This window comes from Oncorhynchus kisutch, linkage group LG13 (genome assembly GCF_002021735.2).
Source record: "Oncorhynchus kisutch isolate 150728-3 linkage group LG13, Okis_V2, whole genome shotgun sequence".
In the NCBI taxonomy this organism is placed as follows: domain Eukaryota; kingdom Metazoa; phylum Chordata; class Actinopteri; order Salmoniformes; family Salmonidae; genus Oncorhynchus; species Oncorhynchus kisutch.
The window spans coordinates 38,851,630-38,994,495 of NC_034186.2; the positions used below are offsets into that span (position 1 = coordinate 38,851,630).

The following is a 142,866-nucleotide window of genomic DNA, read 5'->3' on the forward strand; positions in this document are numbered from 1 at the left end:
TGACATTTATTTGGATACATCCATAACAATGAGCTAATGAGGCGCGATTTTGCCTGGCATAGAAAATGTGCTCACTAGTCAGGACACAGTTGTTCAGAGGAGCAAGCCAACAACACAGCTAAAACAATCACTTCAAACTGAAGGTGGAAAGACTGCAAAGTAGCCGTGCTTCGTTTCATTTGACCTTTTTCAATTGACATTTCTCTGTATATATTGCCGGGACTTCTTCCTTACGCTACTGAGCAAGAGGAAGAGGTTGGCATGCCTTCAGCCCAGATGTTTGTCCGCTGCTGTCGTCGTACCTGGAAGAGAGCCCGGTCAGCCCTTCTCAAGACCACCTCCAGGTATCGACGACAAGCGGACCGCCACCGGACCCCGGCACCCCGGTATCGTCTCGGGCAGAAGGCTGTCCACCCGGGATCTGCCCCTCCGGGTGGAGTCCCACAAACTTTCCCCCCGGTTTATCGTCCCTTTCCCCGTCTCCGAGGTCTTTAGCCCCTCTGCTGTTTGTCTTCTGTTGCCCGTACCATCCGTATACATCCCGCTTTTCATGTGTCTAAAATCAAACCCATGTCTCACAGCCCTTTGTCTCCTGTTTCCTGTTACTGACCTCTGCCTGCCCTTGACCTGTCGTTTTGCCTGCCCCCTGTTCTAGTAATATGTTTTTGTTACTTCGACACTGTCTGCATCTGGGTCTTCCCTAAAACGTTATAGTAAACATTATTAAAGTGACCAGTGTTCAAGGACTCCATGTACATAGGGCAGCAGTCTCTAACGTGCAGGGTAGCGTACCGGATGGTAGCCGGCTAGTAACAGTAATTAAGGTTCAGGGCAGGGTACAGGACAGAGGCTGACTAGTGGTGACTGTTTAACAGTCTGATGGCCTGGAGATAGAAGCTGTTCATCAGTTTTTCGAGCCCAGCTTTGATGTACCTGTACTGTCTCTGCCTTCTAGATGGTAACTGTGTGAACAGGCTGTGGCTCGGGTGGCTACTTCCATCTTTTGTCTTCCCCATTCACCCTCTGAATGGCACACATACACAGTCCATGTCTCAATTGTTTCAATGCTTAGAAATCCTTCTTTAACCTGTCTCTTCCCCTTCCCCTACACTGATTGAAGTGGATATAACAAGTGACATCAATAAGGGATCATAGCTTTCACCTGGACTCGTCTGGTCAATCTATGCCATGGAAAGAGCAGATGTTCCTAATGTTTTGTACACTCAGTATAAACCTCAGACCCAACCTACACTGATCAAGATATGGTTTTCAAAATACAGAACATGTCCTGTGATCAATGTTCCAGAACTCTGACTTTTTTGTATTTGCCAAGACAAACAAAGACAAAGTTGTTTTTGGCATGTACTTCATGTTTCTCAACAGTCTCACCTGAGTGGAGAGAATAATAAGGGACGAGATAGGTACAGTTCATCTGAAAGCTATTGCTGTAATGTCCAAAGGAAACATGTCCAAGGGGTAAACATTTGAGTTAGAGCAGATATTCACTGCTAGTGACTCAGTGCTCAGTGCATACAAGTTAGATGTGTTTATTTAAAAGGAGCACGGGGATATGAAGTACTGACTAAAGTATCTCTGTGTAAGCACGGTGTGAATTAGCTTTTTATTACATTCTTGCTCATCCACTCAACAAGTTTTTGCACGGACCGAACTGTCATTCCAATCAAAAATGTTGAGTTAAAACTGAAATTAATTGAGTAATTGTGTAATTAAGTGTGTACCAAGTTCCCCTTTGCTATTATCTCTGTCTATTCATTTTGACATATCTTCTGCACAGGTGCTTTCAACACTTCATTATAATATTCAGGAGAGGGAACTGTTGAACTGTAGAAAGAATAATTTGTTTTTCATTGAGGGACAATGAATTCAAGTAGCAACCACATTGACTCAGCTAAGACACAAAGCAACCCAGAACCTTAGCATGTCAAACAGACCATTCCCAAAGATTACATGGGATGATGGATATGATTAGTTATTCCTTATCATAATGCTCCAGTCAGAAAATATCTATTGGTGTTCTTTCAATTTGATTTATTAGCTTGCACTCTTGAAGACAAAAGGACATAGTCAAAGCCATTTTTAGACCTATTGAGCATAGCATAAAAAATGATAAATTCTAAGGGTTCAAGTCAAGTCAGGACTCCACTTTGGCACTAGCTTGGGGGTAATTTGATAGTTTGTCTCTCCATCATTTGTTCACATGCTTGCCTTAACAGGATAAAGGCAAGATTGGGGTTCATCTCATTATTGCAAAATGTACTGCATTGTCAGACTGCCAATTAATGGAGAAACATGACAGGTGCAGGTGCAAACTTGTAGAACCTACGCACAAGAATTAGAGAAAAGTGAAAGTGTTGACAGCTTCTATCACTGCTTAGAGCACAGAGGTTAGTAATACTCTCATGGGAAATGAGTGTTGAGTAAGAGAAGAGGAGAGTTCGAGAAACTGTTAATGTTTATACAAACTAATGGTCTTGATTTTTATGAGAGCGTAAGTTGGTCTCGAGGCCAGAGCTGGCTGGATGCCAGCTTCCACCCGGCAAATGCGGGACGCCCGCACCAGCAGTAGTTTTGCGGCCGGAGTCCACACAGCTGTCCATCGTTGCCTCTGATTGGGAACCATACTTAGGTACCCTTTTTCCCACCTGTGTTTGTGGGAGGTTGACTTTCTTTATGGACTTAGCCTTAAGCTTCACGGTTTTGGTTTGTAGTGTGTATTGTTTTGTTCGGCGTCTTCTTTCTTTATTAAAGAACATGTACGCTCACAACGCTGCACCTTGGTCCTCTCCTTTGAACAGCCGTGACATTTCTCTTGAGCATTAATGTGCACCCCCAATTGCCAATATGTGAACGAAGTATATCAGTAAAGCGTTTATAAAATGATTGTATATATTTAGCTTCATAAGAAATGTGTTACTGCAGTTTATTTGCATGATATCAAAGTAAAGACATTCATTTTTAGACAAAACATTGCCCTTCCAAGCCATTGAATAGCCAAAATTAAGATCTGTGCATGTGCTCTACTATGTACAAGAAATCTGTTTTACACATTTTAGAATGTTGGGAATAGCACATTATATAATTTACAAGTATATAAACTGAAGATTATATTTGTTATATTTACATGAACTTATAAGTGTTTAAGGATAAAAAAAGTATTGTAGACCTAAGTATTGCAATGAAAATATCAGGGCATGGGCCCACACACAAAGCACTTTTCCTGTATCACAACAAAGAAAGATTAGCCATGCCCTTGCACAACCCCGGTTATATTTTGATGAAGCACTGGACTAAGTAGGCTTGGAAGATAGTGCTATTAATCCTTTGCGTCAGTCTGCCTCTTGCTGTAAGCCTATTGAACAGAACATAGGCCTATTGAGTAAAGTGACGGTCACAACAAGCTGAAGTCAATTACTGTAGCCTTGTTAGTCCATAAGCCTCAATAGAATTAATGGACTGTACATTACAAACCAGATCCTGTAATCTTAACCACGGTTTCTTTTCATCAGAGATTTCTGAGGCATACTGAAATGTAATGAATAATGTGAGCACAAGATGGTGGTATTTATCTACCTATCCTCTGTACTACGATGAATAAGCAACAGCAGATCCCTGAGAGAGTGGTGTGTGTGTGTGTGTGTGTGTGTGTGTGAGAGTATGCACATGTCTGCACGGGTGTGTTTGTGTCTTGTCCATGGAGTACCACTGGTCTCTGAGATATTGCTAACTGGTCCCTCAGATCGTTGTCTGAGAACTTCAGTTCTCAAATGTTCGATTTCAATGTAAATGGTCCTCAAAGTGTTTGTTTTAATCCTAAAAGAAGATCCATAACTTGCCAGTCCCTGGTACAAAAACTGTTACGAAACCCTGGTCTATAGCATAACACAGACATTAGTAGGGTTGTGCTTGACCATAACAGCAGTGGCGTCCATCTCTTGGTAGTGACAAAGTCCTTAGGGTAGAGGCCTGCATATCCCACATCCTCCACGGACCTCCTCTTCTGGATGTGGTGGAGGAGGATACGGTAGGTCCCCGTCAGGGGGTTGCAATTGTCTGTATAGGTGTTGCTCTGCAGGTGGACCGCCATGAAGCCCAGGCCAGAAAAGGCCAACTTCACCTCCTGCTCCTCCAAGCACAGGACCTGGGTGACCATGAAGTAGAGGAGGATGCCCAATTCCCAGATGTCCACGTAACGACCCATGTAGCCTTTCTCTTTGAAGAGCTCTGGAGCGGCGTAGGATGTGGAACCACAGAATGTGGTGAGGACCTCGGTTGGACCAGTCACTATGCTGAAGCCAAGGTCTCCCACCTTGATGCAGTAGCTGGTGGTATAGAAGACATTCTCTGCTTTCATGTCTCGGTGGACAATGTTGTCGTCGTGCTGGAATGATAACAAAAAGGGGTGGGGTGGGGGTGTGTTGGTTAGATGTTGCTACAAAATTAAGATGATTCAGAGGGGTTGGGTTAAATGCAGAAGAGACATTTCAGTTGAATGCATTCAGTTGTGCAACTGACTAGGTATCCCCCTTTCTCTTTGCCTCTCTAAATCAAGAAAGCAAGAGTACAATCATTGGATACACACTGGTATCAGTTGTAGACTGCTCAACTCTCATTCTTGCTACTCTATCAGTCAGACTTGACGAATGAATGAACCAAATATCTATTTAACTAACTATTGAAAGGATGACGAACTTACCTTTAGCCCTCCTTACCTTTATTCAAGGTATGAAACCCCCAATCTAACATTGCAGCACCCTATTTCCCCCCTGAGTTCGTAGAAGGAGATCCTTCGGCCCAGTATAAGGTCGTTGACCACCCTTCGGCCTAGGGTCAGTTCTGGTATAATAGGAAGGGCTGGAAGGACTTTGGGTGAATTGTTCACCGATTCTCACTCGTCTCACTTGTCCTTGCGTTTCAGGCTAGTCTGGATTTGAGTTCTAAAGGCGCAAAAAAAAAAAAAAAAAATTATAAGTCAGATTTTATACTTAAACCCCATTTTTTTTGGTATCCAATTGGTAGTTACAGTCTTGTCCCATCGCTGAAACTCCCATACGGACTTGTGAGAGGTGAAGGTCGAGAGCCATGCGTCCCCGGAAACACGACCCTGCCAAGCCGCACTGCTCGCTTAACCCCGAAGCCAGCCGCATCAATGTGTTGGAAGAAACACCGTTCAGCTGGTGACCAAAGTCAGCTTGCAGGCGCCCAAAGTCAGCTTGCAGGCGCCCAAAGTCAGCTTGCAGGCGCCCAAAGTCAGCTTGCAGGCGCCCAAAGTCAGCTTGCAGGCGCCCAAAGTCAGCTTGCAGGCGCCCAAAGTCAGCTTGCAGGCGCCCAAAGTCAGCTTGCAGGCGCCCAAAGTCAGCTTGCAGGCGCCCGATCTGCCACAAGAAGTCGCTAGGGTACGATGGGACAAAGAAATCCCGGCTGGCCAAACCCTCCCCTAACCTGGATGACGCTGGGCCAATTGTACGCCACCTCATGGGTCTCCATGTCCCGGTCACTGACACAACCTGGGATCGAACATGGGTCTGTATTGACACCTCAAGCACTGCGATGGAGTGCCTTAGACCACTATGCCACTCTGGAGGCCCAAGAGGTGAGATTTTAATTTGGATGAGATTCACTGTGTTCGATAGCAGGGACTCCGATTTGGGACTAGGGTAATAGAACTACATTGTTAATCAATTTCAACCTGGTTGCCATCTTCCATGGAATCTCCAGTTGGCTGTATTATTCACATACACCGAACAAAAATATAAACGCAACATGATAATCCATCCACTTGACAGGTGTGGGATATCAATAAGCTGATTAAACGGCATGATTATTATACAGATGCACCTTGTGCTGGGGACAATAAGAGAATACAATAATAGAGAATTTGGCAATACGTCCAATCGACCTCACAACTGCAGACCACGTGTATGGCGACGTGTGGGCAAGCGGTTTGCTGATGTCAATGTTGGAAACAGATTGCCCCATGGTGGAGGTGAGGTTATGGTATGGGCAGGCATAAGCTAAGGACAATTAACTAAATGTAATTTTATTGATGGCAAATTGAATGCACAGAGATAACATGGCCCCGGAGGGGTCGGGAGACACTGTGGCCCCATCCGACGATACCCCTGGACAGTGCCAAACAGGCAGGATATAGCCAAAGCACAGCCCCCATACCACTAGAAGGATATCTTCAACAACCAACTTACCATCCTCAGACAAGGCTGAGTATAGCCCACAAAGATCTCCGCCACGGCACAACTCAAGGGGGGGCGCCAACCTGGACAGGAAGATCACAGTGACTCAAACCACTCAAGTGACGCACCTCTATGTACAGATCCTTGTGCACGGTCCCATGTCACAAGAATCTGTACATAATTCCTGAAAGCTGAAAATGTCTCTATTATTCCATGGCCTGCATACTCACCAGACGTCACCCATTGAGAATGTTTGGAATGCTCTGGATCGACGTGTACGACAGCGTATTCTAGTTCCCAGCAATATCCAACAACTTCGCACAGCCATTGAAGAGGAGTGGGAGAACATTCCACAGGCCACAATCAAATGCCTGATCAACTCTATGCAAATGAGATGTGTCGCATTGCATGAGACAAATGGTGGTCATACCAGTTACTGACTGGTTTTCTGATCCACGCCCCTACCTTTAAAAAAAAGATATCTGTGACCAACAGATGCATATTATCTGTATTCCCAGACTTGTGAAATCCATATATTAGCGCCTAATGAGTGTAGATGAAGAGGAGGAAACAGTTTAAAGGATGATTTTAAGCCTTTAGACAGTTGAGACACGGATTGTGTATGTGTGCCATTCAGATGGTGAATGGGCAAGACAAAATATTTAAGTGCCTTTGAACGAGAAATGGTAGTAGGTGCCAGGCGCACTGGTTTGTGTCAAGAACTGCAACGGTGCTGGGTTTTTCAAGCTCAGCAGTTTCCCCTTTGTATCAAGAATGGTCCACTGCCCAAAGGACATCCAGCCAACTTGACACAACTGTGGGAAGCATTGGAGTCAACATGAGCCAGCATCCCTGTGGAACCCTTTCGACATCTTGTAGAGTCCATGCCCCCAACGAATTGAGGCTGTTCTGAGGCTGCAACTCAAGTGGGGGAATGCAACTAAATATTAGGAAGGTGTTCTTAATGTTTTGTACACTCAGTTTATATTAGGCTGGCAGCACCTTTGCTATCATGTGCAGGACTAGCTAATGAGGCCTTAGTCCGATGAGGTCAGAGCAGAGCATCTTATTTCTGGCCTATCCCTCAATTAAATAAAACATGAATCAAACTGAATCAAAATAAATGAATGGCCTGTTTGACCATTTAAGTATTTCATGCTAATTTGATATCCATGCCATCCTAGTACATTGCTCTGGTAAGAGCAAGAATACAGAAATTAAATGTTAAAATATGATGGAAGTGCATCCCATTGTTCTGTAATGTATACCCAATGTAGCCTTCAGACAATACACTTGAGAAGACTATTATGTCATGAGGGCCTAAGAGAAGCCTTTTTTGTTGAGAAGCCTTTTTGTCCTAGACTTGGCACTCCGGTACCGCTTGCCATGCAGTAGTAGAGAGAACAGACTATGACTAGGGTGGCTGGGGTCTTTGACAATTTTTAGAGCCTTCCTCTGACACCGCCTGGTGGAAAGGTCCTGGATGGCAGGCAATTTAGCCCCAGTGATGTAGTGCCTTACGGTCAGAGGCCGAGCAGTTGCCGTACCAGGCAGTGAGGTAACCAGTAAGGATGCTCTCGATGTTGCAGCTGTAGAACCTCCAGTCTGCCAAGTCATAGGCTAATTTGTCCATCGGACTGCTAGATGATGAAGCGTGATTCATCACTCCAGAGAAACTGTTTCCACTAGTCCAGAGTCCAAGCTTTACACCACGGCTGCTCGGCCATGGAAACCCATTTCATTAAGCTCCCGACTAACAGTTATTGTGCTGACGTTGCTTCCGGAGGCAGTTTGGAACTTGGTAGTGAGTGTTGCAACCGAGGACAGACAATTTTTATGTGATACGTGCTTCAGCACTCCCGTTCTGTGAGCTTGTTTTGCCTACCACTTCAAGGCTGAGCCTTTGTCACTCCTAGATGTTTCCACTTCACAATAACAACACTTACAGTTGTTCAGGGCAGCTCTAGCAGGGCAGAAATTTTACCAACTGACTTTTTGGAATGGTGGCATCCTATGACGGTGTCACGTTGAAAGTCACTGAGCTCTTCAGTAAGGCCATTCTACTGCCAATGTTTGTCTATGGAGTTTGCCTAATTTTATACACCTGTCAGCCATGGGTGTGGCTGAAAAAGCGTAATCCACTAATTTGAAGAGTTGTCTACATACTTTTGTATATACAGTGCATTCAGGAAGTATTGAGACCCCTTGACTTTTTCCACATTTTGTTATGTTACTGCCTTATTCTAAAATTGATGAAATTGTTGCTGTTTTTTCCCTCAACCTACCCCATAATGACAAAGCAAAAAAACATTTAAAAAAAAAAAAGTTTTCAAATGTGTTAAAATAAAACTGAAATATCACATTTACATAAGTATCAGACCCTTTACTCAGTACTTTGTTGAAGCACCTTTAGCAGTGATTACAGACAAGTTTTTTGTGGGATGATGCTACAAGCTTGGCACACTACTTTGAGAGTTTCTCCCATTCTTCTCTGCAGATCCTCTCAAGCTCTGTCAGGCTTGATGGGGAATGTTGCAGCACAGCTATTTCAGGTCTCTCCAGAGATAATCGATTGGGTTCAAGTCCAGGCTCTGGCTGGGCCCCTCATGGACATTCAGAGACTTGTCCCAAAGCCACTCCTGTGTTGTCTTGGCTGTGTGCTTAGGATCATTGTCCTGTTGGAAGGTGAACCTTCACCCCAGCCTGAGGTCCTGAGCAGGTTTTCATCAAGGATCTCTCTGTACTTTTCTCCGTTCATCTTTCCCTCGATCCTGACTGGTCTCCCAGTCCATGCTGCTGAAAAACATCCCCTCTGCATGATGCTGCCACCACCATGTTTCACCGTACGGATGGTGCCCGGTTTCCTCCAGACGTGATGCTTGCCATTCAGGCCAAAGAGTTCAATCTTGGATTCATCAGAGTATCTTGTTACTCATTCTCTGAGAGTCTTTAGGTGCCTTTTGGGCAACTCCAAGCGGGCTGTCATGTGCCTATTGCCGATGAGTGGCTTCCGTTTGGACACGCTATCATAAAGGCCTGATTGGTGGAGTGCTGCAGAGATGATTGTCCTTCTGGAAGGTTCAGGGCAGAAAGGGGGGGTCTCCTGACCCCTCCTATCTCAGCCTCCAGTATTTATGCTGCAGTAGTTTGTGTCGGGGGTTGGGGTCAGTTTGTTATATCTGGAGTACTTCTCCTGTCCTATTCGGTGTCCTGTGTGAATCTAAGTGTGCGTTCTCTAATTCTCTCCTTCTCTCTTTCTTTCTCTCTCTCAGAGGACCTGAGCCCTAGGACCAGGCCCCAGGACTACCTGACATGATGACTCCTTGCTGTCCCCAGTCCACCTGGCCGTGCTGCTGCTCCAGTTTCAACTGTTCTGCCTTATTATTATTATTCGACCATGCTGGTCATTTATGAACATTTGAACATCTTGGCCATGTTCTGTTATAATCTCCACCCGGCACAGCCAGAAGAGGACTGGCCACCCCACATAGCCTGGTTCCTCTCTAGGTTTCTTCCTAGGTTTTGGCCTTTCTAGGGAGTTTTTCCTAGCCACCGTGCTTCTACACCTGCATTGCTTACTGTTTGGGGTTTTAGGCTGGGTTTCTGTACAGCACTTTGAGATATCAGCTGATGTACGAAGGGCTATATAAATAAATTTGATTTGATTTCTCCCATCTCCACAGAGGAACTCTAGATCGCTGTCAAAGTGACCATCGGGTTCTTGGTCACCTCCCTGACCAAAGCCCTTCTTCCCTGATTGCTCATTTTGGCTGGGCGACCAGCTCTAGGAAGTCTTGGTTGTTCCAGACTTCTTCCATTTAAGAATGATGGAGGCCACTGTGTTAATGGGGACCTTCAAAGCTGCAGAAATGCTTTGGTACCCTTCCCCAGGGTTGTGCCTTGACACAATCCTTTCTCTGCACTCTACAGACAGTTATTTTGACTTTATGGCTTGGTTTTTGCTCTGACATGCACTGTGAACTGTGGGACTTTATATTGACAGGTGTGTGCCTTTCCAGATCATGTCCAATCATTTGAATTTGCAACAGGTGGACTCCAATCAAGTTGTAGAAACATAATTGATTATCAATGGAAACAGGATGCACCTGAGCTCAATTTCAAGTCTCATTGCAAGCATCTGAATACTTAGGGAAAACCGGTATTTTTTTTTTTTATACGTTTGCAAAAATAAAATAACTGTTTTCACTTTGTCCTAATGAGGTATTGTATGCAGATTGCTTTGGATTCCTTATTTATTTAATCAATTTTAGAATAAGGCTGTAATGTAACAAAACGTGGAAAATGTCAAGGGGTCTGAATAGTTTCTGAAGGCAGTGTCCCTTGGGCCTTATGGCATAATTAGATACCGACATAGATAAAGCAGCACTAACAGCTATTTCACATAAATCTAATCTAGGCCTATTATCACTTAAACATTGAGCAATATTGAAAGGTGGGCCTATCAAATTCAATATGTATCACAGGTCTATCTACAAACAATTAAAACAATGAGTAATTGAACACATTTCTAATGTATTGGATGAGCAGTAATAAAGAGATGAAGATGTACATTTTATGTAACAAATATGATGAGGTTGTTCATTAGGGTCGTGATCTGTCATATTTTCTTTTTAGCAGCCTCGCGGTTCTGTAGTCAATGTTTCACAACGTTTAGGAGCGCTAAGGAGTTGTGAACATTCACCAATGGCTTAAACCAAATATTTGTTTGGCCATGGTTCAAGCCAATCCTCACCTCATGAAGTCGGCCATTCCACCAATCACACACAATGAATAGTTGGCGGGAGTGGAAGGGGAGGAACATTCGAATGTATTATTCACTAATCAGAACTAGGCACGTTTTTGACAACTCGTTTGTGTACAAGATAATGGCGTCAACTGTTGCAGTACCTGTCGCCCCTACAGTGTCGGACCCAGAGCGGTGTGAAGGCGAGGAAGAGTTACGGGGGCTCGAGGCTGAAGAAGAGAGTAACCAACATACTGGGCACGTTGCTGCACCCTCCCAGAACCGTCTAGCGAAGTTACCGCTGTCCCGTATCAAGGCACTGATGAAAGCGGACCCAGACGTGTCCCTCGCTAGTCAAGAGTCTGTGTTTATCATTGCTAAAGCCACAGTAAGTTAAAAGTATTACATTTACGTTAGCTACCCCTAGCAGTATTAGTTTGTTTTCATATTTTGTAGCCTACATTCAAGTTGGGTTAAGTCATGTTGCTAGCCAGTTTATTTACATTTGTAATTTAGGAGATGGGATTATCCAGAGCGATATACAGGAACAATTAGGGTTAGGTGCCTTGCTCAAAGGCACATCGACTGATTTTTCGCCTAGTCGGCTTTGGGATTCAGCAACGCTCTAAACGGTTAGGGTATAGAGCCCCACAGTGAAGTGTCATAAAACCTAGCGGTCAAACAGGGAAATGGTTCCAATCGTTTTTCCACCATTCATTAAAAAAAGTCACATAAAGCTTACTTACATTTTGTAGATTTAAAAAAATATATATATTTTCACTGCATCGTGAATAGCCTACACAGATGTTTCGGTTTTGCAGCCGCCTTCAGTGTGTAGGTGCAATTCTCTTTTAATTCAAAACAGCATTTGAACAACTGATGAGGAGCAGGTGCTTCTAATCAGGGTTGTCACTCATCTGCCAATCAGGGATGTGGCTTTCCAGGTCTACCTGTATTCAAGTTAGTCACAAAGAAATACAGAATTATAGGGTAAGGATGCAGGCACGAAGGGCAATTCATGAATCAATTGACTTAGGTGTCTGCTCACTTGGTTACATTATATAAATTCATGAGCTGGCTTACTGCAAAGGACATCAGGCTCAGCTGTTCATAAATATGTGGGACTGACTCATAAACGAAATGCAAAATCTGGACAGTGTTCTTGTATAAAATATCACAGTTTATACAACAGGTGGGTCTCATCCTGAATGCTTCATAAGCTCATTGTTATGGATGTATCCAAATAAATGTCACGAGAAAACAGCTTAAACAAATGCAGCTACTTTGCTGTTATTCTGGCTGCACTGTTTGACATGATTCTAAGTTAGCTGTAGTGCAAATCAAATTGTATTGGTCACGTACACATTTAGCAGATGTTATTGCATCCTAGCTCCATTACAGAATTAAGTGTTTTATTTTCAGCAAACTTAACATGTGTAAATATTTGTATGAACATAACAAGATTTAACAACTGAGACATAAACTGAACAAGTTCCACAGACATGTGGCTAACAGAAATGGAATGATGTGACCCTGAACAAAGGGTCTTGAGGGCAGGCAATGTGCCACCGATGATGCGTTGGGCAGACCACCCAAGAAGCTGGTGTTTGGATGATATATTTTCACGGTTTGCCTCCATAACACCTGTGCCAATATATCGTCCGAACACTGGCCTCAAGGGCATGATCACTTAATGAGTCATAATACCCACGGAGCCTAGCGGTCAAACAGGCAAATGGTTCCAGTCGTTATTCCACCGCTTAAAATAAGGAGGCTGCCGCAACGGGCCCAGTTTGTTGGTTGTTCTCTTCTTCAGCCTCGTTCCCCCGTAACTCTTCCTCGCCTGACCACCGCTCTGGGTCCGACCCAGTAGGTGCCACAGGGGCGACAGACACCAACAGTTGACGCCGGTTATCAAAACGTCACAGTAAGCCTACACAAAACACAGCCCTTATTTGAAGTGTTTCTAAAAATCCCCTATGGGAAAAATGAATGGTGGAAAAACTATTAGAACAATTTCCCTGTTTGACCGCTAGGTTTTATGGGTATTATGACTCATATTGTGGTACTCTATTCCAGATACAGAGTGAAGTTGGGGAGGATTTTAGGAAGGACCTACTTTATGTTCCTTGGTCATCAACTGTTGAGCTACTTGGTGTGCAGGCTTTAGTTTCAACCCAGCACCAACACATTGCTGTAAAGGCAATATCTAGCTTAGCTACCTAAGATTACATATTTGTATACTTAAAAAAAATAACTTTTATTTAACTAGGAAAGTCAGTTAAGAACAAATGTATTTACAATGATGGCCTAGGAACAGTGGGTTAACTGCCTTGTTCAGGGGCAGAACGACAGATTTGTTACATTGTCAGCTCGGGGATTCGATCTAGCAACCTTTCAGTTACTGGCCCAATGCGCTAACCACTAGGCTACCTGCCTCACATTCACGTTACTGTAGTCACAATGCACTTATGTTATATGTTACAGCGATGTTACTGACTGTATACTGAACTTCATGTGTTCCAGGAACTCTTTGTTGAAATGATTGCCAAAGATGCCCTGGTGTATGCCCATCAAGGAAAGAGGAAAACTTTGCAGAGGAAAGATTTAGGTTCGTAATGTCAAGCGGACATGATCATATAGTACACCAATCATACCATATGATTATTGCTACGTGTAATGGTCACCAACCCCTGGTTTTGGAGAGCTACATGGCATGCCAGGCTTTAGTTCCATCCCTGTACTAAACACGTGTTAGGCCTAACTGATTTAACCGATCAAGGTCTTCGTGCGGTGCTAGAATAAAAGCCTGCACACCATGTAGCTTTACAAGGCCAGCCTTTGACTTTAGTTCTTCCAGCTATTGTGTTATTTGTTGTTTCTACTAACAGACAATGCAATAGAGACCGTAGATGAGTTTGCCTTTTTGGAAGGTAAGTTCCCTTCCAAGCATCCATCTTCACTAAACCTCTACCATATTTTATTCTTCGTCAGATTGATAATAGATTTTTTTGTAATTGAATATTCACACTGTGTTGCATTATCCCGAGTCATTGGCTGTAGTGAATCGGTGAATATAGGTTTGTGTAACCGGTTTGACAAGGTTTTCTTGGTCTATGTTCTCTTTAAAGGCACTCTAGATGCCTAGACACACTCAGGAGACAGCAGGCAGTTCAAGAATCAGAGGCATTCTTCATCATAAGGACAAGCGGCATTTGGAAAACAGACTGACCGGTCTTACTTTTGAAGTGATATCGCTGAGTTGGTATTGGTCACAAGGACTTTCCTTCCTGGATATATATAAACTGTAAAGACATCAGTGATGATCCTCAGTTTGTCTTGTATGCAAGGAGTCTGCCATTTTCTATTTGTAAATAATTTGAGATTATGTTGAAATAAATCATAGTGTATAAACCTGATCATTTATAGTTCTCATTTGTTTTCTCCAAAAGTTGCGCCAGAAATAAATCCATCCTCATTAGTATACCATAGTGTCAACTGTTTAGGCAACAACTACAGATTTTCCATTGTGAGGAAAATACAGTTGAGGTTGGAAGTTTACATACACCTTAGCCAAATACATTTAAACGCAGTGCAATACAATTCCTGACAATGAATCAGAGTAAAAATTCCCTGTCTTAGGTCAGTTAGGATCACCACTTTATTTTAAGAATGTGAAATGTCACAATAATAGTAGAATTTGAAATAACTCTTTCTCTCTATTTGTTTCATTACATTCCCAGTGGGTCAGAAGTTTACTTACACTCAATTAGTATTTGGTAGCATTGCCTTTAAATTGTTTAACTTGGGTCAAATGTTTTCGGTAGCCTTCCACAAGCTTCCCACAATAAGTTGGGTGAATTTTGGCCCATTCCTCCTGACAGAGCTGGTGTAACTGAGTCAGGTTTGTAGGCCTCCTTGCTCTCGCATGCTTTTTCAGTTCTGCCCACAACTTTTCTATGGGATTGAGGTCAGGGCTTTGTGATGACCACTCCAATACCTTGACTTTGTTGTCCATAAGCCATTTGCCACAACTTTGGAAGTATGCTTGGGGTCATTGTCCATTTGGAAGACCCATTTGCGAACAAGCTTTAACTTCCTGACTGATGTCTTGATGTTGTTTCAATATATCCACATAATTTTCCATCCTCATGACGCAATCTATTTTCTGAAGTGCACCAGTCCCTCCTGCAGCAATGCACCCCCACAACATGATGCTGCTACCCCTGTGCTTCATGGTTGGGATGGTGTTCTCTGGCTTGCACGCCTCCCCATTTTTCCTCCAACCATAAACATGGTCATTATTGCCAAACAGTTCTATTTTTGTTTCATCAGACCAGAGGACATTTCTCCAAAAAGTACGATCTTTGTCCCCATGTCCAGTTGCAAACTGTAGTCTGGCTTTTTTATGGCGGTTTTGGAGACGTGGCTTCTTCCTTGCTGAGTGGACTTTCAGGTTATGTCGATATAGGACTCATATTACTGTGGATATAGATACTGTTGTACCTGTTTCCTCCAGCATCTTCACAAGGTCCTTTGCTGTTCTGGGATTTATTTGCACTTTTTGCACCAAAGAACGTTCATCTCTAGGAGACAGAAAGTCTCCTTCCTGAGCGGTATGACAGCTGCATGGTCCCATGGTGTTTATACTTGCGTAATATTGTTTGTACAGATGAACGTGGTACCTTCAGGCGTTTAGAAATTGCACCCAAGGATGAGCCAGACCTGTGGAGGTCTACAATATTTTTTTAATGAGGTCTTTGCTGATTTCTTTAGATTTTTCCCATGATGTCAAGCAAGGAGGCACTGAATTTATTAACCATAAATTTGTGGAGTGGTTGAAAAATGAGTTTTAATGACTCCTACCTAAGTGTATGTAAACCTCTGACTTCAACTGTATAGACTACATTTTAATAAGAAGGAAAGTACAAGACGTGAGAATCTATCCACCCAAAATAATGTAAAACCTCTAGCAGACACAATGCTTTACAGGGGGTCTAGCAAATGATCAGATCTATCTTTTGCAGACTAAAGGTAAAGACTTCTGGCATATTATTTCCAAACGTCTATTTTTCTGTCTGTAAGCACGTAGCGGAGAGACTACATTTGGATATACCATTATATCCTGTTTGTTTTGCTGTTTCAATAAAACATCAGCCCAGAGAGGGACTTGATAATAAAAAAGCATAATATGAGCTTCTCTTAATATTAGAATGGCTTACACCAGGACAGACGCACATGCTGGGGAAAGTGGCTGTGCTTGTGGTCTGCTGCTATGGCGAATAAAATGTATCTGGAGGAAATCAAGGCTGGACTAAAAATACAATTGTGTATGTACTCCTTGTGCATTCCTGAATAGATTCAGGTTTAGTGTATCAACAGAATAATGATTTTTGTGCATTTTTAACCCACCTCCCATGATATTACTGCAGAACATTTATATAATTAATTCCCACTTTTTTATGATGAATTTATTTCTAACTTTTCATTAACCATATATCAAATCTAACTTGGTAACTTTTCAGTATTTCTGAGAAATTCAGTCATTGACATTTATTTATTTCCTACCACCTTTTGGCACCAGTCAATTTGGGGGGGATCACTTATTATCTACAGCTGTAGGATCTTAATTTGATGTAGGATCTTAACTCTTGTTGCTGAGAATTTTCATGATTTACATAAATTCACAGAACTCCTACTCATACTAAATCACAATTATATTAAAATTGCAAAAAAAATTAAATCCCCTTTTTCTCCCCAATTGGTATTAGTTACTCATCGCTGCAACTCCCGTACGGACTCGGGAGAGGCGAAGGTCGAGGGCCATGCGTCCTCCGAAACACAACCCAACCAAGCCGCACTGCTTTTTGACACAATGCACATCCAACCCGGAAGACAAATTTTATTTGTCACATGTGCCAAATACAACAGGTGTACAGTGAAATGCTTACTTACTAGCCCTTAACCAACAGTTTAAAAAAGTAAGATAAGAATAACAAATAATTAAAGAGCAGCAGTAAATAACAATAGTGGGGCTACCGGTGCTGGGGCACTGGTGTCGAGGTAATTGAGGTAATATGTACATGTAGGTAGAGTTATTAAAGTGACTATGCATCGATAATAACCTTAGAGTAGCAGCAGCGTAGAAGAGGGGGGTGGGCAATGCAAATAGTCTGGGTAGCCATTTGATTAGCTGTTCAGGAGTCTTATGGCTTGGGGGTAGAAGCTGTTTAGAAGCCTCATAGACCTAGACTTGGTGCTCCGGTACTGCTTGCCGTGCGGTAGCAAAGAGAACAGTCTATGACTAGGGTGTCTGGAGTCTTTGAAAATTTTTAGGGCCTTCCTCTGACACCGCCTGGTATAGAGATCCTGGATGGCAGGAAGCTTGGCCCCGGTGATATACTGGGCCGTACGCACTACCCTCTGTAGTGCCTTGCGGTCGGAGGCTGAGCAGTTGCTGTACCAGGCAGTGATGCAATCTGTCAGGATGCTCTCGATGTTGCAGCTGTAAAACATTTTGAGGATCTGAGGACCCATGCCAAATCTTTTCAGTCTCCTGAGGGGGAATATGTTTTGTTGTGCCCTTTTCACAACTGTCTTGGTGTGCTTGGACCATGTTAGTTTGTTGGTGATGTGGACACCAAGGAACTTGAAGCTCTCAACCTGCTCTCCACTACAGCCCTGTCGATGAGAATGGGGGTGTGCTCGGTCCTCCTTTTCCTGTAGTCAACAATCATCTCCTTTGTCTTGATCACGTTGAGGGAGATGTTGGTGTCCTTGCACCACACGGTCAGGTCTCTAACCTCCCCATTGTTGTCTGTGAGCAGGCCTACTACTGTTGTCATCAGCAAACTTAATGATGGTGTTGGAGTCGTGCCTTGCAGTCATGAGTGAACAGGGAATACAGGAGGGGACTGAGCACGCACCCCTGAGGGGCCCCTGTGTTGAGATTCAGTGTGGTGGATGTGTTGTTACCTACCCTTACCACCTGGGGCAGGCCCGTCAGGATGTCCAGGATCCATTTGCAGAGGGAGGTGTTTAGTCCCAGGGTCCTTAGCTTAGTGATGAGCTTTGTCGGCCCTGCGGCTTTGGGAATGTTGACCTGTTTAAATGTCTTACATCGGCTGTGGAGAGCGTTTTCACAGTCATCCAGAACAGCTGATGCTCTCATGCATGTTTCAGTGTTACCTGCCTCGAAGCAAGCATAGCAGTTATTTAGCTCGCCTGGTAGGCTCGTGTCACTGGGCAGCTCTCGGCTGTGCTTCCCTTTTGTAGTCTGTAATAGTTTGCAAGCCCTGCCACATCCGATGAGCGTCGGAGCCAGTCGATCTTAGTCCTGTATTGACGCTTTGCCTGTTTGATGGCTTGTCGGAGGGCATATCGGGATTTCTTATAAGCTTCCGGGTTAGAGTCCCGCTCGTTGAAATTGGCAGCTCTACCCATTAGCTCAGTGCGAATGTTGCCTGTAATCCATGGCTTTTGATTGGGGTATGTACGTACAGTCACTGTGGGGATGACGTCCTTGATGCACTTATTGCTAAAGCCAGTGACTGATGTTGTGTACTCTTCAATGCCATTGGAAGAATCCCGGAACATATTCCAGTCTATGCTAGCAAAACAGTCCTATAGTTTAGCATCTGCTTCATCTGACCACATTTTTTATAGACCGAGTCACTGGTGCTTCCTGCTTTAATTTTAGCTTGTAAGCAGGAATCAGGTCAGATTTGCCAAATGGAGGGCGAAGGAGAGCTTTGTATCAGTCTCTGTGTGTGGCGTAAAGGTGGTCTAGAATGTTTTTTTTTTCTGATTGCATATTTTAACATACTACTAGAAATGAGGTAAAACTGATTTAAGTTTCCCTGCATTAAAGTCCCCGGCCACTAGGAGTGCCACCTCTGGATGAGCATTTTCCTGTTTGCTTATGGTGGTATACAGCTCATTGAGTGTGGTTTTAGTGCCAGCATCGGTCTATGGTACGGTATGTAGATAGCTACGAAAAATACAGAAACTCTGTAGGTAGATAGTGTGGTCTACAGTTTATCATGAGATACTCTACCTCAGGCGAGCAAAACCTTGAGACTTCCTTAGATATCGTGCACCAGCTGTTTACATATATGCATAGGCCCCCGCCCCGTGTCTTACCAGAGGCTGCTATTGTCTTACTTTTGGCCAGCTAATAGCCTAATGACTGATCAAGCAAAATCATGGACTAAATGTTCAAATCCTGTTGCTGCAGGATTATTTTTGCTTTGACTATAGGTCAAATTAAGATCCCACCCCTGTACCTTCTCAAATGGCAATTTTGTTTTTCTTTTGCAGCTTTTGTTATACACATCCATTTCCCCTAAATTAAAAATAAAACGCCCATTTTGGAAAAGTGTTCAGTTCCCTAACTCTAAGCACAGTTAAGACCATGTTTTGCAATGATTTGAAATAATTCCTTTTGTGTGTTTAACCAAACATGTTCTGGTTTAGTTTTACAGTGTATATAAATAAACAAAGCTGTGTGAACCACATATATTAGTTTGAGGACAGCCTGCAAAGTTTGTCTACTCCCACCAGAAGAATGCTAGGCAGCATAGAACATGCCAGGGTTTTTTCTGGATCAAAATGGGGCTTAGGTGGTGGGCGTGGCCAGAACATTATCGACAGAACATTTGAGGCCCCCTGATGGCTGCAGTGTCAAACTTTAGCTGTTTTAAAGCTGATTTCCTGCAATTCTACAAAATGTGACGTGTTTGAGATAATGTTGCAGTTTGAAAGCTACATTTCCTGCAACTCTACACCTTGCCATGAGTCTGAGAGAAAATATGCAGTTTTAAAGATAATATCCTGCAATTATAGACATCACTGGGGGCCACATGCCATGACAAAAATACTCCTAATTGCATAATTCTTTTACATTTGAGATTTTCTCTACTTTTATATCTGGTTTTAAGTCATTTTAAATTTGCACTATGCAGAAATCGCTCTGCAATTTCCTGGTTGCTAAAACTCTAATTTGCCTGATTTCAGTTTGTGACAAAATAAGCTAGTATAGTGTAGAAAATTATTGAACCATCTAAACTGCTGTGAAATATATTTTTCATAACTAAAAATATTGTTTCAGCTGTTTGAGGCTGGTGTACTAAACCGAAAGTAAAAGACGCAAAAACAAAACTTAAGACCGGGAAGCATAGAAATAGTGCACATAGAACATATCTACCGCTTCTTAGACCTGCTTCCAAGAAGAATTACAGATTTATAACTCACCATTCTATGTGAAATTGGTTGCGCGGCCAAAAAAGCTACATAATTAAGTTTACACTAAACGTTTTCCCACCCTGATTGCATTTTTTTCATATTTTTTTACCGTTTGGACATGGGCAGTCCGATAAAACACTTGGGTGCGGCCCGCCCAAGTCTTTTCAATGCAGAAGAAAACCTTGCATGCAGTGCCCTGGCTATAATAAAATATAATCACTACATGTTGCATGGATGGACTTAATTTTATTTTGACAGTAAATGAAGACATTCTATTAGGAATCGCTGTCATGTAAAGTAAGTATAGTTCCACAGGGCCTTTTGTCAAGATCAGAACATTCAAGCAATCATTATGTACCCCTGAAGAAACTTTGTTTATCCCCATTAAATTACTGTATATGCACATCTTCATTTTTATAAGTTTACTATTCCATTAGTCGGCACCGCCAAAAATTTTTTGAGTGGTGTGTGTCAACTCATGGTTTTTACAAGAACAGAACATGAACTGGGGACCACCTGTAATTTAGTGTAGAAAGCTGAGAAGTGTTCACTTTTCAATCTTCATGAAGTTGTAGAGTAGACAATGGCCCATGATGGCTATAATCACCCATCCACTCAGAACATTCCAGATAGTACATACCAAATGTTATGTGCTTGATAAATGATACATCTCAAAATTTGACACATTTGCTCCCTGAAACCTAACCTAACACTTTGGGTTAAGCTGCCCCGGCCTGTACCACAGGTATAGTTAGCTTTGCCCTACAACATCCCCGTGACATACCTATCCCTCCTCTGGCTCTCTACCTCCTCAAAGAGGAACACCGATTTAGTCGATGATTTACAGTCACTAGTTTTTTTTTTGACCTTTTTGTTTGAAAGTTTGTGCCTAGTATACTTTTACAGTGATCTCTTAATCGCCCCAAAGATATGCCGGAAATGTGTTTGGCTCAGGAGCAGACTGAAGTCAAGGGGAAGGTATGTTTTTGCAGCTGAAAGATTCCAGCTTGATTTCTTAAGGGTTGAATTCTTGCACGCTGCCCCCCCTCTCCCCTCCCTACCTCCCAGACTGCATATTTTTAATTCCAGGTCTCAGGTATGCACAGTCAGATAGTATGGATTACACTGGCCATGTCGTCTAATAAACGCCACTACCTAAAGCCTCGCATTCAGCAGAGATTTAACCTGTATTCATTTACCATGTGTTTTACCACATTGTCTGTTCATGGATGTTGCAACTCTCCTGGTGTTGTTCTATTGTACTATAACATAAGTAGTAGCTACTGCGGTAAAATACAAACCAGATATGGTGAAGTGACTCTTCTCAATAGTAGTTAATAGCTAAACACTTCCTTGTAATCACTGGAAGCATTTCTTCTAAGGTACATTAAACAGCGGGTAATCAGTCTCGTCATTAAATACAAAGGTTATTTGTGTTTTCCTGTCCATTGTTTTTCAGACAAGTGTTATTTCATTTGTGTCGTTGTAACTTAGCTTTGTTTTATGTAAAAAAAGATTTTCATAGCATTACTTCCACTTTTTTTCAACCATGTTAATATTGTTGAATACCAAAGGCATTAGAGAATGTGCTGTAATTCTGCAGTAGTTTCATTGCTTGGTTAGAAGGGTGGTTTTTGACTGGGGGAGAATCAGCTGGGTTCTAATGACACTCAACCTGCCACAGCAAACAGTCATTACCCAAAACCACACTCTGGGTCAGTCAATCCTCAACTGCCATCCAGTGTAGACTTTGCATCCATTTCCTCCATTAACATAGGCCATTTTATATTTGACATTTTGTATTTAGTTATAGTACTGAATTTGGGGACTTGTCAGACACTCTGTTCAGAAAGGCAAGTAAGAAACACACTTACAAACTACTCCTACACTTTGGATGCCATCGTGCTTAGCCACATGCGTTACACTTCTGACACCAAATGTTGCAAATTTATGGGGTAACCGTCTGGGACTTGCATTTGTGAGTCCAAGACCTTTGCCATTAAACCAAGAAAGGTCCAAGCCTCTTGAAAAGGTTGTTAGGTGTTCTACGGATAATGATTGTTAGAATTTAGCTGCTATTTAAAGTCAGTCACAGTCCAGACTCTATTGAACATGTTCAGCTGTACGTTAGTTGGCAAATCGGCTTCTCTTCTCAACATGTTATAATTTCTTGTGATCTATCTAATGGTAGAGAGCTGGTTGCCGTTTTATAGTTTTAGTGGTGATTTATTTTGGGAAACAGACTGCATGTAACTTGCTTGTGCTTTGAACCATGTTGCTACTGGAGATGCCTTTTGTCATTTTACATGAATGAAAACAACATGAATGTATTAGTGTCATGTGTTGCACAAGCTTTGGTGTTCCCTGTATTGTGCTTGAGCAGTCACCAGTCATAACATAGCTGTAAGACAAATGGGACACACCTACAACAAGGTAGAGCAGTTTCCACGACTGCATTAGAGAATGCCATAAATCTAGATTATTTTAAGAGCTTTTTTGGGGGGGGAAAGCACCTTTTTGAAGAGTGGGAACGACATGGAAATGAACACAGTGAGTGGGGCACTCAGAGTAGAGGGGGAGCTGGAGGGGGGAGGGTTAGGGAGTGCATGTGTGTGTTTGAGGGAGAGCGAGGGAGAGAGTGAAAAGGAGGGAGGGAGAAATATAAGAGACAGAAATAGAGGGGAAGGTAACACAGCAGATTACTTCCCTGCCAGGCTCACCATGTTTCTGTTGCAGACTGTGACTGTTATTTCCCTGACTGTCATTCTCCTGGGCTCGGTGGAAGGTAAGACACAATAACACCTACAGTGTATACCGTTAGCAGCATGCACCCTGCTGGGAGCCAGTTTAGCAGGGAAGCGAAGGAGAGCAAGCTAGAGGAGAGGGGAAGAGGGAATACTGGAGCAGCAGCAGGGAGAGCCATGGATGTAAATAGAGGGCTAGAATGAAGACTGATTTCACATCAAAACATTGAACGCTAATAACAAGCTAACTGAAAACCTCAGACTTTAATGGGGGGAAAAAAATGATATCAATGATGAAATATGACAAGGTTCAGAGCAGCTTTCATATGACACGCATATGGTAACTGTTTATCTCAGCTAATATTATTGTGCTTACTCACTCTGGTTGGATGAAAAGCCTTGTCATGTAGTCACAGTGCCACTGGCATAACAGCACATTATGGGGGATCATGGGATGTTCTAACTCCTTCTGACTGTCTGCACTCTAGATGACATATCCTGTCAAAAAGAGCAACCGTTACATATGAACCTTGAGATAGTCTAACTATACTGTATAGAACAGTGCAGTGAAATGCCTTACATTCCTACTAATATATGTGTGTTTATAATCTACAGTATCATAACAACCCTCCTTATGAGCCAATAGCAATCATATAGCCTTCATATACCGTAAGTGTGCTTTGACGAATTTGACTTAAGCGTTTGCCTCTCTCATCTCTCTCTCTCTCCCCCTCTCTCTCTCAGGTAACGGGGTACAGATGCAGAGAGATGTTCAGTGCTGTATGCAGTACTCCCAGGGGAAAGTGCGCACCAAAGACGTGCTGAGGTTTGAGGTACAGACGGAGGGGCCAGACTGCAGTATAAAAGCCATCATGCAAGTATTTCAACTATCCCGAAGCAACTCGCAGACATGGAAAATATGCCTCTCAGAGCTAAGAGGCATTGTCATCTATCCAGGTCCTGTTATGGCTCATGTTCTACTGTAATTGCCAGGGAAGTGAGGAAGGAAATATGTGGGAATAATAAGCCATCCCCCAAAAAATTATCCTCACTAGCCAACTTTGTTGAGGCTTTGGTTCAGAGAAGGCTTTATTAAAACCATGCTGCATATCTACAGTTTGTACTGTATGTTTCAGTTGGAAGGTTGTCGTGGTGAATGTTCTTTGTCTGTGTTGTTGTGGCTGCAGACTGTACACCAAGAAGGCGGTGAAGTGTGCTGACCCCAGAGACCGAAAGGTCAAGAGGTTACTGAGGAAGCTGCTCCAGAGGCAGAGGACCAAAGCACATAGGATCATGTGGCTCTACCCTCATGGCAACCTGCCAGTCATGTCGGAGGTGGGAAATATGCACTGTGTTTATACACATAGGGCTCAATTCAATCTAACCCACACTGCAGTTATACTACATTAAGATACTACATAAACATTCCTATGGTGGGAGTGATTGAACATCCAAAAGGCATTATTAGAAAGAGTGGAAATATTAGCTTTATTCAAAAGTATGCTGTAGACTTTTCCCCCTGATTATGTCTCCATAGACAATGGTTTTCCACATTTGAGTACACGGCTGAACAGTTTTATTTTCTCTATCAGGACAAGAAGGATGGGTGGGATGCCTTCCATGTGGAATGAGTGTGAGGTTGTTGTTACCACAAGAGAATTATTGTCATAGGTGACATGTGTTCTTCCTTTTACTCCAGGAATATTCTATTGTCTCTATGATCTAAAGCATGTAATGTTTATGGTGCAGTTAAATGACCCTTAAATTGCCCTTTGGGGACAATAAAGATTTCTTGAACTGAACCCGAACTATCTCTCCTGTCATTGCAGGCCAAGTAAACTTCCAGCGGCTTGTCATCCTAACTCAGCCAAGCTTTCTGACTCTCCAGTCGTCTCGTGTCAATATCTCCCTGGGAGTGTGGTGGCTGAGCTGTCATTGCCATACAGTCCATGAGAGGTTTTGATATATAGCTAAATGTATTTTACACTGACTGTCGCTAACTATGCCAAAGTATTATGCTAAGTATTTCTGATTACTCTAGCCCAAGGATCCCGTCTTCACCGTCAATGTATACCTGTTCAATGTATACCTGTTCAATGTATACCTGTTCAATGTATACCTGTTCAATTTCCTAGAGGGCTTGTTCTCGCCTGAAACACAATGTAATGTAGAAAAATGCACTGTCTGTTTAAACACGACATCTGAAGTGGATCTTTTCTAAATAAATGGACCTGAAAGAATAAGATTTTCTTCCGTATTGTAGCCTAGGCTCAATCTATAATATAGGTCAGTGGATTACTCAATGTATTAGTGTGGTTATAGTTAATTGGTTCAAGTAGCTACTCAATGATTTCTTATAGGTGCAGTTGTAACAGTAACTGCTATAAAACACGGCTGTATTAATAGCCCATAGAAGCAGCGTGTATTTGTACACACAAAGGTGGTGTTGGTTCCTCTCTGGCTGAGGCCCCACGCTGCTTCTGTTTACTGGCCCTGGGTGGGTGCACTCTGTTTGATGTCGAGGTACCCAGCACCTTCACTCAAAGACAAAAGGTAATTGATGCTTCCCATAGCGTTGAGCTTCTGGCTCAACATTGTTTGAGACGCCCAAAACGGCTCTGGCACTCCATTTGACAGTTCATTCATTTTGGTGAAGGCAGCTTGACACCATATCGCTACCTAGAGGTTTAGACCAACAATGGGGAGACTTTATTCAATGAGAGGCAGAACTGTAAGTGTGAAGCCAACTGGAATGTAATGCAGGTGTTCAGTCCTGCACTTTAGACTGGTCGTGAGGAAGAATCCATGGAGACTCAGGGCCAAAAACAGGAGATTCTCCACCAGGGGTAGCCAGAAAACGGGAAGATACCACCACGCCCTGGGGAATCTCTTGAACACATCTATTGCACTCTAGAGATAAACACAATTGTCAATTCCTGAGACATTTATTTGTTGCAACTGCTATTCTTCCAACAAAATACTGATAATGACACTTCCCAAAAGCAATCCAAATTTGAGCCATCTCACAAAAACATAAATCAACTATTTAATACATTAAACAAGAGTCACACATTACAACAATATGCTCTCAACACAGGTCAAGTTTAGTTTTTACGTAACTACATACATAGTAGGCCTACTTACTTTTAAAACCTTTCCCACTTAACATTCAACTTAATTGCTTTCAAATTATGTTTTAGGCATAACATTTTTCCACTTTTTCCAACAGTCAAATCAAGGAGAAAAGCCATAATCAAATGTACCACATCTGGCTATAGTGCTTTCATCGATAAAGCACCAGATGTTGAACTGAAATGGCCAGGTAAGATTACAGCATCAACGAAAGGGAATATCTGGTGAACTTTTTAGTTATGATTCAAGAAATACATGAAGATCTCCCTTATATTCTACAAATGGATATTCAACCCTCACATTGTCTGAAAAGACTCACAACACTCAAAGAGGGATGGATTCAAGCCCTAAAATATAAACCATCGCAACATTGGGGGAGAAACATATCAAGTAATTCAGTAGGCTATGTAACATTCTTTTGTCCATCTTTACTACACACAAAAACATACAACAGCCCCAATGATATCAACATTCCTATTCAAAGCAAGCATACAGTAATACTTTCACATACTTCAGACTTAAGTGACTAGTACCAAAATATGTTCAGTTAAGTAACACTGGTTAACACTGAAAATACATCTTTGTTACAAATATTGTTTTGAAAAACAAAGTCTAACCCCAATTTAGCTCAATAAGTAACATAGAAATCACCCAAGTATAAAACAGATATCGGTACAAATATTTACTGTATACATTCACGTTGATTCAATTGACAGATCAAGTAAACTACAGTACAGTACATCATAAATTCAATACTTGTTTTTGAAACCGTATAAAAAATGCTTATCAAAGTTGGTGGTATGGATAATACGGAATAATAATGACCTCTTGGTAATGTTTGGGGCAGAAAATAAAATGACTCAAGAGAAAGCATAATGTACACTTGAATGTTAGAGGTAGATTCACATTAAAAAGAATAACCACCAACTTAAAGTGGCAAAATATAGAACAATAAACTAAAAATCAAGCCATGCAACAGAACCAGCTAATTGATTGTGAGTATACAAATGGATATCCCATTTATTCACTCATTCTAAAAAGGCCATTGAATGGCATTTATTTTCTTGTTCATGAAAATCAATCCTATACAGAGTACATAACACCAGTCAAAAGTGGTCTCTACTGTTATGAACACATAAAATAAGTGAAAACAATATAGTAGCTAGATATCTATGAGAAATTTGATTTCACCTGTCCAGTTATTTCACAGCAGTTTCCTCTAGACCAGGTATGCCCAAACTGGGGATTCCGTCGGGGGTATGCCAAATAAAAATGTGATACATTTTTAACAACCCCAAAAAAAAGAATCACATTTTCAAATGGTCCATTTATATTTTCCAACAGGGTAATACATTTGGGTAAGGTTTATTTCTCGCCTGAGTAGCCTCGTTTCACTGCCAAAAATAAAATGAAACCATCTAGTGTTCAGCAAAATAACAACACGATGTCAAATACAGGTAGCCTACTCAAATAATGAACATCCAATCACATTAACCGTTACTCTCTCACGGGAATTCCACTAACGGTCCGTATGTAGCCAAATGTAGCTACTGCTCATTACGCTTGTAAGGCCCTCGTCCATAGAGACACACCAGCAGTACTACACCTGCACCTGTCAATGACACAAGTTGTTCTGCTTCCACAAGCACATCCAATGCTAGCATCAGTAATTCTACATTTGTGAATCTGTTGCAGCCGAAGAGCTTCTGCCCCAAACAGCAGACGGATAATGGACCATCTAAGAGGAGCAAATATGATGAGAACTAAATGGGGTTCACTTATATTGGGAGTAGTGCCTTTCCTCAGCCACGGTGTGTTATATGTGAAAAAAGCAACAGATACCATTAATAAGAAGGGGCTAGAAGGATCTTATATGGTGAGCTACCGAGTGGCTAGGACAGGCAAGCCCCATATTATTGTGGAGGACTTAATTCTTCCTGCTGCCGCGGATATGGCTGGGACAATGCTGGGGTAAAGGCCAAAAAAAACTATACAGACAATGACTTCTTCAAACACTGTTTCACGACGCACCATGGCAGGAGATGTTTTGAAACAATAACTGCTTCGCTTAAAAGCCAGTGAATTCTATGTGTTACAGCTCCTGGTATATGTCTGTTACGTTTACGGGGGGTCAATTAAGGAAGACATCCTCTTCTGGAAACCAGGACAACAGGAGAGGATATTTTTAAGGTACTGGACAGCTTTGTGACATCAAATGGACTTTGGTGGTCAAGATATGTTGGTATCTGTACTAATGGCGCAAAAGCCATGACAGGGAGACACAGTGGAGTGGTAACACACGTGCAAGCAGTTGCTCCCGACGCCACTTGGGTAAACTGCAGCATCCACCGAGAGGCTCTTGCTGCCAAGGGAATTGTTAACTTTGTTAAAGCAAGGCCCCTGAACTCTTGTGTATTTTCTGCACTATGCAACGATACGGGCAGCGATCATGTAATGCTTTTACAACATACAGAAGTGCGCTGGTTATCAAGGGGAAAAGTATTGACACTTTTAAATTGAGAGACGTGCTTAAAGTTCTTTACTGACCATAATCTTCACATGTCTGACCACTTGCATGATGACGAGTTTCTCACACGACTGGCCTATCTGGGTGATGTTTTTTCCTGCCTGAATGATCAGAATCTAGGATTACAGGGACTCTCTGCAACTATATTCAATGTGTGGAACAAAATTGAGTCTATGATTAAGAAGTTGGAGCTCTTCTCTGTCTGCATTAACAAGGACAACACACAGGTCTTTCCATCATTGTATGATTTTTTGTGTGCAAATTAACTCAAAGATTACGGACAATGTCAAATGTGACATAGCGAAGCACATGAGTGAGTTGGGTGCGCAATTACGTAAGTACTTTCCCGAAACGGATGACACAAACAACTGGATTCGTTATCCCTTTCATGCCCTGCCTCCAGTCCACTTATCAATATCTGAACAAGAGAGCCTCATCGAAATTGCCACAAGCTGTTCTGTGAAAATGTTATTTAATCAGAAGCCACTGCCAGATTTCTCAGAGTATCCGCACATCGCGCTGTTAAGACACTGATGCCCTTTGCAACCACATACCTATGTGAGAGTGGATTCTCGGCCCTCACTAGCATGAAAACTAAATACAGGCACAGAATGTATGTGGAAAATGATTTAAGACTGAGACTCTCTCCAATACAACCCAACATTGCAGAGTTATGTGCATCCTTTCAAACACACCCTTCTCATTAACCTGTGGTGAGTAATTCACAATTTTAGATGAACAAATAAAGTTAATATGTAAGATGGCTAAATAAAGAGCAAAATGATTGATGATTAATATATTATTATTTGTGCCCTGGACCTATAAGAGCTCTTTGTCACTTCCCACTAGCAGGTTTGTGACAAAAACTATAAAAAGTTTGGGAAACACTGCTCTAGACAATTGAGATGCATCTCAGATTTGAACTGAAAGGACCAAAACAGTTGATATGAGTTGATATGGTTAACAGTGTCAAAACAATCTCCAGCCACTATCCCTACAGTGTTTGCAGACCTGAAGTTACCCAGATAAGTGTTAGCAATATGGTGATGGCTCCACCTAGGCATCCAATAGCTTTCCCCATATTGCTTACACCTATCCAGTTCCTCCATATCTACAAACACTGAAGAAGTACGGTAGTAGCTAGTGGATGCTTTCAGATTGTCGTAACCCCTACATGGGGGTCTCACTGTTGCGATGCTTCACTGAGTCGTTTTTATGGCAGATGAGCTGGTAGGGCTTCTCATTCTCTTCAATCACTGAGTTGCCCACCTCAACATCCTGGCTCTGCAACTCCTGGCGAGACAGGTGCTCCACGATGCCTGCCCCGATAGAGTCCCCCAGCACGTTGGTGGTAGTCCTTAAGCGATCCCTGCACAGGTATACCCACATTATATAGTGCACGCACAAACACACACATTGACTCTGAACTGGTACGCCCTGTATATAGCCCCGCTACTGTTAATTACTGCTGCTCTTACTTATTTTAATTTTTTCTTAGGTATTTTCTTAAAACGGTATTGTTGGTTAAGGGCTTGTAAGTAAGCATTTCACTGTAAGGTTGTTGTATATCCATATATCCACCTGTTGTATTCGGTGCATGTGAAAAATGCAAATTGATTTGATTTGCACACACACACACACACACACACACACACACACACACACACACACACACACACACACACACACACACACACACACACACACACACACACACACACACACACACACACACACACACACACACACACACACACACACACACACACACACACACACACGCTTCGTCAGGGTCTCAACCCCTGCTCAGCCACACAAAAACACAAGGCAGTCTTTGGGGTAATCCACCCACCAGTATTCAACCCAAATGGTTTCCAGCCACAATACAACACCAAAGCACAAAATTAGATAGGGCTAGTTGTAAACACTTTATTAATTACAATAATCTGATGTGCATAATGCATCAATAACCTGTTCTAGTGGGGTGGCGGCCTCATAGTGACATTTAGGCAGACTTACAGGAACCAATCCACAGCGATGATCAGCGTTATGTCCTCTGTGGGTAGTCCCACCGATGTCAATACGATTACCATGGTAACCAGACCAGCCTGTGGGATGCCTGCTGCGCCGATGCTGGCAGCTGTTGCTGTGATACTGTGGAGGAGGTGGCGACAGCGCCATTTAATAACAGAGACACACACACACACATTGGGGAGTGATATGGATATAGAGAAGTATAAATCAACACTCCACGGTAGAGGTTAACCCTCTTGGTAGTGAAGTCAATAGAAGAAAGTCAATAACATGGAGGAGTTCGGCAAAGACCACAAAATCAATCTTATCAAGACCAAGAAAAGTCTTTGTTATTTTCTCTCCTTCCACTACTGTGGACATAAAATTAGCTGATATAGCCTTTACAAGTATTTTACTGTAAGATTAGTTCACATTAACATGACTTAATAGGTCTGATAGTTGAAGGGCAACAGAAGTCTTGCAAGTTGAATCAAGGACTTATTAACTGACCACCCACAAAGGGTTCTCATGAATAGGGCCCTCTTTGATGAACTGGCACTGAACGCAGGGGCACCCCAGGTGTGTGTCCTTTCACCATTGTTGTTCTCTATCTACGCTAGTGAGATGAAAATCCAAGGAAACAATGTGAGCCTTTTCAAGTATGCGGATGACATGACTCTGGTGAGACTAGTTTTCAAAGATGCTAAGTCAGATGGGGACAGCAATTTTAAACTGGCCAACAACTTTCAATAAAGGTGCCGGTCAAGTGCCCTCCACATCAGTGTGGACAAGACAAAGGAGCTGATCATCAATGGCAACAACCTGCCAATGTCCCAAACACTCTCTCTGAATGACCAACCAGTGGAGGTGGTTGAGTGTTTCAAATACTTAGGGATACAAATTGATGACAAGCTGAGCTTTACAGAGAATGCAACATATTTTTTTAAAGCAAGCCAACACCTGTTTTTAATCTGGAAATTGAAAGAGGTTTGGCGTTAGCCAGGTTGTGGAGAGGGTGTACAGCAATCTGGTGGAGAGCTTCTTCATGTTCAATATGACGTTCAGTCTGGTATGGCAATACGTTCAGTCTGGTATGGTAATCTGAGCGTGAGGAGCAAAAGCAAACTGACCAGAATAGTAAACACAGCCAGCAAAGTAACTGGTCGACCACAGGCACATTTGAGCAGCCTGTCCACAAGGCAACCAATCCCTCCCACCCTCTACACCCTCAGTTTGAGAGGCTTCCCTCGTGCCGGCACTTCAGAATGCTCATGGCCAAGAACAATGTGTTTAAACATTAATTATTTGATTGTGCTGTTGGACTACCAAATGCAACATAAATTGTATCGGTATATACACTTATCTATTTATCTATTTAACAGTGCAGTTGGGGCAGTGGTCAGTTGTGAGTGAATCTATCAATGTCCTCTATGTTTCCAGTGTATGCAGTATGGGGTCGAGACCCTGGGCAACTGGGTTCTGGACTTTCTGACGGGCCGCCCCCAGGTGGTGAGGGTAGGTAACAACATCTTCACCCCGCTGATCTTCAACACTGGGGCCCCACAAGGGTGTGTTCTGAGCCCTCTCCTCCAACACAATCATCAAGTTTGCAGACGACACTACAGTGGTAGGCTTGATTACCAACAACGACGAGACGGCCTACAGGGAGGAGGTGAGGGCCCTCGGAGTGTGGTGTCAGGAAAATAACCTCACACTCAACGTCAACAAAACATGAGATGATCGTAGACTTCAGGAAACAGCAGAGTGAGCACCCCCCTATCCACATCGACGGGACAGTAGCGGAGAGGGTAGTAAGTTCCTCGGCGTACACATCACAGACAAACTGAATTGGTCCACCCACACAGACAGCGTGGTGAAGAAGGCCAGCAGCGCCTCTTCAACCTCAGGGGGCTAAAGAAATTCGGCTTGTCAACAAAAGCACTCTCAAACTTTTACAGATGCACAATCAAGAGCATCCTGTCGGGCTGTATCATCGCCTGGTACGGCAACTGCTCCGCCCTCAACCGTAAGGCTCTCCAGAGGGTAGTAAGGTCTGCACAACGCATCACCGGGGGCAAACTACCTGCCCTCCAGGACACCTACACCCCCCGTTTGTCACAGGAAGGCCATAAAGATCATTAAGGACAACAACCACCCGAGCCACTGCCTGTTCACCCCATGCTATCATCCAGAAGGCGAGGTCAGCACAGGTGCATCAAAGCAGGGGCCGAGAGACTGAAAAACAGCTTCTATCTCAAGGACATCAGACTGTTAAATAGCCACCACTAACATTGAGTGGCTACTGCCAACATACTGACTCAACTCCAGCCACTTTAATAATGGAAACATTGATCTAAAATGTATAACTAGCATCTTTAAACAATGCCACTTAATGTAATGTTTACATACCCTACATTACTCATCTCATATGTCGATACCATCTACTGCATCTTGACTATAGCGTTCTGTACCATCACTCATTCATATATCTTTATGTACATATTCTTCATCCCTTTACACTTGTGTGTATAAGGTAGTTGTTGTGAAATTGTTAGGTTAGATTACTCGTTGGTTATTACTGCATTGTCGGAACTAGAAGCACAAGCATTTTGCTACACTCGCATTAACATCTGCTAACCATGTGTATGTGACAAATAAAATTTGATTTGATTTGATGGACTGACTGGTTTAAATGTGTGTGTACAGTTGAAGTTGGAAGTTTACATACACTTTAGCAAAATACATTTAAACTCAGTTTTTCACAATTCCTGACATTTAATCCTAGTAAAAATTCCCTGTCTTAGGTCAGTTAGGATCACCACTTTATTTTAAGAATGTGAAATATTAGTAGAGAGAATTATTTATTTACTTTCATCACATTCCCAGTGGGTAAGAAGTTTACATATACTCAATTAGCATTTATTAGCATTGCCTTAAAATTGTTTAACTATGGGTCAAACGTTCCACACAATTTTATTTTATTTTATTTCACCTTTATTTAACCAGGTAGGCAAGTTGAGAACAAGTTCTCAAGATAAAGCAAAGCAGTTCGACACATACAACAACACAGAGTTACACATGGAGTAAAACAAACATACAGTCAATAATACAGTAGAAAAGCAAGTCTATATACAATGTGAGCAAGTGAGGTGAGATAAGGGAGGTAAAGGCAAAAAAAAGGCCATGGTGGCGACGTAAATACAATATAGCAAGTAAAACACTGGAATGGTTGATTTGCAGTGGAAGAATGTGCAAAGTAGAGATAGAAATAATGGGGTGCAAAGGAGCTAAATAAATAAATACAGTAGAGAAAGAGGTAGTTGTTTGGGCTAAATTATAGATGGGCTATGTACAGGTGCAGTAATCTGTGAGCTGCTCTGACAGCTGGTGCTTAAAGCTAGTGAGGGAGATGTGTTTCCAGTTTCAGAGATGTTTGTAGTTCGTTCCAGTCATTGGCAGCAGAGAACTGGAAGGAGAGGCGGCCAAAGGAAGAATTGGTTTTGGGGGTGCCCAGAAAGATATACCTGCTGGAGCGCGTACTGCAATGGTGACCAGCGAGCTGAGATAAGGGGGGACTTTAACTAGCAGGGTCTTGTAGATGACCTGGAGCCAGTGGGTTTGGTGACGAGTATGAAGCGAGGGCCAGCCAACGAGAGCGTACATGTCGCAGTGGTGGGTAGTATATGGGGCTTTGGTGACAAAACAGATGGCACTGTGATAGACTGCATCCAATTTATTGAGTAGGGTATTGGAGGCTATTTTGTAAATGACATCGCCGAAGTTGAGGATTGGTAGGATAGTCAGTTTTACGAGGGTATGTTTGGCAGCATGAGTGAAGGATGATTTGTTGCGAAATAGGAAGCCAATTCTAGATTTAACTTTGGATTGGAGATGTTTGATGTGAGTTTGGAAGGAGAGTTTACAGTCTAACCAGACACCTAGGTATTTGTAGTTGTCAACATATTCTAAGTCAGAGCCGTCCAGAGTAGTGATGTTGGACAGGCGGGCAGGTGCAGGCAGCGATCGGTTAAAGAGCATGCATTTAGTTTTACTTGTATTTAAGAGCAATTGGAGGCCACGGAAGGAGAGTTATATGGCATTGAAGCTCGCCTGGAGTGTTGTTAACACAGTGTCCAAAGAAGGGCTAGAAGTATACAGAATAGTGTCGTCTGTGTAAAGGTGGATCAGAGACTCACCATCAGCAAGAGCGACATCATTTATGTATACAGAGAAGAGAGTCGGTCCAAGAATTGAACCTTGTGGCACCCCCATAGAGACTGCCAGAGGCCCGGACAACAGACCCTCCGATTTGACACACTGAACTCTATCAGAGAAGTAGTTGGTGAACCAGGCGAGGCAATCATTTGAGAAACCAAGGCTGTCGAGTCTGCCGATGAGGATGTGGTGATTGACAGAGTCGAAAGCCTTGGCCAGGTCAATGAATACGGCTGCACAGTACTGTTTCTTATCGATGGTGGTTAAGATATCGTTTAGGACCTTGAGCGTGGCTGAGGTGCACCCATGACCAGCTCTGAAACCAGATTGCATAGCGGAGAAGGTATGGTGGGATTCGAAATGGTTGGTAATCTGTTTGTTGACTTGGCTTTCGAAGACCTTAGAAAGGCAGGGTAGAATAGATATAGGTCTGTAGCAGTTTGGGTCAAGAGTGTCCCCCCCTTTGAAGAGGGGGATGACCGCAGTTGCTTTCCAATCTTTGGGAATCTCAGAAGACACGAAATAGAGGTTGAACAGGCTATTAATAGGGGTGGCAACAATTTCGGCAGATAATTTTAGAAAGAAAGGGTCCAGATGGTCTTGCCCGGTTGATTTGTAGGGGTCCAGATTTTACAGCTCTTTCAGAACATCAGCTGACTGGATTTGGTAGAAGGAGAAAGGGGAAGGCTTGGGCGAGTTTCTGTGGGGGGTGCAGTGCTGTTGACCGGGGTAGGGGTAGCCAGGTGGAAAGCATGGCCAGCCGTAGAAAAATGCTTATTGAAATTCTCAATTATAGTGGATTTATCGGTGGTGACAGTGTTTCCTATCTTCAGTGCAGTAGGCAGCTGGGAGGAGGTGTTCTTATTCTCCATGGACTTTACAGTGTCCCAGAACTTTTTTCAGTTTGTGTTGCAGGAAGCAAATTTCTGCTTGAAAAACCTAGCCTTGGCTTTTCTAACTGCCTGTGTATATTGGTTTCTAGCTTCCCTGAAAAGTTGCATATCACAGGGGCTGTTCGATGCTAATGCAGAACGCCATAGGATGTTTTTGTGTTGGTTAAGGGCAGTCAGGTCTGGAGAGAACCAAGGGCTATATATGTTCCTGGTTCTAAATGTCTTGAATGGGGCATGCTTATTTAAGATGGTGAGGAAAAACAGGCATCCTCTACTGACGGGATGAGATCAATATCATTTCAGGATAAACTCCGACCAGGTCGATTAGAAATGCCTGCTCGCTGAAGTGTTTCAGGGAGCGTTTGACAGTGATGAGTGGAGGTTGTTTGACCGCTGACCCATTACGGATGCAGGCAATGAGGCAGTGATCGCTGAGATCTTGGTTGAAAACAGCAGAGGTGTATTTAGAGGGCAAGTTGGCTAGGATGATATCTATGAGGGTGCTCTTGTTTACGGCTTTGGGGTGGTACCTGGTAGGTTCAATGATAATTGGTGTGAGATTGAGGGCATTGAGGGCATCAAACCCTGACAATAAGCTTCCACACAATAAGTAGAGGTGAATTTTGGCCCATTCCTCCTGACAGAGCTGGTGTAACTGAGTCAGTTCTGTAGGCTTCCTTGCTCGCACACACTTTTTCAGTTCTGCCCACAAATTTTCTTTGGGATTGAGTGCCATGCTTTGTGATAGCCACTCCAATACCCTGACTTTGTTGTCCTTAAGCCATTTTGCCACAACTTTGGAAGTATGCTTGGGGTCATAGTCCATTTGGAAGACCCATTTGTGACCAAGCTTTAACTTCCTGACTGATGTCTTGTGATGTTGCTTCAATATATCCACATAATTTTCCAACCTCATGATGCCATCTATTTTGTGAAGTGCACCAGTCCCTCTTGCAGCAAAGCACCCCCACAACATGATGCTGCCAACCCGTGCTTCACAGTTGGGATGGTGTTTTTCGGCTTGCATAATGATGGTCACTATGGCCAAACAGTTCTATTTTTGTTTCATCAGACCAGAGGACAATTCTCTAAAAAGTACGATCAATGTCCCCATGTGCAGTTGGAAACCATGGTCTGGCTTTTTTATGGTGGTTTTGGAGCAGTGGCTTCTTCCTTGCTGAGTGGCCTTTCAGCTTATGTCTATATAGGTCCCGTTTTACTGTAGTTATAGATACTTTTGTACCTGTTTCCTCCAGCATCTTCACAAGGTTTTTGCTGTTGTTCTTGGATTGATTTGCACTTTTCGCACCAAAGTACATTAATCTCTAGGAGACAGAACGCGTCTCCTTCCTGAGCGGTATGACGGCTGTGTGATCCCATGGTGTTTATACTTGCATACTATTGTTTGTATCGATGAACGTGGTTCCTTCAGGCGTTTGGATATTGCTCCCAAGGATGAACCAGACATGTGGAGGTCTACAATTTCTTTTCTGAGGTCTTGGCTGATATCTTTTGATTTTTCAATGATGTCAAGCAAAGAGGCATTGAGTTTGAAGGTAGGCCTTGAAATACATCCACAGGTAGACCTCCAATTGACTCAAATGATATCAGAAGCTTCTAAAGCCATGACATTATTTTCTGGACTTTTCCAAGCTGTTTAAAGGCAGTCAACTTAGTGTATGTATACTTCTGACCCACTGGAATTATGATACAGTGAAATATAAGTTAAATAATCTGTCTGTAAACAATTGCTGGAAAAATTACTTGTGTCATGCACAAAGTAGATGTCCTAAACGACTTGCCAAAACTATAGTTTGACAAGAAATTTGTAGAGTGGTTGAAAAACAAGTTTTAATGACTCCAACCAAAGTGTATGTAAACTTCCGACTTCAACTGTATGTGTATGTGTGATCCTTTTAATGTAAAGTGATGCCAAAAAAAAATGTCCATCTGGATGGACAATAGTTTTATTCTCATTGATAGAATTGTGCCTTATCAGATCGTGTCTTTAGACTGACCTGATGGTGAGGATCTGGCCAAAGTTGAGTTCCATGTCGTTGACTTGGGCGATGAAGATGGCTGCCACGGCTTCGTAGAGGGCAGTGCCATCCATGTTGATGGTGGCACCCACGGGAAGGATGAAGCGTGTCACTCTCTTGTCCACACGGTTGTTCTCCTCCAGACAGCGGAAGGTGATGGGCAAGGTGGCAGAGCTATGGCAGGAGTGGTAGATAATGGAAGACCTTGTGAGATCATAATAGTCTGAACAACAACTAGAGGGTGTCCCCAGGGAAATTAATTAGCCTGACCCTGAATCAGTTCATGAGTTCATACATTCACCTAGAGGAATTGCAAAATCAGTTTATGTACCCACCCTGAATCAGTTCATACACCCACCTAGAGGATGTTCCCAGTGCTGTGATGAGGGCCTGCAGAAGGCCAGCCATGAAAGTGTAGGGGTTCTTCCTGGTGACCAGGAAGTAGAGTAGGGGCAGGACAAACAAGCCGTGGATGAGCAGACCCACGATAACAGACACCGTGTACATCCCCAGCTGACCTCCCACCTCGGCCAGATTCTTCATCTCCACGATCTTAGCTGCTATGAGGAACAGGATGCCCACTGGAGCATACCTGACAGAGAGAGGGAGGAGGAGAGAGAAAGACAGAGATAGTTTACACTCGCACCTATTACAACAATTCCACCAAAAGTAACTATTTCGAGAGATATATGTGAGAAGTAATGGTAGGGGCACGTTAGAGTTCATTAGCATGTTACTTGTGAACACTAATCTGACTACTGACCAGATGACGATGGCCACCAGGCGCATGATGGCTTCATTGAGGCAGTCGAAGAAGTCCCTGAGGGCCTGACCCTGCTGCTTCATGCTGCCAATGACCAGGCCGAAGCACATGGAGAACACCACCAGACCCAGGGCGTTCACCCCGTTAGAGGAACCAGACACGGGGATCATCTCCACCACTGTCTCCTGGAGCAGGAGGAGAACAACCATCCGCATAATATTTACTTTTATCCAAAGTAACTGTAGCTCTTTTTTCCCCCAAAGGACTTTGGGGTAAGTCCCCCTATTCACCACAAATATGTATCACCCACCTGGATGGTCTGCAGCACTCTGCTCATGTTAACAGCCAAGGCAGCCTCTGTAGTGTTGAGGGAGTCTGTCAGACTGAGGGCAACAGTCACGTTCTTCGTGTGGATGGTCTTCTTGTAGACCGTTTTGTACTGATATATAACACATATATTGTTGTAAAAAAAAAATCTACCGTAGCAGTGTAAAGTATCAGTCCTCAAAAATATACTGTAATGGTGAGTGAGCATTTTAACACAGTGTATTGGGAATCGGCAACATGATCAATCACGTTGAAGTGAATTCCCTTACCTGCTTGAAACAGGCTTCCACCAAATTAGGAGGGAACATGTTCCTGAAAGATAAACAATGGTTACGTTTTTTTTCCTTCAGCATCTATCACAGTGAATAAAGGCCAATAAATGATTCATACCGCATATTCACACCGTAATTTAGATCCTACGGTAGTTACTCGCCTGATGAGATCCAGGAAGGCGTCAGCTGCGTGTACCGGCTCTATGGTACCGCTAGAGGCCACTGGGCTGTCCCTATGGCCTTTCCCTGGTTTGATGACAATCACAATGACAATGCCAATGAAGACAGCGATGAGGGTGGTCACCATGTAATACGCCACAGCCCGCATTCCCATCTTCCCAGACGCTTTGCTGTCCAGAGAGGAAATACCTGCAAGACAAGACAACGTTCATTCCTTTCTCATGAACACTCTAGGTACTTCCACTGTACCAACTCACTTTGAAACTCAACATTGCAAGAAGTAGTATTAGGGTGAAGAACAGTAGCTTAGTATGGAAAATAGTAGCTTGCAGGAGGGGTGAGCGATCACCGTAATGTGACAATCATTTTGAGTTTGTGAAAAGCAATTCATAAATGTAAATAATGACGCTAATAAAGCAGAACCCCTGTGACCAGCTACCTGTGACCAGGCTGGAGACGATGAGAGGCAGAACCAGCATCTGCAGCATCCTCATCAGCAGCTCTCCAGGGAAGGCAAAGTACTTGATCTCCCTGAGGGTCAGGTTGTGGGGCCGCAGGGCGAAACCCAGCATGACACCTGGACACACACACAGGGGACATGATTTCAAGGCTGGTGCCATGATGAAGAATACTGTATTTCAAGTCATCTCGACAAAGACTTCTTTACCTTGGGCTACAGCTCATATACCTGTGTAATTATAATAATACTGCAGTTATTATTGTTTTTTAAATTAAAATTGTATTAACTATCAACAAACTACCCATAACCTTAGCCTTAACCCCACCTTAAGCTTTGCCCTAAACCTAGAAAGACAGTAAGCGAGTATCTCAACCACTTGCCCAGAGCCACTGCTGCGATGGTGAGGAGGACAAAGAGGTTGCGTCTCAGGAAGCCCTTGACGCTCTCCTTAGTGATGGTGCTCATCCTGTCCTGGGTGCTGGCCGCTCTCTTCTGCATGGCCCTACGTAGCTGCCAACAGAGGCCTCGATTGGGGAGGGGGGGCTTGTCGGCGTCCTCGTTCAGGAAAAGGCTGGCAGTGTTGGGGGGCTTCTCATTCATAATCAGCTCCAGCACCTGGTCCAGGAGGCAGGTTTCGTGGGAAACTGGAGGAGAGAAAAAGCCCCGCCTTATCTCTGCATTCATTGTAGCTGGGGATTTTAACAAGGCTAATCTGAAAACAAGACTCCCTAAATTTTATCAGCATATCGATTGCGCAACCAGGGGTGGAAAGACCCTGGATCATTGTTACTCTAACTTCCGCGACGCATATAAGGCCCTGCCCCGCCCCCCTTTCGGAAAAGCTGACCACGACTCCATTTTGTTGATCCCTGCCTACAGACAGAAACTAAAACAAGAAGCTCCCACGCTGAGGTCTGTCCAACGCTGGTCCGACCAAGCTGACTCCACACTCCAAGACTGCTTCCATCACGTGGACTGGGAGATGTTTCGTATTGCGTCAGCCAACAACATTGACGAATACGCTGATTCGGTGTGCGAGTTCATTAGAACGTGCGTTGAAGATGTCGTTCCCATAGCAACGATTAAAACATTCCCCAACCAGAAACCGTGGATTGATGGCAGCATTCGTGTGGAACTGAAGGCGCGAACCACTGCTTTTAATCAGGGCAAGGTGTCTGGTAACATGACTGAATACAAACAGTGCAGCTATTCCCTCCGCAAGGCTATCAAACAAGCTAAGCGCCAGTACAGAGACAAAGTAGAATCTCAATTCAACGGCTCAGACACAAGAGGCATGTGGCAGGGTCTACAGTCAATCACGGACTACAGGAAGAAACCCAGCCCAGTCACGGACCAGGATGTCTTGCTCCCAGGCAGACTAAACAACTTTTTTGCCCGCTTTGAGGACAATACAGTGCCACTGACACGGCCTGCAACGAAAACATGCGGTCTCTCCTTCACTGCAGCCGAAGTGAGTAAGACATTTAAACGTGTTAACCCTCGCAAGGCTGCAGGCCCAGACGGCATCCCCAGCCGCGCCCTCAGAGCATGCGCAGACCAGCTGGCCGGTGTGTTTACGGACATATTCAACCAATCCCTATACCAGTCTGCTGTTCCCACATGCTTCAAGAGGGCCACCATTGTTCCCGACTACCGCCCCGTAGCACTCACATCCGTCATCATGAAGTGCTTTGAGAGACTAGTCAAGGACCATATCACCTCCACCCTACCTGACACCCTTGACCCACTCCAATTTGCTTACCGCCCAAATAGGTCCACAGACGATGCAATCTCAACCACACTGCACACTGCCCTAACCCATCTGGACAAGAGGAATACCTATGTGAGAATGCTGTTCATCGACTACAGCTCGGCATTCAACACCATAGTACCCTCCAAGCTCGTCATCAAGTTCGAGACCCTGGGTCTCGACCCCGCCCTGTGCAACTGGGTACTGGACTTCCTGACGGGCCGCCCCCAGGTGGTGAGGGTAGGCAACAACATCTCCTCCCCGCTGATCCTCAACACTGGGGCCCCACAAGGGTGCGTTCTGAGCCCTCTCCTGTACTCCCTGTTCACCCACGACTGCGTGGCCACGCACGCCTCCAACTCAATCATCAAGTTTGCGGACGACACAACAGTGGTAGGCTTGATTACCAACAACGACGAGACGGCCTACAGGGAGGAGGTGAGGGCCCTCGGAGTGTGGTGTCAGGAAAATAACCTCACACTCAACGTCAACAAAACTAAGGAGATGATTGTGGACTTCAGGAAACAGCAGAGGGAACACCCCCCCATCCACATCGATGGAACAGTAGTGGAGAGGGTAGCAAGTTTTAAGTTCCTCGGCATACACATCACAGACAAACTGAATTGGTCCACTCACACAGACAGCATCGTGAAGAAGGCCAGCAGCGCCTCTTCAACCTCAGGAGGCTGAAGAAATTCGGCTTGTCACCAACAGCACTCACAAACTTCTACAGATGCACAATCGAGAGCATCCTGGCGGGCTGTATCACCGCCTGGTATGGCAACTGCACCGCCCTCAACCGTAAGGCTCTCCAGAGGGTAGTGAGGTCTGCACAACGCATCACCGGGGGCAAACTACCTGCCCTCCAGGACACCTACACCACCCGATGCTACAGGAAGGCCATAAAGATCATCAAGGACATCAACCACCCGAGCCACTGCCTGTTCACCCCGCTGTCAGTACAGGTGCATCAAAGCTGGGACCGAGAGACTGAAAAACAGCTTCTATCTCAAGGCCATCAGACTGTTAAACAGCCACCACTAACATTGAGTGGCTACTGCCAACACACTGTCAATGCCACTGACTCTACTCCAGCCACTTTAATCATGGGAATTGATGGGAAATGATGTAAATATATCACTAGCCACTTTAAACAATGCTACCTTATATAATGTTACTTACCCTACATTATTCATCTCATATGCATACGTAGATACTGTACTCTATATCATCGACTGCATCCTTATGTAATACATGTATCACTAGCCACTTTAACTATGCCACTTGGTTTACATACTCATCTCATATGTATATACTGTACTCGATATCATCTACTGTATCTTGCCTATGCTGCTCTGTACCATCACTCATTAATATATCCTTATGTACATATTCTTTATCCCCTTACACTGTGTATAAGACAGTAGTTTTTTTTTTGGGGGGGGGGGGAATTGTTAGTTAGATTACTTGTTAGATATTACTGCATTGTCGGAACTAGAAGCACAAGCATTTCGCTACACTCGCATTAACATCTGCTAACCATGTGTATGTGACAAATAAATTTGATTTGATTTGATTTGGTCACCATAGCAACACCCAGCTGTAGCACGTGCTCTAGCAGGTACATTGCACTGGTCATCCCCAAAGCCAACACTTCCTTTGGCTGCCTTTCCTTCTAGTTCTCTGCTGCCAATGACTGGAACGAATTGCAAAAATCTCTGAAGCTGGAGTCTTATATCTCCCTCTCTAACTTTAAGAATCAGCTGTCTGAGCAGCTTACCGATCACTGTACCTGTACACAGCCAATCTGTAAATAGCACACCCGACTACCTCATCCCCATATTATTACTTACCCTCTTGCTCTTTTGCACCCCAGTATCTCCACTTGCACATAATCATCTGCACATCTATTACTCCAGTATTAATGCTAAATTGTAATTATTTTCGCCTCTAGGGCCTATTTATTGCCTTACCTCCCTACTCTTCTACATTTGCACACAATGTACATAGATTTTTCAATTTTTATTTTATTTTATGTTATTGACTGTACGTCTGTTTATGTGTAACTCTGTGTTATTTTTGTCACACTGCGTTGCTTTATCTTGGCCAGGTCGCAGTTGTAAATGAGAACTTGTTCTCAAATGGCCTAGCTCGTTAAATGAAGGTGAAATGAATGTAAAAAAAAATGTCAAAAGAGAAGATGGAGACTATAAGCATTATGTTATAATTCAGTGAATAAACAGTGTGTATGAAGTGCACAAGCGCTCTTGATAGAGAAGTTGGTTAGAAATATTGATCAATTCAGCACTCAAGAACCTGATGGTCATTGCTAATATTTAAACAGTGATGGATGAGCTTTGGTGACATGCATGACAAATCACAGCTCAGGATCACAGCTCTGCACTGAAATACTTATTTTCTGTTATTTTCTGAATGATGATCTTCCTACCTGGTCCAAGGCAATCCTATAAGGCAAACAGTGTGTCTGTAGCTGATGCCCTTCCAGATCTTTCTCTGAACCGCCTTTATATCTCTACAGCTTCCCCCAAGGATGAACACTAACTAGAGGTGACCAGTGGCAACATGGTCCACAGGGAATGTCCTCCGATTCTGTCTTACTGCCCATTGATCCTCTTTGTTCATTGTTTTGCTCTGCTCTGTCTATAAATGTTCATCCATCCATTGTGGTAGAGGACTGTTGAATGACCCGTGGTCCATATCTATCATTTAGCTTGGTGTCAGTAGCATAATACTTCCCACACTGCAGAAAACAGTGTCTCTGTTTTAACGGATCAGCGGATCAAGTCAGCCGGGCGGCAGGTAGCCTAGTGGTTAGAGTGTTGGACAAGTAACCAGAAAGGTTGCAAGATCAAAATCCCCGAGCTGGTAAAAAAAAAAAAAGAGGTCAAACTCTGTCGTTCTGCCCCTGAACAGGCAGTTGACCCACTATTCCTCGGCCATCATTGAAAATAAGAATTTGTTCTTAACTGACTTGCCTGGTTAAATAAAGGTCAAATCAAAAAAATCCATTGTGATACTTACCTTGATTGAAACGTACTAACACTCTTTCACAATGAATCATAAAGCCACATATAACAGTCAATGGGGTTCGATTCAGTCTCACACAGTAGTCTTAATTGATGTGGGCGTTGTGTGCTTCAATAAGTGGATAAAATGACGGAATTCTCCATGCAGTTATTATTCAAATGGATGGCCACTTGGGAATCCTTTCACAAATCTATTCATTAGAAACAGAAAAGTGAATTCAGACAGCATACAGGCATTACTGTACACTCAATGAAGATCCAACCACATTGGCAGCTCTGTAGTCAACATTATATTTCTATTGGCAAAGTTCTTTATGTTTCACCCTAATGAACATGCCCTGCGTGTCCACCCTGGCAAGCTGGCAGGCTGGCAAGCGTTGCCAGTCCTGGTTCAGACACTCAGCGGTATGGTATTAAAGTTGCATACATTTCTGACTAGATGAGTCCCTGGGCGGTACAGGTAACCTACATTGGCCTGGTCCCAGATCTGTCTGAGATATAGCCAACTCCTCTGGGTAGAATTGTCATGCCATGTATGGAGAAGTTGGGTAAAAAACACATTCAGATCTGGGACTAGGCTAGCATAGACATGGCCCCATTTCGTTAGAGGAGATGGTATTTCACACCTAACAAGAAAGCCTTGAGCCTCTTCCAACTATCCTGCTAAAATATGCAGGAGCACAGAGTACTAAAAGTCATTTGACAGTATAATTCTAACATCTTACCGACAGAAACAAATCAAAGCTTTTCTAAGCAAGTTTTGGAAACAAAGAAGCAAAATCACCGTGGGAGATCAAACAGCTCCGTTTCTCAGAGACACAAAGTTTTTGCAGAAAATATAATCTGGTTCCTTTTAGCTACACAACTTAATCTCCCACCTGTGGACCCTTTTTCCAAGCAGACTCTATTTGCCTTACCTTTAGCATACTCTTTAAGCGTTACAGCATACTCACCACTCATGGTTGAGTTTAGGGATTCTCTTCGAACAGTCCAAAGCCTAGATAAAACAGATAGCATGTACTGTCCAGAGACTCAGGGCCAGAGTGACTGGAGGTGACACTTCACTAATCTGAAGTAGGCAGACATGAAAAGGTCTGTCATCTCGTCTGATCTGACCTTCACATGCATGCTCTCCCCTCCCTTTCTAGCACGCACGCACGCACGCACGCACGCACGCACGCACGCACGCACGCACGCACGCACACACACACACACACACACACACACACACACACACACACACACACACACACACACAGCAGAACACCACTACAAAGCCCTGGGACAACAGCAGGTACAGTTTAACTGCAACCTACCCTACCCTTTTCCCACTGCCCTAGCCAACATTAGTATCAGTCTCAGGGCTAGAAATAGCAATACATAATACATAACAAAGCAAACTCATTTTCTGAAAATGTGGTCCTCCACATATTTGTTCATTCATATAAATACTCTTATTGTTGGTGCACATTGCATCAACACTACTGACACTACTCTACCATGGGCGTGGTGATAACCCAGCAGAGCAGAATCCTTACAACTAGCCCTAATCCTAATAAATGGTTAACAGACACACTCACTGAGCATCAGCAAGTGAGTTGTCAGTGTCAGCTGTGGGAGCTATTTTTTTCCCTTTTCAATGCTGGAGGAAATTAGCTGTTGTCGTTGTCTTTTTTTCTCCAAACAGTGACTGACAACAAATCTGGACAATGAATAAGTTATAACTTAAATGTATTTCCTATTTAATCACTGTTAATAAAATAGGCAAAGAGAAAGATACCGTTTCTGATGCTTCCTTTCTTGTCTTCACGGATTGAGATAGTCCACAGTCATGGAGAGCTTCTCTGGTCCAGGTGGAACGTTTTCAATTGATGGTTCTTCACTCTAGGTCATAATCGTAAAAATGTAACGTTTAAATTGCAATATTAGTACTTGATAATCCGTTTTCAAAGTTGGTACCACTTATAGGAGTCATGAAATCATGTAGTTATGAACAGAGAAGGAATGAATTGAAACCGGTGAAATACATGTTTTGCATGTGATAATTAACCATTCATTTAAAATTAATACAACCCCCCAAAAAAGTAGGCCTTGTCATTCTTCATACCTTATCTCATGACGGTCCTCACACGGTATGGTTCATTCTTTCCTTGCCTGCTTTCCACTCACATGAAGCACAGTAGCACACACTCACACACATCTACAGTTCATTTTAATTTACTACATGAGCTTAAGCGCTTTTTCTCCAGCCCTCCGGCGCGATAGAAAAACGCCTTGACATCGAGCAGAGGTCTGCGTGGGAGGAAAGAGGTTAAGAGTTTTTCTGGCGCGAAGAAAAGACACCTGCTGCCCATCCGAATCGGCAGAGCTCAAATACAGGAGCAGAGTCCCAATGCGGGTGGTAGAGTGGTTATTGCAATAATGATAACAGAGATAATTTGCTCTCTAATGGCCACAGTAATTGGACAACCAATTAAAAGTGTAATCCATTTGCTGTCATTATAAGGATGACTGTGAGGTTGACGATATTTTTAATAGTTGACACATTTTAATCGTTTTTTACATTTTTATTTTTACATCTCATTGGATGTTGTGAACTTGGGAGAGAGAGGGGTGAAAAGGTATATACACCCTGCTCTTATTTCCATGACAACCTGCCTTCCTGCAATTGCTCAGGGTCTGATTTTAGCAGCTCAAGGAAACCGTATGTGTAACATTCAACTCCTGACAACCCACACTCCCACCCACACATTGTTTTAGGCCCTCTTCATACACAAGCATTGCCTCAATGTGGATGTTCTAAAACTTTACCAGAGGGCTTCAGATAACTCCTTGTTCAGAATCCATTGGCTCCTCGTCATCATGTTATTGACATTATAGTATTTTCACTGAAATACCACCATTAAATTCTACAAAGTAGTAAAATAATGTTAAGTATGGGAGCTGTAGTGTGGGTGAGATCATGCGCTGGTATCTGTTTATTAATAGAAAAAGGTGTATACCCTTGAGACATTCAATCATGTGAGCCTTACCATTGTTTCTTCAAACTCAGATATTGTCCTCTTATAGATTTGAATTAGACTGATTTTTATTGTATGACAAAAATAACAAAGGTGATCAACTGTTTTTTCCCCGCACAAACAGGAAGCGCATTGGACATATTTGTTGTACCATGAGAATTTGACATTTCTAGAAAAACTGTCCCAGGGGGCCTTTAAATAAGTCAGATGGAGACGTGAATACCATCCATCTCAAAATAGTATGCAATGTTAAGCCTTAGACAAAGTTCAAGCCAAAAGACTTCTTAATGGCTCAATAGGCCATCTTTCTCTGATACTTTTTTAAAAACAAGTAGGCTATGGTCTATCCTCAATTTAGTGTTTAATTAGAATTAAATGTGTGTCTCCTAGTTCTGACCAAGTATGAGCAAGGCTCTTTCTCGAGGTTTTTTTTCCATTCAAATTGTGAAGGCTCCCACTGGGCAAAAACTGGTTGAATCAACGTTGTTTCCACATCATTTCAACCAAAAAATACAATGTGATGACGTTGAAGCTACTTGGAAAACTGATTGGATTTGCAAAAAGTAATCAACAGAAGGGCATTTAATCTTTTTTTAACCCAACTTTGAACCTAAATCCAATGACAGAGTGAAATGTTTTGTTGATTTTATGTGGAATTCATGTTAGTTGACATCTCAACCAAATGTATATCAAAACTAGACGTTAAAATGACAGATGCGCCCAGTGGGATGGAATTGTCCAACAGCTGAATACTGTTAATTGTGTGCTGCATTATTTCACTGTCTTAAGTGGTGAACCATCATCATAACCAATGGCTTGAAAATCCTTTTCCCTCAGAACCAGCAGAGATTGGAAGCTATGGTTCCATGATCACATGATTCCAATCTGGTGTCTTCAAAGTGATGGGAGCAGATTGCATCACTATGGAAACACAATTGCCCTGTCACAGCGTGGGAGGTTTGGACCATGTATGATCCACATTTAGCCAGATAATTATGCACTTCTCTGTAGAAAGTAAGGCATGTCATTTGCTGGATAGTATGTGTGATGGGTGATGGCTCTATTGTCTTGCATGAAAACATTAATTAAATCAATGTGATTTTCTCAAGTGTGAAATGTTTGCTTGATCCAATGTAAATCAGTACAGATAAGGAAGAAAAAATAAGAAAGTCTCTGGCTTTCAAAAGGTGTCCAGTTTATTAGTAGAATATCAGTATGAATAGTTTCTCAATAAGCGTATTGTTTTGGCATAGTTTTGGTTTGAGTTTACTTCAATGAAATGATTTCCTCTACATGAACAACTACTCTACTACAGTATTATTTATTAGAAGGTGATTATCTCATATCTCATAATATCCAGTTACCTAGCAACAAGCAAACAAGAAATCTGTGGTCAACCACATCCACTGTAGCCCCACGTAAAATCTCCCTACAGTGTTAAGGCAAGTGGAATGGAGCATGCTTCCCTCTGCAGTAGACCCCCCAAAAAAGTCAGTCCCAATGAGACAAACAAAACTCTTACTGATGTCTTCATGTCAACAGACTCACTCTCTCTCTCATAGGGAGAAACACACCCACACAATGTGTGCGGCGCACGCACACAGTTTCCTCATCAATTATTTCTCAAAAGATTTTAGCTAGCATCTCACTGAATCGACCCCCCACCACTGTTTGTCAGACATCCCAAAAATCAGCCTTCTCACGAAAACTTATGTAGTGTCAGAAAGGTTGTGCCCTAGAAACAAATGTGACCATACGACCATGATTGTGTCATGGGACTCGATGGTACCACAAGTGTCACGGACTCATCTGAAGGTAACCCGGTACCAGTTTAAAAAATAAATGGAAGAATGGAGGTACTTTTGTGCCAACAAAAAGGGGTTAAATGTGTCCAATTTTTTAAAAACATATTTCCTGAGCTTTCTTATATCTCCTAGATATAGGACAGACACTTCAAAACCTTACTCCTTATGATACATTTGTTGAATGCCTCTTTTGCCATCTATGAAGGTTATTAAATGTGTTTCTATTGCACCCCCATATAAAATGCCTGAGCACACAGGGAAAGGTCAGGTAATAGATTCGCTGCTTTGAAATGTCATCCGATTACTTTCGAGTTGGTGACATGAATATATCTACAGTCAATAGTGGTGATAAAGGCCATGCAGATCAAGACAATTTGACAAAATACAGTACAATGAACAAACAATATTGAAGATCACATCTTTCAATATGACAATAAGAATCGACCTATGAAAATACTGCATCACAAACACACATCTGTTTTTCTATTGATTAATATGCTACATACAATGGTGGATGACGGGGTGATGGTAAGCTGTGGAACTGCCCACACACACCATGAATCTATGCACACACCAGGATGATCCAATTGCTTCAAATCTAACATTCACACTTTTTTCTCCACCACTCTTATGCTCACTAACACCATTTAATTAGAAGCTGTGAATCTGTGAAGAACAGCTGCTCTTCATGGTTTTAGCTGATGTTGGGTTCTTTTTTCATATTTCTTCCAACATCCAGTGCACACTGGGAAGGTAATATCCCTGCTCATATCTTATAACCAAATGTTCTCTTTTTCTCTATCCACCCCTCTGGGACCTACAGTATGGGTGACTGTCTATGGGTGACAACGACCAAAAATGTTGTAAATTGCCTGACAAACACATAATACTGTAAAAAAAGAAAGCAATCTTTCAGTTCATTTTTGATTTATGTTAAAGAACATTCGGAAAGTGTCCAATATACGATCATATGCCAAAATGATCATTCAAAGTTTTTCCTCATATACTTGGAGTAATTATAAAAAAAAAGATATTTTAACACAAACGACATATTGATAGAAATCAACTTTATAGAAAATTCATGCAAGGCTACATTTATCAAAAGTTTGGGCAGTCTTTTGAAGTGTTAATTCTTTACAATGTTGTGTGTAGACTTAGTTACATCACTCTGCCAACGATATACAGTATAATGATAATCTCCCAATTCAAAGAATTCTAGCAAAAACAAAGCCATACAAAATATTGAATTAGTAGAACATACTAAGTACTATTGTAATCCACATTACAATATTACTTTACCTTTGATTCATTTGAATAGGAATTGATCAAATTGGATTACAAAACTGAGGCATCACTGTGTAAAACATGGCTGAGGCAGTGAAAAATGATATATTACTGAACTATATAGGAATGGAAAGGAGCATGAATACTAAAACCCTATTGGCGCTATCACGTTTTAGTGGTACTCACTAGAGTGTAATTTGTATTCAAGTGTATTCAAACGTCTCATTTCATTTGATCCTTCAACGTTGGTTCAGCATTCAACTAAAGTGTATTAGCTGTCTGACATCAACCAGCAAGCAACCTAATTAACAATCCAACATGCCACTTTCTCTATATAAACCTGAGAAAGAAGGCACTTAAAGTTGACTATACCCTAGCCTTGATTTCCAGGCAACGATGGCAACACCAAATGAATTATACCCAGAGGGTTGAGAATGAGAAGTAACTGTGTTCCTGCTACACTACCTACAAAAATCCAATCCTCAAATGAGTATTACAGTATTTGGTAGACAAGTACAATTAGAGTATAATGAAATATAAAGTATGCAGTTTGGCTGTGCTTGTTACTTTGGTAGATGCACTGCATGGATAAAGATACCAAAATAAAGATATATTGTCCAAGCCCGATGAATATTCATTCATTTCGACCAACACAGAGCAGTGTTAAGCACTAAGCGTTCCATTCTTATTAATGCCATACATCAAACATAACAACTCATATAAACAGGAAGCCTCTATGGAATACATACAAATTACCGTAGCAGATAAATGCTATGTGTGTTGTACACACGTGTTTGCAAAGCATCCTCTATCAATCTACAGTTTCTTGGCATTGTTTTCCTTTGGCTTGTAAAGACATCGACTTGAAAACATCAAATGATTAGTTGGCTAAATTAAAAATGACAGATCATTAACTGTAATGAAGTGTACTAATTACTTAATAAGTCATGCTCATGTCAGCTAGTAAAGGCATTAATGATCCCAATAACTTGCACCATATTGGTTCTATAGTGATGTTATAAAAGGGTTGTACCATGTTTGAATTGGGAAAATGTGAGTAGGACTGTAATCAATTAAATTTCAACTCCAATTCAGGAAGTGAAAAATCTGAAGGTAAATAAATGGCAATTTTCAATTCTTGAATAGCATTTTCTTTCCACCTCCTAAATTGACAAAATTGATATGGAATTCACCCCAACCTTACAGCTTGCAAGAAAAGCTTTGGAATACTGTGCTCTCGGTCACTGGCATTGTCTGACGTCAGATAGCGAACTCGGTCTGCACGAAAGGACTAGTGTTGCATAGAAGGGACGCCACCTGTCGAAAGACAATGAGGTCACCAAGCTGCTGCTACTGTTTGGAGTCATTACATCATAGAATGTTTGACAGCCTGCTCCAGGGATTTCCTGGTCACCAGTAGCCGCACGACATCTTCATTCTTCTTCGTCAGCCGTTTGCGTGCCTGGTCGTGTGTCACCATGGTCATATCCCATCCATTTACCTGGTGGCAACAGACATCAATAATTCTAATATTCTTCTTTACAGTAGTTATTATTCCTGATGTGAGGTAAGTATAATATCTGGATTGAATAGTGTACTGGTCTTTTACAGTCACTCGGCAAAGTCCAATCACAACTGAAACTGAGTAAATGGTGCCACCTTGTGGAAATGTATCAATAAAGTAAAAAGTAATTTCGGTTAAAGGTAGACTCAGTGATATGACGTAGATGCAGAAAGTAAACAACATAGTGGGTCAATTTCCACAACTCAGAGCGTTGAAGCGTGGGGCTTAACTTCTCTGCTGTTTTGGTGCCCTGGCTAGCACGCTGTAACAGCGTGAAGCGAACCCATGCGCAGGCGCAGATACTGTGTGACTGTGTCTTGCATCACGCTCATTTCAATATCTGTGGTGGTGCCGAGTCTACCTTTAACCCAGAACTAAAATTATGCGTAATTTGGTCAAATGTATGTTTACGTAATTTGTCCAAGAGGGATTAGGTAACAGGTCTCGAGGGCAAAAGTTTGAAACATGCATTTCTACAAATATTTTGAAGTTTACCTGCATTACTTTGTCTCCCATCATCAAGCCTGCAACTTCTGCTGGTCCCTCTGGTGTCACCCGTGTCACATAGATGCCCTGTGATCCCACAGCCACACAGAAAAAGACAAAAACAACAATAGAGAAATATATGAAAGTTTAACATCTGTGCATCTACATATAAAATGTATTAACTAACTAGCTTCAATAAACTGGTTTGATTATAGAATTATAAAATGCCACTATTTGAGTAACACTGTATGCTATTGTATAAGATGAGCTACCTGGGTCTGCGGTGTTGCTACCTGAGGCTACAGTTGATGTGTTCAGACCTGCTTCTTTGATACCTTACAACTGATGTTAATGGAGTTTGGCCAGAGCTGAGCTCCTTGAGAACTGACAGGGAGAGTGTTTTCCCTGTTTATCTCGTACCTTGTCTGACTTGTCTTCAGAGAAGGGGTTCTGGCCCGGGTCTTGGTCTATTCCTCCTCCAATGCTGAAACCCAGGATCAAATGTTCACCCTGGCGGAGTTTGCGGATTTCTATCCGTTGCTGTAAAACACATGAACATTGGGAGTCGAGCTTGGAGAGGAAATCATTCAGAACTTTAACAACCATCAAGTAGTTGTTATATTCCCATTCCACCATTGCAATAATAAAAATGTGGTAAATTAATAGAATGTAAAATTGATTGCTGAGCACTGTGTTCCCTTTAAGAATGTAGAACACTATCGTTATGAATAGGCTTTAGTTCCCCCGAAGGAACAAAGAGAATCCCACTGTCGTGTGAAGTCGAGTGACCGGCTGAAATGGAAGCCCTCTGCCACCAACTGACTGGAGACACAGATCTTTTCTCAGTCTAGCTATCCCCATGGTCCTCAGACAGCTGCCCTCTCATTAGAGCAGATGGAGAGTTCTGGCACATCCAGCTCGCTGCTCTTTACAGCACAAAGCCAGTCTGTGTGATGGTGAATAAGAGGAGCCTCAGCAGTGTGGTTCATAGTGTCAGTGGTTCAAAGTTCTTCCAACCACTGCACTCAGTGGTCAACATGGTCAACAATCATTCAGTGGATTTGAAGTTCTTGGTGATGAGAACATGGGAAATACTCATGGAAATGTATAACGCAGGCTGACCATATTAACGGAAAGATCAACCCAAAGTATCTGTGTAACCCATTGTTCACATGACTGACACCAGATTTGTCAAAAAAAGATCAACCAGAAAACAGCAGCATACTACGGCATTCAACTTATAGAGTGTATGGAAGATAACTGTTGCATAAGAGTGGGCAACACATACTAAATCATACAACTAAATAAGATTGGTGTGTGTAGCCTGTAGCCTAAATCACATAATTTTGTCACTAGGCAATTACTCCGTGACTCATATTTCTTGCTGATGTTAGGAATAAACAGTGTGTTGCGAGGAATCCCATCGAAAGCCTCCTGGCTGATTGTATCAACTGCACCGCTCTCGACCAGAAGGCCCTACAAAGGATGGTGTGGACAGCCAAGCGCATCACTGGGGGTGAGCTCCCAGCCATTGAGGACTTACATGCCAGGCGGTGTCTAAAAAAGGCCCGAAATATTGCCAGAGACACCTACCCGAGACATGGGCTGTTCTCCATGCTCCCGTCCAGCAGACAGTACTGGTGCATCAAGGCTCAGACCAACAGACTGCTAAACAGCTTCTATCCCCTGGCCATAAAACTACTACTGCTGCAAAAATGATCATTGATTGCCATTACCATTAGTATCTATATATTGTGTTCTGTTGCTGGTCACTATTACTCCTGTAACTCAGCTTTGCACATTCTTGGCATAGTGGGAATCTATCACTTGTTTTTCAACAGGACAATGACCCAACACACCTCCAGGCTGTGTAAGGGCTATTTGACCAGGGGGAGGGGTGCGCTTGTACCCAAGTTGTCTCAGATAGCTAGGTGACGCCTTCCTCTGAAACACTTCACTTTCATGCAAGTAGCTTAGCGAACAATTTGGCTAATGCTAGCTGCTATCCATAGTGCAGAGATAACAGGCTACTAAAGAAATAAAATGTTGCCAAGACAGAACAGTGTAACATTAGCTGGCTAGATTAATTTACTTTAGGTTAATACTAGATTGCGCATATGAAAATTAAATGCATAGCCCATTAAGTTTAAATGAAATTCTCCTAAACTGTTAGCCAGCTAGCTACAGCAGTTTCATTCAATCTAAAAGAAACAAGACTGACAACAAACAGAGAAAGGAGTAAAACGTAGATGGGTAGTTGGATTATCGAACAGCAATGTTCCGAACGAGTTTTACTGCTAGAATGTAACACTTTTACAAGGGTAAATTCGAATAACCAGGTTACATTGTCAAGAGTAGAAACAAGCAAGCATGACCACAATGTTACATTCACTATTGTAAACAGTAATACTACAATGTGAAACCGATTTTTTTTTTTAACGAAATACTTCAGGTAGGTATTTATAGTTTGCATCGAGGCACTGCTGGAAAGATTGTAGGCCTGGACAATGGATGCCGTAGCTATTGAATGAAGAGGAACGTTATCATTCCAAAACTTACCACAACAGCAGTAACTGGTTGTCCTGGGATGAAAGACATTGTTTCAGAATGTTCAGACACTTTTGTGTTTCTCCCCGGTTGCAAATAACTCAACGGTCTAAAGTCGTTTTTGGTCCTTTCATTAAATCATACAATACTCGAAGCAACTTGCTAAGCGTGAGTAACAACTAGCAAATGATTCCTGGCATGTAAAGGCAGGGTTGGTGATGTCATACTGCCTTCCGTGGTTAGTCATCATCATGGATCCTGTAATGTCCTGGGACAAGGTTGGGGTGTAGCCCAGAAAAGGGTTAGGCAGGCCCGTTACAGTATTTCTCTTTGTATGATGGGCATACTACCTGCCAATTAAGAAAATAGTTATTCTGTCAAGAGCTTTACTGAATGCCCACTACTTTTTAAGGACTTAATTTAATTGGCAACTGGAAAACTCATGTCATGGAGGATTCATTACCACTCAAATAAATGGTCTTTCTCACAGAATTCTGCTTTGTGTTTGAGTTTGACAGGGCATGCATCTCAAGTTAACTGCCTAAAATCAATGGCCTCTTAGCCTTTTCTCCTGTTCCCCAGTTAACAAAATGACTCTGGTGCAGCTGTGGGGCACATACTTTGTGTTTTTCTGGACCATATGCCTGGGTAAAATACAGCATCACCATCAGATTAAAAAGGACCTGGCCCACAGAGTGCAGACTGATCCAATTGAAATGTGTGGCCCTCTGTACAATTGCTCATTGTAAAAGGTGTGGCCCATATCTGGTGCAAAACGGTTGTAAAAATAAAAAGGTCTGGTTCACGTACTGCAAAGGTTGAGTTCCCACCTAGATTCCCGGACCAGAGGGTGGCTAGATGCACGCTGCCACACGGGCCTTATATGGGGATATATTAAATCTGCTACTCCCCAAATCACAGTTATGTACTCTGCTATCAAATGATGTATTTAAATTAAAGAGAAGAGCAGATGTAGTCAATCAAAAATCTCTCTGGTTCATAAAAAGTTGCAACAGGTAACATGGAGCATAGGAAAAAGAGACAGCTTCTGACATGTAGTGCACAAAATGCCAATACACCGAGTATACAAAACATTAGAAACACCTGCTCTTTCCATGACAGACTGACCAGGTGAACCCAGGTGAAAGCTATGATTCTTTATTGATGTCACTTGTTAAATCAACTTCAATCAGTGTAGATGAAGGGGAGGAGACAGGTTAAAGAAGGCTTTTTAAGCCTTGATACTGTTGAGACATGGATTGTGTATGTGTGCCATTCAGAGGGTAAATGGGCAAGACAAAATATTTAAGTTCCTTTGAACGGGGTATGGTAGTAGGTGCCAGGCGCACCAGTTTGAGTATATCAAGAACTGAAATGCTGCTGGGTTTTTTACACTCAACTGTTTCCCCTGTATGTCAAGAATGGTCCACCACCCAAGACTTCCAGCCAACTTGGCACAACCTGGGAAAGCATTAGAGTCAACATGGACCGGCATCCATGTGGAATGCTTTCAACAACTTGTAGAGTCCATGACCCAATGAATTGAGGTTGTTCTGAAAACGGAGATGCAACTCAACATTATGAAGGTGCTCATAATGTTTTGTACTCATTGTATATAGGTACTATTGACTTGCAGTGGATTGTTGCCACAAATGCAAAAAAAGTTAGCATTTGAAACTGTGGCCAGGTAAACAAAACCAATGCATGGACTGTTGTCATACCTTGTCCATAGACTGCTTACATTCTAATGACAATTGGGTGATATTTCCTTATTCTTTAGAACCCATAGTGGCCATCTACGGCCATCTAGTCAGTTGCACAACTGAATGCATTCAACCAAAATGTGTCTTCAGCATTTAACCCAACCCCTTTGAATCAGAGAGGTTCGGGGGACTGCCTTAACTGACGTCCACGTCTTCAGCGCCTGGGGAGCATTTGTTGTTGGGGTTTAACTGCCTTGCTCAAGGAGAGAACGTCAGATTTTTTTCCCACCTTGCCAGCTCAAGGATTCGAACCAGTGACCTTTTGGTCAACCCAACACTCTTAACCGCTAGGCTTCTTGCCGCAAATTATGATATCGAGGTAATTGAGATGAGTTAACAGCAGATGTAAATTGGGAAAATATTCAGACCCCTTTTTCCACATTTTGTTACGTTACAGCCTTATTCAAAAATTTATTAAATAGTTTTTTCCCCCTCCAATCATCTTTCCCTCGATCCTGACTAGTCTCCCAGTCCCTGTGTAACGGATGTGAAACGGCTAGCTTAGTTAGCGGTGGTGCGCGCTAAATAGCGTTTCAATCGGTGACGTCACTTGCTCTGAGACCTTGAAGTAGTAGTTCCCCTTGCTCTGCAAGGGCCGCGGCTTTTGTGGAGCGATGGGTAACGATGCTTCGTGGGTGTCAGTTGTTGATGTGTGCAGAGGGTCCCTGGTTTGCGCCCGGGTATAGGCGAGGGGACGGTCTAAAGTTATACCGTCCCCTCGTCACCTGCCGCTGAAAAACATCCCCACAGCATGATGCTGCCACCACCATGCTTCCCGTAGGGATGGTGCCAGGTTTCCTCCAGACGTGACTCTTGGCATTCAGGCCATATAGTTCAATCTCGGTTTCATCAGACCAGAGAATCTTGTTTCTCATGTTCAGAGCCCTTTAGGTGTCTTTTGGCAAACTCCAAGTGGGCCGTCATGTGCCTTTTACTGAGGAGTGGCTTCCATCTGGCCACTCTACCATAAAGGCTGCAGAGATGGTTGTCCTTCTGGAAGGTTCTTCCGTCTCCATAGAGAAACTCTGGAGCTCTTTCAGAGTGATCATCGAATTCTTGGTCACCTCCCTGACAAAGGCCCTTCTTCCCCGGTTGCAAAGTTTGGCCGGGTGGCCAGCTCTAGGAAGAGTGTTGGTGGTTCCAAACTTCTTCCATTTAAGAATGATGGAGGCCACTGTGTTGTTGAGACCTCTCATACTACAGAAATGCTTTGGTACCCTTACCCAGATCTGTGCCTCGACACAGTCCTGTCTCAGAGCTATACAGACAATTCCTTCGACCTCATGGCTTGGTTTTTACTCAGACATGCACTGTCAAATCATGTCCAATCAATTGAACTTACCACAGGTGGTATTTGTTAATTTATTAGGATCCCATTAGCTGATGCAAAAGCATGAAACATAACATAATACAGAACTCCAACCAAGTTGTAGAAACATCTCAAGGATGATCAATGGAAACAGGATCCACCTGAGCTCAATTTCGAGTCTCATAGCAAAGGGTCTGAATACTTATGTAAATCAGTTATTTCTGTTTCTTCTTTTTAACACTTTTTCTAAAAAGCCTGTTTTAAATGGATCCTTATGGGGCATTGGGTAACCATTTTATAATGAGTATTTAACGAAACAAAATATGGAAAAAGTCAAGGGGTCTGAATACTTTCCGAATGCACTGTATGTTTGAAGTTGTCGATGTTTGATGCATTGAAATTTGGAGAGTAGCTCTCAGAGCAAATCTTGTCACGGTCTCTTGGTTGGTACAGGCGTGCACATCAACGGTGGAGTTCAAAGGATTGCTCTCTGTCTCATGGAAAGAGTTGCAGTGTTTAGCTGTATATAGTCAGCTAACTAGTTGGTTGTTTTGTAATGTTTCTACTGATGTAATTAATATGGAAACGTCACAAACTGCTTGGTATATCTAGCTAGCTAGTCTGTCAGGGAAGAAAGGATGTGTGGCAGTAAACTGCGTTTGCGACGCGTCAAACTCAGCTGTCACTTTTACTAGCTAGCCATACCAGCTAACTAGCCACCGAAATGTAGATTAGAGTAATTGTTGTTTATCTGTTATATTATGGTTTGTCATGTTTGCTAGGTACAGATATTCATAGTCTTTACATTGCCTCGTTTTCCTATTATTTGACAGTTTAGCTGTCGTGTTAGGGTAGATGCCCGCGCAGTGATATTTGTTTACATAGCCAGCTAACAAGTTAAATGTATTTGTTTTGTCCTGTTTCTACCGATGCTATTCATGTGGAAACTGTCCTAGCTTCGTAACTAATCAGCTAACATTGGCAAACTCTGTAGTTAGTCTGTCAGGCAAGAAAACAAGAGTTGATTGAAGGCAACATTGTGCTTCGCTCACTCGCGACGCTGTCACTTGATCGTCACTCCTTCCCCACAAAAACAACCAGCCAACTATACCCATCGAAATACATGAAGAATTATTCTAAACCTGTTTGGCTAAATTTCATGTAGTGTCTTCTTTGTAATCTTTTACTTTCAACATCCAAAATAAATAAACAATAGCTGATGTGTTGAATCTGTAAACAGTTGTGCCACATACTTTAAATGATCATCTATGTAAAGTAATCTGACCATCGGTTTTGAGGTGTGTGTATCCTATTTATTTATAATATGGCCCATCTATGAACATATTCATGAATGTCTTTTTGTGTACTCTATCCTGTCTGATTATTCATCAGTCTGACATACATATGCACACCATGAACTGAAAAACAATCTGGCCACTAAAATAGGGCTTCATAAAATAATATTGATTAATTAAATTAAGTGCTGTATAGCATCATTATGATACTGTGTGTGTATTTGGGGCGAGAGCAGCAGGAAGCTCATGTTGACAGGAGAGCCCACCTGCACTCGGCTGGCTTAAACAGGAACAGGATATGACATCAAACAAGATAGATATGGCAGGAGCAGTAGTGCCTTGTATGTCCCGGGTTTCTCTGGTGTAGGCCGGGTTACTGTAAAAGCACTTTGTGAAAACTGCTGAAATAAAAAATATATACTTGATTGATAGATGGTATATTAAGTACAAGTGAGGACCTCCTATTCATCATGTAGGAGGTAGTTGTGCCAACACTGACACTTTGTTGGGATGTCCACCAACAGAGTGACACACAACACACAAAAGGAGAGGAAGGTCATGTCTTCCGTGACCTACTTCCTCAGAGGGAGCAGAGGGAGAGTAGCAGGTTAGAGCCCTCACACACTATCGCTTTCAGAGAGGACAGAGGGTACGACACGGTCTGCCTCCCCACCTCCTACACACACAAACACACGTCTCCTCCCTCCTCCCTTATTTCTCCCCGTCTTACGAGTACCTCCTACACACACAAACACACGTCTCCTCCATCCTCCCTTATTTCTCCCCGTCTTACGAGTAATGGCTGTACCACAAGGAGTGTTGTTGATAGCTCCATGGCTGTGTGCATGCAGTATAAGGGGTGCTCCCCGCTCTGGCCCTTTCCACAGTCACGTTGAACTCTCCCAGCTCTCGACCAACACCTAGAACACTGTCACCAGAGAGACTTCATACACAGCTGCATCTCGGCAGCCCCTACACACACACACAAACACACACACACACACAAACCCAGACACACAAACTCAATTGAAGTAGCAATCAAGCTAACCCATCATCACATAATAGCCTATAGGCTGTGTATGATGGTTAGCACAGACACACAAACCCTTACTAAAACTGATAGCATGTAGCAAGCCTACTATTAACATTACAGTATATTAATTAATAACAGATTAATAATGAATTAATCATAGATTAATTTATAGATAGTAGATTAAACAAATTAGAAGACTGAACTGTTATTTTGAAGGGACAGGAAGTGTTGGCTGTGCATTTGAGCAATAACAGACATTCCACATTTAACCCCACCCACTTGTGAAAATCTAAATATCAAATTTTATATGCAAAAGCAAGATGACAAAAACAAACAATTTCTCAATTGTTTCATTTTTTCACAAAAAGGAAAAACAAACAACTAAATATCAACAACAACAAAAAATCAACAAAAAAAATCGACATTTCTCAATTGTCTTTTAAAAAACACTTCTATAAACAATTCTACATAATTTGACATAGTAGCAGTGTCTTTTTTAATACCACACAAACTACTGAAACTACAGGCTAAAAATGGACAGTGTCACACCCTGATCTGTTTCACCTGTCTTTGCTTTGTCTCCACCCCCCTCCAGGTATTGCCCATCTTCCTCCTTATCCCCAGTGTATTTATAGCTGTGTTCTCTGTTTGTCTGTTGCCAGTTTGTCTTGTCAGGTCTTCCCAGTGTGTTTTCCCATCTCCCTGCTTTCTCAAGTTCTGTTCCCTAGTTTTCCCGGTTCTGACCATTCTGCCTGCCCTGACCCTGAGCCTGCCTGCCGTTCTGTACCAGCCTGACTCTGCCATGGAATATGGACCTCTGCCTGCCTTTGACCTGTATTTTCCCTGCCCCCTGTTTGGGTCAATAAACATCTGTGACTCTAGCTGTCTGCATCTGGGTCTTATTCTGAGTTCTGATAGAGAGATATATGCCTGTGTGTTCATCTTATCATATTTCTCCAATGTCAAATCAGTGTGTCTTGTTTGCAATTAAATCTGAGATGCCATTAGCATGGTACTTTCAAAAGTTAGGCCTACCTTTCCTCCCCAGACAGAGTAGAACTACCGATGCTGAAAAATGTAAGCTTTAACTGCTGGCTACCCTTCTTCTGTGGCTTAATCCAACTAGAGAAGGTCTTTCCCGGGTATTTTACAGCTTGTTTGTAGCATAAACCACCGCGGACCAAAGCGCTGTCATAGATCAATTTATATAAATCGGATCAGTTTTATTTTCCTCCAAATCTAACAAGGGGTAGGCCTGTGCTTTTTTCCATTTTCTTTAATAAAAGGTAGGCCTATGGCACACTCTCTCATCAATTCATCCTGTTTTTAACTTTAACAGTCACTGACACAGAGGTAGGCTTTTTAGGGTGGGCGGGCATAAAGCACCCCCTGAGAAACTCTATTATAATTTTTTAATATGACTTTTCCCCCAAAAGTAGTACACTGGACCTGTATTAGTCCTGTATTAGCGGACCAAAACAGCCATCTGTAGCATGGGCAAACATTTTTCTGTTAAACAGGTAGGCCTACTTCTTATTTCATAAATAGTAAGGAATAGACTCCAACACAAAGCCGTCTAGTTGTGAGTCACATTCAAATAAAGACGTGGAAATGAATTATGCCTACTTGAATTTGCCTACTTTCAGCACCGTGAGCCATGTCCATTTCCATGTCCATTTCCGATTGTGCCTCAGCCGCTGTTTCATGTTTCAGCAACACAATGTAAGTTACTTGAATAGGCAGCACAGAAAAAAGGTTTTGATCAGCAAGAGTAGAGCAGTCCGGGGCTCAGGGTTGGAATATCCATTGCTGTGTATAATATATCTTAGTTTTATTTACACCATCCCAGCAGCTATCTTAGAAATAACTTTGTGTTTCTTCGAGCATGCAGTTCGTAGCCTATAGATTGAGACCACACTAAATAGCCTATAGGTGAACTTGATATTGTGCACCCAGCTGAGAATCAGAGATGAGGGTCGGCATAGGGCACACATCAATATACTGTATAGCCTAACAAGCAGCTCATTCTAAAACACAATGACATGATAAAAATAAAAAACTCTCCACTTGACTGAAATTGAAAAAGCACGACCCTTCCCCATTTTCCTCCAGGTACCAATTCTGTACATTTCAATCCATCCTTTAGTATCTTTGGTCCAGCGATAGCGTTAGCTAGCTATCAGATGATGTAACAGGCTACCTGGATAGCTGCTTATTTACAGATTGTAACTATCTGTACGGGTCCCCAAGGTCTGTAGCATAGAGAAATCGCACAATGTTATGTCTCATTGTTTGAATGTCTGCCACTGAATCAAGAGACAAACACTTCAATCACAGACTGACCTTTTCCATTAGACCAACTGCTCCTGATGCACTTACTTGCACTGCTACCCTGGCTGCATCTCAACATCATCATCGTCTCCTTTTAAGATTTTTCTCAGGTAATTTTGCCTTAACCTCTCTAGGTTCTTCATATCACTGTAGTTGAAGGACAGTCACTAAAACATTGGCCTCTCACTAAAACTAACATGAATACTATTGACTGTGGCTATATCTCCCTACCACATACACTCACCCAGTATGTATTGGCTAACTATTTAGCAGTCTTATGGCTGGGGGGTAGAAGCTGTTCAGGAGCCTTTTGGTCCCAGACTTGGTGCTCCAGTACCGCTTGCTGTGTGGTAGCAGAGACGACAGTCTGTGACTTGGGTGGCTGTAGTCTTTGACAATTTTGAGGGCTTTCCTCTGACACCGCCTGGTATAGAGTTACTGGATGGCAGGGAGCTTGGCCCCAATGATGTACTGGGCCGTACGCACTACCCTCTGTAGCGCCTTGCGGTCGGATGCAGAGCAGTTTCCATAACAAGCATTGATGCAGCCAGTCAAGATACTCTCAATGGTGCAGATGTAGAACTTTTTGAGGATCTGAGGGCCATGCCAAATCTTTTCAGCCTCCTGAGGGGGAAGAGGCGTTTTCGTGCCCTCTTCACGACTGTGTTGGTGTGTTTGGACCATGATAGGTCCTTAGTGATGTGGACACAACAGAACTTGTAGCTCTCGACCTGCTCCACTACAGCCCTGTTGATGTTTCCTGTGGTCTACGATCAGCTCCTTTGTCTTTCCCACGTTGAGAGGGAGGTTGCTGTCCTGACACAACACTGCCAGGTCTAACTTCCTTAAAGACTGAATCATCATCGTCGGTGATCAGGCCTACCACCGCCCTGTTATCGGAAAAGTTAATAATGGTGTTGGTGTCGTGCACGGCCACGCAGTCGTGGGTGAACAGAGAGTACAGGAGGGAACTAAGCACACAGCCCCGAGGGGACCCCATCATTTTCTCCTTTTCTGTGCAGGTTTTTCATATCAGTGTAGTTGAAGGACAGCATGGCCTGTCACTGAATACACTGGCCTCGCACTAAAACTAACATTAATACTATTGACTGTGGTTAATCTCCCTACCACAGTCACTCCCCTCGTATGTATTTGTAGAGTGAAGCTAACACAAGTGTAATAATAATATTTGCCTCTATACTCACAGCATGTTTCCTGTGGGGATTTTCATACATATCTGTTTTTACCGTTTAGAAATTGAAGCACTTTATATATCTAGTACCCCAATTTGAAGAAGTCACATGTATTTGGACCAATTCACCCCAAGTGTTATAAAGTAGTCAAAAGATGAGTATTTGGTCCCATATTCCTAGCTTGCAATGACTATATCAAGCGTGTGACTCTACACACTCTTTGGATGCATTTGCAGTTTGTTTTGGGCTATGTTTTTCCCAATAGAAACTGACTGATCACTGGAATAATTTTCTGTCTATGTAAGTAGATACAGTAAAATGTTTCTGAACTATACTGCCTACCAAGCAAAAAGGCAGTAACTGATCAGAGTGTGAAACTGAGAAAAATGACTTTTATTTACCTTGGTTTCACAGTAACTTTATGCAGCTACTGCTAACATGACCCCCATTTTCTCCAAAACACAATACAATAGAGTCTGTTGTCGGGAGAAGGAGAAGACCAAGGTGCAGCGTGCTAAGTATTCATAATACCTTTTAATCAATACGAATACTTGAACAAAATAAATGACAAACGAACAGTTCTGCAAGGTACAAAACAGAAAACAACTACCCACAACCCATAGTGGGAAAACAGGCTGCCTAAGTATGGTTCTCAATCAGAGACAACGATTGACAGCTGCCTCTGATTGGGAACCATACCAGGCCAAACACCTAGAAATATGACACACAGAACAAAACATAGAAAGCCCACCCCAACTCACGCCCTGACCAAACTAAAATAGAGACATAAAAAAGGAACTAAGGTCAGGATGTGACAGGATACTTGTCCATATGATTAAGCATGTATTTAATGTAGCAAAAATGACATGAACTAATTTCCGACCAAATGAGCAGTTACTGCCTTTTTGCTTGTTAGGGCAGTATATTATAATGCCATGATTCAGAAAAATCAGGAATAATGATGAGTGAGAAGGTTACAGATGCTACAACAAAACATGCTAACCTCCATCACCATTACCAATAACAGGGGAGATTAGCATTTTTGTGGGGGGTATGATCTTTGTCCTTCTGTAACTTTCTCACTTTTTATCTTTCACAATGTATTCATGATTATCCATAATAATGGTATCATCCACATTAATGTTGACGTGTTCAGAAACATCCTTTCCTTATTTCCTTTCCTATCTCTAGCCCACCAGATTCCTCAAGACCTTGCAAGACCTTGCAAGACCTAGGCCCCAGCAGACACCACCACAAGAAAACCCAAGGATTCATCAGACGCACAAGGGAGAGATGGGTCCATCCTACGCCGAGGATAGACAACATATTCCCTGTCTCTCCTTCTTATCTAGGTGGGCAACGATACCTCACTCGCTCATGTTTCAGTGTCAGCTGGTGGAGGGAGAGATGGGGAGGATGTGTCCATCCGTTGCATAGGAAAAATACATCTTCCCAATCTCTCCTCCTGGTGGGCAGCAATATACTTCACTCTAGTCCACCTCGTTGTGTTATAGTGAAATGCCCCTCAGCGTTAATTCAGGAAATGCTCATCAAGCATGGAACAGAAAACAATCATCATACACCTCATAGTGGAATGCTGCAGAATATGTGATTGAAGAAGGCCTTTTGCCATCTAAGGATCAACAAGGTCTCCAGAGCCTGGAAACCAAACTTCAGGGGGCCGACTTCAAACTGAAACTGGTGTGTTTCATTCCACTTTGTATGTCATGCTCTTTTTGAGAGATTACATTTTACAGCATTCCATTTACATGTTACAACTACATTTCACATATTTCCAACCAATTGTGCTCTTGTTCTGCTGCTGTCCGGAAGAATCCCAAAACATCTAAAGTACAGTGGAGTCAGTCATGAAGAGGTGGTTGGCAGCTGGCAGCAGACCGGGAAGGAGGAAGGAGGAGACGAGCCAGGGGTGTGGAGGCACCTGTGCCATGATGGACTTGGGTAGAGGGGTGTATTTGAGGGTGGAGAATGGTATGGAGTGAGTGATGGTATGTCCTAGCTTGCGGATGGAGAGATTGGGAGGATGTGTCCATCTGACGCCGAAGAGCGACACCTTGCCTGTCTCCCCTTCTCCTGTGCGGCAGCAATACCTCACTCACTCATGCTTCAATACCAGCTGGGGAAGAGAGATGTGGAGGATGTGTTCATCCGAAGATGAGGATAGACACATCTTCCTTGTCTCTCCTTCCAGCAGGTCGGAAAATATATACCAACTTTATCAAATTCAGGTAGAATTCTCAGGTTTTGACCTCCTGTTGAAGTGTTTGTCATTTGAGTATGACTATCCCTTTAATTACTGTTTCCCCTTCCTACTTACACTGGGCTCACAAATAGTTAATACAGCACAATAGTGCAAAAATCCAAATAAAATACAGAAAACAATTAACCCTATCAACACCAGTGGGCTTCACATGGGAAGGGGAAACAGTAATTAACCCTTTAGACCCCAATAGAATTCTAGAATGCTGCTGTAGAATGCTGCTTTATAAGAATGGTGCCGGGAGGGGATTGCCGCGGTTCTTACGGCTCCTGACAAATTGTGATATTTTGTGTGTTTTTTACTTTTTTTGCCATCGTTTCCTATGACCGAAAATAGCTTTTGGACATCAGAACAGCGATTTCTCACCTCGATCTGGACAAGGATGTTTTCTTTAATGAGTCGTACGGAAAGGATATAATGTTCTTCCCGGACCAGGCCCAAAACCCTGTCATTCGTAAGAAGAGGAGGTGCCGCTCCAGGGGTCGACAAGCCGGATGCCTGGCGAGACTGCATCGGCGAATCGATAATCTGCCTCTACCCTCCGTTCCACTGGTGAACATGCAATCACTGGAGAATAAACTGGATGAACTTCGTTCGAGACTATCCTATCAACGGGATATTAAAAACTGTAATGTCCTATATTTCTCTGAGTCCTGGCTGAAAAAGGACATGGATAATATACAGTTAGCTGGGTTTTTTGTGCATCAACAAGACAGAGCAGCAGCCTCCTGTAAGATTGGGGGGTGATCTATTTTTCTTTATCAACAACAGCTGGTGTGCTCTAATATTAAGGAAGTCTCAAGGTTTTGCTCGCCTGTTAGTACTTCATGATAAACTGTAAACCACACTATTTACCAAGAGAGTTTTCATCTATCTTCTTCATGGCTGTCTATTTACCACCACATACCGATGCTGGTACTAAGGCCGCACTCAGCGAGCTGTCATAAGTAAACAAGAAAATGCTCCTCCAGATGCGGCGCTCTTAGTGGCCGGGCACTTTAATGCAGGAAAACTAAAATCCGTTTTACCTCATTTCTACCAGTATGTCAAAAAACTCTAGACCACCTTTACTCCACACACAGAGATGCACACAAAGCTCTTTTGCACTCCACCCACAAGAGCCATAGTGAGGTCAGGCACTGATGTTGGGTGATTAGTCCTGGCTCACAGTTTACATTCCAATTCATCCCAAATGTGTTCGATGGGGTTGAGGTCAGGGCTCTGTGCAGGCCAGTCAAGTTCTTCCGCACCGATCTCGACAAACCATTTCTGTATGGACCTCGCTTTGTGCACAGGGGCATTGTCAGGCTGAAACAGGTAAGGGCCTTCCCCTGTTGCCACAATGTTGGAAGCACAGAATTATCTAGAATGTCATTGTATGCTGTAGCGTTAAGATTTCCTAGCCCAAACCATGAAAAACAGCCCCAAACTTTACACTTGGCACTATGCATTGGGGCAGATAGCGTTCTCCTGGCATCTGCCAAACCCAGATTCATCCATCGGACTGCAATATGGTGAAGCGTGAAATATTACTCCAAAGAATGCGTTTCCCCTGCTCCAGAGTCCAATGGCAGCAAGCTTTACACCACTCCAGCCGATGCTTAGCACTGCACATGGTGATCTTAGGCTTGTGTCGGCTGCTCGGCCATGGAAACCCATTTCATGAAACTCCAGACGAACAGTTATTGTGCTGAATTACTTCCAGAGGCAGTTTGGAACTCGGGAAGTGAGTGTTTCAGCCGAGGACAGAAGATTTTTACTGTGCATGATGGTTAGCACAGAGACACACAAACCCCTTTACTAACATTGATAGCATGTAGAAAAAGCCTACCATGTATGTTACAGTAGATGCATTAATAACAGATTAATACTGAATTAATAATACATTAATTCATACTAGATTAATAGAAAAACGTTAGAAAGAGTTAACTCTTATTTTGAAGGGACAGGAAGTGTTGGCCGTGCATTTGGCCAATGACAGACATTCCACATGTAACCCCACCCACTGCAATTCGAAATATCAAGTTGTTTTTTATATGCATAAATCGAGATAACAAATAACTAACCATTTTTAAAAAAGAAAAGAGAGAAAAAAATGCATAAAAAGCTAATTGTTGTTTTGTTCATGTTCTGAAAACGAGATGACAAAAATCAAAGCGTTTCTCGTTTAGAAAAAAAACAACAGTTTTCACGTTGCTGTTTTACATCGGAAAACCATTGGCCACGATATACACGGAACCCCACCCCCCCTAACCCCGTTTGTCTGTACAATAATTTGTAAGGGGTGCTTTCAGGACCACTGCAAGCCAGATTCTTAAATACAATTAAATTTTAATTTACTCAACCTGTTGTCTAGGTGATTAGTCATTATGCAGATGGAATTTGTGACAAAATGTACACAGGAAATAATTATTAAACAGACTTTTTTAAAACGATGGTAGTGCTTTCAGCTCTCTATCACCTGCATGTGCAGACGACATACAGGGTTTTCGGATAAGTTTTCAGACCCCTTGAGTCCTTCCACATTTTGTTACATTACAGCCTTATTCTAAAATTGATTAAATTGTTTCCCCCCATCATCAATCTACACACAATACCCCATAATGACAAAGCAAAAACAGGTTTTTATACATTTTTTTTTAAATATCACATTTACATAAGTATTCAGACCCTTTACTCAGTACTTTGTTGAAGCACCTTTGGCAGCGATTACAGCCTTTACTCTTCTTGGGTATGACACTACAAGCTTAGCACGCCAGTATTTGCGGAGTTTCTCCCATTCTTCTCTGCAGATCCTCTCAAGCTCTGTGAAGTTGAATGGGGAGCGTCACTGCACAGCTATTTTCAGGTCTCTCCAGAGATGTTAGATCGGGTTCTGTGCTCTGGTTGGCTGTGTGCTTAGGGTCGTTGTCCTGTTGAAAGGTGAACCTTCGCCCCAGTATTCAAGGGTCGCTCTGTACTTTTCTCCGTTCATCTTTCCCTTAATCCTGACAAGTCTCCCATTCTCTGCCGCTGAAAAACATCCCCACAGCATGATGCTGCCACCATCAGACTTCACCGTAGGGATGGTGCTTGTTTTCCTCGAGACCTGACGCTTGGCATTCAGGCCAAAAAGTTAAATCTTGGTTTCATCAGACCAGAGAATCTTGTGTCTGGTGCCTTTTGGCAAATTCCAAGCAGGCTTTCATGTGCCTTTTCCTGAGGAGTGGCTTCTGTCTGGCCACTCGTATCATAAAGACCTGATTGGTGGAGTGCTGCAGAGATGGTTGTCTTTCTGGAAGGTTCTCCCATCTCCACAGAGGTTCTGTCAGAATGACAATTAGGTTCTTGGTCACCTCCCTGACAAAGGCCGTTCTTTCACGATTGCTCAGTTTGGCCAGGCGGCCAGCACTAGGAAGAGTGCCAAGCATCACATCTGAAGGAACCCAGGCACCGCTCATCACCTCGCCAATACCATCCCTACGGTAAAGCATGGTGGTGGCAACATCATGCTGTGGGGATGTTTTTCAGCTGCAGGGACTGATGAACGGAGCAAAATACAGAGAGATCCTTGATGAAAACCTGCTCCGGAGCACTCAGGACATCAGACCGGTGCGTAGGATCCCTTCCAACAGGACAATGACCCTAAGCACACAGCAAAGACAACACAGGAGTGGCTTCAGGACAAGTCTCAATGTCCTTGAGTAGCCCAGCCAGAATCCGGACTTGAACCCGATTTAACATCTCTGGAGAGACCTGAAAATAGCTGTGCAGCGACACTCCCCATCCAACCTGACAGAGCTTGAGAGGATCTGCAGAGAAGAATGGGAGAAACTCCCTAAATGCAGGTGAGCCAAGCTTGTAGCGTCATACCCAATTAGACTCGAGGCTGTAAACGCTGCCAAAAGGTGCATGAACAAAGTACTGAGTAAAGGGTCTAAATACTTACAGTATGTAAATGTGATAGTTTTTCATTTTTAATACATTTGCAAAAATGTCTAAAAACCTGTTTTTGCTTTGTCATTATGGGATATTGTGTGTATATTGAGGAAAAACAATTTAATCAATTTTAGAAATTGGCTGAAACGTAACAAAATGTGGAAGAAGTGAAGGTGTCTGAATACTTTCCGAATGCACCCGAATGCCCACATTGTCACTTGATTCTCCCGATAGACTCACTCATATTCATCTGGTCAAACCAGTTAGACCAGCACCTTTCTCTGAGAGCACACTTCCCTATTACATTGTTGATAACAGATCAGCATTTGACTGCCATCAAAGTTGTATCACATAACTGGATGGACAATTGAAACAGGTATTTGCCATGGTTGTATTTTAATGAAAATAATACATAGATGTCTAACATAATTCCTCACATCAAATTAAATAAAACAAAAGTATTTTCACATTTGATATGAAATAGTTTACCATACATAGCACTGTAAAAAAAAACATTGGATATTGTCAAATCACTAACCAGAGCTGGTTGCAGACATAAATAGTTCTCAATGTTACGTTGTAAAAGAGATTCTAGATATATTCAGTTAAATTAGAAAATCTTCAGACTAACTTTAACTCATCAGTGCCTTCTCAAAATGCATGTGTCCGTTTGGCCACCCAGCCATCCTGAGGGTAGAGAAGTGGACATTAGTATCCAGGGGCAAAAGGAGGAGGGTTCAGATACTCTGACAGTAACCCACAGTCCGTGGGTCTAACAGAGGTGACAGCAGTGATGGGTGGAAGGCCATTGTCAATCTCTCCTGGTAGCATCTGATACTCGTTATCAGCAGCTGTATCAATATCCCTATCTCTAGCCTCCACGGCTGTGAGTTTCCCCTGGTCTTGCCCCTGCTCATCCTCCACACTAATCTCTGCATACATGTGCTCCTGAGAGGCACTTCTCTTCTTATGGAACTTCCTCCTGAAGTAGCTCAGGTTGCTGACCACGGACTTTACATCTTGATTCTTCTGTTGGTTGGAGTTTGGGTCCTGGTGGTGTGTGTTTGGTCGGGTCTGTGGTCTGCCTGTACCCACAGTCCTGGGTTCTGTGGGACCTTTAGATGTTGTGCTGCTCTGGTCCGTGTCCTTTCTCTGTGGTAGAGCAGGGCCTCTGGCAGGTAACTCAGGAGGTTGGTCCGGCTGGGCCATGGTGACTACATGCATTTTCCTGGGCAATGGCACTGGTTTAGCAGAATGATCTACCTGGAATGAAAATAATAAATTCCGTATAAGAGTACAGTCTAACCTTAGTTTGCTTAACCTACAATGAAATATGTAGGTATTTAGTTTTTTTTAAACCCAGAGTTAGGAAACCTCAATATTATGGCAATGTAGGCCTACAACACATTTGCAATAGCATTATCTCACCATTCAAAGTATGAACATAAAGATTTAGCCCTATCCCCCAACAAACACATACTGTAAACACTATGATAGTCCAGCGTCTTTACCATGCTTGGGGTTTGGAAGCTCAGTGTGTTTAACTCAGTCTCCAGGCAGGGGTAGAGTCTGGGAGAAGGGGTGTTTGGAGATACAGGTGGTGTGCTAGTGTTTGGAGGTGGGCCGGCAGGGTCACTCAATGTGCTGGGACGATGTGGGAGGGCAGGTGGAATGTCCTCAGCTACTTTCAGATGAGTACTACTGTGCATGTGTGGGGGGTTATTTGGCAACACACCATGATTAGGGTTCATGGCTGGTCTTTTGGGGAATAACAGTTCTGCATAATCAGTCTTGTCCTTTGATACCTACAACAAGAAGTAGATGAAGGGGAAGAATGTTGAGTCAAACACACGTCAATTCACTAATGTATCCACAACAGTGTACAGAAATGCAGCACAGTATACCGTACCCCTGTGTGTTTATGCTATATGAGACCAACTCAATTCAAGCCTATAGCGTACTGGTGTGTATACAAAATAAACAATACGGTAGTTTGTAGTTTACTGAATCAAGTACAGTTCCTCACCTGTCCACAAGCTACAGTCAGCAGCTCATTGAAAGGCATGATAGGCACCCTGCGGTGAAAGTTCACCAGGTCTTGCAGTGAGCTGTGATGCATGTCCTCTCCTACAATAATGTAGCGATTGTCCTTCAGCACATCGATCATGAAGTGCCTGCACCGATCAGTGGCACTAGATGCACAGAGAATTTATTTTGATGAGGAAATGCAGATGGACTTTGAACTACACCGTTGAATAGAACATGACGTTTCAGAGTGGGTAGTATGTGGCATTGACGTAGAATAGGATAAAAGCTATGGAAACAGAACACACCAATATGCTTATTGTCATCAGCTGAACAAACAACCAATCTAATGATGCCTCACCTGGAGTTGTCTATCTCATGTACAAAGCACAGAGGCTTACCGATAGGAGAGTGTGTATCCTATCCTGCTTTCACTGACACGGATCAGGAAGTAGCCTGTGGGATTGGACAGGAGCATTTCCTCAGCAACCCTGCGGTGAATAAACACTACGACGTTAGAACAAACTTAGTGCCCTACTGTAAGACAATAACAGTCATAAAGCATACAGTTTATCCTTCACCACAAGCCACACATTGGTCTCATCTATGTTGTTCATCAGGGAAAAGAAACAGAGACACAATTTGAGAACTTACTTCCTGGAAATAATGCCATGGAACCATTCTGGAACTACCCCATTCCTGATGACACAGTCCAGTTGGAACTCAGTGAACCAGGAAAGGGCGTCATGTCTTCCCTGAGTCTGTGTTCCATCCATACCCCCCCCAGTTGTGTCCTGGTAACATACAGTAAAGAATGATGTCAGGAAGCACCCCTCATTCTCTAAATGTTATTCCATTGCCAGTTTGACATGTCAACAATTATTTTTTTAAAGGACAGTAAACACATTTGGTATAAATGACAGATTTAATGTCCAGTTATAAACTGTAAGAAGGTAAAAGATGTAATCACCCCAACTTCAAAGAGCACTTCGCTATTGCTCTGATTGTTCCTCTATAATTTGCAGTTTCTGAATTCAAAGAGGAAGACCATTCAGCTGGCTGGTTGATACACTTATTTACATTAGGGCAACAAAGACATTTATGCTGCCAAATATTTAGTAGCACTAATAAACCTTGGATTAGTATTACGTATATATCCAACTACATTTAAACTGAGACAGTTAACACAAAGTGAAATAGCTTCACATACATGCCACATTGTTGGCCTCAATGGAAATCTTTATTTTTTTTTACTCTGCTCTTAATATTCAAATATTATTTAGACAAGTGGGTAAAACCAGATACAAAAAATGCATCCAAATGAATACAATACTAAAACTATAGTAATACCCGAGTAATTAGGCCTACTAACTATACATCTGCATACCACATTGTCTAACAAAACAAATACTCTTTGAAAATGTACATAATAAGAAAAGTTGTCCAATCCCACAAATAAAACGAACATTACATTTTGTCTACGCACCTGTTGTGGCTAGTTACAATTTTTGTCGCCTTTTCAATAAAGCAATTTACCTCATGAGGAGCAACTCGAAACTGAAGCTTTGCGCTGTTCACACACCTTTACAAGTTAGCTCCTGTGAGGGAAAAGGGTGGAGATATTTTTCCCATGCGTGAATCTGGTAGGTCTATCGTCGTAAAATAGCCTTGCCTAGCCTCAATACCAATTACAGCTTTATCAAGCTAATTTAAACATTTAATTCTATAGGAGTAGTCCTCTTCAATATATACGATTGATAAGATATACAGCACAGGTGCAATCGAAAGTAAGAAAAATAAAAACGAGTTTCGTTGTGGCCGATCTTGGGATATAAATATCTGACATTTCTGCATGGCTAACGTTTCCCTTAATATTATAGGAAGGAATTAATTGGGACAATGATGGTAGCCTAATAAGTTGTAAGTAAATTGAGAAACTGCAACAAGTTTTAAAAGAATCATTTTAATAAATCATCAAAAGTACACATCTACAAAAGGTGTAGATCAATTCAGTAATATTTCTGAAAGTACAGTACAATCATTTTAGATCTTTCTTATTTACAATTGTTTTCTAAATGCCATTTCTCCCCCATTTTCCATAGTTATCTATGAAATCCAACTTGTCTTGAACATGGAATGCTGGAATGATTTATAAACTGAAAAAGATGTACAAATAGTTCCACCAAAAGGAAACGAAACCGTCATAATTGCTATTCTGAATAAACATTTGCCAGACCTATACAAGGTCCTGAACATACACAGCGGCTCAGCAAACTGACTGTGCCACTCGTGATGTTCTACACAAGAGAGGACATAAAAAGCTCATCCGCAAAATAATATACAGTATTTCTAAATACAATTTACTTGGTCACAAGTAGAGATAAGAGCTGTGCAAAATCAGGGGGAAGTCGTTTCCTTTTGCTGTGATTTAATATGTGCTCAATTTCCTAGAAATGTTTGTGTTGACAAATGGAATGCAAGTTCCACATTAAGACGGATTGAATGGGAATGATGGGAGTGACAAAGTATAAAGAGAACAGAAAGCAATGCAATAATGATCCTTTGCACATGTCTAATACCAAAGAAAAGCTCTTCAAGTCAAATGTGCAAACCCTCAAGAGGACCTACAGCCTCATGATGCATAGTTGCAAAGACCATGATATCAAGTATTAGGTGAAAATAAGACACGCTGTCATGGACAGTGGCAAATTCAGAGGGAAGGGCAAGCAAGGAAGGAGAACGAAACCGAAACGCAAACTCCAATAAGCAAAGCTACTTTCCTCCAGGCATCCATTTAACATTGTCACCCTATAACGGACTAAAAATCACGGAAACTATGATTAAGTCTTGAGGATAGGGACTGGAAGAATATTTCAACTCTGGCAAGGGTTTCTACAAGGGCACTTTCATATTTGGATGTTGTTTCACTGAAAATACTGGCTACATGTTCTTTTGACTCGTTGCTTGTGACATTTTAGTCCATTGCCATGTCACTACATTGCCCCCTAGTGCTTAGATAAAGTACTGATGCCAATGCATTCAATGTAAAACTGCAACATTAAATCAAACCCAAAACACCCAGAATTAGATTGTCTTAATACTGGCACATGAATAGTAATTATCAACACCAAAATGTGGGTCTCTTCAGTTTCAAAGCAGCAAGTATTAGGAAAACATATAGCTACTATCCTCAACTAAAAAAAGCTGCAGGAGTTGTTCTCTAGTGAAATGGACTGTCATTGCATATTGTATTTCAAATATTCTCAATACAGTAGGTTGACGTTACTCAATTGAGTTCTTATAACCATAACATGTACTTTAGTTGGAATGGACTATAGGCCTACAAAACAACTACAAGGCAGACTAATATTTGCGCCATTGTCACTAATTTTCTGCCACAAATACTGACAACAGCAGCATTAAAACAGGCTTAGAAAGACACAAGGCCACACAATTAACCCGAATGGTATTACAGTATCACAATTTAACAACCAGTAAACAAATAAGGAATAGGTTGAGGTTGGCATTTGAAAAGGTTGCCTAAGACATGACTTTAAAAAAAAAATTATAATCCATGACAAAGTGATTATTACCACCCAAAAGATTCTCTCTGTTTCAGTGGTCTCCACATCACACACAATATTCATAATTGGGGCAAAGAAAACATTTTGTGGAGTGGTTTAATATTAAAACACATTTCGAATGCCAAAACCAAAGTTGTGGGCAATTTATGCAACTCAATTGTTAGGAAATGAATTGTGCTCCAACTAGACTGATGTTACTGTGGAACAGATTTCAACTGACAGCCACTGGAAGTTCCGGAACGTAATAGTTCTAAAGAACACTGACATATTCCTATACAAGCTAACAGAATAAGACATGCTTTTGCAAATGTTAAGCAGTGAAGCCAATTTCATTACTAAAGTGCAATCAAAATGTGCAGATATCGGCACAGAATTGTTTTACCACTCATATATGGTTGATAAACCTTGTGCAGGAAACAAATTGGAACTGCATAACAATAGAGTACATGTAAAATGATGAACACAGGTCTTTTTTTTTTTTTTTTTTAGGTATGTCTAAGATGGAATGTCCACTATTGAAAAAAAAAAAAAAAAACACGATTAGGCAGCCAGTACGTTGCAATACATTTTAGTGAACTGTTAACAGAAATATATACATATTGGAGCAGATCGGCATTGTACATGAGGACGCACAACTGCAACGCGTTCTGACTTCTCTACAGTCAGCGTCAAAATGCATTGCAGTTGTGCGTCCTCAAATACAATGCCGACCTGCTCCAATATGTATATTTTCTGTTAACAGTTCACTAAAGTTTATTATAACGTACTGGCCACCTACTCATCTTATTTCTTGGATTGCCTGCCATTTAGGTGCCTACCTTCCCACTGTCCTCACCTCACACGTCTTCACTATTAACATGGTAAGACTTCAGAATTTTTCTAGGTATTATCTTAAGAACATAAGTGTCTTTCTTGGATGGCAAATGAGTAATGTCAAGGTAGAATAGAGAGAATCACTATCATTTGAGAAAGGAAAAAACAGGGACGCATAGATCTCCATAGTAGTAGCTAGATGACACAGAAGGCAACTCTCTGACAGAAGACGTCAGATGTATATGATGGTTAACTAGTCTTATCATGGAAATAAGCCACTGCTTTTAAGGTTAATTCATGTTGAGAAGAAAAAAAACCTCACTAAGGATCAACTTTGGCAGCAGTGCAACCACATAGCAACATGAAGTCCCTGTAACAATACCAGTTGCATAAGACAAAGAGAGGAGAGGGGGAGCAGAAGCCTAAATGTAATTATGAGAAACGATATAAGAGCATGAGGAGTGCCCGGTATAGAGATCTCCATCTAACAACCCTGATTGAGCAACTGATTGATCCACCTGACCAATGAATACATCCGTTTTTAAACTGGGGGACACATGGTGAATCAGAAAAAAAAGCTCAAAACCCAAAGAGGCCTGGGATATGGGGAATGAGAAAGGGATGAGAACAGGGCGAAAGAGAGGAGAGCTCTGAGCAAGCTCAGTCCAGTTCTGTCCAGCTGTGGACAATGAGAAGGCCGTGGTCCTCACAGGAGGGTGCAGCGGAAGAAACTGCTCTTCTTGGGCTGCTCTGTGATCTTCACCCCCTGACTGCTGCCCTGAGGACTGTTGCCCTCCTGGAACACACATACACTCAGTGTAAGTCAGAGGGAACACACATTATAGCCCATTGAAATAGATGTGCACATACTACACACACACGCTTACCAGTTTCTTGTCCATTTTCGCCTTGATGTCTCTGGCAAGGGTCATAAATGCCTGAAAATGTCAGGATGAAAAAACAGGGCAAATAGAGATCAAATCAAAAGAGGCAAAACAATGTGCATTGTCTTTCACTAATGTCACAACTTTACTGTACTCCCATTGTTTTTAGAACTGCTTTGAATGAGTCAACTCTGTAGACTCGGCCCTAAACGGTGTGCTCGCTGTCACCTGGGGCTGCACAGCAAATGAAGCTGTCTATATGGATGTATGATCTCTGTGGTAACTTGTATTTGTACAGGGTGAACTTTAAATGACTATAGATGAATCGGAGTTTGTCTTCAGGAATACTGTCTTATTTGCATTGGTCTCACCCCTCACACAATCCTTTAGATGCTGTGACACCCTATGGGTGATCAGGTTACTGTAAACTTTGTATCATTATGATTGGTCAATGGTGGTTGGTTTTACACCTTCAGATGTATGAAATGAAGTTCTGTTCTCCCTCTTATCCTGTATGCAGTCCATTGGATAGTGGTTGTATGATATTTCCTCAGACACTGGCCTAGTAGGCATCTCTTCGTTCATGCTTGGTCTTGTAAGTTTACCTTAATATTATGACTTGTGTGTGAATTAGAGGTCTTCACGGACCCACTTGTACCCGAATACCCAAGACCCAAACCGGGACTCGAGCGGGTCTGGATCCAGAATTCTAAATAAAGTCACGGGTCTGATCGTCACGGGTATGTGTAAGGGCTGGTACAGATCCGAACGCAACTGCTGCAGTCGAGAGAGAACAACATTTTAATAATTTATGCTGCTACTCTTGCTTTTCACGAGAGTGGAGCATGGCACGTGTAGCTTGTTTTTGGCCTATCATAATCCATCAAAGCAGCAATAAGCTACAGTCATAGAGCCTCTGTGTATGTCTAAAGTTAGGAGACATCTACTCAATGGAAGATGTAATTAAAATGTAGTTAAATGTTAAAGGAGGATAGGCTACAATGACCAAGAGCAAACAGCTAGGCTGCTACTTAATATTCTGAATGGAGTTGTTATTTCTAACTGTAGGATGAGAAACTGCAATTAGCCTAGCTAGCGAGCTTAATTAGCTTCTCCCGGTTTGATGCAGTCCAGACAGGTACTACATAATGATATGTGACGATAAATAAGTTAGCTACGGCAGCCATTAGTCTACTATGGTGCGAGTCGTCTTGGTTGGTTGCCATCTCTTCCTCCCCGTGTTACTCGATCACAGTTCGGCTCCTCCCCCACCTGCTAAAGCAGCACCTCTCTCTCCCTCTTACGCTTTAGCTCCGGTTAGTAGAGTAGCTTGTAAAAATCATTTTCTGCTGTTTCCCTCACTCGGATCGGACCGGGTCTGGAGCAAACCAGGTCGATACGGAATGGGTCTAGTTGTCCTCGGGTTCGTTTGGAATGGGTCACAATATTTAAAAATATATATTTATTCATATCGGGTCTGGGTGGGAAAGCCCAGATCCATTTCGGACTTGGACCCGTGAAGACCTCTAATGTGAATCCATTCATTTAACAGAGTTATTAAATAATACTTGCTTTGATATTCTCTTCTCATGACCATTCCTTGATCTTAGTCAGCTAAACACATAATTGCACATGGTTTTACTATAATGTTGAATCGAGTCAGGCATTTGGTTTAATAGACTTTGATCATATTAATTGCATAGTCTTATCAAATGTTACCCCACTGCAACTCACATTCTCCACGTTGATGTTGGCCTTTGCACTGGTCTCCATAAACTTAATACCGTACTCCAACGCTAACTGCCAACAGGAGATAAGAGGGACACACACAAAAAACCTCAGTCAACATGTAGATTTCTTATTGTACTGTCCATGTTGCCTCGCAAAGCCACCTGATCCCGTGAGCTTACATGCAGCGTTTTTATGTAAGTTTGTGTGGATCAGGTGCCCTTGAGTGGCTACATGGACAGTATCACAATCAGAAATTGACATCTACTCTATAGACACTATGAGTTATTTAGTTTATGATATACTTTTCATTTACTGGTCAGTGATCACCCACCTTCTCCCCTCGGTCTTTGGACACCTGTCGCTTGTCATTGACGTCACACTTGTTGCCCAGCACCATCTTCTCCACATCTGCAGAGGCATGCTGGACAGGAAGAGAGGATAAGTCATCCATAGCATTTATAGAGCAATGCAACGCCTTCAATTTCACTAACTTCTGTTCTCCTGCAGAGATGTAAATGTTACAATTTCTGACGACTACCTCCTCTATATTCCTTATCCAGTTCTTGATGTTTTCAAATGACTTCTCGTTGGTGATGTCGAAGACTAACATGATGCCCTGGGGAGGAAGAAAAAACAAACAACCAATTTAAACAGAGCATGTCAGATATTAGCATCCTGTTAAACTTGAGAAACCTGTACACTTGGGAGGATAGCGAATTGTTATAAAGGGCCTAAACAGGATTCCAGGGTGATTGTACCCACCTCCCATGGATGATCTCAGGTATGTACTGCTTCATTTACAACTCTAAAAAGGGAGCGGCTCAAACTAGTTTGGAATCTATTAGTTGATGCACTGATCGCCACGAACGTCTCCGAATATGATAAAAAAATTAATTCAAACTAAGTTCTTAGCTAGCTAGGCATATGCTTAGTACATTTCCAACATTGTGAGAGTGACATAGTGAAGCAAGGCAACTGACCATGGCTCCTCTGTAATATGCCGTTGTGATTGTTCGAAACCGCTCCTGGCCAGCTGTGTCCCTGGTAAGAGAACAACACAATGAGAGCCTTTCATTCCTGTCCCTGAATCAACCCACTTGTTGATTTATAGGCCAATTGTGAGCATTCCCAAGGTGCTCTTTCTAATACATAATTTAAGACACTGTGTGAAGAAGTCAAAGGGCTGTCTTACCATATCTGTAGCTTGATCTTCTTCCCGTCTAGTTCTATTGTTCTAATTTTGAAATCAATACCTAAGAAGGCAGAGGGGATTAGCAAGAGTGAGACAATTCTTGCACTTCTACCCACCTAAAATAGATGTACATTTCACTGTCATCTCAGAGTTGCAAATGACAAAGGATTTGGAGTTGATGTACAGCCCTGTTTATGCACAGGTGGCAAAAGCAGACTGCATTCAACATTTGCTCGGAAGCTAGCAAGTACTTATTTGCATGACACCAAGTCCAGAGTGACTGGGTTCTGGCTAGGGAGGCCCATTTTTTTAGATGATGTTGCAAGCCACACACACACTTCAATGTAAATTGCTGCAAAACTTCAGGGGAGACCTCACCTCCGAGCTAACCTTTCTGTAATGCAACTCTCAGCTAAAATTGGACTGCTTGCTGTGTATGAACATCACTGCTAGATTAGCTAGCTAGAATACACAATATGAACAAAAGTATGTGGACACATGCTCATCAGGTTTACCCAATAAATTACTGGGAGTTTATACATGTAGTGTGCGACTCTGTTTTTATAGACACCTGCTCGTCGAACATCTCATTCTAAAATCATGGGCATTAATATGGAGTTGGTTCCCCCATTGCTGCTATAACAGCCTCCACTCTTCTGGGAAGGCTTTCCACTAGATGTTGGAACATTGCTGCGTGGACTTGCTTCCATTCAGCCACAAGAGCATTAGTGAGGCCGCGGACTGATGTTGGGCGATTAGGCCTGGCTCGCAGTCGAAGTTTGAATTCATCCCAAAGGTGTTTGATGGGGTTAAGGTCAGGGCTCTGTGCAGGCCAGTCAAGTTCTTCCACACCGATCTCGACAAACCATCTGTTTGTGCACAGGGGCATTGTCATGCTAAAACAGTAAAGGGCCTACCTCAAACTGTTGCCACAAAGTTGGAAGCACATAATGGTCTACAATGTCCTTGTATGCTGTAGCGTTACGATTTCCTTTCTCTGTAAATAAGGGGCCTAGCCCAAATCATAAAAAACATTATTCCTCCTCCACCTAACTTTACAATTGACACTATGCATTGGGGCAAGTAGTGTTCTCCTGGCATCCGCTAAACCCAGATGGTGTGATTGACCACTCCAGAGAACACTTTTCCACTGCTCCAGAGTTCAATTGGGGCGAGCTTTACACCACTCCAGCCGAAGCTTGGCATTGTGCATGGTGATCTTAGGCTTGTGTATGGCAGTTCGGGCCATGATAAAAAAAAAATCATGAAGCTCCCAAAGAACAGTTATTGTGTTGGCAGTTTGGAACTCAGTAGCAATAGTGAGCGTTGCAACAAAGGACAGACAAATTTTAAGCACTGAGCTGGTGTGGCCTACTACTTCATAGCTGAGCCGTTGTTGCTCCTAGATGTTTCCCCTTCACAATAACAGCACATAGTTGAAAGGGGCAGCTCTAGCAGGGAAGACATTTGACAAACTGACTTGTTAAGGTGGCATCCTATGACGGTGCCACGTTGAAAGTCGCCGAGGTTTTCAGTAAGGTCATTCTACTGCCAATGTTTCTCTATGGAGATTGCAAGGCTGTGAGCTCGATTTTATACACTTGTCAGCGACGGTTGTGGCTGAAATAGCGGAATCCACTCATTTGAACTGGTGTCCACATACTTTTGTGTATATATATTGTGTAGTTACTTAGTCAGGGTAGTTTACTTGCTCACCTGACAGCTAACGTTAGCTAGATAGCTAAGGAGTCAGCTGGTGACGTCGCCAGCTAAAAAAATATCATGAACATTTCAATTTGAGGTATGCCGGGGATGCTGAAGTGCTGGTTTTATTGTCAAGCGAGCCCTGTAAACAAGCCGGTTGTTTCCTGGCTGGAGAACTAAATGCTAACCAAACAAGCTCTAGTTAGCTAGCGTTAGCATGACAGGATGGGCGCTCACCACCAATATTGCTAGTTGGGGTCGAGAGCTAGCTACCCCTCCTCCTGCATAACTTTTCGAACCACAAAACTTACGAAATGTACATACCTATTGTCGAGATAAACGTTGAGTTAAACGCATCTTCTGAAAATCTGAACAACACACAAGTCTTTCCGACGCCAGAATCGCCGATTAACAGTAATTTGAACAAGTAATCGTAAGTCTTCGCCATGTTATTAGCTATTGCGGAAATCCCGCCCGGCAGCTGTGTAAAGAGATATGGTTAGTTGAAAAAAATATTTGGATATGTCACTTCTTTTTCGATTTATACTGGACCAGTGATTGGACAAACAACATGTCACTCTTGACAGCAGTCGTGGCTCCGGAAGCGCGACTTCCCCACTGTCAATCAAAATAGAAAAGACAGCTGATTGTGCGTTTGCAGTCAATGTCCCACCCATTAAGATGTGATCCCACCCATTATATGATCTCACCCTTTATACAGTTTTACAAGTTCTCAGCTTCACATTCACGACAACAATATCAGTGTACAGTCTGAAAGCCGTGCGATAATCTTGTTATCAAAGTACAGTGCCAGTGAAATAACAATAACCAAGAGAAGCAATGTCGGTAAGTGTTTTTTCTTTGCTCATGTGAGAAGTAGCCACATATAACGTTATCGTGTTTACACCATTGGAATAGCCAGTCAAATACTGTAGGCCTAATTCTTTATTGTAGGCCTTGCTTTCATTGGTGTAAAGTACTTCAGTAAAAATATATACCCAAAAGTACTCGTTACATTTCGAATGCTCAGACAGGACAGCAATATGGTCAAATTCACGCACCTATCAATATAACGTTTTGTCATCCCTTCTGCGTCTTATCTGGTGGACTCACTAAACACATACTGTGTTTGTAAATTTTGTCTGAGTGTTGGAGTGTTACTGTCTGTCCGTAAGTAAAAAAATCGTGCTGTTTGCTTAATATAAGGAATTTGATGTATAGAATTTTCATTTAACTTTTATTCAAGTATGACGATTGATTACTTTTTCACCACATGTCATAAACAAATAAAATAGTGGAGCTTGTCCCGGGAATGGGATACATGTCTGGGCATGCCTCAAAAATAGCTCTGCTGAAGTTTTTGTATCAGACATGAGAGGGCGCCCTTGACTTATTTACATAAAAACTATACAGTTATATCAAATGTTATTATAACCAACGATTTCCCTTCTAATCTGTGTTTATATCTTTCTATGGATCTTAATGTATAAACTGTACAGTCATATATTTACACATTAATCCGTATTGCAGCTCGCTAAGGACCTAATGCACCCTACTTTGGTGGCTGAGAGGCAAAGACACAAGAAGAAGAGGTTGGTTCAGAGTCCCAACTCCTACTTCATGGATGTAAAATGCCCAGGTGAGTATTAAGGATGTACAACTTCCCAAGTTTGCGATTTACCATTAGGGCTGGGAATTGCCAGGGACCTCACAATATGATATTATCACAATACATATGTGCCGATACGATATGCATTGTAATTCTCACAATTCTGTATATGCGTTGTAATTCCATACTGATATTTGATTGCGATTTGATGCTCCAAATATTGCTCACTATATACCTGCTGCAGAGAGACCATGAGAAAATGATTTTTGATTAGTCATGGAAATAAATGTGCTGGAAACATGTTGTCTCACTATAGAAAGAAGGCGGGGAACGAGCTATTGGATGAACAATACTGGAGCTTTGGCACAGAAAATGAAAAAGCACAACGCTTGCTCACCATAGCCTGTGTGCGCCTTGAGCCTTTACCTTTTCAATGAGGATCTAATTGTTTTAATACAGTAGGTAGGCCCAGGCTAATGCATACAAAGCAAAAAGACAATTGTTTCCAAATAATATGCGCAACCAAAAAAAAACATTTTTATCCCAAAATTGTCTGTCTGACTGGCCGCTCCTGCCCACAGCATGGAAAATTACGATGCACCACAATGATCTCTGTCAGGACGCGCAACCCTCTACTTGGAGTCAAAGTATGGATACTGTATGTCTTGCAAAATAATATAATGATATGTAACTATTTCCCTACCATCACTATTTACCATACTCCATTGATAAACTATGTGTATGTATGTATGTACAGGGCGGCGGGCGGCCTAGTGGTTAGAGCGTTGGGCCAGTAACCGAAAGGTTGCTAGATAAAATCACCGAGCTGATATGATAAAAATCTGTCGTTCTGCCCCTGTACAAGGCAGTTGACCCACTGTTCCTAGGCCGTCATTGTAAATAATAATTTGTTCTTAACTGACTTGCCTGGTTAAATAAAAATAAAATAAATAAAAATGGTGTTCACATTATTATTCTAATAACATTATTATCTAAAATAATTATAATTTACAACAAATAAATGAAGCATGAAAATAAAGCATTTACAAAGGCTTATTAAAGGGATATATTGGGATTTTGGCAATGAGGCCCTTTAGCTACTTCCCCAGAGTCAGATGAACTTGTGGATACCATTTTTATGTATCTTTTTGCGTTGCGCAATGACAAAATCTACAGGAACAACTAGCATGCCAGTCATTGCGCTAACGCTTGTTAGCAATTGCACTAACACTTGTTAGCAGCTTCCTTCAAACTACGCAGGTACATAAAAATGGTATCCATGAGCTCATCTGACTCTGGGGTGGATAAAGGGTGTCATTGCCAAAATCCCGAACTATTAGTTTAATGAAAACATATGAATGTTTTCATTTCCAGCAGCATACCACCCTGCATACCACTGCTGGCTTGCTTCTGAAGTTAAGCAGGGTTGGTCTTGGTCAGTCCCTGGATGGGAGACCAGATGCTGCTGGAAGTGGTGTTGGAGGGCCATTAGGAGGCACTCTTTCCTCTTGATCTAAAAAAAAATCCCAATGCCCCAGGGAAGTGATTGGGGACACTGCCCTGTGTAGGGTGCTGTCTTTTGGATGGGATGTTAAACAGGTGTCCTGACTCTGAGGTCATTAAAGATCCAAGGGCACTGATTGTAAGAGTAGGGGTGTTAACACCGGTGTCCTGGCTAAAATTTCCAATCTGGCCCTCAAACCATTCACGGTCACCTAATAATCCCCAGTTTACAATTGGCTCAATTCATCCCCCTCCTGTTCCCTGTAACTATTCTCCAGGTTGTTGCTGTAAATGAGAACGTGTTCTAAGTCAACTTACCTGGTAAAATAACATAAATAAAACATATATAAGGGAACAGAAAAACATCTTTGTTTCCCCGTTTATTCCAGGCTGCTACAGGATCACCACAGTGTTCAGTCATGCCCAGAGAGTGGTGCCCTGTGGCGGCTGCTCCTTCGTCCTGTGCCAGCCCAGAGGGGGTAAATGTCGCCTCACTGAGGGTAAGACGTTGTACAATCACATTGCTCAAGAGCCTGAACTTATACAGTAGCATAGACGCACACTATATCAGTTTAGAGCTCTATTGAATGTCTACTGATTATGAACTTCAACTCCTCTTTCTCGCCTCTGTCCAGGCTGCTCCTTCAGAAGAAAGCAACACTGAGGGAGGTTACAGTTGTGAGCTTTCAACTCTTGATAGTCGTGGAAGGTGGACCATGAATGATTGACTGTTCAGTCTTAATTTTAGCTTACATTATGTTGATTGGAATGGGTATATTTAGCTGAGCTGATTGACAGTGTTTTGATCTTATTGTGATGTCTTTCATGCAAAATACAAGCAGATTAATGTTCAGCTACAATATGTCTTCTTTTCATATTGAATAGGAATAATATGATATAATATAAGTTGAAATAGTCTCCCTCTGTGTATGAAATGTATATTTTTCTTAGTAAATCAAATAAATAATCACTTAAGCCAGGTTACTTTGTTTTGTAAAAATTTATTAGATTGAAAGAGGGAAAGGTGAATGAAACATTTCAACACAGACTCAAGTCAAATGAGCTTTTTTCACAGGCCAAGGATGAGAAGCCATGATCACCTTCACAGACAACAATAAAAAACATTTGAGGGTTCATCTTCTCTGGTATGTGTATTCTTTGGTTTCGAGAGTTCCCCTGCCGGAAAGTGGTGAAAAACTGGAGCAATACATCTTCTCAATAACTAACATTATTCTACTATATACAATAAGTATCCATGTTGTATTACCTTGATTGAGGCTCCAGTGGTGCTTATTTGGCATAACGTTTACTGCATATGCTACCACCACATTTAATACCAGGAATGTGATGTTACATCCAAGGCTCAGGCAGTCAAATGTAGAGCTGGGATAGTGGAAAGGAGGTGCTATAAAGCTGCATGTCAGCATATGGTGGCACTTTAAAACCATACAGATTATAGGTTAAGTCAGAGGATGGGATGCAGTTCTTTAAAGGATTTGCATGAGGCTCTTTTCACATCAAAAAACATTTTGAGTTTGGCTTTGGCAAACCCTCCACCTGACTGTCCGTCATAGTATTTTACCACCACAAGTAGCACCACAGACATGTTCACCATACTTTCCTTGAGTCATCCTTTCGTCTCAACGACCATGTTAACACACGCAAGCACACCAAAGGTAGGATATTGGCTCATTCTGAAAAGGCACAGTCCAACCTGTGAATATGGTCACACACATTGTGAATGCATTAAATATGACCATGTCGATGGGTGCATGGACAGTAAAGCTGATTCCTGTAAACTGTTCACATAAGACCTCGAGGTGGAGCTCATGAATCATACGTAAAATGAAGACCATGTCACAAGACCTATTTCAAAAACATGCTCTTGGAGTGCACACTTCAGATATTAATTGTTGTTTTTTTCTATTCTTTACTAATTGGCCTGAATATAAGACTGTTTGTAAATATGGTCATAATCCATTTTATTTTAATGCTGGTCTATAATCTCAAAGTTCCATGAAACAAAATGCTGTAAACATAAGAAACGGGATTTGAGGAAGCTGGTGATTTGGAATGCATTTCTCTTAGAGAGAGAGAGAAAGTTGTGACTTAAAAAGAGAAGAGAATATTAAGGGTACAAGTATTTAAGTTAATCCCCTTTCCCTGGGAATAAGACTTTACAGCTGGAAATGTGGAACGAAATTGAATATTTATGGAATGTTGCAAGACTTTTATCCTTTCCATCTTCTTCATCATTTTTATAAGCTGTTGAGCTCTTGCAGTGTTTGGTCCAGGACTTGATGCATCCCCAAGTTCTCTTCTTTAGCACCTGCTAATTTTTCTGGAAAATAAAAAAGAATGACATATTGAAGAATAATTTAATGAAACCACACAGGACAGGAGCATCATAAAGTTGATTCATATTCATTCATTCTCCTTAGGTTTGGTAAACAATAGTCTACAATGACGCCAAAGCGGTTCTTATACAGTATGTCCAACAGCTGTTTAACATAACTGCTGTGGTCATGTTAAGTTGTTCCATATGCAAACCCCAACCACACTAAAGAACCCTAACCCAAAACAAAAGGCAGATTTACGTGCATAAAATGGGATGATGGCGAAGTCTGCCTCTATTCAGCAACTATGTACAGTGACAGTCTATTGAAAGCAATTTGTTGAACTGAACTTAAAAGACAAAGACACCGGAAATTTCCGATCTTATGAGCTGTAAGCAAAATGCACACGTTTTAAAACACGTTGCTGTGAACACACCTCAAATACTTCAACTGCAACCACAACCAGGAGTGTGTTAGTCAAGAGATACACAGTTGTGTGACATTTATGCAAAAGAGGTGAGGGACACTCAACGTGAATGCATACGTCACTCCATAAATTCTCACCTTCTTAAAACAGTTGTTTTGAAACGTTCAAACATTTAATTCAAGAAGAAAGGCTGGTTTAGACGTAGGAAAGATTAGGCTTTTAATGAGTTTCATTTGCACAGTGAGATGGACAGAAGGCACAGAGAACTGGAGAACGGCCTGTGTTTCTGGAAGCGAACCCTGGGACACAGTAGGCCTACAGTGGGAAGGGTGAGAGGACAGACACCCTAGAGGCAGCATGAGACAGACAGGAAGAGACATCTACAAGGAGGTCATGTCATTGAGGGCATGGTCCAGCTCCTCGCTGATTGCCTTGTACTTCAGCTTCTGAGCGTACAGTTCATCTGGAGGTCAAAGCGCAGCAGGAAGTAGTGCAGGTAAGGCCCAAGGGAAGCAGCAGTAGCAGAGAGAGAGAGGTGGAGGACAGGGAATGAGAAAAGAAATAGCAGCAAAAAGAGAGGGAAGAGAAATAGAGGACAGGTCACTGGTTGCAGAAGAGAAAATTCATACAGTATAAACATTTAAGAACAGAAGTTGCCAGAAAGATAAGAGATGTTGGTCTACCTGTGAGCATTTAAAAAAAAAAATGTTGTTGCACATCTTTTTTTATGGGCAGGAGGTGACTGACTACCTTATGCAATTAAGCCCATTTAAAGGTTTTCATCAAAGTACTTCATACCGGTAAACCCATTCCATGTGGCTTTAGGGCCAAATATGCTGATCTAAAAGGAATTTGAGCATACTTTGTCCTTTGTGCAGACAGCAGACACAAAAAGTGGTTCTCTTTGGAAGCCGGCATTTTGCCGGTTAGTAGAGAATGGGCCTACATATTTCTTTACACTTGAGACCACAGCAGTGTGTTTTATTAGCTTGTCAGAGAAGTTTCCATACGTTTGGCACGGTACCATTTCTTCCAGAGAAATATTTCCAGCTAGTTGAAACACAAAACCCTCGCTAGGACCGTGTCAACAGGAAACGTTATCACAAAATGGAACTGTGTATATTAAGATGATGTTGCTTTGCTCACGGAGAGGATTAAATAACCACACCTCTTGACCTAGGAAACTACATCCACCGAGGATTCCTGAACAAGCTTTGACATCTTTAGTAATGTAATAAATTGGAACGTCTCCCTGGGAGAAATGTATATGGTAAACTGTGGCCTCTCTTGCCTGATATATTACTGGATGAAATTAATGGCATTTTATTTTTGTGTCAAATCGCCAACCCATCCCTTATGTGATCAATTGACACATAAACAAACATTACAATAATTCACTGTGGTAATTCAGTGATAATTCTTCTTCTGGGGTTCTCTGCAGTGTGCATTGCATAAAGAGTGAACAAATTAAAAGGTACAAATCTATCCATAATAGTAAAAAAGTTTATCCAAACAATAATTATAATCCTTGTACGGTATTCTTGTTAGAGATACCCAGGTTTACAGGTCTGGGTTGCTACTAAAAACAATGATAAAACGGTTCTTCCCAAATATAGTGTAATATCATGCCATGAAATATGTCTAACTTACAGTAAGTTGCTCTACAATAAGATAAGTTGACTTTCTCTTCTACATTGCCATAGAGCAGTTGGCAACAGTTTCTTAAACAAAGCACTCATACCTTCCAGGTCGTCGATGGACTTTTCCAGTTTGGCCACAGTCCTCTCTGCAAACTCTGCACGAGTCTCAGCCTGGGGGACACAGAGGGAGTGGGAGGGCGTCAGAACAAGACGCCATCTTTGACATGGAGAAAATTGGTTTACTACTGTATGAATTAAGAATCAGATGCCAGCAGTTGCTTACCTCCTTCAGCTTGTCGCTAAGAACCTTGATCTCCTCCTCATACTTGTCCTCTTTTTCTGAGTACTGTCAAAATACAAGTCTGTTACAGACAAGCTCTGAACTCTTGAACACGCCTGAACTCCCAAGACAGATGCAGACATATTAGCATGAAAGTGCACAGAGAATGATGGTCTTGCAGGACTGCGTGTCAACCATGCTTAGTTGTAACACAACTCTTCAGGTGTGATCAAACTGGCTATGTGTTGGTATAAGGAACACATTGTGCTGCGATGCCAAAGAGAAGGACATTGATTTAATCACCACAGGGCAACTGCTTAAGTGGCTAAGGTGGAATCATGTGGCGTGACTGGCACTAGAGCGGCTGGGTCGGAACGCAGAGACAAATCTGTGCTGGTTTAGGACTATTACTCAGTCATGCGTCATCAACATTATCATAAAGAAATCAACGTCCAGTTTGTCCGGTTGATAACAGGGTCTTTGCTCTGACGTCTGTGAAGGTAAAAGTGTGGCAGGCAGTGATTATACTCTAAACTACTCTGCTTTCACATCAGCCATGTCGAGTCAACTCCTGATAGATACAAAGGCTCGGGACAGCCCTTAAGTGGGTGAACTAACCCTGAACATGCAGATATCCAGAATAAGTTCAAATCATGTATTTTGAATTGTGAATGGTGATCTACACAGCACTTCGCACTTATCCAACGTTCACTTATCAGCAGTTGACTGCATTTACTTGTATGATGTAATAGTATGCACACTGACCTTCTCAGACGAGGCTTCTAGGGACTTGAGGTTGTTGGTCACATTTTTCAACTCCTCCTCCAGGTCACTGCATTTACTACAGGGGGAGAAAGGAAGAAAAGTACTTTGCTTTGACATCGTAATAGCTACACAAGCCTGGAAAAACCTTCAAGTTACTGATGTCCATTTTAGCTTATGGCAGAAAATCCCTGTTTTTAACTAGACACTGTTTTTTAAATGTTAATTTTAAAAAAGTGTTATGAAACACTCTTACAAACCTTAGTCTTTGACTCATCTATTTCTAAATAGGAGGATAAGAGACCCCATCACAGAGGTCCTAACCCCCAATTCCCCTTTGTCATTCCAGCGTAATAGGCGGACTGTGCTGCACTTACAGTTCTGAGACCTCTGCCCTCTCCTCAGCTCTCTCCAGCTCTCCCTCCAAGATCACCAGCTTACGGGCCACCTAAGGTAGACAGAGCCAACTGTATGAGTGAACAGTAAGAGTAAAAGGAATATGAAAAGGAAGAGGAGTGAATGGGAGAAGAGTATGAAAACACTACGGATGGGTGAACAGACAAAAAAATTGTCATTTTAATCCATAGAGACGTGAAGGAGAAGCTCGTCGGATGTTGATCTCTTCTCGGCTGGGTCCTCATTTGGGACCAAAGTTCCTTGTTGTTAAGAGACTCTTTCTGCTCTTGCAGACGCTAACTACAGAGGCCAACAAGGCAGAGGTTGGTGTAGAACTGCAGAGAGGACAATCTCTATGGGACTATATGACATCTCACCTCCTCGTATTTGCGGTCGGCCTCCTCAGCAATGTGCTTGGCCTCCTTCAGCTGCATCTCCTGGATCTCCATCTTCTCCTCGTCCTTAGAGGCTCTGTTCTCTATCACCTTCATTCCTCTGATTGGACAGGACACACAGCGATGTCAGCAACACCCAAGACACACTCAATTTCAACTGTCATTTAGATAGCTCATCCAACACAGAGGCACATTGAATCTTTTTACACAATCAAGATGGCTGTCTGGGAAATAGCGCGCTTTCACTACGCTATTGGAGGGGCTTGTCATTTGCTAGCAAAGCACATAGCAACAAACCTTATAACGATAAAGAACCTTCAAAAGGAAGCTGCATGTGCCTGGTACTATCCATCAGGCCTCAAATTAGCAGGAAAATAGGGCATATAAATATGCTGTCAAATGAAAGATTAGAAATCCATCAGGTTCTGTGGCTGGCTGGTACTGACCTCTCGCTCTCATCTGCGGCCTTCTCTGCCTCCTCCAGTTTCTGCAGCGCGGTAGACAGCCTCTCCTGGGCCCGGTCCAACTCCTCCTCCACTAGCTGGATCCTGCGGTTCAGACCCGCCACATCACCCTCCGCCTGGGAGAAGAGAGGGGGAAGAGGGGTCAATGGTTAGATATCAGGGTCACACTCGCATCGTAACGCTGTTGTACTAAATTGGATGCTCTTCACTCGATAAACAATCCGCGTTGTAGAAAGCAAACAGAAAAGCAAACATTTATTTAGTCCATAAGCATATCCACCTCCCAGCGAACTGACTCCAGACCTCTGCAATGGAAGTTCTCCAGCGAACTCCGACTCGCTCAGGCCCTACTACTACTTATCCCACAGTTCAGTACAGCACCCGCAGGCCTGCCTCTGGCTGACCATGACCAGACCCATTTTACATAACCTGCAGTTACTCTCCTCCTAATTACAAGGCGTGTTGACAAAGGGAGCTGCCCTCCACTGCCCTCTATCACTTGGTCCTATCTCCAGCCAGTCAGTCTTTCATTCAGGTAGTTACCATGAGTGTGAGGACTGAACATGAGGCCTGCCTGCTAGAGATGCTGTCTCAGAGGCCAGTAAAACACACGTTAGGGCTAGGGCCTGGAATAAAAGGGCCACAGAGAGGGAGGTTTCCAGTTGGAGAGGGAGCTAACAGAGCACAGGGGAAAAGGGTAATTAGGAGCTATTTGTGCAGAGTGAGTGCCATTCCATTCCATTTTCTCATGGGCTGGATATTCAAACTCTGCTCAGGGCTGACTGTGGGAGAGAGACATGGCTTCCTGCTCTGCTCTGGGCTGACTGTGGGAGAGAGACATGGCTTCCTGCTCTGCTCTGGGCTGACTGTGGGAGAGAGACATGGCTTCCTGCTCTGCTCTGGGCTGACTGTGGGAGAGAGACATGGCTTCCTGCTCTGCTCTGGGCTGACTGTGGGAGAGAGACATGGCTTCCTGCTCTGCTCTGGGCTGACTGTGGGAGAGAGACATGGCTTCCTGTTCTGCTCAGGGCTGACTGTGGGAGAAAGACATGGCTTCCTGCTCTGCTCAGGGCTGACTGTGGGAGAAAGACATGGCTTCCTGCTCTGCTCAGGGCTGACTGTGGGAGAAAGACATGGCTTCCTGCTCTGCTCAGGGCTGACTGTGGGAGAAAGACATGGCTTCCTGCTCTGCTCAGGGCTGACTGTGGGAGAGAGACATGGCTTCCTGCTCTGCTCAGGGCTGACTGTGGGAGAGAGACATGGCTTCCTGCTCTGCTCAGGGCTGACTGTGGGAAAGAGACATGGCTTCCTGCTCTGCTCTGGGCTAACTGTGGAAGAGAGACATGGCTTCCTGCTCTGCTCAGGGCTGACTGTGGGAGAGAGACATGGCTTCCTGCTCTGCTCAGGGCTGACTGTGGGAGAGAGACATGGCTTCCTGCTCTGCTCAGGGACTGGTGGTTAGTCAGCACTCTCCATTCTATGCCTCTCTTTGGCTTTCTCTTGATCTCTCCCTCTCTTTCAGGCCTGACTGACACCCCACCCATCCTCTCTCTCTCTCTCCGTCTTTCCCTAGTTACGACAGAAGCCTGTAAAGAGACAGTGGAGGAGGGCAGGAAATGTCTGTTAAATGAAGGTTGATGGAACAACAGCCAGCCAGCTAAAAGCCAATTGAATCCAACGCGACGATGACCGATTTTCCAGAAAGTGAATGCTGTATGGGATTTTATGGATATCAGATCAACTGTCAGACAGTTTGAAAGAAAATACAAACCAGGCCGGAAAAACTGATTGTTATTTCCTGGGTGAAGTAATGTCTATCTGGACAATTCCTCCATAAACAAACATTCTATTCATGAGCGCAGGTCAGTTAGGTATGCAGGTCGGTATGCGGCTGTAAAACAGGTCCAGATACAGACAGGCAGGCAGTTAGCAACAGAGCTAGCTTCCAGAACAGTTTAACGGCTGTAGTCAAAATATCAGCAGCATAGAAACATGACTACCAGGGGATTTACCACATAAAAACATGCGCAATAGTGTTGAGGTACTAGTTTGTAATGACCATCTAACGTCAGACTTTCAAGTTTTTACGTTTTTAATGTCACATGCACAAGTACAGTGAAATGTCTTCGATTAAGATGTAGGGAAATCACCCTCAGACAGAACTCTGTGGGTTGTAAAACATGCTTATCCATCTAGGCAGTATGTCCCTTCATGCTGCCGAAGGTAATTCATTCAAGCCATGTGGAGGGAACCAGGCATTCTTCTGCGAGATGCATGATGATGGTAGATACTGGCATTCAACAACTGAAGTCTCTCAGGGTTGGATGGGAGAGGCATTTTGTTGTTGTTAGTTCAGCTACCTATGGCCCAGGCCCATGTCATTATGGATTGTCGCTAATGAATACTCTGTGGAGACTTGAAAAGTACCACAAAGAAAAGTATGCAACACATTTCCAATAAGCTGTGACATAACAGCTTACAGGTTCACCATATACAGTACATGAGTACATTCCTGTTACACATTAAATGTTTTAGACTAAATGTAATGACCCTTTTTGAGGGAAAGGAAGTGGAATACGTTTCAAGGGGGTAAAAGGTAGAAAGGGAACAGGAAGCCAACCCTCTCCTTCCTCCTTCCCCTCTTTCTTTCTCTGTCAGTTCAGGGTCAGAGGAGAGTTCGCTCTCCCTCTTTCTCTCTTTCCCTAGCCATGCCCCTTCCTTAGTCACCCAGCATTCTCCAGCTGCCTGCACGCCTTATATGGTAAAACATACTCACAAGAATGTTTGTGGTACAGTGCCAGGAAGATGTTTGAGAGCAATCACACACATACACTCGCGCGCGCACACACACACACACACACACACACACACACACACACACACACACACACACACACACACACACACACACACACACACACACACACACACACACACACACACACAGACCTGCGCGCGCTTACATGCACACAATCACACAAGGACATACACAGAAAACAATGCTTAAATTAAACCATCTGGGATTCAGGAAAAGGAAAGATACCAAGCTACAAGGACGTGCTCTGTTTGTTCTTCCTCATATAAACTAAGCCAATTCAATTATTATTATAATTTTAACCAGGCAAGTCAGTCAAAAACAAATTCTTATTTACAATGACAGCCTAGGAACAGTGGGTTAACCGCCATATTCAGGGGGTAGAACGACATATTTGTATCTTGCCAGCTCGGGGATTTGATCTAGCAACTTTCCGGTTACTAGTCCAACGCTCTAACCACTAAGCTACCTGCCGCCCCCTATTACAAATGACGATAGGAAATGTCTGGTGAGAAACTAAACAGACTACATTAATGACATGTCTAATATTACGTCATGATGACACTTAATATAGCTATCAACAATAATGTGTTCAGAATGAAAAGTCTCTCAGTAGCTATGGCTAGGGCCAGGAGTGTCTCCTGGTCAGGAAAAACGTGCAACCTCAGTTAACGTTACAGTCTATAACTAGGAACAGTTTTTTTTTTCTGATCCCATGGCCAGATCAGGAAAAACTGAAAACCCAAGTTATATTGGTCAGGAAAGACTCCTTGCAGGTCGGTAGCAACAATATATCTGCAGTACCAGCTGAATGTGTTATGTTTTATGGAGGCTGTTTGAAGCTTGGCAGCTGATGACACAACGACACCCTACTGACACTAATTACACACTGACACAGCATCCTCAATGAGCGCCCGCAGCTCACTAGAATAAGCTTGATGTTGTTAGCCCAGCATCTGGAGTGCTGAATCGCTGAATCACTCCCTTTGTCCCCTGCTCTGCACACAGTGGTATCTCCCTCTCTTGGCTTTCTTTATGCTGCCAATATAACTTCAAGATACTTTATATCAACACCAGAGCCTTTTCAATGGCCACAATTATGTCAATTCCGAGCAATAGACGACAGGGATTGGCTATGTAATTTCGCACTTTCTTTTTGCCAAAGCAACTTATACAGTGCCTAAATACATTTTCACATTGATGGCCCCAGCGGAAATCGAACCCAAGACCCTGGCGTCTCTAGCGTCACGCTCTTACCACCCGCTGTGGCTCATGGAACCGGGCGGGCCCGAACCAGCACACCACACATTTTTATTTGTGGAGGCAAAGGACCATACTTTATGAAAAGAGCAGACGCTCTGTGCTATTCAACCAGGACCAAGACTACTACTACCATATTCATACTTATGCCATAGTTTTCAAACTAAACCATCTTTGCTTAAGAGTTCTTTCCATACATACAAGCGATGAGTGGAGTTGGGTATGCCTGGTACCCACCAGAGGTATGCATTTATTAATCTAAATACATGGCTCTGGTATGCGCTTGTCCCTCTTGTCAAAGTGGCTAGTGCCTTGGTCCGTTTTTTTTTGGGGGGGGTGAAATGCTGAAATTTTGAAAAAAATGTATTTTTCTCATGGCTAACGACCAGGAAGTTTTTTAAAAAGAGGCTGATTTAGGGGGCTTATAATCATGAGCTCGCCTTGACTGACAGCTATTTGAAACGCCCATGTCAAGAACCTTGGATGCAGTGAACAGTGTTGCACTAAAATCATCTCAAGCAAATTTGGTGAAACACAAAGCAACTGAAACAACATTGAAATTGCATCAATGATGTTATTTGTTTTTATACATCTCCCGTTTGGTGTATTTCTTGTGATGCGGTTCACAGCAGCACTGATGGATGTGTTGGCATGACAACTGCATCAGAATTTTGAACAACCCTCCCTTTTGTTCCATGGTGGCTGAAGACTTAGCTAGCCATTAAGTAGCTAACACCAGCCACATGAAATGGGAAACATATAGGTATCTTTGCCATAGATTAATAGTGTAAACTTCAAATTATATTTCCTGACAGCCTACAGTCAAATTTTGGCAGCAGTTGAGTAGCTATCTAGCTATATTAACCACGCCCCTCTGCAAAACACACCTTCTCCAATGTTGGTCACAAGGCTGTAATTATTTAAATTAGGTAAGAGAATATCATGTTACCATTGGTGTATTAAAATAAGAGTAACCCCCATCCCCTTAATAATGCTGAATCCTGAATCCAAGTGTTTGACATGGGGGATCTTTCTGATCAAACCTTACCATTGTAGAAGCACCAGTACTTTGTAATACTTTGGTCATCATACTTTGAACTGGTTTCATCCAAATATCATCCAATTTCATGAAGAAAAAAAATATATTTTGACTATACATGACCGTTAAGGTTAGGGTTAGGGCACACACACAGAGGACAACAGCCAATGGTGACCATAGCAATGGAGTAAACAAACATTTTCGAAGTGTGAAAAGTGAATTGCTATAGCACCATAAACATGCATAAAAAAGTATTTACAGGCAACCAAAATTATTACCCAAAATGTTTTAGAAACAAATGTTTTTTATTGTGACGGACTCTGTAAACGTGATGTGACAGTTGTGACTGACTCTGTAAACCTAGTTATAATGCTCTCCAGCTAGCTAGAGCTAGAGTGGAAAGCTAGCTGATCAGTAGCTGCATGTACGTGCTGACGTATAACCACGCAGGCTAGGTTGTGTTGCTGAACAAACGTCTCGAACGCGGTGGAATGTGAATGCGCCTCCACCAATAACAATGTGTTGTGGATGGGGTCAGCCCCACAGCCGACCCCACGCCGCTCTATGTGCCGCAGCGAAGGGTACTTGAACTGAGCCACAAAGGACCAAGGAGGTGAGACATGCCATTCATTAGGAAATACATTCCTGTTGTTGCACTCATCCTGTTGAGTCATAGGCATTGAGAGGGAAGAAGGGCTACAGCACAAGGAAGTGAGACATCAGGAATGTAATAAATTGCTTAATTTGAGGATGGTGGGGTAATGAAGAGCATAAGGCTTGGGTTTCTATGGAAGTGTTCCAGGCAGGCGTTATGTTATATGCTGATCCAGTCCTGGTGAGATCCCATCTGTTAGCAGAGACTTGACATGCAAAGACAGCCTCATATAAGCAGGCATGTCAGGAGGAGAATGAGATATGTAAAGAGAGGCTATTAAACATCAGGCACATGCTTCTAATGCAGCTCCTCACGCCTTTTCAATGCAAATAGGATGCTGAATCAATAGAGTGGACAACTCCATCCTATTTCTGCCACATTCAGACCCTGCTCCATTCTTCATCCAGACTTAAGCCAGCTTTATAGTGGAGACTGCTCACTGCTCACTGATTCGTATATGGAGTCTTAGAACATGGGTAAAACCAAAGGCCCGAGCTTCAGTAGGGTCCACAGTAGTGTGGGTATGCATGCAAATAAGGATGCAAGAGCTCAGTTGGGTCTTAAATCTTTGAGCCTTGCTGACAGCAGAGACCAGAGAGTTAAGTGCCATCAGGTCAAGTAAACATTCCGCTAGTAAAACTAATTACTGGTCTATATATCATGGTGACCCCCTCCCACAACTCTAAAGCAGTGGACAAGCTTAGGCCTGTCACTACGCATGGCAGCCAGTGGGACCACTGGTCAACACTGTAAGTAAGTATAAGACTACATCCACTCCAGCGATGTAGTGGTAAAATATCAACTCCAGTGGGTGATCGAGATAAGACGAACAACCACCGATATAAACCAAAACATATTACATTTTTAGAACTGTATTGTTTGATTGAATTTTCATGCATGTCTATAGGGGAAGCCTAATGTCATTTTCAGTGGTAGAAATTCCACATAATGCACATAAGATAATCCTTCCCAAAATAGTCCATTTGGACGCTAGAAAAGTAAAGAAAAATAGGATGTAGAGATGTTTATATTGAAATGTGGCGTTTAAAAAAAATCATGTTCATGTTATTAGTATCTCATGAGAGCAGCACTGCAATTCTGTATTGTAAACTGCTTAAGTGCACCAGTGTAAAAGGCCCTTAGTTGACTCTAAAATGTACTCTATACCCATTTGAAGAGACATAAGTTTGATAAGGTTACAGACTCTCTCAGTGGACTCCATGTACATTTCAGGGGACCCCATATAGAATATCCGTGTTCTGAGTATTGATCAATGCTGGGAACACAATAAGAAGTAGGCAAATGATAATTAACTAAATAAAAAAGGTGAGTAAACGCTATTTCACAACAACACAAAGTGCGTAAACGGCGTAAAAGTTTACCCGCCACTGCATCCCTGATCCACTCCCTCAAATACTGTACTACGAAGGCTCATGGGAGTGCCCCGTGGAACTTCAATTAATGCCAAAATGCATGACTGTTGAAGTTAAATTAGGAAAGTCATGATATTCCCATAGAGAAAGTCCAAAGAGAAAAAAGAATCCAGTGGAACAAGGAAGTAATTCTTTCCATAGCATGCAATTCATCCTGGTGCTATTAGGGGCAGGAAACCACTAGCCAATTACCAGACAGGCCAGTCAACAGATCTAGGCCTATTTGGAATTCACTGCAGGCTGCTGTATGTTTACGTGGCTGTCAAAAGCATACGGATCTAAGCAAACAAATGTAATTTAAAGCTTGGTGAGAGGGACAGACAACAAGACTCGTATAAGAAGGGATTAGTTGGGGGTATTTCAAAGGAAAAAAAAGTATTGGTGAGAAATACTTTCAGCAACAGCGGCCATCTTCAAATAGCAACTGGGTTGTCTTGACCCTTCGCATCATCAGGATGTGTCTGTATCATAGAGCCCAAGCCTGGGAGAAATGTCCAGCATCTGCTTATCTTCCTGCTGATCTGGGCTGAAGCACAGGAAGTGTCGGAGTGGAGCTGGCAGACAGGCAGTATCCTGGGCATGTTCCTCAGGGGCAGGGAGTAGAGAAGCTGCGTCTCTAACCACTGATATTGGGTCAGATACTGTTTCATCCCTCTAATGGTTAAGACTAGGACTTGGGGTAGGGTAATCTGATCCTAGATCTGTGGTTTGGCGCAAAAAGGTCTATATCGAGCCAGAGGTATTCCCTCCAGGAAGAGGCTTGGCTCGGCTGGGAATGGAGTTAGCAGAGCCTGGGCTATATCTACTGACTGGCCACACACTGGTTGAATCAACGTTGTTTCCACATTATTTCAAATAAATTACGTTTAACCAACGTGGAATAGATGTGAATTGGTGTCTGTGCCCAGTGGGTGGCAACCATCCTTCTCATCGACATGAATGGAAAATAGATTTTACCTCAAATAATCTCTAAACTAAACTGTGAGAACTGTTGACCTGAATATCCAGAAGAATGTAAATGGTACAGACTTTGCTCCTCACACGTTCCTTAATTGAATCTTTCAATGGTGATTCAACAAAAGCTGAGGGTGTTGTGTGAAGCAAAGTAACGCCTTGAAAGACAAGAATACCACTTCACACCAAATTAACGTCAAGGAATTTGTTTGATGCCAAAAGAGTCTCCCTGCTTTAACTATTCAAAAGACGATTCATTACCTCAAAGACACACCAATGTTCCCTCTTTTGTGCACCATGTTGCAATGAAAGGGTTTGTTGTGCCAAGAAATCATCCTGCTCTGCGCCAATTACTCACACATGGGCCCATACTCCCACAAGGTTGCTACACAAGTGCTCAGTCAACCACTTCAAGTCTTTTCATCCTTGAACACAGACAAATAGCTTGAGTTTAAGAGGTACGTGTTCATATGCTTTGAAGCTGAGATGACTGAAATGATGTTAAGACAGTCTGTGTCTCAGTAAACTGTGAATGAATGGCAGATCTCAATCGCAACCAGTTTGGGGGCTTGGGGTTAATTCAAGGGATGCAATATGTAACTTTTTGAGCAACCTGACCAAATTCACATAGAACTATGAGCTATAGATCTGTCATTCTCATTGAAAGCAAGTCTAGGAAGCGGTGCGCTCTTTCTTGGATTCCCATTCTTATGTTTAGTTTGTGCGTGTATTACTTTCGGTTTTGTACACCAGCTTCAAACAGCTGAAAATACAATATTTTTTGGTTATTGAAAAGATATGTCACAGCGTTTAGATGGTACAATGATAAGTCAGTATTCTGTCATCAGTGAGCTTTGAGGTTCTCTCTTCTTTGTTTATCACCATATATCAGTGAAAGCTGCCTCCCCACAAGGCCTATAGCTGACAACAACTCCCAAGATGCCAGTGGTCTGGGACATTGACATCCTGGGCTTCTCATGGAGGACAATTCCATCCATTTCACATCTCTCTTTCTTTGCTCCCTGCAATAGATTCCTCTGAAATGAAGGGGAAACACTTCCTTTAGCCAGATCCTCTCATTACCTCACCTCTGCTGCCTTTCCAGGAAAGACCTGAGCTTTCTCTCTCTAATTCTCTCATCCGGGCCTCCTACAAGTATGCAAATGGTAGCCTACATACGCTCTCTACATACATAATCAAGTATTTTACCATACACAACATGTCAAGACTGCCTCCCATTCTACTGAGCAGTAACTCCACAACTCTCTCTCCCTTTCTCGCTCTCATTCTTTCGCCAATCTCTCTCTCTCCCTCATTCACTCTCAGTCAAAATCTAATATCGCATAATGCAACAAGCCATTTAATACTTATATTGGAAATATTATCATATTATGTTTGATGATTCAGATCCCCTAGGCACATTTAAAAAGGAACCGTGTGTGAAATACTTTTGAAACCATCCAGCTTGAAGTTTGAACTGGCCCTCCAGAAGTACCCTGGTTTACCTATAGGCTACTAACACTTAGTAGCATTGCACTTATACAAACCAAAATTATTAAGATGTAATACTAATGAAGTAGCCTACTTACAGCTTACTCCCTTTATAACGAAAAGTACACGTGACAATGTCCAAAACGAGAAGATCATATATTCATGCTATGAAATATGTCAAAAGAGGACTGTCTAAGACAAAGATGGATGATTCCTACTTTTATAACACCTCTGAGAATGATTATCCAGTTTTTTTTTTTGGGGGGGGGGGGGGGGGGACCAACGCCATGCATTGTATGTCTTCATCACTACCGGCAGATCAATTAATTCACGTGGCTTTACCACACTATCACTGAACGTAACACTGTTCTGTCGTAGTGAACATGGCAGACTTGGTCAGGGGGGGGAAGGACAGGTAAAAGACGAAAAGAGAAGTATTCTATTGTCTCACTTTCTCCCGAAGTTCTCGTTCCCCATCCAGTTCTCGCTGTAAAACCTGGGTCCGGTCTTCTGCGTCGTCGGCTTGCTGTTGCAAACACTGGATCTTTCTCTTCACAGCTTCCAAAGAATTCAAACCTGCCATTGTCGTACTATTTGGTTAAAAAGAAAACTTTTGGTATAGAAAAATTAAATATTGTGGTAAAAGCTGCTTTAGTCTATTCGAAACAGGATATAGGCTACAAATAGTATTCAAAGTCTTTGGAATGGACCCGAAAGAGCCGAATAGAAATCTCAAGTGGAAAAATTAAAGTTGTATAAACCAAAGCAGTAGTCTATCCAGGTGTTTCCCGAAATGTTTCTTTAGCTCAGGTTCAGCCTAAGAATGGCTTCACAAAAGTATTAAAATATCTAATTTGGAATGTAATATGGATGAACGCATTAGCGAAGCGCAGCGTTCCCGTTTTGAAAGCCAGATAAAATGGCAGGAGTGATGAGGGAAAGTTAATGTGCACTCCTCCAACCCAGAGAAGTGTGATTCAGATGAGGTCACGGTTCCAGGGTAGGCAGGGCGTGCCGGTCCTGGTTGCGTGATGCTTGAGGGGGGTGTAGACGAAGGGAACTTTCAATGAAAATTCAATGAACAGCTTAAATGATGAGACATCAACACAGTGCATAGCCTATAAAGCCGTATGTAAGTCAACAGTTGTTCAACGAATGTTCTTCAAATTCAGGGCTTCAGTTCAGTAACAAAAGAACAAGGAGTCACGTTACAGGGGAAATCCAGTACAGCAAACATAAGGCTAAATGTAACACTTTTACCTACCTAAAAAATAGCTCCCCTCTCTGACAGGGAAAAGATCCTTGACCTTAAATAGATTAAACTGAACACTTAATTCTTATGATGCTATATAGTATATGTTACAGTGTACCAAAAAAATCCAGGTTTTTATCAACAGTTGTCCAGATCAAAGTCCAAAGTGTTAGATTTTTAGCCTATACTCAAATCCAATTGAATTGGTCACATATACATGGTTAGCAGATGTTAATGTGAGTGTATCAAAATGCTTGTGCTTCTAGTTCCGAGAGTGCAGTAATATCCAACAAGTAATCTAACATTCCACAACAACTACCTAATACACACCAATCTAAAGGGATGGAATAAGAATATGTACATATTAATATATGGATGAGCGATGACGGAGCGGCATAGGCAAGATGCAATAGATGGTATAAAATACAGCATATATGTATGAGATGAGTAATTGTAAGATATGTAAACATTATTCAAGTGGAATTATTTAAAGCGACCAGTGATCCATTTATTAAAGTGGCCAATTAATCGAGTCTGTATGTAGGCAGCAGCCTCTCTGTGCTAGTGATGGGTGTTTAACTTTCTGATGGCCTTGAGATAAAAGCTGTTTTTTAGTCTCTCGATCCCAGCTTTGATGCACCTGCACTGACCTCGCCTTCTGGATGGTAGCGGGGTGAACAGGCAGTGGCTCGGGTGGTTGTTGTCCTTGATGATCTTTTGACCTTCCTGTGACATCGGGTGCTGTAGGTGTCCTGGAGGGCAGGTAGTTCGCCCCCGGTGATGCATTGTGCAGACTGCACCACCCTCTGGAGAGCCTTGCGGTTGAGGAGGAAGCAGTTGCTGTACCAGGCGGTGATACAGCCCGACAGGATGCTTTCAATTGTGCATCTGTAAAGGTTTGTGAGGGTATTAGGTGACAAGCCACATTTCTTCAGCCTCCTGAGGTTGAAGAGGCGCTGTTGCGTCTTCTTCACCACACTATCTGTGTGGGTGGACCATTTCAGTTTGTCAGTGATATGTACGCCGAGGAACTTAAAAGTTTCCACCTTCTCCACTACTGTCCCCTCGAATGTGGATGGGTGGATGCCACCTCTGCTGTTTCCTGAAGTCCACGATAATCTCCTTTGTTTTGTTGACGTTGCGTGAGAGGTTGTTTTCCTGACAACACGCTACTGTATATTGTGGTGTGTTAGTGTAGTTCTGGAGATGCCTATTTGTATTGGCTACTGTAACTTTATTGTTAAATATCTCATATGTGTGTGGGTGCCAATACACAAAGCAATACTTATGATTCAGTTGTCTGTATATACTCCAACCAGCAGATAGAATAAGCAGGTTTTGATTTATGGTGTCTTGAGTGAGTGTCTGTTGTGGAAATGTGGTCGATACAGCTCCAGCTCTGTAAATGCCAGTGTGATTTGCCCACCAGAAAAGCTTGGAGCATTCATTTCATTAGACACAGGACTGTGTGGGCCTTTCTGTTTGCTTTAGCTGCATTCCTGACATTCTGGGACTGCTACTCAGCTATTGGAGCCTGCTCTCCCCTGCTGCTCCACAGCCCTTATCAGTAACAGGCCTGCAATGAACTACCACCAGCCCCCTATTCACTGCAGCCCACTCCCTCATAATGTAGCATGCCCCAAAGACACAGACCTACACTCTTAGAAAAAGTGTTCTAACAGGGTTCTTCGGCTGTCCCATAGGAGAACCCTTTTTGGTTCCATGTAGAACCATTTTGGGATCCAGTTAGAACCTTTTTCGGTTCCATATAGAAATCTCTGTGGAAAGGGTTCTACGTGGAACCCCAAATGGTTCTACATGGAACCCCAAATGGTTCTTTAGCCGAGGAACCCCTTTTAGGCTCTAGATAGCACCTATTTTTCTAAGAGTGTAGGACATACCACACGCTTCAGGTTGGAGTTCCCCCTAGGCACTGATCTAGGATCAGCTTCCCCCTCCCCAAAATCCTGATGTTAATCATTATGCTGGTTAGCTTATATTGTTTATTGTATAAATATTTATGGTAATTCGTTCTGTCTGTCTGCTTGCAGATCCCAGGCACCAGGCCTGCTGTGTGTGTTTGGTGTGAGTGATAATATCTGAGGACGAAAGCAGGATAACATAATTTAGCCACAGGCAAAACAGACAGTGTCGTCCTCTCTGACAGCTGCTTGTGTCAAAATCTTCTGATGAAGATCTGTACATTTTGTATATTTGAATGGCTATAGATTAAAATAAGATTGTGGCTAAGTATGACAAATACACCCTTAATTCTATATGAAACTTTGAAATGAAGCCTAAGCCTGTAAGTACAGCTGGACAGTGCAGTACAGTCAGAGAAGGTGTAGGGATACCCCCTTTACAGCAGCTGACCAGCCATGCAATAATCACTATGCAGGGTTTATCAGCATTACTGTCTGTTAACCAGTGCTACTGTGTTTAGGTGGAACAGATCGACTGAGTGTGAGTGTGTATGGGGTGTTAGTGAGCTCATCTTTCAGGACTGGGTGCACAGGAATGTGAACACACTCTCTGATCTCCTCCCCAGCAGATAGGCCTGATCAAAGCACACTCACAGCTGGCACTGGCACTGGGGCAACTGGCCAGCTATAGAACTAGAATATGTAGAATGGATATTCCCATTCAAAATAATGATCTGTGCTGGTACAACAGTGGCCATATTTGGTTTTGGTGTTAAGGCCTCTTAAGGGTCACACAAGTTGCACAGGAATGTGATATCCTTCCCGCCACCGATCGCTCACCATGCTGTTGACGTCTGACTGCAGATTCTGCGATTCTACATGTAAAATTGGTCTCCACTCGATTCGCAAGTACTCTCGGTAGGCAAACGTTATTGGTGTATTCCAGCCCTTAGTGACGGTGAAGGGACTGGGTGAAGGCTCAGTCCCAACAGGTGGGAGCCATTCCACTAATGCTCAATACTGTAACAATTATCTAACTAAATAATAAAGCCTTGGTAATAGGGACTGTTCATAACAGAGAACCTGTGTTATAGATGGACTATTACATTACATTACCGTTCACCAAATAAGCAATATTAGCCTGTTATTCTTAGCTGTTATTCTTAGTTTCTACATTTTCTAAACAAACCTAAACATATGACAGGAACTGGGGGGCCTGTGGCTTGGTTAATGAGGGTATTGGCTCAGGTGTGCCTCAAACATACTTAACCCATACTTCCAACCTCCTCCTAGTCCCCTCCCTCCAATCACTACCCAGTGGGCGTGTTATAGGGGCTCTACCCAGAGGCTTTGGTGCCTACTCACGTCTGCGGCGGTCTTCTCAGACTGTTCCAGTTTCTCCTGGGCATCTTTGAGGGCCTCAGAGTATTTGTCCAACTCATCTTCAGTCCCCTTCAAATTCTTCTGCAGGCTCAGCAGCTCGTCTTCCAGCTAGAGCAGGACAGGTGTTTGTTAGTTAAAAGTACACACAGTTAACTCACCCCCACCCCTCTTTCTCTCTCCCTCCCTCTCCCTCTCCCTCCCTCTCTCGCTCTCACTCTCCCTCTCCCCCCCCCCTCTCTCTCTATCTCCCTCTCTCTCTCTCTCTCTCTCTCTCACACACACACACACACACACACACACACATTAGCTCTCTCTCACACACACAGGCACAAAAACACACATTTTATTTTGGTGTCTTTTCTTCTTTCAGTATTATAATAACATATTTTACTCTTCTTAAATTACAGCCCTATCAAAGTTAAACAAGAAAGTATCTTGAAGAATTCTTCAAATTCCTCCAGGCTTTTATGGTTTGAGGTCAACTCAAGGTTTTTAGTATCAAGTTTCCTTTATGTCTTATCGTTCTTGTGTATGCTCTTTTATGAATGAATCAAATCCATTTAAGTGGTTGAATTGGAAAGATTTTTCACTTTCTATAAGAAAATATTTTGGTATGGGCGGGAGTGTGTATGCTTTGCACAGCATTGTGTCTCAGCTACACATCTAGCTACATCAAATTCCCCAGAGCCGCAAATAAAAGGGTGTGTGTTTTCATTTACCAGGGCTCCCGAGTGGCGCGGCGATCTAAGGCACTGCATCTCACTGCTAGAGGTGTCACTACAGACACCCTGGTTTGAATCCAGGCTGTATCACAACCGGCTGTGATTGGGAGTCCTATAGGGTGGTGCACTATTGGCCCAGCGTAGGCCGTCATTGTAAATAACCATTTGTTCTTAACTGACTTGCCAAGTTAAATAAAGGTTCAATTTAATAAATGACTTGGTTAGATGTTTGTGTTCAGTGAACTTTACAGGACCAATCCATCTTGTTATTCAGGCACCTATTTAGCAGACACCCGCATGGGTACCATTATTACACCCCTCTATCATGGGATGGTAAAATGTTACAGAGGAAAATTAATGCCTTTAAAATTATAACAATTCTGCTGATGGATTGATCATCTGCTCAAAGTAACAGTGATGAGATGATAAGTCTATAAAGTGCATGATGACTTCCTTCGGGGGTGTTGAAAGCTGAGTTTATTTTTAGTCAGTAATAACAAGAGCGTTGGCATGCACAGCCTCCTGATAATCCCACTGGATTCCACACAGCCTATCTCTCCTCTGTCTAAAAATACAGCTGCTATCCAGGTGGAGACACCTGTCAGGCATTTGGATGGACGACCATACAGATGCCCTTGGTCTACCAGTGGACCCCAGCCAGAGCCCCATCACAAAGCTCCATTCTCAGTGTGAATAGGCTCTGGCACCTGGGTCTCCGTGGCTGTAGAGGTTGGGATTGTTGGACCAAATAACTTAATTTTGGGGCGAGCCTTGCTGAAAACAGACCGTCAATCAAGACATATCCCAGTAATTCTGCATTCAGCCCCTTTTTGTCCTTTTTTCAGTTGGCATCACTTTAGTCCAAGCGTGGGGGGGGGGGGGGGGGGTGTAGTACTCAGATCACCATGAATCAAATCAAATGTTATTGTCACATGCGTCGTAAACAACAGGTGTAGACTAACAGTGAAAGGCTTACTTACGGCCCTTCCCAACAACGCTGAATATAATACAAATAATAATAGAAATACAAATCTTTATATCATGTGCTGAATTCTGTTGGATGCAAACTAAAGCTAAACTGATGGGTTATATAGGCAGCAGCTGATGTACAGTTGAATTCGGAAGTTTACATACATCTTAGCCAAATACATTTAATCCTAGTAAAAATGATCTGTCTTAGGTCAGTTAGGATCACCACTTTATTTTAAGAATGTGAAACGTCAGAATAATAGTAGAGAGAATGATTTACCTCAGCTTTTATTTCTTTCATCACATTCCCAGTCGGTCAGAAGTTCACATACACTCAATTAGTATTTGGTAGCATTGCCTTAAAATTGTTTAACCCTCGGTCAAACGTTTCGGGTAGCCTTCCCCAAGCTTCCAAACAATAAGTTGGGTGAATTTTGGCCCATTCCTGCTGACAGAGTTGGTGTAACTGACTGATGTTTGTAGGCTTCCTTGCTCACACACGCTTTTTCAGTTCTGCCCATACATTTTCTATGGGATTGAGTTCAGGGCTTTGTGATGGCCACTCCAATACCTTGACTTTGTTGTCCTTAAGCCATTTTGCCACAACTTTGGATGTGTGCTTGGGGTCATTGTCCATTTGGAAGACCCATTTGTGACGAAGCTTTAACTTCCTGACTGATGTCTTGAGATGTTGCTTCAATATATCCACATAATTTTCCTACCTCATGATGCCATCTATTTTGTGAAGTGCACCAGTCCCTCCTGCAGCAAAGCAGGGGATGGTGTTCTTTGGCTTGCAAGCCTCCCCCTTTTTCCTTCAAACGTAACGATGGTCACTATGGCCAAACAGTTATATTTGAGTTTCATCAGACCAGACGACATTTCTCCAAAAAGTACGATCTTTGTCCCCATGTGCAGTTGCAAACCATAGTCTGGCTTTTTTATGGTGGCTTCTTCCTTGCTGAGCTGCCTTTCAGGTTTTGTCAATATAGGACTCGTTTTACTGTGGTAATAGATACTTTTGTACCTGTTTCCTCCAGCATCTTCACAAGGTCCTTTGCTGTTCTTCTGGGATTGATTTGCACTTTTTGCACCAAAGTACGTTAATCTCTAGGAGACAGAATGCTTCTCCTTCCTGAGCGGTATGACGGCTGCGTGATCCCATGGTGTTTATACTTGCGTACTATTGTTTTTACAGATGAACGTGGAACCCTCAGGCGTTTGGAAATTGCTCCCAAGGATGAACCAGACCTGTGGAGGTCTACAATTTTTTTCTGAGGTCTTGGCTGATTTCTTCTGATTTTCCAATGATGTCAAGCAAAGAGGCACTGCGTTTGAAGGTAGGCCTTGAAATATATCCGCAGGTACACCTCCAATTCACTCAAATGATGTCAATTAGCCTATCAGAAGCTTCTAAAGCCATGACATAATTTTCTGGACTTTTCCAAGCTGTTTAAAGGCACAGTGTATGTAAACTTCTGACCCACTGGAATTGTGATACAGTGAAATTTAAGTGAAATAATCTGTCTGTAAACAATTGTTCGAAAAATTACTTGTATCACGCACAAAGTAGATGTCCTAACCGACTTGCCAAAACTATAGTTTGTTAACAAGAAATTTGTGGAGTGGTTGAAAAACAAGTTTTAATGACTCCAACCTAAGTGTATGTAAACTTCCGACTTCAACTGTAGCTCTGTTTTATTCCTCTTGTCAAGTCCAAGTGGTAATGTGTGTGGTCCATTGAAGGAGATGTCATCCTGTCCTCTTTCCCTCCCAAGGCTGCTGTGGGCTGTTGGGAAGGAAACTTGCCTCAGAGGTCAGCGTCCTCAGGTTTCATAGCGTCCATGAGTCGTTTGTTGATTTATGCCGACATTCACACTTTCAAACCAGGCTTTGCTCTGTCAGCTCAAACCATTGTAGGCATACTGTGCACTCTCACTCCATGAAGCATCATCTTCAATATGCTTTCATTTTGCTTCATAAAATTGGATTATTTCATCCATTTTCATCAACTTTGATTGACTTGGTCTTACATCTTCTTTTAAAATTCACTAACAATAAATTGCTAACAATGTCAATCTTTGATTTAGGTCCATACTTTAATCAAACATAATGCCTGGGATTAATTAAATAAACTGTGTGATGTGTTTACGCCTCATTTCCTCAGAAATATGTCTGGTATGGAATAAATGCTGAGGATGGCTTACAGAGTCTGGGCAGTATGAGACATAACATCAGAGCCTGTACATGGCTTGAGTTTGAGCATCATCATCATCCAACTCCGTACAACATAAAAGGGTTTTTCGGCTGTCCCTGTAGGAGAACCCTTTGCAGAACCCCTTTGGTTCCAGGTAGAACCCTTTCGGCTTCCGTGTAAAACCCTTTTTACATGGAACCCAAAAGAGTTCTACCTGGAACTAAAAATGGGGTCTCATATGAGGACAGGCACAGAACCTTTCGGAACCCTTTTTTATCTAAGAGTGTGCAATTTTACTGTGTCTAGTGTATGGTCCATAGATCCATCGGCATGTATCCTTCTCTCCATCAATCTGAACTCACCTGTTTGCACTTGTCCTCCGCTGCCTTCTTATCGGTCTCGGCCTGCTCTGCGCGGTCGATGGCGTTCTCCTTGTCCAGCTTCAGCATCTGCATCTTCTTCTTGATGGCCTCCATGGTGCTTGGTTAGAGTGTGCTCACTGAGATGAGAAATGCAGCTGAGAAAGTTGAGATGTCACCCCTGTAGTGTGAGACAGAGTCTGTCCTGTTCAGTACTGGAGCAACCTCCACTGGAACCTGCGTCCACAAGAGTCAGAGGGATAGAGAGACAAACAGAGGTAGAAACGAGGGAGAGCGAGGGAGAGCGAGGGAGTGAAAGAGAGCGAGGGAGCACGCGCAGCACAGAGGGATGCAGACTCAAGCCTAAGGCTGCCGTCAATACTTTAAACGCCCAACTAAACCTGAGTGTAATCTCCGATGACCCCCTCTCCTCTCCTCCATCCCTCCCACCCTGCACTCACCCCACTGTCCCCCTCACCTCACCAGACACCCCCCCCCCCCCACTCCACCCAATCAAAACACTCATACAAGGCCTTTCTAAAGAATGTCTTGGCCCGCTGTATACACTCACTCACACAGCAGCCCTCAGCCAATCTCCTTATTTGGGTTGCTATGTTTTCACTGAAAAAAAAGACCGATCAGACAGGAGAGAGAAACACAAGGCCTGTTTCCACATTTAACCTTGTGGATGGAAGTGTTGACATACAGTACAAGGCTTAACACACTTCTTGTCCTGCTCAAGAATAGGTTTAGGCTCTGTTATGAGTGAGCCAGAGCGAGAGAGCGAGAGATTGAGAGAAAGAGAATGAAAGAAAAAGAGAGAGTTATCAAGTTGTGATTGCTTAGTGAAGATGTCTGTAGGCTATTGTTGGACGGGCCATCCAAGCCACTAATACAGGATGCTTAGCAACTCCAGATACATCAAAGGACAGATCTAATGAGGTTGCATTAACGTAGTTTCCCCTCACCAAGCTGATATTAGTGGGAATGGCAGGGTTTTGATGTTTGGATGAGGGGATCAGATGTCCTGTTGATGGGAGAGCAGGGAGTACAGGGTTGGATAGGTTACCTTCTAAATGTAATCCATTACATTTACTAGTTTCCTGTCCAAAAATGTAATCAGTAATGTAACATTTGGATGACCAAAACTCAGTAATGTAATCGTATTACTTTCAGTTACTGTTAGATTACTTTCCATTAGAAGACAAAAAGGATCCATCAAACACATTTGGTGTGTCATCATGTGGTCTCTGACTTGTGGTCAGACTCGCTCAGGTGGAACAAACTTAATCTTGCGCCTTTTTTCAATTCTGAATTAAATGTCATTGAGAAAACAGAAAGGTGTCATATTGTATTTTTTCATTCTTTCTGAATTTAAAAGTAATCCAAAAAGTACATGTAATCAGTTACTCCCCAACCCTGATGGAGAATAATGGCTGCCATCAAAACAGGAAGATAAACACGATTCTAATTAAGGTTTGACATACATCTACTATAGTAATAAATAGAAGGCAAAATTCTCCATTTTGCTACCAAACACCAACCTCTGATAGATACAGTTTTGCCCAGATTTCTGTAAACCTGATATTTGAGTTTGATGAGTGAGGGGTGAAAATTCACAGAGAGCCAGGGCATTGTGAACAATGGTAGAACTGTGGAGAGCTTCTCTCTCATAGGGGTGTATGTGGAGAGATGTGCAGGGGGTAGGGGTTTAACCCCCCTAAACCTGGACCTGTAGCCTGTTTGTCTGTTCACAGCTTAGTAGCATAGCAGCTGCACTACAACTGTCTAGCTGTGGTAAACCGCTACGACAACAGCCTACGCAACTAATTACAATGTTATTTTGAAGCTAATAGCAGTGTTAACACTGTGTATATTCTCCTTGGCATGTTTATCCAAAGCAAAACACATAGACAAAATATATCTGGGATCAGTCTCTTCCACACACACTACTTGTGTATAGACAGCATAGCTGTAAGTTATTAATTCCTAAAGATCGGGAAGAAAAAAAACAGAATATTCCAACTGGTTGGATGTTACACAATAGTAAATCTTTTTAGAGGGGTCGGAAGAGGCCTCTTGGCGATCTGTATTGATTGGCCCTACACGTAGGTATCCAGCGAGGATCCTGATCTGATTTGTAAACACTGTGCTTTCACTGTTAGATGTTCGGGTTGTCAGTGGCGAAGGCATCCTATCGGCTCCGACTCACCTGATTCATGGAGCAGCATTGTTTACAGACACATCAGCTGCTATGACTTGGGTGACACTGAGGTGCAAAGCTGCCATAGTCCCATCGTTTAGGGTCCTATCATCCTCCAACTGGGATTTCGGGAAAACCAGGGAATGTATTGAAAGTTCCCATCATTTTGCAACCCTGCCCATCATACATATTTCCCCCTTAAGCGGTGCCAAGGGAGTTGGCCAGAAAAAGCTCACTAGAGGAAAAATGTCACACCATGTACCATCCAGCCCACCCGTTAACCCAGGCTAACAGCTTTATCGTAGGGCCATAAGCCTGCTAAGTCCATAAGCATTTGATACATGGCAAAGATCATTTGATGATAGGTTAAGATGATGGTAATATGGCTTGCATGTAAGAACTGTAAGCCAGTGTGGTTAAAGGTATCCCCTAAGAGAGTTAGAGGGTCTTATTATAACAAATCTCATCCACTAAGGAATGAGACACGAGGAATCCAAATCCAAAAAGGAACATTTACTTGTTTTTCTAGTGTTTTCATGATTCTTTGTTGTGGCGTTTTCTCCCTTTGAGAATAAGACATTGCACTGCTATCCTGTTCACATTGCATTTCTGCATGGATGGATCCCACTGGAATTTCCCAAATACGGAGCCCATTTCTGAATGTGGGTTGAGAACCAGAAGGATCACATAGGATAGTTATTTAAATATGTATTACAATTGGCTTCCTCTGTCCCTTCAATGTCTGTCTTTGGGACAGCAGGTAGCCTAGTGGTTAAGAACATTGGGCCAGTAACCAACAGGTTGCTGGTTCAAATCCGAGCCAACTAGATAAAACATATGCCGATGTGCCCTTGAGCAATGCACTTAACCCAAGTTCCCCTGGATCAGAGCATCTGCTAAATGTCTCCTCTTTAGGAATAGGCCTGAGTTCAGACAGGCAACTGGGTGGACTCTATGGAGTTGGCACCACATAGGTTGATGGGGCCTCAGAACACTCTGGATCCAGAGATCAGAAATACTTTTGAATATTTCAGCATGTTCCCATTCTCAGCCTCTGAGACAGAAACTATGGAGCATAATTTAGTGCTTTTAATATTCTCTCCCACATTTCCAGGCCCACATTCTGTTTCAGAAAAGAAGCCACAGAAATGCTTCAAAATAAGTTTGACCAATATTAAATATGTTGCTAACAGAGTTTGAATGGCTAGTGTAAGTGTACAGTTTTGATTCATAACCATGAATTATACTGGTCTGAAGTATGTAAGGAGGAACATATGAGAGGGGTAAGGAAAGGGGAGAGTTATAATGGAATTGATGGATATTAATTCTGACATGGATTAGGAATCTGCACAGACTCAACAACTCTTAAACGTCATTTTTTAAATATTTTTTATCTGCTGATCTTCTTCTCTCTTAAGAGGAAGGAATCCTATTCCTACCATACCTATTATATTTTATGAGTGGTAAATCTATATGAACATGTTAATCACCACTATTAATGGCTTCGACCATGAATTACAATGTAGTTACACTTCTCTCAATTGCTCAAACAGTCATTCGTTTTCAATTTGATTCCTTATCACTACGGTGAATACAAAAGCATGTAGTCATGACTTTCACTCTTTCCCAGTCAAAGAAATTAAATCAGGCCTGAAGTACACCTCCAGCTCCATTCATCACCTTGTAATCCATCTCAGACTCTCTGACTATGACTCATCCTAGACACTGCACCACCTGGTCTCTGTTACCAGCCGTGATGATGACGTTCTCCTCCTCTGTAACACACACAAACACGCTCACACAAACACTCACCTGTATGAGAAGGGCACATGTTCCCCTGATTATCATTGCTGCCTTCGTGCCTGTTGAAATGACGTCATGCAACCCCTCCCCCCGGCCATGTACAGATGTTTGGATCACATTTAGCCAATCAGACGTGAGCTCACCTATGAACTTCCCCTTGAGCACTAGGGCATGAGGACCATGTTTTGTACCATGGTGCGCTTGCAGAATAACAGAGACAGTACATAGACGCGTACACGCATACACATTAACACTGACGCTCACTCGTATACAGACACACACACACACCTGTGTGACTCAACCTTTGCTCACCTCTCAGTTATTCAGTGACAAAGCCTGTCCCTGTGCATGTCACCATGTGACGCCTGTGGGATCCCATATCAGTACATCACCATCACATTATACCAGATGGGCTGTAGGCCTACGGCCAATTGCTTCTATGAAGCAAAATAACAAAGACAAGTCCAGCTGGTTTATTCCATGACCACATGTTCTTTGATTTGTTCTGATCAGTACACAATAATCCAGATAGTTAATTGAGAATTGTCCTGAGGCACGCTGGAGCAGAAACCTGTGGTACAAGTTTATATGGGGTGATAATGAGCAGGATGCACACAGTCATCTGATCACTCACTCGTGAAGCATTGACATCACAGGAGAGAGCAAGAGACCACAGAGAGATTCCTACCTTCCCCAGGTAGGAAACAACATCTCCACCCCGCTGATCCTCAACACTGGGGCCCCACAAGGGTGCGTTCTCAGCCCTCTCCTGTACTCCCTGTTCACCCATGACTGCGTGGCGATGCACGTCTCCAACTCAATCATCAAGTTTGCAGATGACACTACAGTGGTAGACCTGATTACCAACAACGACATGACGGTCTACAGGGAGGAGGTGAGGGCCCTCGGAGCGTGGTTTCAGGAAAATAACCTCTCACTCAATGTCAACAAAACAAAGGAGATGATCGTGAACTACAGGAAACAGCAGAGGGAGTACCCCCCTATCCACATCGACGGGACAGTAGTGGAGAAGGTGGAAAGTTTTAAGTTCCTCGGCGTACACATCACGGACAAACTGAAATGGTCCACGCACACAGACAGCGTTGTGAAGAAGGCGTAACAGGAGGCTGAAGATATTTGGCTTGTCATCTAAAACACTCACAAAGTTTTACAGATGTACAATCGAGAGCATCCTGTCAGGCTGTATCACTGCCTGGTACGGCAATTGCACAGCCCTCAACCGTAAGGCTCTCCAGAGGGTGGTGCGGTCTGCACAACACATCACTGGGGGCAAACTACCTGTCCTCCAGAACACCTACAGCACCCGATGTCACAGGAAAGCCAAAAAGGTCATCAAGGACAACAACCACCCGAGCCACTGCCTGTTCACCCCGCTATCATCGAGAAGGCGAGGTCAGTACAGCTGCATCAAAGCTGGGACTGAGACTGAAAAACAACTTCTGTCTCAAAGCCATCAGACTGTTAAACAGCCATCACTAACATAGAGAGGCTGCTGCCAACATACAGACTCAAATCTCTGGCCACTTAATTAAATAAATGGACGTAATAAAGGTATCACTAGTCACTTTAAATAACACCACTTTAAATAATGTTTACATATCGTACATTACTCATCTCATGTATATGTATATATACTGTATTCTATACCATCTACTGCATCTTGCCTATACCACACACCATCGCTCATCCATATATTTATATGTGTCACGTTCTGACCATAGTTCTGTTATTTTATTCTTTGTTTTAGTATGGTCAGGGCGTGAGTTGGGGTGGGCAGTCTATGTTGGTTTTTCTATGTTGGTTTTTGTGTTCGGCCTAGTATGGTTCTCAATTAGAGGCAGGTGTCGTTAGTTGTCTCTGATTGAGAATCATACTTAGGTAGCCTGGGTTTCACTTTTGGTTTGTGGGTGTTTGTTTCCGTGTGGGTGTTTGTTTCCGTGTGGGTGTTTGTTTCCGTGTGAGTGTTTGTTTCCGTATGAGTGTTTGGGCCACACGGTACTGTTTCGGTTTTGTAAATTCACATCATCGTTTATTGTTTTGATTCAGTGTTCAGTGCTTTCTGCAATTAAAATCATCATGAACACTTACTACGCTGCGCTTTGGTCCGATCCTTACTCGTTCGTTACAATATGTACATATTGTTAGTCATCCCTTTACATTTGTGTGTATTTGTGTGTATAAGGTAGATGTTGTGAATTTGTTAGATTACTTGTTAGATATTACTGCACTATCGGAACTAGAGGCACAAGCATTTCACTACACCCGCATTAACTTCTGCCAATCAAGTGTATGTGACCAATAAGATTTGATTTGATTTTGAGACTAGATGAGAAGGAGAGTTGAACTATTAATCTCTCCCTTATTTATGTTGTATCATGAATGCAGGTCTATTCCAATAATTTATAGTACTCAAATGTGATAATACACTATTTATTATATGGCTACTGTTTTCAGAAGGCTATGTTTCTGTGTCACAACACACTTGTTAATTTCCTCAACAGGGATGATAAATATCCAACCTAATGATGAGTAATGACACACCGACACCTGTGGCAATTCTCCACAGTACTCAGTAAAGCAGGAGTCATCTTCAGCATGTGGAAGTATACCTTATATGGACATGAGCTGACTGAGTCATGTATTATTGTCTGGTCTGAGGAGGAATCAGGATGCCTCTCACAGAGGATGTTACGCACTGAGGATGATTTCATGTTTCAATGAGCACCTACTACTTGGAGTACTCTCTCTCTCTCTCTCTCTCTCTCTCTCTCTCTCGCTCGCTCTCTGCCACTCTCCCCTTTCTCTTTTCATTTCTCATCGTCTCTTCCACCCCACCCCCACCCAGCCTCTCATGATTGTGTAGTTGTAGTGGGCAGTAAAATAGTTTGGACATATCTACAGTATCCTCCATTAAGCAATCATTGGGTTCTGACTTTTGGGTTATTTAGTGAAAAATCTAAACCAGCATGAGAGATAGGAGGAACGCCTTAAAGTACATTAAACCTCTGTTAAGTAAGAGGTCAGGTCAGCTTTGAGTGGTGGGGACAGCACAATCTCACAGAGAACCGTCCAGTTGAGCCACACATACGCTGTGTATATCTGGCTTTGTGGGGATTGTGCTCTACTCTGCCTGGAACAGGAAAGAGACCAGAAGTGAACATGTATTTGTGTGTGAGGGAGTGGCACAGTGGAGGAGCCAGGACTTGCCGCTGGAAAGGGAGGGAGAACCAGAGAGAGAGAGGGATGTAAAGGGGGGGGGGGGCAGGTCAAGTCGCCCAGTTGCACAGGCGGAGCGAGGAAAACCCTCCCACAGGAAACCACAGCTCAACTCGGCATGGCCTTTTAAGGTAAAAAACTCCCTAAAAGCTGTTTGCCTGGGGAATAGGAGTAAGATATAGCTGGATTTAAAGCTACAGAGTCACAGGGAAAAATAGAGCTTAGTGTATTTCTGAAGGACAAAACAGGGATTTAACTCTCACACTACTTTGAACATGTTAGTCTGAATGTTTGTTTAGTGTAGATAAGATACCCTTAAGGACAAAAAACAGAAATGCCAGTTAAATTCTACAAGAACAGATGATACCAATCGGTAAAACACTCAGAGCATTAGCTTACATTCTCTTATTGTCCTTGGTGAAGATACTATACCTAGTTTAAGGCTGTTTGAGGTGGTTCACGTCACTGTCTCTTACACATGGCAAATTTTCATAACATTTCACTATCGAGCGTTTATGTACAGAGCATTCATGAACCTCAGGCATTTCTATATCTTTATTGCATAATATAAGCCAATGAGCCTTGGCACTGACGATATATTGTAAACATTCCTCACTGTGTCGTCCTCTCCAGACGTTTACAGTACTGAATGACTCACATAGTAAGAAATCCTGTTGTTTTTACAGTAACTTACTGGCAGCCAGTTACATGCAAGTTACTGTAAAAAAAAGGTACAGTAATGTACTGTTAAACCAAAGTTTATTTTATTTTTTACAAGTAATTGGTTGCCAGTAAGTTATCGTAAAAACAACATTATTTATTTTTACAGTGCAGTTCTTGACCATAGGAAATGTGTCATAAATTACAAAGGAAACCTAAACAAGAAATGTGTCCATATCCCAGATGAACACTGTGAAAAAACATCAAACATCACATTTCGCCTACATGACCTCTCATGGCCAGAGATTTGCCTCCAGGAGTCTTTCTCATCAATAACATTGACCCTCTGTGCCCTCCCTATGACTAGGATTACACTGTGTGAGCTGTGTTCATGGAGGTCACAATAACACAGATAACTCAAGTCGGACCCTTTCTTTATTGTTCTCTTCATCAGTGGAGCACGTCATCATGTAGGCACCCTACATTGCAGTAAAAGCTATGGGAAAGAGGACAGTCTTTCTCCACACAAAGACTGTATCAGTCTACACTTTACAGCTGAATCATTATATCCTCTCCAGCCGGCACCGTTATCTGCAGTTACATTTGCCTCCTCCTGCTGTTCATTGAGACAGGGAATAAATAAAGATCCAGGGCTTTGAATGATTGAAGAATATGATGTGAAGCGAAGTGTACTTACAAGGCTTATCATTTCATTACATTCATTCATAATTGGCAGCCACAAGCCTGGGCGTTGAAAGGGAAGGAGAGCCAATACAAGACTTTGTCCAAAGGAAAATGAGAGTATTAGCATGGATGAGACATGAGTGAGACCGGGCCAACATAATGTTTGAATGATTGCTAATTATAAATAGGCTCTAATTCAACATTCTGTGAATTGTTTGCCTCTGTCCTGGGATTACCCACTTTCAAAGACCCCACAGGTAAGTGAAACAGTATCACGGATCCCCTTGGTACTGCTGCTCATTCTGTTCACCAGCTCCAGAGGTCTACGCCACCGGCCTTCTAGACGTCACTGAACTGGATTCATGACCACAAACCCCGGACTGTCTTGTCTCATTACACACACCTGGTTCCCATTCCCCCTGATTAGTATGTGTATACGTATATGTGCCCTCTGTTCCCCATGTCCATTGGTCGAGTGAGTACCTGTGCTATTGTATCGGCTTCCATGCTACATGTTATTGTGCACTTGTTTTGTGGGTCTCGTCCTGTATATTATTTAGAGGTTTACACATCGCTCTTTTGTTTGGGTGGAGAAAATAAAAACCCTATTACGTATTCCTGTGCTTGTCTCCAATCATTAATACAACGTGACAGAATAACCAACCCACTAAGTGGAGACAGCAGGAAAGACCGAGCTGTCGAACATCATAGAGACAGTCCAGCATCAAGAGGACTGTCTCTCCAGACTCGGCAACGCCGTGGACAGTGTGCTGGCAACCATCCTGCGTTTGGAGGGGAATGTGCAGTCCCTCCAGTCTGCAGCACCAGTTCTGGCACCAGCCCCCACACCACTACCTGCCTCCGTCCCATCTGAGCCGGTCCACGGAATACCCCTGTCCCTCCTGAAGCGCTTGGACGGTGCGCCAGCGGGATGCAAGGGATTCCTTCTGCAATGCGACCTGTACCTCTCTCGCTACGCCGAGGCTGTCTCCGGGAGAGGCAGGGTTGCCACGTCATCTCTGCACTGACCGGATGGGCCCTGGACTGGGGTGCCGCGGTCTGGGAAAGGGGCGGACCCAAGGTTGAGTCCTACAAGCGCTTCACCCTCCTCTTTTGCCCAGTGTTTGATCATCCTGTGGAGGGTGGAAAGTTGGGGTGAGCGCCTACTCCGACTACGCCAGGGAGCTAGGACCGCCTCGGAGTTCGCTCTGAAGTTCTGGACCATTGCGGCCTCCACCGGACGGAACGAGTCGCCTCTGATCACTGTGTTCCGCAGCGGACTGCGGGAGGAGGTATAGATGGAATTAGCCTGCCGTGATGACAACCTGTCACTCGACCAGCTCATCAGCATGGCGATTCGTTTGGACAACCTCCTGCGGTCCCGACGAAGACCTGTGTAGAATCCGGAGCCCATGGCTACACCTGCTCCGTGGCCAGAGCCGATGGAGGTGGGCTCTGCACGTTTGCCCGAGGCAGAGCTTAGGAGAAGGAGAAATCTGAGGCTCTGCTCCTATTGTGGAGAAAGGGGTCATTTCTCCCAGACCTGCCCTCGACCCACTAATAGGCGAGGTGACAAGCCAGAGAATTCTCCTTCTCTAACCCAGGTAGGATGCAAGATCTCCCCTCCTTTTCTGTCAACTCAACAAGTGTGTTTTCTCATTAAATTCCCTGAATACCCTAGCCCTTGACTCCAGTTAGCTCTGATTGATTCCGGAGCTGCCTTTGATTCTACTACAGTGACCCATTCTGGTTCGAGCCCTGGTTAATCGTCCAATAGGGACAGGGCTCATACATCACATCACTGTTCCCGTTTCTCTGTTGACCCATGACACTCATTTAAAACAGATCACCTGTTTGATTATAGACACCTTCACGCACCCCGTTGTTTTAGGTCTCCTCTGGTTGAGTTGGCCTAACCCTGTTATTTCCTAGTCCGATGGGAGACTGCTGTATTAGTTGCAGCAGCGTCAGGGGAGGTGCCTTGCTGTGTCTGTCAACACCACTAAGGTGGAAAGTCCGGACCACACACCTCAAGTGGAGTTACTGGAGGAATACCAGAATCTGCACCGGGTTTTCTCTAAGACCCAGGCTACACGCCTGCCTCCTCATCGCCCCTGGGACTTTGCCATTGACCTGCTGTCTGACGCAGCCCTCCCGAGAGAACACATCTATCCCCTCTCCTATGCGGCGACCCAGGCCATGGAGACCTACATACAGGAGGGCCTCCAGCAGGGTTTTATCCGCCCCTCTACGTCACCAGCCTCCTGAAGCTTATTTTTTGTTAAAAAGAAAGATGGGGGACTGCGCCTCTGCATTGATTATCAAACTCTGAATAAAGCCACTGTTAAGTTCAGCTATCCTATCCTCATCCCAACCATCATCGAACAAATGCACGGGGCGCAGTACTTCATGAAATTAGACTTGAGGAGCACCTACAATCTGGTGCACGTTAGTGCAGGTGATGACCACGGGCCATTACGAGTATCTTGTGATTCCTTTTGGCCTGTCTAATGCTCCTTCAGTCTTCCAGGCCTCTATTAACTAGGTGATTCGGGACATGCTGGGACAGGGCATAGTGGTTTATATAGTGGTTTATATAGACAACATTTGGTCTATTCTGCTTTTGTGCTACCTCAAATCCACGGAAAGAGTGGAGATCAAGGAGCAACGCGTCAGGTCATGGCCCATCCCCAACTCCGTGAAAGCAGTCCAGCGATTTCTTGGGTTCGCCAACTATTTTCGGAGGCTAATCCGGGGCTTCAGCATGTGGTCGCGCCTCTTACCTCCCTGCTGAGAGGAGGTCATCGGCAGCTTCGTTGGATGGCGGAGGAGGAGAGGGCATTTGAGACACTGAAGGCATGCTTCACCACTGCTCCCATGCGGGCACATCCTATCCCCTCACTTCCCTTCATTGTCGAGGTGGATGCCTCCAAGGTAGGAGTCGGGGCAGTGCTGTCCCAGCGTACCGGAACCCCTCCAAAGCTGCGGCCCTGCGCCTTTTACTCCAAGCAGCTGAGCCTTACCCAGAGGATCTAGGACGTAGGGGACCGGGAACTTTGCCCGTCAAGAAGGCTCTGAAGGCATGGAGGCACTGGCTGGAGGGGTCCAAACACCCTTTCGTGGTGTGGACGGACCACAGCAAACTGGACTATATCAGGGCAGCGAAGAGGCTAAACCTGAGACTTGGCCAGGTGGGCTCTATTCTTCGCCACGTTCCAATTCACGCTTTCTTATAGGCAAGGCTCGAAGGATGTGAATGCGGACGCCCTGTCTCACCTCTGTGATGCAGAGGAGAGGGAGGGAGAGGAGACCCCCATCATCCCTCGGTCCCGTTTCATTGAGCCAGTGGTGTGGGACGTGAACGCCAACATACGGCAAGCCCAGCATACGGAACCCACATTTGCACAGTGCCTGGAGAACCGTGCCTATGTGCCCACCGGTGTGCGGGACCGCCTCCTTACCTGGCTGCACACGGCACCTGTGTCGGGTCATCCTGGAATAGGCTGTACCATCGCCTGCCTGACTGAGAAGTACTGGTGGCGAGGGACTTTCAGGGTACTTCTCTTCCTGCTCCATCTGTGCCCAGTCTAAGACACCCAGACACCTCCTTTATGGAAAGCTCCTTCCCCTGTGTGTTCCACAATGACCCTGGTCTCACCTCTCGGTGGACTTTGTCACTGACCTTCCCCCCTCACAGGGGAACACCACCATTCTCGTCATTGTGGACCGATTTTCCAAAGCTTGTTGCCTCCTTCCTCTGCCGGGGCTCCTGTCGGCCAAGCAAACCACGGAGGCTCTTGTTACGCACGTCTTCCGGCACTACGGGATCCCGGAGAACAATGTGTGAGATCGTGGCCCTCAGTTCACCTCACGTGTATGGAAAGTGTTCATGGAACACCTGGGTGGTCACGGTTAGTCTCACAATCGTGTACCGCCCTCAAGCTAATGGGAAGGTGGAGAGGGTCAATCAGGAAGTGGGCAGGTTCCTGAGGTGTTACTGTCAGGACCGGCCATGGGAGTTGGTGGATTTTCTACCTTTGGCTGAGTATGCGCAGAATTCCCTTCCCCACTCCTCCGCTAACCTCACTCCTTTCTAGTGCATGTTGGGGTATCAGCCGGCCCTGGTACCTTGGCGTCCGAGCCAGACCGAGACCCCTGCAGTAGACGAGTGGTTTCAGCGTGCTGAGGAGACCTGGAACACTGTGCAGACTTGTCTCCAGCGGGCCGTGCATTGGCACAAGGAACAGGCCGACCGCCACCACAGTGAGGTGCCTGTCTTCTCACCAGGTGACCGGGTCTGTCTCTTCACCCGGAACCTGCCCCTCCGCCTGCCCTGCCGGAAGCTGCGCCTGCTGTTTGTGGGGCCATTTAAAGTCCTTAGGAGGGTTAATGAGGTAACGTACCATTTGCAACTCCCTGCTGATTACCGCATTAACCCAACTTTTCATGTGTCTCTCCTCAGGCCAGTGGTGCCTGGTCCCCTTGCTGAGGCTGGACCCATTGACGTTTCGCCTCCTCCTCTGGACATTGAGGGAGATCCAGAATATTCAGTCCGTGAAGTCCTGGATTCGAGGCTTCGGGCGGTGTGTCTCCAGTACCTCATCGACTGGGAGGGGTACGGCCCAGAGGAGCAGTGCTGGGTTCCTGCGGTGGACATCCTGGACGCTTCGCTGACCAGGGACTTTCATCGTCAGCGCTCTGACCGACCCGCACCGCTTCCCGAGGCCGGTGTCACCCCGTTACTGATGCAGCTTGTCAAGTGGGGTACTGTCACGGATCACCTCGGTACTGCTGCTCATTCCGTTCACCAGCTCCGGAGGTCTACGTCACCGGCCTTCTTGGCGTCACTGAACTGGATTCATTACCACCAACCCTGGACTGTCTTGTCTCATTACGCACAACTGGTTCCCATTCCCCCTGATTAGTATGTGTGCCCTCTGTTCCCCATTGTCCTTGTCGGTTATTGTTACCATGTACGTTGGTCGTGTGAGTACATGTGCTATTGTATCGGCTTCCGTGCTAAGTGTTATTGTGCACTTGTTTTGCGGGTCTTGTCCGGTGTGTTATTTAGAGGTTTACACATCTCTCTTTCGTTTGGGTGGAGAAAGTAAAACCCCCTATTACGTATTCCTACGCCTGTCTCCAATCTTAATACAACATGACAAACAGTACCTCTGCGTTTGTATTGTTAGCATGACACCTTACAGTCGATGACCACACTGACTTGACCATTATTCAAAACTCCACACACAAATGGTAGACATATGAGGAAATACATGAATATAAAAATGATTGCGTGGGAACATCTTAACCACAGCTTCATGACCTGGTTACAGAGAAATGTGTAGCAATCTTCACTGCTACATTTTCCATTGTTGAATGTTTCAATTCCACAGTTGATGACATGCATTGTGCTCATCCATAACCAAAAAAAGGATGAACATTTCCATATTTAGCTAGCTTTAACGTTAGAGCTATTTGTGTTCTGCTCCTTCACATTTATTTCTGACACACACAGGGAGTTGTAGTGCTGAGGTTATCTGGGTATTACACTTAAGAGCACAGGAAGAATGCATGATGTAATCGGGCCTAACATTCCACTGATAGGCCGGCAGCAGCCAGCGTAGCCATGTGAAGTGCCCCGCGAGCTGTTGAAAAGTGGGTAGACTGGGTACATGGACACAGGCCACCCTGTCAGCAATCAAAATGCCCACTCAAGAATGCAAAGAGCAGTTAAGAGAGGAAAGGCAGACAGAATTAATCATTGTCCTAAGACATGTAATTCAATCAAACATGCAATGTGGAAACATAAACTGTAGGGAAATAATGTTGCTTGTGTCAATGAAGTGAGAAGGCATGTTTTAGGTAAAGTAATCACACATTTTGATTTATTTGCTAAGGTGAAATTACAATACACTGTAGCTTTCATTTAATTCAGCCCTGATATCATCGTAGGCATTCTGGGAGACCAAAGCAGTAGAAATCAAGTCTGTTTTCTCATTCCATCACATTTTTCTTTGCCTCATTTCCACTCTCTCAGAAGCTAGTTCAGCACAACACAGCTTTGATATTCAGATTAGTTTTATCCATCCTGACTGTTTTCTTTGTCCAGCAACAGCCGTTATCTCCAGAGCTGAATAAGATGTCAGTGTCCATTAGAGTCCTGGATGACTCTCCATATAAAAGCACAACACAGGCCACTGTTTTACTCCCCATGGTCAGAAGTGAGACCTTACTGAAGACACACATAGACTAGATCAGTTTCTTTTCATGATTTGTTGGACACTTTAGGCAAACACAAAAGGAGGGTGGTTGGTCGGGGTGGATGGATGGATATCATGGACTTTAGCATTTTAGCTAATTAGCAACTTTAGCTAACCATTCTCCTAACCCTAACCTTAACCCTAACCTTAACCTTTTAAGCTAACTCCTAACCCTAACCTTAACTCCTAGCCCTAACCCCTAGCATAGCTATAATATATGTTAGTGTTAGCCATCTAGCCACCTAGCCACCTTAGCGACAAGAAATTGGATTTAGTAACATATCATACGCATTGTAATTTGTAACATATGTGACTCATTTCAGGAAACTAGGCATATGTCGCGTGTCACTACTTCGCAGGAGAGCCATTTGAACGTAAACTTTTTTTAAATCAAAATTCTGGAACATGTGAACTTTCATGATCCTTAATAACAACCTTGTATGCCATCTGTAAATAAAAATAAAATTGTTAAATTACGAGCCACAGAAAAAGGAAGCAACCTTCTTGCTAGCCATAATTGGCTGAGATAATAAGTGGGCTGGACATGCCGAGAGACGCGTTTGGATTGGTCTGCCATGTAGCACGTTTCTGTCTATTTGTGCTGGTCAGTATGTCTAGGTAATCCTGTCTAATGCAGCTTTAAAAATATATATATATTGCGTAGTAGAACTGCATAAGTGTTGCTCTCCACTTTCGGGAGAACTGAGTTTTGAAATCAGTTAGAGTATGATATCTAAGGAGATGGATAAAACAGCTGTTTCCAGATTACATCTTCAAACTAAGTAAGGGCAACCATGGCATCCGTGACAGGGAGAAGTATCCATTCCATGTACAGTATATGGGTAAGATGGTCTAGCTACATCTTCAGATATTACACATTTTTAATTTTGACAGAAAGTCGTTTTCATTTAAAGTTTTATTTTTATTTATTTTATTTATCCATTATTTTACCAGGTAAGTAGACTGAGAACACGTTCTCATTTGCAGCAACGACCTGGGGAATAGTTATAGGGGAGAGGAGGGGGATGAATGAGCCAATTGTTAACTGGGGATTATTAGTTAAAGTGTACTGTTAGCTAGCTAACATATGATATGTGTAGTAATATTATTCGTATCTCAGAGCTATTTGCTTTGCTAGTTATAGCATAATGTTAGCTAGCTAATGTTGAACCTGGTTGGTTAGCTACCTGCAGATTCATGCAGGGTAGTAACGTAATGAGTTGGGATTATGGTTCACTGTTTAGCTAGCTACATGCCTTAACAAAAGACTCCACTATACAAGTAACCATTTCCATAGGCCGAGTAAAATAATGTCACTGCGACAGCTGTTGATAGAGGTAGCTGGTAAATAAGCACAGAATAACTGATGAATTTACAAATGCTCAACACCCATTGAATATGGCCGTTGTCAGTAAACATTGGCAAAAAAGCGTAAATTGTTGCCAGCAGCACAGTTGCAGTCACCATAAAAACAGCCTCAGCAGCTCTGCTAGGGCAAGTAAAATGGTCAGTGAGCTGTTCTCTCATTGTGTCAAGCTAACTGGCCAATGTTGGCCAAAGTGAGGATACAAGTTTATCAACTTTCAAAGCAGAATTACTTTCCCATTGTTCCTCAACTGTAGTGTATGATATACAATTTTCTAGCTCTGAGTCTACTTTTATCCAATGCAAAAAACGCAATTTCAAATTTTGCTACATCAGACCGAATCGAGCCGTCATATATCATATCAAATGGATGATGGACATCCCAAAATTAATACATAACATACAAAACATAACATATCACACTAAATGGAGTGTCTTGGATGTATGTACAGAATAATACTAAATGCTCTGAGACCAGGTTGTAACCATGACTGTAACAGATCGGAGGATTGATTGTGTGTGGACGTGTGTGTGTGGACATGTTTGACTATTCTTGTGGGGACCAGAAAAATTTGACCAACTGGGGACATTTTGTTGGTCCCCACAAGGTCAAATTCTATTTCTAGGGGATTTAGGGTTAAGGTTAGAATTAGGGTTAGGGTTAGAATTAGGGTTAGGTTTAAAAGATAGGGTTAGGTTTAGGGTTAAGGTTAGGATTAGGGTAAGAGCATGGGTTAGGGTTAGGTTTAGGGTAGTGGTTAGGGAAAATACGATTTTGAATCGGACTGAATTGTGTGTCCCCACAAGGTTAGCTGTACCAAACTGTGTGTGTGTGTGTCTTAGGGGATAGCCCAGACCGTGACTCCTACGCTATTAGGGAAAAAAGGTGTTATCTAGAACCAAAAAGGTTTCTGCGGCACTAAATAAGTGTCACTTGTCCTCAGCATTCTACATGCACACAAACAAACAACCACATTCTACAGTAGCTAGCTCCAAATCAGACCTTTCCCTTAGGGACAGATCTAGGATCAGCTTACCCTCCCCATCTCTAAACCTTTAGTTTCTAGCAGGAAATTCTTCCTACTCCACCATAATAACCACCACACTTTGTAGCCATATTACCCACCTCCAGGGCTCATACTGTACCATTCCCCTGGGCAGAGAGAAAGGGGCCCTGCCCTTCCTGTAACACACCCTGGCTGGCATGGCTCCCCTGCCCACTGCCCACTACCCACTACTAATTACACCAGGGAAAAGGCATGTGGTTGGTTCCACATATTGGGGCCATTTTTTCTATTGGTCCCTCCTTCTTTCACACAACACAAATTAAAGTGATTCAATGTGAAGTGTTACAAGTGTTACCAGTTGGAGTTTTATACTAAGAGTTTTGAAAATTCACCATATACTTGTGAAAATAGTACCAAAGATATAAAAAAAACGAATTATGGCAGAACTTCAGTAAAGAAAACACCCATCTTTCCATGTATTTATGCCTTTCAAACTAAACTACATTACAGTGTAGTACTAGGTTCATTGACATAGGTTCCACCACCATAGGCATGTGAGACAGCAAAAAGTCTATATCAGTGAAAGGCTATATTGAAAAGCAACTGGGTCCGAAAGACGAAAGGTTCATTTTCGTGCAAAAATGTTTTCTGTTGCAATGTATCAAGAATGGTCCACATCCCAAAGGATGTGCAGGCAACTTGACACAACAGTTGGAAGCATTGGAGTCAACATGGGCCAGCATCCCTGTGGAATACTTTCAACACCTTGCAGTCCATGCCCAGACGTATTGAGGCTGTTCTGAACGTAAAAGGGGGTGCAACTCAATGTTAGGAAGGTGTTCCTAATGTTTTGTACACTCAGAGTATGTCTCCTACAGTCTGGAGATAAAATCTATGACAATTTACTGAGAAGTAAACTTTTTACATCATGCAGGTTTCTTCGATCAAATAGCCTAACCTAAATGGCACCCAATCATATATGTTAACAAACAGCATATCCTAAAAACTGGACAGGTCAACGTAAAATTGTCTAAATTGTCATGATCAGGTGGTTTCAATTTTCTATTGAAAATGTTTTATGAGCTGATCATAGCGAAAAAGAAAATACTTCTTCTGCATTTCCCACTGTGTAAACACATTGCAAATCACTTCAGGATAACTCTGATATTCAGAGCTGAAATTGATTAGTCACAGGAATCAGGACTAATAAAACCAATGCACCGGCCTGTTTACAAGTAGTGGGCCTACCACATGGATGGGCATTCATAAAATTCCATTGCTGGCCGACATGGTAGGCTACACCCCAGTAAGTACGGACTGACGCCGGACGTCTTTTTTCGGTCCTATTTGGACTGGATGTCTTTTTTGTTGTTGTGTTTTACAAAATGTCATTTCAAGCAACACTGTAGGCCAGTGATGGGCAACTCCAGTCCTCTGGGGCCTGGTTGGTGTCACACTTTTGCCCAAGTCCCAGCTAACACATCTGCCTCCAATAGTCAACAAATCATGATCTTCAGTTCAGAATGCAATTAGTTCAATCAACTGTGTTGACTAGGGATGGGGAAAAAGTGTTACACCACTCTGGTCCCGAGGGCTGGAGTTGCCCATCCCTGCTGTAAGCTATAACTCCGTTAGCATGGACCAACGCTAATGCCTTTTAGATGTCTTTTTTTGGTCCTGTCAGGACTGGACTTTATTTTTTTTGTGCAGTCCGGTCCGTACTAGATTTCTACATCCATGGATGTTGGTTTTTGGTCCAGTCCAAATCATAGATTTCTATGGTTGGTTCAGATTTTGTCCGGTCTAGACCAGTCTTAATTTGGCCCGAACATAGATATCTATATAGATTTAGATAGATATCTACATTTATATGTCTATAAATGGCATATTTTCAACTTTCATTCAGAACCAAAAATGAACCTGATTTCCACATCCAGAAAATACCTCTTTTCACCTTTCATTTAGAACCTAAATTGAACATTTAAAATATGTATAGTAAATGTATTTTTAACGTAATTTTGCTTACTGGGACTACTCTTGTAGGGGCAGCAATTTTTTCCCCCGCCTTGGGCGGCAAAACAGCCAGGACCGGCCCTGTATCTGAGGGGATAGCCCAGACCTTGATTGCTAGAGTTCCCTAAGGTAAATCCGATTTCCTGGCCAATGGTCGCAACTGTCTGTCTCTGCATCACTGAGATTCTGTAAAGATTATGGCCCAACTTAACCCCCTAAGGTAGATGTCTGCGCCCTCTCTGAAATCTAATTAGCATAATAAAAATATCCCCATACAAATCTGTACATTTAAAGTAGAGATATCGGCATTGGATGCGTCTCAATCTACCACATCCGCCGATTTTGCACTTCCGCTAGAGTGGTGTTTGTCAGACCAGGAGACATTCCGAAATTCGGTATTTTCACAAAATCATCTGTAGCGTCCAAACGGTTTGGCCAACAAACTATTATGGAATGATAAGACTTTCACTAAGATGATGGTGTTCTCTCTTTTGTGCTTTGGATGCCCACAGGCCTCACAAGACTCGCCTGAAGGTCCCCGGTACCAGAGGAAAAAATCAAAGGAAGTATATATGGAAACTGTTTAATGCCAAAAAGAAGTGATTAAATACATGTAAAAAACAACAACTATTTGTTCAATGTAGTGAAGCTGTTATTCAATGCAATTGTATGGGCTAATAGCAGTAAGTCCAAAAATAATTTGTCAGCAAATGTTTTTTTATAATATTTTTTAAATATTTCAAGTGGTCTTAAAATTCTAAATAAAATAGCTAAATGATCATTGGTATGACCTTCTTAAAACAATTCCATATAGCTGAGACAGGGTTTAGACAGGGCGACTGTTGTAACAGCAGTAAATAGGTGTCACTTGTACTCAGCATTCCACACGCACACAAGCAAACATTGTGCAATAGCTAGCTCCAAATCAGACCTTTCCCTTAGGTACATATCAAGGATCAGCTTACCCTCCCCATCTCCAAAACTTTAGTTTCTAGCAGGAAATGCGTCCTTCTCCACCATAATAACCACCACACTTTTTAGCCATACCACCCACCTCCAGGGCTCATAATGTACCATTCCCCTGGGCAGAGAGAAGGGGGCCCTGCCCTTCCTGTAACACACCCTGGCCTGCATGGCTCTCCTGCTCACTGCCCACTGCTAACTGTTCCAGGGAAAAGGCATGTGGTTGGTTCCAAATATTGGGGTCTCCTCCTTTTTCTCTGGGTCCTTCCTATCACAAAGCACAAATTAAAGTGATTCACTGTGTGGAGTTGTGTGTGTTTGTACTTCCCTTCTACTGCAGTGATTCCCAACCAGGGGTACTAGGACCTCTGGGGGTACTTGGTCTATCCACAGGGAACTTGGGAAGACTCATGAGCCCATAGGCCTACTGGTAAAAAATGTTGGTGGTATAGTACCCAAAAAAGGTTGGACTACTGGGGACATCTGTGGAGTGTATTACTATGTCTAATGACTCTGCTCTTGAAGTGGAGTTCATGTCTATGTCATGGTATATAATAATGTGTTACCCTCTAGTGGTCAATATTTAGAGGAACCGTTTTTTTATTGATTAAGTATAACACACAAAATCACAGTCACTTTTCACATAACTTAATCAGTTTCATCTAGAAATACATGTTTCACATTGCAATACATGTTCATATAAAGTAATTGCCTTTCACAATGCAATGCTCACATTTAATTTCATATGATTCTCTTCTCTTTTGTTAAAATACATTTTATTAGTACTTAATTTGATTGCTCTTAATTTATGATTTTACATTTAAACTAGTTTATCTACCACAGATTTTGAGAACTACATAATGAAAATGAATGTCTGTAAAGTACAAATGTACTTAAGTAATGTAGTGGTCTATCAGAGATTTTGTATTTGTATGTATTAGGGATCCCCATTAGCTGCTGCCAAGGCAGCAGCTACTCTTCCTGGGGTCCACATTAAGGCAAATACACTACATACAAAACAAACGATAAAACAGTACATCATATGACATTCTTATACCACTACATATCTACAATGAAAAATGTATACAGTGCATTCGGAAAGTATTCAGACCCCTTGACTTTTCCCACATTTTGTTACATTACAGCCTTTTTCAAAAATGTGTTACATTGTTTTTTCCCCCCTCATCAATCTACACACGATACTTCATAATGACAAAGTGAAAACTGCCCCTGAGCAAGACAGTTAACCCACTGTTCCCCGGGTGCCAAAGATGTGGTGTCGATTAAGGCGGCCCTCCGCACCTCTCTGATTCACCCTCCCCATCTCCTGGCTGTCTCTGCCTGGCCAGTTCCCCTCTCTCCACTGGGATTCTCTGCCTCTAAGCCTATTACAGGGGCTGAGTCACTGGCTTACTGGTGCTCTTCCATGCCGTCCCTAAGAGGGGTGCGTCACTTGAGTGGGTTGAGTCGCTGACGTGGTCTTCCTGTCTGGGTTGGTGCCCCCCCTTGGGTTGTGCAGTGGCTGAGATCTTTGTGGGCTGTACTCGGCCTTGTCTCAGGATGGTAAGTTTGTGGTTGAAATATCCCTCTAGTGGTGTGGGGGCTGTGCTTTGGCAAAGTGGGTGGGGTTATATCCTGCGTGTTTGGCCCTGCCCGGGGGTATCATCGGATGGGGCCACAATGTCTCCTGACCCCTCCTGTCTCAGCCTCCAGTATTTATGCTGCAGTAGTTTATGTGTCGGGGGGCTAGGGTCAGTCTGTTAAATCTGGAGTATTTCTCCTGTCTTATCCGGTGTCCTGTGTGAATTTAAGTATGCTCTCTCTAATTGTCTCTTTCTTTCTCTCTTTCTCTCTCTCTGAGGACCTGAGCCCTAGGACCATGCCTCAGGACTACCTGGCATGATGACTCCTTGCTGTCCACAGTCCACCTGGCCGTGCTGCTGCTCCAGTTTCAACTGTTCTGCCTGCGGCTATGGAACCCTGACCTGTTCACCGGAAGTGCTACCTGTCCCAGACCTGCTGTTTTCAACTCTCTAGAGACAGCAGGAGTGGTAGAGATACTCTCAATGATCGGCTATGAAAAGCCAACTGACATTTACTCCTGAGGTGCTGACTTCTTGCACCCTCGACAACTACTGTGATTATTATTATTTGACCATGCTGGTCATTTATGAACATTTGAACATCTTGACCATGTTCTGTTATAATCTCCACCCGGCACAGCCAGAAGAGGACTGACTACCCCTCATAGCCTGGTTCCTCTCTAGGTTTCTTCCTAGGGTTTGGCCTTTCTAGGGAGTTTTTCCTAGCCACCGTGCTTCTACACCTGCATTGCTTGCTGTTTGGGGTTTTAGGCTGGGTTTCTGTACAGCACTTTGATATATCAGCTGATGTAAGAAGGGCTATATAAATACATTTGATTTGAAATGTGATTTGATTCAGAGGGGTTGGGTTAAATGCAGAAGACACATTTCTGTTGAAGGCATGCAGTTGTACAACTGACTAGGTATCCCCTTTCCTCATTTTAATCATTGCATGCTATGCTTTTCAAAAGGCTGGGAGTACATTCAGATTTGTATCACCTAAAACCATGTAACATATGCATGAACTCAGCTAGTATACGCATGCATCGCGTGCATGTAAATAGAGTGCATTCAGAAAGTATTCAGAAGATTTGTTACGTTACAGCCCTGTTTTAAAATGAATTAAATTATATTTTTCCTCATCAATCTACACACAATACCCCATAATGACAAAGCAATGGGGTACAGCTTTTTAGACATTTTTGCTGATAATTTTTTATATTTTTTAAATACCTTATTTACATAAGTATTGAAAAAGAGCTCAGGTGTATCCTGTTTCCATTGATCATCCTTGAGATGTTTCTACAACTTGATTGGAGTCCACCTGTGGTAAATTCAATTGATTAAACATGATTTGGAAAGGCACACACTTGTCTATATAAGGTCCCACAGTTGTCAGAGCAAAAACCAAGCCATGAGGTCGAAGGAATTGTCCGTAGTGCTCAGAGAAAGGATTGTGTTGAGGCACAGATCTGGAGAAGGGTACCCACACATTTCTGCAGCATTGAAGGTCCCCAAGAACACAGTGGCCTCCATCATTCTCAAATGGAAGAAGTTCTGAACCACCAAGACTCATCCTAGAGCTGGCCACCTGGCCAAACTGAGCAATTGGGGGAGAAAGGCCTTGGTCAGGGAAGTGATCAAGAACCCAATGGTCACTCTGCGGAGATGGGATAACCTTCCAGAAGGACAACCATCTCTGTAGCACTCCACCAATCAGGACTTTATGGTACAGTGGACAGGTGAAAGCCACTCCTCAGTAAAAGGCACATGACAGCCCACTTGGAGTTTTCCAAAAAGCACCTAAAGACACTCAGAACATGAGAAACAAGGTTCTCTGGTCTGATGAAACCAATATTGAACTTTTTGGCCTGAATGCCAAGCGTCACGTCTGGAGGAAACGTGGCACCATCGCTACGGTGAAGCATGGTGGTGGCAGCATCATACTGTGGGGATGTTTTTCAGCGGCAGTGACTGGGAGACTAGTCAGGATCGAGGGAAAGTACAGAGAGATCCTTGATGAACACCTGTTCCAGAGCTCTCAGGACCTCAGATTGGGGCGAAGGTTCCCCTTCCAACAGGACAACTGTCACACCCTGATCTGTTTCACCTGTATTTGTGATTGTATCCACCCACCTCCAGGTGTCACCTGTTTTCCCATTAGTCCCTGGGTACTTATTCCTGTCTTTCCTGTATGTCTATTGCCAGTTCGTCTTGTTTTGTAAAGTCAACCAGCATGTTGTTCCGTGCTCTGCTCCTGCTTTTTCATTTTCTCTGTTTTTGCTAGTCCTCCCGGTTTTGACCCTTGTCTGGCTTGACTCTGAACCCGCCTGCCTGACCCTTCTGCCTGCCCTGACCTCGAGCCTGCCTGCCACTCAGTACTTCCTGGACTCTGACCTTGTTATGATCTTTTGCCTGTCCACGACCATGCTCTTGCCTGCTCTTTGATTATAATAAATATCAGAGGCTCTAACCATCTGTCTCCCGTGTCTGCAACTGGGGCTCACTCTGTGCCCTTATAGTACAAACTGGCCATGACAGACCCAGCAGACTTGGTCCTGCTCAGTCACACTGTCTCCCTGCAGGGAGCCACCATTGGGAGGCATGAGGAGCTACTGCTGGACATTTTGGAAGGGCTTCATCCCCTGATGGAACGCCACGACCAAGGGTTCAAGGCTATTATGGAGCAAATCAGGGAGTTAGCTCATAGGCAGCCTGCCACATCGGAGACCTCCCAACCACCCAGTAACCTGTCTACTATCAGTGGTGGGTTTGTACAACCTACCCCGGCTCCCCGAGAACCCCGCTTACCTCCTCCAGAGCGATATTCTGGGGCTCCTGGAACGTGCCGGGGTTTTCTTTCTCAGTGCTCCCTCATTTTTGAGCTACAGCCATCTTCGTTCCCTTCGGATCGGTCGAAGTTAGCATATATTATTACGCTAAGCAACAATCCACAATTTGTCGTCATCTGGAAGATTTCATGGCATAGGTGAGGAAGGGGTTAGATTCTACGGTATCCGGGAGAGAGGCGACCCAAAAACTACTTGAATTACATCAAGACTCCCGTAGTGTGGCAGACTACGCAGTAGATTTTCACACGTTGGCCGCCCGAGAGTGCCTGGAATCCGGAGTCCCTATTCGAGACCTTCCTTCATGGACTTTCTGAGGAAATAAAAAAGGAGCTAGCAGCTCGGGAGTTACCGCTGGGCCTCGATTCGCTTATCGCCCTAACTATTAGGCTTGATGGGTGTCTACGGGAACGTAGGAGTGAGAGGAGGTCTGGTCTTGGGCACGCTCGTTCATCTGCTGCTGCTCATTCATCTGCTGCTGCTCGTTCATCTCCAAAGGAATCCGGAAGTCCCCGAAGGCTGTATTTCCGAGAAGACCTGAAGCCACCCGAGTTCTCTCGAGAATCATCGGCGAACAGTGAGTCAGATACACAGGAACCAGAGCAACTGGGCAGAGTTAGATTATCGCCGAAGGAATGTTCATAAAGACTAAGCTCCAACAGTTGTCTGTATTGTGGTGCTGCGGGGCATTTCATAGCCACCTGCCCAGTGAAGAGACCTTAATCATTAGTAGATACAAGTACACTGGTGAGCCAGACTGGGAACCCTCTAATTCTCACTACCCATACTTCTTTTGTTGTTAGACTGATATCCCCACAGCAGGATAAGTCTCTGCGGGTGCTCATTGACTGGGCTGATGAGAGTTTCATGGACGCTACCCTGGTATCGGAACTAGGTATCCCCACTCAACTCCTCTCCGTTCCCATGGATGCCAGAGCACTGGACGGCCGCTCCATTGGTAGTCACTCACAGCAGTTCCAATTAATCTGCGGATATCTGGTTATCACAGTGAGTCAATACAGCTTCTCCTCATTGAGTCCCCACACATCCCTGTTGTTTTGGGATTTTCCTGGCTCCAGAAGCACAACCCCAATATTGACTGGACCATGGGTTCAATCCTGGGTTGGAGCCCGTTCTGACATTCGCACTGCCTAAAGGCGGTGCAGCCTTCCCTGGCAGACACCTTCAGGGTTGAGTACGGCCTCGGATCTCTCTGCCGTTCCCGCAGAGTATCATGACCTCCTGGAAGTTTTCAGCAAGGCTCGTGCTGCCTCCCTTCCTCCACATTGTCCTTACGATTGTGCTATTGACCTCCTCCCGGGCACCACACCACATCAAGTTATATTCCCTGTCTGGCCCTGAGACCAAGGCCATGGAGGAGTACATTGAGAACTTGAGAGGATCTGCAGAGAAGAATGGGACAAACTCCCCAAATACAAGTGTGCCAAGCTCGTAGTGTCATACCCACGAAGACATGATGCTGTAATCACTGCCAAAGGTGCAGTTTGGTATTTTTAATACATTTGCAAAAACATTTTTTGAATAAGGCTGTAAAGTAACAAAATGTGGAAAAAGTCAAGGGGTCTGAATACTTTCCCGAATGCACTGTAATACCACCATACAACAATATTGCAATGTACGTGTGTGTAGTGTGAGTGCTAGCGCTTGTGTGCATATGTATGTGTCTGTACCTTTGTGTGTGTCTCTTCACAGTCCCTGTTGTTCCATAAGCTGTATTTTTACCTGTTTTTTGTTGATAGTGTTGTTAAGAAGGTAGAGCAGCGCTTTATTATGGACAGACTTCTCCCCATCATAGCTACTGTTGTGTCAATATGTTTTGACCATGACAGTTTACATTCCAGGGTTACTCCAAGCAGTTTAGTCACCTCAACTTGCTCAATGTCCACATTATACATTATGAGATGTAGTTGAGGTTTAGGGTTTAGTGAATGATTTGTCCCAAATGCAATGCTTTTTAGTTTTGGAAAGATTTAGGACTAACTTATTCCTTGCCACCCATGTACTGTATGTTTATACACCTATTATTGTACACATATTAGCAGATGTTACAGCAGGTGCAGTGAAATGTTTGTGTTTCTAGCTCCTACAGTGTAGTAATTCAATATAAATACAATACTAATACGCAAATAAGCAAGGATGTCCCAAACAAGAAAGAAATGCATAAACATGTGTCCAAAATTCAGTTGCCGGGGTCTTTTTGATTGTACAATACTATAAAATACAATACACGATTACAATACAGGTGGAAGATGCCATCCCTATAAGCGTACCATCCATGGATGAGGCATGCAAGGATTTCAGTCCAGGCCTATGTCAGGCTTGGATTCGCCATGCAAAAAGGTTTTTCCCCAGGTGCATGAACAATGAGGATATTTACTGCAATTTTGATGAGAACCTACGGCCAAATGCTCAAGAAAGGCTTGATGCAAACTAGTGACAACTTATAATGGTTTCATTTCTTTCCTTTGATTGCATTGTGAAATATGTCTTCAGGGACCACACCTTTGATCACACATGGGATAGAAATGATGGAAATGTGATGTTCAGTCCATTTAAAATGAGTAGTGCAAGTGTATTGCCAAATGTGAAAACAGTGTAACGTACTGTAATGTACAGTACTGTAGCATACTACATTCAAAAGGGCCATTTTTAAACATCTATCTTACATTTCTTGCTATTGGATTAATGGGTTTTTAAAATAACTCAATTAAGAAGATATCCTTATGTTGTGCTTTGATGATTAAACTAATGTACTGTGATGAAAGACTAATGTTGTGTGATGAAAGATGTCTACAAACAGAATGAATGAACAATTAAACGTTTTGAACGTAACACTGACTGCGTGTAACAAGTGTTACTAGTTTGCAGTTTTGTACTAAGAGTTTTGAAAATTCATCACGTGAAAATACTAACAATGCAATGATACTTTCTTTTTTAACAAAAATGAGTGGCTAATTATGGCAGAACTTATGGAAAGAAAACACTCCTCTTTCCATTTATTGATGGCTTTCCAAATAAACTACATTACAATGTAGTACTAGGTTCTCTGACAAAGTTCCACCACATTAAGAATGTGAAAGGCTATATTGAAAAGCAACTGGGTCCGGAATAAGAAATGTTCATTTTCATTGCAAAACTTTTTGCTACGGTTTGCTCAGTATGCATGCATTGAATACAACCCTGAGCTTTGGGATAATTGCACCACCTACAAAATCCATCAGAGGGTGCAATAGTACTGCTCATAAAAGCAGAGACTGAATGGTGGCCCAGGGCATAAGTGACATAAGAGCTTGCTTAGGTCTCCCGGCCGCTAGGGGACCCCTGAACCGCTTCCCCCCACAATATATATATATATATATATGTATATATGCAGTACCTGTCAAAAGTTGACACACCTACTCATTCAAGGGTTTTTCTTTATTTTTAATATTTTCTACATTGTAGAATAATAGTGAAGACATAACTATGAAATAACTCACATGGAATCATGTAGTAACCAAAAAATTGTTAAAAAGTAGGTACCTGTTGCCTTGATGACAGCTTCGCACACTCTTGGAATTCTCTTAACCAGCTTCACCTGGAATGCTTTTCCTTTTTTTTTATACCCCTTTTTCTCCCCAATTTCGTGGTATCCAATTGTTTTAGTAGCTACTATCTTGTCTCATCGCTACAACTCCCATACGGGCTCGGGAGAGACGAAGGTTGAAAGTCATGCTACCACAGCAGAATGCTGTGGTAGCCATGCTGGTTAAGTGTGCCTTGAATTCTAAATAAATCACCAACAATTTCACCAGCAAAGCACCCCCACACCATCACACCTCCTCCTCCATGCTTCATGGTGGGAACCACACATGCAGAGATCATCCGTACACCTACTCTGCGTCTCATGAATACATGGCGGTTGGAACCAAAAATCTCAAATTTGGACTCATTAGACCAAAGAACAGATTTCACCAGTCTAATGTCCATTGCACGTGCTTCTTGGCTCAAACAAGTCACTTCTTAATATTGGTGTCCTTTAGTAGTGGTTTCTTTGCAGCAATCCAACCATGAAGGCCTGATTTACGTAGTCTCCTCTGAACAGTTGATAATGAGATGTCTGTTGCTAGAACTCTGAAGCATTTATTTGGCCTGCAATTTCTGAAGCTGGTAACTCTAATGTGCTTATCCTCTGCAGCAGAGGTAACTCTGGGTCTTCCTTTCCTGTGGAGGTCCTCATGAGAGTTTCATCATAGCGCTTGATGGTTTTTGCGACTGCACTTGAAGAAACTTTGAACCAAAGCGTCCGTTGCTATGCTGGTTGCTTGGCTATATTTGACCTTGTAGCGGTCGCGGGGAATGCGGGCAGTTCTAGTTCACCCCCATAAGTGCTTGCTCAGTCCTTTCAAAGTGATTACCTCTCCAGGACTCCTAGGACTGTTTTTGTGTGACAACCTGCTGACTACCTATTGCTACAGAAGAGTGGAAAGACTAGAAAGAGAACTCTATTTGTATTTTTATTGTTAAATAAGAATAAATTATTTAAGCTGTTTTTAGATTGACAGCTACTTCAATGGCATCCCTCGAGGGAGATTTTTCTTTCCAACCAGGCATAATACTTTGAACGCACCACTGATCTCGACACTAGGTGCAATGTTCATAGAGGGCAGAGAAATTCACAATTTAGGGTAACATTAAATCAAATAAAACTTTATTTGTCACATGCGCCATACAACAAGTGTAGACCTTACCATGAAATGCTTATTTACAATCCCTTAACCAACTGTGCAGTTCAAGGAGAGTTAAGAAAATATTTACCAAATAAACAAAGGTAAAGAAAGTTAAATAATAAAATAATAATAATGAAAAGTAACACATTAACATAACAATAACGAGAATATATACAGGGGGTAACAATACCGGTACTGAGTCAGTGTGCGGGGGTACAGGTTAGATGAGGTCATTTATACATGTAGGTAGGGGGGAAGTGACTATGTATAGATAAAAAACAGCAAGTGCCAGCAGTGTACAAAACAAATGGAATCGGGGAGGGATGTCAATGTAAATAGTCCAGTGGCCATTTGATTAATTGTTCAGCAGTCTTATGGCTTGGGGGTAGAGCCTTTTGGTCCTAGACTTGGCGTTCCGGTACCGCTTGCCGAGCGGTAGCAGAGAAAACAGTCTATGACATGGGTGACTGGAGTCTTTGACAATTTTTAGGGCCTTCCTCTGAAACCACCTATTATATCGATCCTGGATGGTAGGAAGCTTGGACCCAGTGATGTACTGGGCCGTATGCACTACCCTCTGTAGTGCCTTACGGTCAGATGCCGAGCAGTTGCCATACCAGGCGGTGATGCAACCGGTCAGGATGCTCTCGATGGTGCAGCTGTAGAACGTTTTGAGGATCTGGGGACCCATGCCAAATCTTTTCAGTCTACTGAGGGGGAAAATGTTTTTTGTTGGTGTGTTTGGACCATGATAGTTTGTTGGTGATGTGGTCACCGAGGAACTTGAAACTCTCGACCCGCTCCACTACAGAACGTTGATGTTAATGGGGGCATGTTCGGCCCATGGATTCAGAAAGTATTCAGGCCCTTTTTCCACATTTTGTTACATCCTTATTCTAATATGTATTAAATCCTCATTTTTACTCAACAATCAATCCTCAGGTAAAAAAATGAAATATCTTATTTACAAAAGTATTAAGGACCCTTTACTATGAGACTCAAAATTGAGCTCAGGTGCATCCTGTTTCCATTGATTATCCTTGAGAAGCTTCTACAACTTGATTGAAGTCCACCTGTGGTAAATTCAATTGATTGGATATGATTTGGAAAGGCACACACTTTCTATATAAGGTCCCACAGTTGACAGTGCATGTTAGAGCAAAAATCAAGCCATGAGGTCTAAGGACTTGTCCTTAGAGCTCCGAGACAGGGCCGTGTCGAGGCAGAGATCTGGGGAAGAGTACCAAACAATCTGCAGCATTGAAGGTCCCCAAGAACACAGTGGTCTCCATAATTCTTAAATAGAAGATGTTTGGAACCACCAAGACTCTTCCTAGAGCTGACCGCCCGGCCAAACTGAGCAATCGGGGGAGAAGGGCCTTGGTCAAGGACGTAACCAAGAACCCGATGGTCACTCTGACAGAGCTCCAGAGTTCATATGTGGAGATGGGAGAACCTTCTAGAAGGACAACCATCTCTGCAGCACTCCACCAATCAGGCCTTTATGGTAGAGTGGCCAGACGGAAGCCATTCTTCAGTAAAAGGCACATGCCTGCCTGCTTGAAGTTGCCAAAAGTAACCTAAAGGACTCTCAGATCATGAGACACAAGATTCTCTGGTCTGATGTAACCAACATTGAACCAACATTTTTGGACAGAATAACAAGCGTCACGTCTGCAGGAAACCAGGTACCTCATCACCTGGCCAATACCATCCGTACGGTGAAGCATGGTGGTGGCAGCATTATGATGTGGGGATGTTTTTCAGCAGCAGGGACTGGGAGACTAGTCAGGATCAAGGAAAATATTAACAGAGCAAAGTACCAAGAGATCCTTGATGAAAACCTGCTTTATAGTGCCCAGGACCTCAGACTGGGATGAAGGTTCATCTTCCAACAAGATAATGACCCTAAGTACACAGCCAAGACAACACAAAACCAATACATTTTGTCAAAGGGACACTATTTGGGATGATAGGGCCCCTATCATAAACCATAAAACTAGGTCACTTTGAATACGAGTCTGCTAAATTACTTAATGTAAATGTAGGTTGGACATCAGAAACTTTAGTTTATCTCTTAATTTCCGTGAGTGAACTTTCCCATGTCTCATTTTACTGTGGTTAAAGTTCAGAAACTAAACTTAAAACAGACTCACAAAAACAGCTCCCAAACTAAACTGTGCAGTTTTTCTTTTACTAAGTCATTAACTCATTTCCTCCAGGACCATCTGAGCCCTGATGACTCCCTGTGTGTAGTAAAACAACATTTGTACCCATCATCTGTGGATTTGCATCTTTCCTTCACCCCATCTCCACCCTTTCCATGTCTGAACCTGTTCAGCCATGACCATCTCCTTGGCCCCTCATGTGTACAGCAAGACTGGAGCTCTCATCTACTTCCTTTACCTCCTCCCCTGTGCAACTATCATCACAAAAGGCTCTCCAGATGTAGGGCAACTGAAGTCTAAAGTCAACACAACCACACCAATACAGTCTAAGGGGAGAGAGTGGAAGCACACGTAGGCCTGGCGACAGACAACCGCCCTCAGTCAGAGACCTTGGCCTGTACACACAATGCAGCCCTGTCATCCACCTACAGAGCAACATCCCTTCACTCATCCACATCAGATGGCTTTGGAAATGGCTTCGCTTGTTTCTGTTGATGAGTGGTTTGGACCTGAACTCACACACGCTAGGCCAACAAGACCTGCACATGAAGGCACTGAGGACACTGGTTACACTCTCTAAGACATCACTCTTCTGACCTGCTACAGCTAGCCCCAAGGAACCGGCATGAAGGAGTCACCAGGCTCTTCCCAGAACAATCCTCCATCCATCCATCCCCACTCTGTCTAAGGTTTAAGAGAAAGTAGGACAACATCCACACTAGCGTTTATAATATTATTTTTGGCTATCCATTTTT

General features: G+C 43.0%; 9 protein-coding genes across 24 annotated transcripts; 3 read left to right on the plus strand and 6 right to left on the minus strand.

Moving 5' to 3' along the window:
- Positions 1-2,984: 2,984 nt before the first annotated feature.
- LOC116353071 (serine/threonine-protein kinase NIM1-like) lies at positions 2,985-4,955 on the minus strand. The gene is made up of 2 exons (XM_031786191.1): positions 4,731-4,955; positions 2,985-4,399 (listed from the first exon to the last, which is right to left on the minus strand). Exon 2 carries the CDS (start codon positions 4,370-4,372, stop codon positions 3,812-3,814), a length of 561 nt encoding a protein of 186 aa, XP_031642051.1. The 5' UTR covers positions 4,373-4,399; positions 4,731-4,955; the 3' UTR covers positions 2,985-3,811.
- A 5,428-nt stretch (positions 4,956-10,383) lies between these two features.
- Positions 10,384-14,372, plus strand: LOC109901537 (DNA polymerase epsilon subunit 4). Of its 2 annotated transcripts, XM_020497534.2 has the most exons (4): positions 10,389-11,341; positions 13,480-13,564; positions 13,845-13,886; positions 14,085-14,372. In XM_020497534.2, the coding sequence occupies exons 1-4, from the start codon at positions 10,997-10,999 to the stop codon at positions 14,099-14,101; spliced, it is 489 nt and encodes a 162-aa protein (XP_020353123.1). In that variant the 5' UTR covers positions 10,389-10,996; the 3' UTR covers positions 14,102-14,372. The 2 variants fall into 2 exon arrangements, with proteins under 2 accessions (XP_020353124.1, XP_020353123.1); XM_020497535.2 differs by lacking the exon at positions 13,845-13,886 and having other exon boundaries at positions 10,384-11,341.
- Positions 14,373-20,030: 5,658 nt separating this feature from the next.
- LOC109902444 (C-C motif chemokine 17) lies at positions 20,031-25,180 on the plus strand. Of its 9 annotated transcripts, none has more exons than XM_020498792.2 (6): positions 20,286-21,174; positions 22,933-22,981; positions 23,685-23,814; positions 24,128-24,275; positions 24,533-24,573; positions 24,770-25,180. In XM_020498792.2, the coding sequence occupies exons 1-5, from the start codon at positions 21,127-21,129 to the stop codon at positions 24,569-24,571; spliced, it is 414 nt and encodes a 137-aa protein (XP_020354381.1). In that variant the 5' UTR covers positions 20,286-21,126; the 3' UTR covers positions 24,572-24,573; positions 24,770-25,180. The 9 variants fall into 9 exon arrangements, with proteins under 9 accessions (XP_020354382.1, XP_020354381.1, XP_020354380.1 ...); XM_020498791.2 differs by having other exon boundaries at positions 20,412-21,174; positions 24,533-24,611; XM_020498790.2 differs by having other exon boundaries at positions 20,616-21,174; positions 24,533-24,578.
- Positions 25,181-27,019: 1,839 nt separating this feature from the next.
- Positions 27,020-46,943, minus strand: LOC109902445 (excitatory amino acid transporter 1). Of its 2 annotated transcripts, XM_020498795.2 has the most exons (13): positions 46,666-46,943; positions 46,339-46,442; positions 45,512-45,555; positions 40,142-40,405; positions 39,741-39,878; positions 39,283-39,490; positions 39,119-39,161; positions 38,833-38,961; positions 38,523-38,707; positions 38,118-38,351; positions 37,739-37,933; positions 30,619-30,753; positions 27,020-29,968 (listed from the first exon to the last, which is right to left on the minus strand). In XM_020498795.2, exons 3-13 carry the CDS (start codon positions 45,516-45,518, stop codon positions 29,770-29,772), a joined length of 1,737 nt encoding a protein of 578 aa, XP_020354384.1. In that variant the 5' UTR covers positions 45,519-45,555; positions 46,339-46,442; positions 46,666-46,943; the 3' UTR covers positions 27,020-29,769. The 2 variants fall into 2 exon arrangements, with proteins under 2 accessions (XP_020354384.1, XP_031642057.1); XM_031786197.1 differs by lacking the exon at positions 45,512-45,555.
- Positions 46,944-50,293: 3,350 nt separating this feature from the next.
- LOC109902443 (tax1-binding protein 3) lies at positions 50,294-55,580 on the minus strand. The gene is made up of 4 exons (XM_020498789.2): positions 55,277-55,580; positions 53,138-53,257; positions 52,727-52,804; positions 50,294-52,168 (listed from the first exon to the last, which is right to left on the minus strand). Exons 1-4 carry the CDS (start codon positions 55,313-55,315, stop codon positions 52,034-52,036), a joined length of 372 nt encoding a protein of 123 aa, XP_020354378.1. The 5' UTR covers positions 55,316-55,580; the 3' UTR covers positions 50,294-52,033.
- A 15,181-nt stretch (positions 55,581-70,761) lies between these two features.
- Positions 70,762-74,054, minus strand: hsh2d (hematopoietic SH2 domain containing). Of its 2 annotated transcripts, none has more exons than XM_020497532.2 (7): positions 73,949-74,054; positions 73,383-73,440; positions 73,067-73,206; positions 72,814-72,903; positions 72,414-72,579; positions 71,899-72,192; positions 70,762-71,650 (listed from the first exon to the last, which is right to left on the minus strand). In XM_020497532.2, exons 3-7 carry the CDS (start codon positions 73,186-73,188, stop codon positions 71,096-71,098), a joined length of 1,227 nt encoding a protein of 408 aa, XP_020353121.1. In that variant the 5' UTR covers positions 73,189-73,206; positions 73,383-73,440; positions 73,949-74,054; the 3' UTR covers positions 70,762-71,095. The 2 variants fall into 2 exon arrangements, with proteins under 2 accessions (XP_020353121.1, XP_020353120.1); XM_020497531.2 differs by having other exon boundaries at positions 73,899-73,992.
- Positions 74,055-74,356: 302 nt separating this feature from the next.
- Positions 74,357-82,844, minus strand: LOC109902442 (ras-related protein Rab-8A). Its single transcript, XM_020498787.2, has 8 exons — positions 82,645-82,844; positions 80,617-80,677; positions 80,405-80,465; positions 79,963-80,040; positions 79,756-79,845; positions 79,428-79,493; positions 77,697-77,747; positions 74,357-77,605 (listed from the first exon to the last, which is right to left on the minus strand). The coding sequence occupies exons 1-8, from the start codon at positions 82,766-82,768 to the stop codon at positions 77,516-77,518; spliced, it is 621 nt and encodes a 206-aa protein (XP_020354376.1). The 5' UTR covers positions 82,769-82,844; the 3' UTR covers positions 74,357-77,515.
- Positions 82,845-83,014: 170 nt separating this feature from the next.
- LOC109902441 (40S ribosomal protein S27-like) lies at positions 83,015-86,566 on the plus strand. Of its 2 annotated transcripts, XM_020498786.2 has the most exons (4): positions 83,016-83,166; positions 83,851-83,959; positions 85,822-85,932; positions 86,068-86,566. In XM_020498786.2, the coding sequence occupies exons 1-4, from the start codon at positions 83,161-83,163 to the stop codon at positions 86,094-86,096; spliced, it is 255 nt and encodes an 84-aa protein (XP_020354375.1). In that variant the 5' UTR covers positions 83,016-83,160; the 3' UTR covers positions 86,097-86,566. The 2 variants fall into 2 exon arrangements, with proteins under 2 accessions (XP_020354374.1, XP_020354375.1); XM_020498785.2 differs by lacking the exon at positions 86,068-86,566 and having other exon boundaries at positions 83,015-83,166; positions 85,822-85,997.
- tpm4a (tropomyosin 4a) lies at positions 86,414-111,043 on the minus strand. Of its 4 annotated transcripts, none has more exons than XM_020498782.2 (9): positions 110,587-111,043; positions 106,319-106,444; positions 92,115-92,248; positions 91,651-91,768; positions 91,255-91,325; positions 90,881-90,956; positions 90,119-90,181; positions 89,937-90,006; positions 86,414-87,773 (listed from the first exon to the last, which is right to left on the minus strand). In XM_020498782.2, the coding sequence occupies exons 1-9, from the start codon at positions 110,698-110,700 to the stop codon at positions 87,691-87,693; spliced, it is 855 nt and encodes a 284-aa protein (XP_020354371.1). In that variant the 5' UTR covers positions 110,701-111,043; the 3' UTR covers positions 86,414-87,690. The 4 variants fall into 4 exon arrangements, with proteins under 4 accessions (XP_020354371.1, XP_020354373.1, XP_020354372.1 ...); XM_020498781.2 differs by lacking the exon at positions 86,414-87,773 and adding an exon at positions 88,390-88,658 and having other exon boundaries at positions 110,587-110,997; XM_020498784.2 differs by lacking the exons at positions 106,319-106,444; positions 110,587-111,043 and adding an exon at positions 102,231-102,811.
- Positions 111,044-142,866: the final 31,823 nt, after the last annotated feature.

Coding starts and splice junctions, on each gene's coding strand:
- LOC116353071 (XM_031786191.1), bottom strand. CDS start 4,372: ATGAAAGCAGAGAATGTCTTCTATACCACCAGCTACTGCATCAAGGTG.
- LOC109901537 (XM_020497534.2), top strand. CDS start 10,997: ATGAATAGTTGGCGGGAGTGGAAGGGGAGGAACATTCGAATGTATTAT. Junction 11,342..13,479: donor TTATCATTGCTAAAGCCACA/GTAAGTTAAAAG, acceptor CATGTGTTCCAG/GAACTCTTTGTTGAAATGAT. Junction 13,565..13,844: donor TTTGCAGAGGAAAGATTTAG/GTTCGTAATGTC, acceptor TTCTACTAACAG/ACAATGCAATAGAGACCGTA.
- LOC109902444 (XM_020498792.2), top strand. CDS start 21,127: ATGCCGGAAATGTGTTTGGCTCAGGAGCAGACTGAAGTCAAGGGGAAG. Junction 22,982..23,684: donor TCTCCTGGGCTCGGTGGAAG/GTAAGACACAAT, acceptor TCTCTCTCTCAG/GTAACGGGGTACAGATGCAG. Junction 23,815..24,127: donor TGCAGTATAAAAGCCATCAT/GCAAGTATTTCA, acceptor TTGTGGCTGCAG/ACTGTACACCAAGAAGGCGG.
- LOC109902445 (XM_020498795.2), bottom strand. Junction 38,962..39,118: donor TGGAAGCCTGTTTCAAGCAG/GTAAGGGAATTC, acceptor GTTATATATCAG/TACAAAACGGTCTACAAGAA. Junction 37,934..38,117: donor GCACTGGGAACATCCTCTAG/GTGGGTGTATGA, acceptor CTCCTGCCATAG/CTCTGCCACCTTGCCCATCA.
- LOC109902443 (XM_020498789.2), bottom strand. CDS start 55,315: ATGTCTTTCATCCCAGGACAACCAGTTACTGCTGTTGTG. Junction 53,258..55,276: donor AACCAGTTACTGCTGTTGTG/GTAAGTTTTGGA, acceptor TGTGTTTTACAG/CAACGGATAGAAATCCGCAA. Junction 52,805..53,137: donor CTGAAGACAAGTCAGACAAG/GTACGAGATAAA, acceptor GTGGGATCACAG/GGCATCTATGTGACACGGGT.
- hsh2d (XM_020497532.2), bottom strand. CDS start 73,188: ATGGATGGAACACAGACTCAGGGAAGACATGACGCCCTTTCCTGGTTC. Junction 72,904..73,066: donor CATGGCATTATTTCCAGGAA/GTAAGTTCTCAA, acceptor TATTCACCGCAG/GGTTGCTGAGGAAATGCTCC. Junction 72,580..72,813: donor GGATACACACTCTCCTATCG/GTAAGCCTCTGT, acceptor CTGTGCATCTAG/TGCCACTGATCGGTGCAGGC.
- LOC109902442 (XM_020498787.2), bottom strand. CDS start 82,768: ATGGCGAAGACTTACGATTACTTGTTCAAATTACTGTTAATCGGCGAT. Junction 80,678..82,644: donor AACGTTTATCTCGACAATAG/GTATGTACATTT, acceptor CTGCCTTCTTAG/GTATTGATTTCAAAATTAGA. Junction 80,466..80,616: donor AAGATCAAGCTACAGATATG/GTAAGACAGCCC, acceptor TTCTCTTACCAG/GGACACAGCTGGCCAGGAGC.
- LOC109902441 (XM_020498785.2), top strand. Junction 83,960..85,821: donor CATGGATGTAAAATGCCCAG/GTGAGTATTAAG, acceptor CGTTTATTCCAG/GCTGCTACAGGATCACCACA.
- tpm4a (XM_020498782.2), bottom strand. CDS start 110,700: ATGGAGGCCATCAAGAAGAAGATGCAGATGCTGAAGCTGGACAAGGAG. Junction 106,445..110,586: donor CGGAGGACAAGTGCAAACAG/GTGAGTTCAGAT, acceptor GTCCTGCTCTAG/CTGGAAGACGAGCTGCTGAG. Junction 90,957..91,254: donor AGGGCAGAGGTCTCAGAACT/GTAAGTGCAGCA, acceptor CTCCCCCTGTAG/TAAATGCAGTGACCTGGAGG.